Consider the following 111875-nt stretch of genomic DNA (forward strand, 5'->3'; position numbering starts at 1 on the left):
TTTGCAGATCCTGATTTACAATTTATTCTGTCTTTCCTGGCACAAGTGCACAGAGGAGGTGGGTGATGTCTGGACTCATTTGATTCACCAGGTGGAAGCAGCCAGTCAAGGTCTCTGCAGCGCCTGAAGTCCGTATGCTGGCAGACCACCCTGCTGGCTCGGCCATCAGCCCTCCCTGGACCCTTCCAGGTGCACGTGCAGCATGTAGCATCGGTTCTGAAACACACTGCACTCGAGACTGTGGGAAATCCTGGGTCGTTGATGAGGCTGTTAGAGCTCTTTCAGTTCTTTAATGTGCAAGGCCTTATGAGAAGACACTGGCTTAATCTCAGCTCAACTGGAAAAATGCCGATGACTGGAAATGTCATCAGCTGCCTGTGGGCCAGCCTGGCCCTGAGCTGATAAGGAGCAACGCAGAATAAAAATGTCAGCACAGAACTGGAGAAACACAGAGGCTGGTTGCAGCTCTTCTCCATCCTGCAGGAAGCAAGGCGCCTCTACTACCAGTTCTTCCAGCAACTGAATTTTTCCTAAAGCCTCAGTGAGAAACTCTGCTCTTTCTTAAAAAGAAGAAAGGTGGCTACTCTCAGTGCTGCAGAGGAAAAACTAAACTCTTGCCCCATTAACTCAAATGAAGACAGTAAGTAAACCCAACAGTTGTTGCTTTCTTTAAATTTTTAAGGCAAATGTCATGATTTTCTGTGTTGGAACCTTTTTTTTTTGAAGATGGTGGGGGAACGAGACCCAACCAGAAGGATGCCTGATCCACTTCCTTCCCACCTGGAATATGGGCATTAAGAACACCACCTGGGTACTAGGTTTGGGCAGCAGGTCCTCTCACACCATGCCAAGTGCGCACTCAGGGCCCCATAGGAACACCAGATACTGTGGTCTTTGGGCAAAGAATAATGCCAGCAGTAACTATCTAACCTTCCCTCTATGGTGGGAGGGACATGTTAATTCTCCATGGGGAATGGGGTGATTTCAGGAGCAGAGCAGTGTCTAAAAATGTCACCTGGTCCTTGAGTCTGTCTACATCCCTTCTCCAAGTTTACAGAGAAAATAAAATCTAAAGAAGTCTAGGGAACTATACTTGTACAGCCGACAGAATATAAGTAACTTATGAACTCATGAAAGCAACGTGTGAACTTTTCCATCAGTGTTTTAGTGCGGAATCTTTGAGGGAGAGGTAAAAGCCAGAGAGAACAGAGGCAAAGTGCGATTTAGAAAGCTGGTATCAGTGCTGGCTTTATGCTGCTAAAGCACTGGGGCTTGGAAAGGGGGGAATATGTGCACGTTCCTTGCCCCGTTGGATTCCTTGGCCAAACTGACCCTGGGACTTGCTTGCTCTGCCCAAGGCATCTGGGCCTTCTGGGCATCATGCCTTCGGGGTTGGTCTCATACTTTCCCACACTAGCCCATATGCCTGCTCTGCCCTGCCCTGCAAGGCCCTGTGGGCTGCACTGTGCATCGTGTGCATCTGCCCGAAGGTACGTGAGTCTTTGTGGATGGTCCTTTAGAGACCATTCCTTCTGGGGCCGGGTGTGCGGGGACAGCCCTTCGCCAAGTTCCCCCAGCTCCCTTTTTGGCAGCACGGGCTCTCTTGACTGTCACTACGGGCTCATCTTAGAGATTAAACCCCCGAACCCTCTGCCTGGCTCTGGTCTCCTGTGCACAGCCACGGGCCCCGTGGGCAGCCAGGCGGCGGCGAGGTCTGAGCGAGGGCTGTCAGAGCCCTGCAGCAGCGCTGTCCCGCTGCCCGGGGCCCGGCCCGGCCCCGCTAGGTGGAGCTCGGGGCTCAGGCACGGAGCGGGCTCCGCGCTCCGCCCGCTCTGCTCGCTGGGGCCGCCCGCGCCGGGGACAGCCCCGGCCCCACGGCCCGCACGGCCAGGGCGAGCGGCAGGGCACCAGCGAGGATCAAGGCTGCGACCTGCAGTGTCCAGCTGAACCCAGCAGTCCCCCCGCGCTGCGGAGCTGGAAGTGGCAGCGCGGGGCTGGGGCAGTCACGGAGGAGCGGGCAGAGGACGGGTGTTAGGACAGCAGGGGTAATGATGTGGTGGTGAAGGTCAGCGTGGCAAATGTCACCCTCGCTGTCAGCCACCGCCACGTGGCTTTGAAGCGCTGCGGCAGAGATGCGGTGGCGCAGGGAGAGGTGGCCTGGCAGGCACTGAGCTCCTGATGTGCGGATATAGGAGTCAAGAGAAAAGCTTTGCTAGAATGCTTGCTTTTTGAATGGATAATTTAATCAGTGACATTAAGTCCTCCCAATTATTTCTTGCCGTGGGTACTGCCTATTTATTAATTTACTTCATATAAATCCATCAAGCAGTTGTCACACAGCAAGTAAACAAAAGCACCCCATAGTTTTGCTGGGAAGGCATAAAAGTAATCGAAGAGGTTAATTATCACTGCTAATTAATTGCTTTGCAGATTTGGTTGTGCATAGCATCCCCTGCTGCCCTTGGTGCTGGGAAAGCCAAGAGTGATGGCAGCAGCAGGGGCAGCAGACAGGGTGCCATTGGCAGGGAAGTCGTGGAGGGATGATGGTCAGGAATCAGCATGTCCAGTCTGGGACAAGGAAGTTTTGTGAAAGCCTCTGGACACCATGGGTGTGACCAGCAGCGTGTTTCCTTACCTTCCAGAGTGATTTGCTTAATCAGCCTTGGCTTCCTGCTCAATCAAGCCAGCTCCTTTGGTGGGGAAGCTGGCCTGAGGGGCTGACAGGGGCCGCCCTGGGAGAGAAGGAGGTTCAGAGGCTGGAAAACTTTCCCTGGAGGGAGCCATGAAGGAAGTTTAAACTAATTTAGCATAACAAAGGAAAGGTTAAGAGGTGACTTGGATCATCATCTCTAAATACTTATTTAAGAATGAGACTTCTGGGAGCAGAGGGCTGTTTAATTTGGAGGACAAAGGCATAATAATATACAATGCCTGAAAGATGAAGACAGGTAAAATGGGGTAACTCCCTTGTTAAGATTACCTACTAATGTCCTTAGGGATGGTAGTTTCCATGCTTTGATATCTTCAAATCCAGATAGAAGATCTTTCTAAAAGACAAGCCTGGGGTCAGACAGAAATTATGGACTTGTGTTTCTGTGCCCTGTGTCTTGCAGGAGTTCATATTAAATGCTTTTATCTGATCCTTTAGCCTTCAGATCTATACATCTCCCTGCAATAGCTAACAGCTGCCACAAATCTGCTAAATCCATCTGGTAGTTTGCAGATGACCATGACGTGATGCACTTTGTGTCTGCCTCACCCCAAAATGCAGTCCTGATGTACAACTGGGACTTCTGTGCCATTGCAGACTGCAGAGCCCCCTATTAGCCCCCTTTTCCCTCAAATGGATTTCAGTGGTGCAGCATTTTCTTACGCTATTTTTTTTTGTCCATGAAATGGCTGAAAACTTGTTGCTACACATTCTAATGAAAGCATGTTTTGTGGTCCAGGCTCTGCTGTTTGCTGAGGGCTACTATAGTATCCATCATCTGCAGAGGCCATAGGACTTTATTTCTGCTGAGGTCTGACCACTCTGACAGTCACTGAATACCTGCTTTTACAGAAAACTTTACAGTTTGGGAGATGGAGTCCTCTTTTGCCCCCTCCCACTCCCCCCCAAAATGTTTGGGTTTCTCTTGGGCAAGTCCAGATTTGCCTGATGGGGGCATGAACCTAAAGCTCTCAGTGTCCAAATCCACCTGATTTAAGGCTGCTTCATGGTTTGAATTTTTTCTCCTTGGAGTCCTTGAGTTGCTCAGCTGAGCGTTGTGTTAATGCTGGGCTTTGAATTTGCTGTTCCTCCCTTGAATCGCTATGCTCTGTTGCCCAACCGTGAGGTAGTTCCTCAGCTGATGTAAATCAGTTTAGCTCCACTGCCTTCACTCCTCTGTCACGTAGCCAGGCTTACACTGTCTCCCCACAGCCCAGAGCCCTGAGGCAGCCACCTCAGCAACCTCACTTGGCCCCATAGGAAGGTGAGGTTTAGCTGGAGTTCCAATTAAAGCCCAGTCTGCTGGGGCAGAGCTTTGGTGGAGAGGTGCTCTTGTCATCTGAGTCCTGTGGCCAGGACTGGACTCTCATATCTCCCACTCCATAGAACAGGCAGGTGAAGTGTTGCTGGCTCTTAGCCCCTTGGGTGCTCGTGGTGGGGAGGATCCAACCTGGTGAATGTTGCTATAAGCAATACGCGAGAAGGCAGTGTCTCTGTGCTAGGTCCTTGACTTCAGCAGGCTTCCTGGTAGATTCGGACTTCCAGCATGACTCAGGGTATTGCAGTGAATCTTCAAGATAACATCTTTTGCTTGCCAACGTGTAGGCTGGCTGCCAAAGGTGGGGGAGGAGATCTGTTGTGAGTCTTTAGTATGTGCTCATAGTAAATAGATACACGCCAAATTGATTACACTTGCCTTTCTATTTCTCCACTAGGAACTGAAGGAAGGGAAGAAGTAGTCCCCTGTGGTCTGCCCCAAACCACTACCTTCATGCCACTTGGTTTCTCAGGTGCTTGTAGCCGCCTACTGCTGCTGCAGCCAGCACACACCCCAGAAACAGCAGCGCTGGGACCCAGTTTTTGCAGTGTGGATCAAAACCTGCTGACCCACTGACCAGGGTGCTTTCCCACTTTGTGTCTGAACACACTGCTGGGTGAGAGGTGCAGGTGTCCCGGGTGATGGGTGAAGGGAACCAGAATGACACAAGGCAAAGTGACATGGGGTGCTCCTGGCTGGGGTCAGAGCTGCCTGTGGCAGGGACACCCTGCCTGATTCAGCCCTATTCTGCAGAGCATCAGTTTTTGATCTACTGCCTCATTGCCAAACCACTTATTTTTCCAGTTTAAACACTTAATGCAATAGCTGTATTTCAAAGTCTGCCAGCTGAGCTGCCTCTGCTTAGGACTATCATTTCCAACTGTTCTCTGGCAAGACGATTTCTCAAATGATTTAAAAAAAAATCAAAGTTGTAATCACATCTGTGGCTGCCTTTGTCTGTGGGAGCAGGGAAAATTAGCTCAGAGGCCATCAGGTGCTTTCTGAAATGGAAGTCTTCTCCTGCAGATGGCACAGCTCATGGCAGTGGAAAGACCAGCCACTAATGTGGCTCTTGCTGAGATTCTGGCACTGCTGTTCCATGGCTGAGTGAAAAGAGCAGCCTAAAACCCACCTGATTTAGCTTGTTATCCTAAATCAGCTATGGATTCTCTTCATGCACACCATCCAGCTGTCCTGATGCATTGGCAGGCTGACTCGGTAAGGAGATCTATAGTGTTAGTGAGGGGTTTTACTTAAATTCTTCTCTTTTCCTTTTAGTTCTTCCTAGACTGCAATATTGGTCCGCCACCCTTTCCTAGCACGGCTGGCAGAGGAAGCAGCAACACAAATTTTTGCTTCCATGGAAGAGACTGGCTAAGGTACAGAGCAAATTGGGAGCATTTGACATACCAATGAGGCTCCACTGGTTTACTGCAGCTGAGGCTGTGTTCTTGTCATCTCTAGGAAAAGTTGATTAGGTCCAGTGGATTGCTGACTTCTTTTATGAAGAAGCTGTAAAAAGTTCTTTTCTTCTGCTAGTGCTATTCTCCAGGGAGTTGTTGGCAGAGAGAGGCGAGTGTCTCAGCAATAATACATTTCGAAGTTATTATGCCAGCAGAAAAGAAACACAAGGATTTGAACTTGGTAATATAAATTTTTTTATGACAGGACAGAACACTAAAGGGCCTCCCTCCCGCTGTGCAGACCTCCCTGGTTCTGCAGGGCTCCTGGCTGGCTGCCCTGGAGGGCGATGGTGGCTGCAACTGGGACCCTGTTCCAGGCCTAATCCTGGGGGAAGGTTCTGCCACCGAGTTGGCTCCCATGCTGGCTGGGAAAGATGGCAATTTGGATGGAACTTGTCTGGCCCGTGGGCATGTCCCTTCTTCTGGTTGTGGACAGATGGGGGCCCTTCTCCCTCCTCTCATCAGTCACAGTGATGCATTCAGGTGCCACTGAGCCCAAATCTTTGTGCTGCTGTGGTAATGATAGGGCTTCCACATAGGAAATGAGTGAAATATCAGCTGAGACCTCTTCTTTTTGTAATGATTAACCTTCCACTAATGATTTGATATAATATTGGGTGACATTGAGTGCTGAGAAATTGATGTTCAATGTGTTCTGAAGCAAGGGCTCAGGAAGCAATAAAGATTACTCCAGCTAATGTGTGAGGGCCAGACTGTCCCTGGGCTCTGTGCTTGCTGATGGCCTGACATGTTTGCCGTGGTGTGGCAGCATCGCCTAACAGAAGCTGAATTTCTGGCTAATAATTTAATTAAGACTTTGCTGTATTTCCAGTTACTGGAAAAAGCCATGATTCTTTTCTGTTATGTGTTATAAAATCAGCCCTTCATACTCCATGGAGCCAGGGAGGAGCACCTCATACCTGTCTTTTGGCTCCTGATCAGTCTTGCAACAAAGCCTGCCTGCCCCACAGCAACATATTAGGCCACACAGGGGTGCTGCCAAGGGGCTGGGAGGTGGCTCCCAAATGGAGGAGAGTAGCAGAGGCAGAGCACCTCACTGGGGCACTTACCCAGCCCCAAGACCCTCCATACCCTGCACACAGCTGAGGTAGATGGAGCTGGCACAGGCTGACACCACAAATAAGAAGGCGTGGGAGGAAAACTTGGAAGGACAAATTACTGTGAGTATTGATTCCCCTGACTGCTTGCAGAGGGATTTCATTTAGCAACACTGCCAATGACATTATGTGCAGCATCTTGTCCATGGCTGGTTCCATGGCATTAAGAGAATTACTTTGGCCTAATGAATAGGAATAAGAATATTTCAACCTCCTCCCTGGAAAGTAATGGTGGATCATCAAGTGTGCAGCCAAGTTCAGGTCTAGTCACTTGCCAAGTGAATGCAAATGACAGGTTGTTTTATTTAATGGAGGCCATGGTGTGTTGGCCAAAACTGTTGTCTCTTTTCTCTGTGGATTGGTTCCCCCCCCCCCCTTGTAAATCAGACTTTGTCTCTACTCCTGATTGGCTTTTTTTTTCAAGCAGAAGAAATTTTTGCTGACTCTTGCACTGAAATCTGTCTCTAGATTGAACCAGAACTCCTCTATCAGCTGTATTTTATGCTGTGCTATGGGAAGAGGCAGAAGAAGCTGGTGTGCTGGTAGTGGTCACTGCCAGCCTACAGTGGGGCCGCAGCTCCCTGTCTCCTTCCAGCTCGGAGCTGGTGAGATGCTCCATCAATGTCACTGCTGCCCCATCTCACTGAGACCAAGGGGACATTGTGGAGCCCTCATGCTCTGGCACTGGGCCTTTTGCTGGCATGGTGGCATGGGAGTACCTGGGCTGTGCTGCACTGGGGTTTGTACAGACCATTCACTCTTGCAGGGCACGAACACCCCTGCTGTCAGCTGCCTTTCAGTGGGGCACCCGCCAACTGCTCCCTCCAAAGCCTTCCTCCTCTGGCACCGCTTGTGGAAGTGCTGCTTCCCTCAGACAAGAGGTTTGCAGGGGTGAAGTCCCTGTGAAGGACCAGCCCCTCATCTGCTGTGCATGCACCCAGCCCAAATGTCAGGCACTGCGCTGCAGGGTCCGGGTGGTGCTAAAGCCAGGCTGCACCCCCAGCCCAGCACAGGGTTCAGCAAACTGAGGCCAGGGGTGCTACAGACGGGGGGAGTCCCATCCCATTAGGGTTTGGGTTTAGTGCTACAAATACAGTGACGTATTAAACTCTTCAAACACAGGCTGTGCCTCACCATGGCTCACAAATTAGATCAGTATGAAACCAAATCGTGAACTAATATTTTCAGATGGGACGTGATGTTCTGCTCCATACAACAGTGATGATTTGCAATGGCTGAGGGTGGGCCTTTTCCCTGTTCTTTTGTAAAAAAACAGAAAGTGTTTGCAAAGTAAACTCTGACATTTTGTCTACAGACCAGTCACCTTTCAAATGAAATAGCTGTGACTGCTCACAGGCAGTTAATTCTTGCATGGAGGTTTTTGCTTAAAGAGCTGGAGGGAGGTGGGATTTTTGCTTATTTATTCAGAATCAGGGTTCTGTCCTAATTAATTTTTTAGTTGACAGGAAGAACAGGTTTCTGCTTTGTTTTGCCAAGTGTTTTGATGTATGAGCAGAGATGTCGCACGGGATGTGTGTTTGCAAAAGAGGCTGATGGGAAAGATCAAAACTGATTTGTTATGTTTGCAGAGAAAGAGGCTCCATATCCGTGAAACAGAGCAGGGAGTGACTGAAGGCCCAAGACATCAGCATTTTGAAGCCGAAATTGTGGCTGTAAGCTGGTGACCAAAGTCCTGTTGACCTTGTGGAAGCTGTGATTTCATGCCAGCTGTCTGTCACATCCTGGTGCTCCCCCTCCAGTCCCAATCTCCAACCTCCCCTGGGCACTGTAACTCATAGATCTGGGCTCTTCACCTGTGGGATGAGCCCAAAGGCTTCTCCTCCTCCAAGGCTGAGCACATCAGGAGCTGCTGAGTGATTTGGGAATGACCTGGGCTGGGAGAGATGCTAGACAGGTCTCTGACCATTTGCAAACAAGCTGCAAAATTGCACTCACAATAGGGCTGCAGAGCTGCCTTTTGACTGGAACCATGCCTGGAAAATGTATTTCCCAAGTGGGACTTCAGCCATTACAAAACCCTGACTGATGTGGTCGAAGAACATGGCTAACACATGACCCGTTACCACGATCCCCCAAACTGGATCCTCCTAATGTGCTTGTTTAACCCCCTCTGACACCACGTAGAAGCTTCTGGCTATGAATGTTGCCAGTGTCAGCCTTTCCTGGTGCAAACCCTCCATCCCCACAGGCACAGGCAGATGGGAGCATCCTGGAGGAGAGCTGGCCTGGCTGCTGGGAAAGCAGCAGCAGAGAGCATGGGAACAGGCGAGGAGCTGGCTGCGTGGCTCCCACGGAGCCTGGGAGCAAGTGCTTGCTGTAAGGACCGTGTCATCAATGCTGCATGGGGTGGGCCAGGGGATTGTCACCTCTTTCCTGACACCTCACCGCTTCTGAAGGCTGTTGTTCTCCCTGGCTCTCTTTCTGCTGCCTAATTGTTTGCTCGCAGCTTTTGTCCTTCATGGCAAGCCACTGCCAGAGTGGGTGGGCTGTGGTGCGGGATCTATGCTGGGATGGATAGGGGTAGGATAGCAGTCCTATTTGGGCTCCATAGCCAAAACCTATGCTTTATGGGCATGGTATCATGGCTTTGGGGACCCTCAAGGGCATGGGCACCGTGGGGGGAGCTCCGTTTTTACCCTGCTTGTTGCTGAGAATGTTCATCTCCATGGGCAGACAGCAGCAGTGAGCCGCCCTTGTCCTTCACAAGCTGTTCTAACTTGTCTCTAACAGGTCCCCAAGAGCACAGTCCACCTGGACTGATTGTCATCCACAGCAGCACTGTGGCTGGGTCTGAAGCTGGTGCCAGCTGAGGTGCTTGGCAGAGATGCACAGGCTGCTGGGCTTTTTGACTCTCCAAAGAGCTGCAGGGCCATGTGCTGGCGTTGACGTAGGCTGGCACTGTGCTTGGTGAGTTCAGAGGATGTTTTTACACAATTGGGGCTGGGAAGGCTTGAAGAGGGTTTCTTTATCTTCCTCTTTTTAAACAATAGATAACAGCAAAATCCATCCCCTGCCTCTTTTAAAGACAGATCCTTTTCTTGATGGGTAGATAGATATAATGAGATTCTCAAACTCATAAATCTGCTGTGACTTTATTACCTGCATCTGTTGGAGATGATGTGAAGAGAACTTCATACAGAGAGGACTCTTGAAAGGTTACAAAGGGAACTAGCATTCTTCAGAAAATCTTCATCTAGAGAAAACAGCCAAGAAAACCCATATAGAAAAAAGCACTTGAGCTGGATGAATAGGTGTCAGGGCTGAATGCAAGTGACACTGGCAACAGGGTACCTTGTTGTGAAAGCAGATGAAACCAGTGCTCTGTGTGGGGTAGCTCTGGTGCAGGAGCCAGCCTGTGGCTGCCATGCACAGCCCTCAGCCCCAGCACTGGGTGTGCAAGGGGCTGGTCGGCACCCCTAGGCTTGCACACCCAAAACTCCTGTGCTGACAAGGGGAAGGCACAAACTGTAGCTGAGCTGGAATGCACTGTTGCTTTTTTATTTGCTCTCTGGTAGATGTGCCCCCATTTCAGTTCTGCCATGGGGCAGGGACAGTGGTGAGAGGCAGATCCATGGCTTAGACCCTGCCCTAGCCTGCTGGGCCTGCCACAGCAGACAGCCCTGTGGGTGGGGTGATGGCACACCACAGCCTCACCACATCCCTATGGTGCTCCACTGCCCTTCTGCGCTCTCACAAGGTCACCAGTGGAACCAGTGATGTAGCAACTGGAAGCAGTGCAGGAAATGGGCACAGAAAGTAACTATTTGTTAAGCTGGTCAGTAAATCAGTGGGGATCTGCCTGGCTCCCAGGTGAGCTGGTGGCAGCTCTCTGCTTGTTATGGAGCCCTGGTCCAGGGACTGGCAAAACCCTTGAAAGATCCCAGTAGCTCCTGAGCAGGGTGGGTATTTCTCAGGTGGGATAGGTACCTGCTCAATGTGGCTGTGGCCAAGAGAGCTGCAGGAAAATGAGAATGTCCCAGCCTGCAGCTTGCCCCGGGACCAGTGGTCAAGGAGTTGTGATTGCCAGGCAGAACACTGCAGTGGGTTAAAGTAGGCTGGAGATGGTGCTGGAAGGTGCTGCCTGCTCCCAGGGCACAACAAGCTGTAGTGAAAGGTCATGTCTCCAATGTGATGCAATGGTGTCTTCATGATGCCATAATGCAAGCTGGCACCTATTTTAGTGGCAGAGATTTAGGCTTAAACCTTCTACTCCCCATTGCAAGGGGGAGGATGTGCTTGCTGGCTTTCCTGCCCCAGGTAGCTTCTCCCACTGACACCTCACCCTTGCTGAGACAGGGAGGCAATCCAGAGAGTAGAGCTGCAAGCAGGGAGAGAGCAGATGACATCTTTAAGCTGTGATCATTGAAGAATATTAACCACTCTTGGGCTTTGTCACTGCCAAAAAGTGATGCTTGAGCAACGTGGCGCCAGGAATCCTGAAGTCACTTTTGTAGCCTTGGAAAATGCAGCTGCTTTGGGATTTCAGCCCAAGACGGCTGTTATTATCCACTGTGCAGAATGAAGCTTCTGTTGGGAGCTTCTACAAAGGCCATCAGTCTTCCCAAATAGTGGTTGTTTTTATCACCTGGCAGTAATGATACTCTCTGGTCCCTTTAATATCCGAGTGTGTTCCCAAAGTGAGACCGGAAAACTCATTTAGGGCTCACCCCCTCCGAGGGAAACAGCTTACAATTTTCTACCGGGTAGCCATTCCGTTGTGAGCATGGGCATGGCTTACCTAATAAAAACCTTGCTGACAGACACGACCTCCTGGAGGTTTATCTAAGTCGTTTGTTGCAGAGCAGAGCAACATATATCAGGGTTGAAATAGGTGCCAAGCAGCAATCCTAAATGCACACAGTGTCTCTGCTGTAATTGATTCTCAGGCAGGACAAATACCCTGCGGAGAGTGCAAGGGGCCCTGCCTTCCCTCCCAGCTAAAACGTTATAACGTTGTGTGAAATAATATTGCTGAAGCCCGTGGCTAAAATCCAGCTTGTGGGCTGGCTGGCTGTAAAACTGCATCACCAAAATATTCCCAGCCCTGCTTGCACTGGCTGGGGCATTTGGGGGTCCAGTTCAGAAGGAAACATATTAAAAATGGATCAAAAGTAATGATTCTTGCCAATAATGTGTGTGCAGCACTGCATGTTACATTGACTTTCATTTTTTGGCTAATGCTGTTTTATTGTTCCTCCAGGTAAACGTTCAATGAGGAAAGGCCTTATCCAGTTCCTTGTTTTTGGTCAGTAAATGCCATGGATGCTGTGGGTGGGAGGCTGCTGTCTGCCATCTGGGACCCTCTAGAGACAGCGTGAGTGATGGCAGTGATGACACCTAAAACCATAGGGAATTATGAATTTTAGGGATGTCTAAGGTTGATGGGGATGGCTTGGTGGGACAGTGTGGTGTAAAGCAGATGGTGGCTCTGGGAACACCCAAATTCCCTGCACTAGGAAAGGGCCCTGAATTTTGTTGCTTGTATGGCATCGCATCCATACACATGGGGGCAGCTGTGGTACTGCCTCTCCATTGCTCAGGGACTAGGGAACTTGGGGTGAAGAGGTTCCTGGAGAGGTGTGAAACTTCACCTGACACTCCTGAGCAGCCTCCCCAAAAATACAGGCTGGCTGGGGGAGCAGGCAGCAGAGAAAAGCTGCCGTATCCTGCAAGCTTCTTAATTTCATCAGCTGCACAGGGCTGCTTTGCCACACATCCCCCCACCATGGGATCAGGTGGTATTAGAGACTTGATCCTTGGGAAGGGCTGAGGGAATGTCTTACGGTGCGAAACCAGAGGAGCTCAGCCTGTTTAGCTTATTAAAAAGAAGATCAAGAGGTGACTTAATTGTGCTGTGTGAGGTACCTTCATGGGGAGAGAAAGGCAGGTATTAAAAGGCTGTTTAATCTAGAGGAGAAAGGCATTGCATGAGCCCACGCCTGGAAGCTGAAGCCAGACAAATTCAAATTGTGAATCAAACAGACCTTTTAAAAGGCAAGTGTTAATAAAGATTAAACTACCCAGGAGAGCGGCGCATTCCCTTGCCTTTGATATATTTAGACCCAGACAGGATGCATTTCTGCCCCATACACTTGAGCCAGGCAGGAGTTACTGGGCTTGGTACAGGAGTAATTGGATGCCACACTCAGCCCTGCATCAGGGAAGGTCAGGCGAGATGATCTAATGGTCTCTGCCGGCAGTCAGTGCTCCCATGCCTGGCGTCTGTGATTTGTGTGCCTGTGGCCAGCCAGCTGGCAGGGATGTGGCTCTACCAAGAAAAATTGGTGGGGGAACACAAGGAACGTGGTATTGTGTCAGAAGGGACAACAAGAAGACAAGTGAAGACTGAAATGTGTGGCGAGAGTCAAAATATTAGAAAGGAAAGGCTTTTACCCAGAAAATGTCTTTTTATTTTAAAAACAGATTAACCCTGTGAACATTAGCAGACACGTAAATTTTTTGTGCTTATCTACCCCTACTTTTTATCACAATTCATTAAAAATAAAATCACCAGAAAATCAAGGTTTCAGTAGGAAAACCTCATTTTGGGAAAGACAAAGATGAGTCATATCTCAATTTCTGTAAGTAGGATACAGTGAAACGATGCCTGAAAACCTCAGTGAGACCCAGGAGTGGCTCAGGAACCACTGCTCATTTGACAACGTTGAAGTATGTTGTGAACTTATTTTCCTCTTTATCATCTACTCCTGAGGGCTGGCTGGTGAATATGGCTGCAGAGAGGAGCTGCTTTGGGATGTCCCTCATTGTTTTTTAATAATATTGTGATTGGGCAGAGCTCATCTCCTACTCAGTGCCCCGAGTCACTGTCCTGGTCCTGTGGGATAGCATGCCTGGAGCAGGATTCTGAGATGTAGCACAGAAGTGTAGGGGGATGCACTGAGCCTCAGATGCTCCCAGGCTGAGCAATGGGCTCCTTCAGCAAAGGATGGAGCCTGCAGAGGGCTCTTGCTGAGACGTTGTTGTTCAAGGTGCTTTTCATAATATTTAAAAAATGTGTTTGCTTCCTCTTGCAAATGTTCAAACATCTTTAAAGTGTCTGTGGTGCCAAGCTGCTTCTCGCCCTGTTTTAAGAGAAATAAGCTTTCTTTATGGAAAAGGAGCCACAAAAAGCGCAGCAAGCCCAAAGTTAACAGTGAGCAGACCGAAACTAAATTAACACCAGCAAGATTTCAGCTGCCCCTCCAAAATATTGTGTCTCACGGCAAAGGGTCTGGGAAAAGATGGGAGAACAGATTGCTTTAGCGCATCTTCATGGTGTCTCTGCGGCACAGATGAAGCTCAGGCTGGGTCTCCTTCCCCTTGCCAAGGCTGCAATGGGGACTCACAGCCCCCAAAAGTGGACAGTCGGAGGCACAGGCTCAACAGTGCCGTGAAAACCCATGGGTGCAGCACCACAAAGGGATGCAACTCGGGACACTGTAGCCAGATAGTTTAGAGAAGCATCACCTGCAAAACCAGACCATGAGCCCAAAAAAGGAGCAGTGAGCAGGAGGCAAGGGACAGGGAGGGAGAGCCTTGCCTTCTCCACTGCCATAAAGGTGGAGGCGAGACAATGGGAGTGTTAGCCATTGGCCACGGTGTTACAGCTCCATGTGGATTACGTTGGCCAGCTTCAGTCATGAAAATAGGCAGCTAACAGTGAATTCCTCTTTGTAACAGAAAATAGTCAAAACAGCTTGAAAACTATTCATAACGAGAGCTCTGAGAACAGCCAATGCTACACAGACTGAGTGAATACTGTCATTAAGCGCTCTTTGGATGACAGTCCCAGCAGTTCATTATCCCCCATCACTGCATGGGGAGGGTGGTGGAGGAGAGAGAGGGGTGAGGGGTTTTTTAAATAATCCTTTTTCCCTAAATTAATCCCCACTGTAAAGCAGAGCACCAAAGGAGCAGTATAAAGGCAGCATCCTGCCTTGCCAATGCCCTCTGAGGCTGGAGCTTGAGGCTTCTTGCAAGAACTGATGCCACTAAAACACAATTCCAGCCTTGATTCTATTTAATTTGCTAATGGATTGTATTTATCTTCATGCTTTCTCTCTTTTTTTTTTTTTTTTAAGTTATGGTTTCTGGGTGTATTTTCTTCCTCTGGAAGTGCAAACAAAACTTTACTTTTAAGACCCTGGCTAACATTTCTGACTCACATTAGGCAGCAGCAGCTCCAGCAGATGTCAGCTCCAGGCTCACCCCCCTGGTTACCTTGAGGGATGCACCAGGTGCTGGGAGCATTCTTCTCCGTGTGGGGATACTCCCACGCAGACTGCGACTTCTTTGTGTGGATGCAGGTGGGTGTCCCAGGCTGTGCCCCCGAAGTCCCTCCACATGGGGAGTGCAGGGCAGGCGGGTAGCAAGAACGAGCAGGTCTCTCAGCTCTTGTCCTGCAGTGGATCGAATCTGGTAGTTACCTGTGCTTAGTGAAGAGGTGCAGGGTATCAAGCCTGGTATGGGTACAGGGCTGGCAGCGCTGTCCATGTTTGCAGACTGAGCCAAAGTGTATCCTGCCTAGGCTAGATGGGGACATCAACTGACGGTGTTTTATAATTAGCCTCCTTGTTTGAAGAAGTGGTTTGTTTTTGTCAGGGACAAGGTTATGATGCAGGGTGGGTCTCCTGACCAGAGGTTTTTAGGATGTGAGTATCCCCATATGCCCAGAGGAGACCTCTGTGCTCTTGCCTGATCATAGGAGCCCAGCACCCTGCCACTGCTATTCAAATTCACCAGAGCATCTCTTGGGCATCAGGAGGAACACAGAAAACAGGGCTTGTTAAAACTTGTGCAAATATTTTCCTAGCCTGCCAGGTCACCTGGGCAGCTGTGATGAGTCACTGTAGTTAATGCTACAGCTCCCTTCACTCCATCAGCATTATCTCCCCTTCATCTCCAGTATCTGGGGAAAGCATAATCATTTATTCCCGAGTCAGAATGCTGAATCTCTTCAATTCCAGCAACATTGCTGCGTTCACAACCTTGTCATTATCCTGAAGCCGATAACCTCAGGCACAGATGTTAATTTTTTAAGTCATTGAGCAATGTCCTGTTTGCGACACCAGAACTACAAGGTATCCTGGTACAACCAGCTCTTTCCATCCTCCCAAATCACTTGCCAAACCCTCCACCATTTGACCCAGCCTCACTCTCCTCCTCAGCCCTTGAAACAGATCCCGGTTTAGAGCTGCTCAGCTGCAGGTCCTGTTCCAGCCCCCTCCTCACGTGCTGCAGTCTGGCATCACTGCTCGCAGGGACTGCAGATCGCTGTTGGAATGGTTTTATTGTGACACCCAAAGCAGTACACTGCTTGTTCCCAAGTGTGGCACTGCTCTGGTTTAATGAGCTTTGGAGATGGCATTGGCAGCACAGCCCTGGCTATTTGATGGTGGTCAGTGGGGCTAATTAATCCTGCGTGTGCCCAGAGCCCCGTGCCTGCCTGTGTCCATGGCTGGGGCAATGCCAACAGCACAGCTGGGCTGCAGCTGAGATGTGAAACTGCCTTAAAGGGGCCAGCTCTTGCCCACCTCTTCCTCTTGAATTGAGGCTAACATTGTTTCTAATCTCAAAGTCCAACTTCTTCCTTTGGAAAAAAAAAGAATAAAAAGACAATTTTATAAAAAGACAAAGCATCCAAGTGGGACTCTGTGACTTGTTCCTGACGCCACCAGGCTCAGATTAGGATGCTCCTTGCTGGTAGCTGTGTCTGCACCTGGCCTCCACAGAGCTGGCAGTGACAAGGTTAGCATTCCTTGTCCCAGGGACATGAGCCAATGTGCTTTGCACCACATCCCTCCTTGAATCAACAAGGCACACAGACCCATGGGGGTTAACTGTGCTGCCACCTTTGCCTTTGGCTGCTTCAGCATGTTTCCCCCATGTTTCCTCCAGTCCTTTGGAGTGTGTTGCTGCTGAAGCTGGAAGGAGCTGCTTGAATGGCATTGATGTGGTTTTGTATTTGAAATTCAGAAAAGCAAGAGTTACTTAGATAGCTTTCCCTTTCCAGGAGGAAAGCCAGAGCTGGGACTGACCTTTTCTTCCTCCTTCTTTCCCCTAAACCAAAACAAACCCAAGTTTTTAGCTGCTTCAGCAGCCTCTGTGTCAGAAAGAGCCATGGTAAACTCCCTTCACTTCATAAAACCGAGGAGGCACATCTGTCAGCCTCCTTGACGCAATCGGCTTGCCCTGTGTTGACACGGAAGTGGCACTTTCACCTTCAGGGCACCAGGATTTTCTTGCAGTGGCAGCAACCGGTAGCGGTGATGGGTCAGCCCGCAGCAGGAAATGGCTCCCCTGCCTGTCCTCATCCTCATCCCTGTCCAGGCTGTGAGGGATGGGTGGCCTCCACATGGTGCTTTTGGCAGAGGGCAGGAGGTGTTTAGGCAGAGTCACCTCTACCCATGAAAGCCCTCTCAGCAGAGGATCAGTCTCCCATCACCCCCGTGTCGGTGCAGGAGAGGGATGCGGTGAGGAAGGGGATGGGTGCCTGTGAGCCACACCTCCCTGCCTGAAATGGCACATGTCACACATAGGAAGCACCAGGCCTGGTTTTCTAGATGTTTGCAGGATATCTTCTCATCCAGGAAAATAAATAAATGGATAAATAAGAATTGCTGGGCAAGATGCGGTGGCAGGGTGCCAATCCCAGCCCAGCCAATTCATTTGCAGTTCTCATTAATTTGGACTGACCTTTGCTCACATTTCCACCACGAGCACGTTCAAAACAAGGCAGACATTTAACTCTGTTTTGGGCAATGTTACTCTAATGTGGCTTTTTTTTGCATAGCTCTCTCTTTTATGGTAAGCAAATGTACTGCCAACTTTTCTCTTGCTATGTACACCAGCGAAGGGAACCAGATGCTTCGTGTTTTCCTCTGAAATGTATCTGAATGTTGTTTTTTGTTTAGTATTTCGGAGGGAGGGCTGGCTTAGAGACAGCATTTCATAAATCCAGTCCTCACTGCACGCTGTTTCCCAACTTATGGTGGGTCCTGGCTGTGGCTCCTGGCTGGATTTTCGGTCTCTCCTCACACAACGTGGCAGCAGCCCCTGAGGCGCTGAGGGGACGATCCCCAGCTGTCCCACTCCCAGTGGGGCACAGTTGCCACCAGGGGAGACCCCACTGGAGGGGTCCCCGGTGATGTGCAGTGAAAGGTGTGGGGCTGGGCAGGCTCATCCCACTGACTTCTTGCACAACAGAGCATCTACAGCCTGGCCACCTGCAATGGCCACAGCTCACAGGGAAGCTCTGGGATCAGACAGGACACATCTCAGGAGAAAAACCCCCAGTTCAGGGATGTGTTTTGCTGCTTGTGGGGAGTGACAGGTGTGGATTTGCCTGGTGAGTGCTGATCTGTCTCTGGAAGTGGAGGGGTTTCACTCATCATGCTCGAGGACACAGGGGCCGTATGTGGCTGGCTGTGCCCACCCCTCTTTACCGTGTGGCTTAGAGCTGGTGTTCTGCATGGTGGGGGCTGCTCCTCTTTCTGTCCATGCAGGGTCTGAGCTGTTGAAGCCCACCCAATAAATTCTTGATGTGCAAAAAAATCAAGCAGTCCTGGGCAAGATTGTCAAAAATACCCGTGCCAACAGGGCACTTTTGGCCATTTTAAAAGATTCTTTCCCTCTACCTCCATTTGTAGTTCTGCTGCTATTTTTATAATCACTCTTCTGCTTTCAACTGCTTATCTTCCTTAGCTTTTCTTCTTCTTTTCACACTTCATGCCCTAAAATCTTTTCATCACTTTTTTTTTTATTATCTTTTTTGGAGGGGGGCTTGATTGGGCTTCATTTCTTCTCCTCTGTCAGATTTATGTGAGTTGTCAAGTCCAGCAGCCGTTTGTCTCTGCCTGATGACAGACTTGCTTTCCCCCACTTCCCCACGCCCCCCCCAGTCAGATTCATGGTTGTTCTTTAAGGCCCTTTAATATTTTAATGCTCTGACTATAAATTCCATTTTCTCTAAGCTTCAATCCTTCTGTGGGCCTTCCCGTGGAGGGTCGGCAGCTGCCGCCCCCACCCCTGCTCGCCAGCGTGATTTGCAGTGTGTCACAGGCAGCGTTTGGGGTGGCTTTGCTCCGTGCACGGGAGCGGAGGGCAGGGGAGGGGAGCATAGCAGGAATTCTCTTTTCCTTAAGCTCAAACGATCCTTCAAAACTTGACAGGAATTGACTTTTTTTTTTTTTTTTTTGGCTTTCAAGACATGATTTGTTGTGGACTTGTTGTGCTTTTTATTAAAATGCTCTCGTGGAGCGCTTAGAAAGGTTGGCTTTGCACAGCCCCAGCTTCCTCCTTTAATAAATGCAGCCTCGGCTTACAGTTTTTCCCTCTGATGTGTCAGCTGGGGGACTCGCTTTCCATCTCAAATACACCCAGACTGCTTAAATCATCCTTATTTCTCTCACAGGGAGAGAGACTTTTGCTCTCCAAAACTTTTCACGCCCTAAGTTAATAAAACTTCTCCACTGAAAGGGATGGATGTGACACTGTGCTGAGGATTTCATGGCCGAGTGCTGGATTATTGCTGTGGTGTAAAGGGCTCCCCAGCCTTGGTAAGCACATTGAATGTCTTCTTAAAATATGAGGTTGAAATGCATTTGGCAATAGCTATCCCTGAAAGCTGCTGGAAGAGCTCACCCCCTTGCTGGTGAGGAATGCTTCCCAAGGGGCTGCACAGCCCAGGGCTGCTGCTTTGTTGCTCCACACAGCCCATTGGTGAGGTGCCCTGTGCTTCTGTGAAGGCCACTCTGCTTAGGAGTGTGCTTTGAGGGCTGCAAAGAGAGCTGGGCTGGAAGCCAGGGCACAGTTACTCTGTATAAACACGAGAGACCAGGAGGGCAAAAATAGTGCTAGAAATTTGACAGTGTTTGTAAAGAAGTCAACTCTGTTATTAAGCATGAGATTGGCAGCTGATCTGAAGGTGACAAAGCAGCCCTGCACCATGCCAGGAGGGACCTGATAGGAAATTATCAGTAACATCTGGGACCTCTATTTCCTCCGGATTTGTAAACATTTAACCAAGGACATGTTAGCAAAGTCTTTTGCAGCAAACAGTCCTGAGCTACCAGCCTGCGCTGGCTCATCCCGCAGCCCTCCACCCACCGCAGCAGCACAAAGAAGCAGGGCTATATTTCTTCCCTTGATTTTTTTGGCACCAGGGCCAAGGCAGGGGTAGAGCTGCTGAGTGTTTAATTCAGTGCTTTCCATTTCAGATATTAGTGGCACAACTGAATTATGATACAGGAGCCTAGAGAGGAATCATTCGCTCTCAACACATTCAGGATTAGTTATTTTCCTATTAAACTGCTTTAGACATGGTGAGTTTGTTGCCTCAGATGGGTCAGTGCATGTAAAACAGGAGTTGATGGGAAAGCCTAATTCTACCTGATCAGTGTGAGTGACAACAGGGACCTATTGAATTCAATGCAAATTTTGCTATAGATGGGTACAGACCAAAACTCAGGGTCACCCTCTGTACTGACACCACAGGGCTGTGCTGAGCAGCCAAAGTAAGGCTGAAAGCACTCAGCAGGGATCCAGCAGTGGTGGCACTGGCTGCAGCCACCAGGAGTCAGCACTTGGGGGTTCAGCAACAGCTCTCATGGCCTGGTGGGTTTGGCCCATTTGGGGTGTAAAGTGGGAAGGTGTGAACTATCTCAGCTAAGCTACAGTAAACAGAGCAATTCAGCTTCCTTGGGGAGGGGTCGTGAGGAGAGAAGGTGCCTTTACGGGTGCTCGTCGTCATGGTCTGAGCTTGACAGTTATGGAGATGTAAAAGCAACATCCTGCAACATCCACAGGCTCCCCGTGGTTCCTGCAGAGAGGAGGTGGGAGCACCAGCCTCCCTGCCTGCCAAAGTCACTCTCCATGGCTAAGCTGGCACCAGTTTTCGCTGAATCCTGTTGGATGGTTGGTGATAGTGCCAGGCTCCAGGAGACAGAGGAGCTTTTCAGAGAGAGATGGAAGAGAGTGAGGCAACGGGAGGCTCCACTTGCACCTGCCTGCAATTAATTAATTACGAAGCCACTCATTAGCTCAGCCCCATGGCTCCCCTCACTGCCAAGCCCCCAGCTGTCCAGAGAGCAAGTCATTATTTGAAAAGATTTCCTATTAAACCCAAAAGCAAAGAAATATTTCAAAGAAGAAGGGGCAAGGAAAACAGCAAGGGTGCACACACGATTGCAATCAGCTCTTGAGGATGTGCTGGAGCAGTTGGATCCCCATCTTGCAGCAGCCTGAGAATGGTGAAATCGATTTCATTAGCCTGCTCAGCCCCTGATTAGTCTTGTGCCACATAAAACACCCCTGTGGCCCTCACAGTCCAGCCTCTGCTGGCAGTGAGTACCCGCGTGTGCATGGCAAATGCACCCAGACACCCCAGGTCCCACCCCATCCTGCTGGCTGCAAAGCAGTCCCACCCAACTGCAATCCCACCTTTCTGAAAAAAAAAAAACCCAAACAATCCCCTGAAGATTTCAATTTCTCCAAGTGTGTGACTGCCTCCCCTTGGTGCCCAGGAAGCAGCTGCAGCCTAGCTCACAGGTTTTTAACCTCAGCCGGAGCACACATCTGCTTTGCTGCTCGTTTTTCTATTACCTGCTCTCTGCTCCTCGCGGTAGCAGAGGCTCCTCTTAAACCGCAGTGATTTACAGGCGGTGCTACAGCAGGACAGGTCTGACACTGATTGAGTCGCTTATCTGCCGTCTCCGTCCTGCTCTCTGACAGCCTCTCCCCCAGGTATCAATCTGCACATCAGTTCTTTATTCCTGGGTGAGGGGAGAGCTGTCAAGGTTGCAGCTACACTGTCATCTTCATCTAAGCTGCCAGCCACCCTTCATCGCTTAAAGACCCTCTTTAACACACAGGCGCTTTGGGAGGGGGCCACCGTGTTGGAGACAGCAGCAAAATTTCATTTGCTCTCAAGGTGTTCGGGGCTTGATTGATTGGCTCTCATTTGTCAGGGTACCCATACATAAATAAGAGTTTCCAAGCTGTAGGTTCAGCCCCACTGCTTCTCCCTTCTGCAACCCCGTACTGGCTCCTGGCTGCCAGCTGCAGGGTGAGTTGGCAGGGTGTTAGGATCCCTGCGAGACACGAGGTTCCCTCAGGCCTAGGCCACCATCAGGGGGTGGGACAGAGCAGAGGGAGGGTAGAGAAGAAAAGTATGCAGAGCCAGGCTTAGCGCTGGGGTTTGTCAGGAGTCCCCACTGTCTTGTGATGTCCAAGGATGGGACTAAAGCTGAACTGCAGAAAACCCACTATCCCAGTCACTGCCCCCCTTTGCAGGTCTGTGGAAACAGGACAGGGATTTGCCTGGATACCAGCACCTGCACCCTGGTGAGTGGACAGACTGGGACAGGCTGACCCCTACTGTGTGCACTTTAGTTCTAAGTGATGGGGGTTTTTAGCCTAAAACCGCACTCCTCTCTGGGACTGCTGGCAGCACTGGGCAGTGGCACACGGTGAGAATAAGGGACCTCCGTCCACTTTCAGGTTTGCTATCAGGTGCTGCTCTTGGGCCAGAGTAGCTTCCAGCTGTCCCCAGCTCTGAGACGCTGTGTTGAAGCCCTACATCACCTCGATGTGAGAGGCAGCCTGGGGTAATCCAAAGGGATAGGCAGCATATAGCAAAGGAGAGCAATGGGCATGGCCCTTTGTGCCTCTGGCAGTGCCTCGTTTCCTTGGGGTTTCTGCCACCCACAGCCCTCTCAGTTTGGGCTCCTTGTTGCTGCTTTTTCATTAATAAAAAAGCCACTGAAACATAATCTCTACCATAATGTTTATTAAATAGTAATTTTAAAAGGTTTTTATACAAATCATATAAACACAGTTTTTTTTGTTTTGTTTTGTTTTTTACACCGAAGAATCACAGTAAAAGCTCTTTTAAGTCCGTAAGTCCTGGCTCAGCCAGTGAACGATCAAATACCTTGAACTGCAAACCTTGGAGAAGTTCCATTTCTGCATATAATTTCTTAATGGTTTAATTCCCATGCTCACCTCCGGCACCTTCCCACAAAATGAAGTCACCCAGCGCTACAGCCCATTAGCAACATGTCCTCGCCATAGGAAGGGTGTGGAGGCAACAGCCCGTTTAAGCAAAGGCCTTAACACCTTTTTTTTCTTTTTCCGAATTTCACAGAGGGAATTGTGATCAGCAAATCTAATCTATTTGCAGAGGCGGATGCAATGAATTGAATGCACTGATGACTTTCCCCCGCCCTCCCTGTTAAAATTACAATCAAACACAGTTTTCCGTAGAACAGTAAAGCACCCGGCAGAGGTAAGTGAGGTATTGGCTGTGCAGCATTTTCGGCCTTCTCCCACCTGGCAAGCGCACACGTGGGCCCTGCCCCATCTGCAAGGGGCAGGTGGGACACGCAGGGTGGGCGCTTCACTGGGCCCGTGCCACGTTAGTGCCAAGATCAGCAGTACTCTCCTGCCCCAGATCAAGAGATACATTAACACGAGTCAGTCCCACAGAATAAGTCACATACACGATACATACAGAGAATTCACGTGCGTGTGCAAACACACTATTTCTGAATATATGTATATATGAACTCTTCTCTCTGTACGCCTACTAGACACCATAACATCACCTTTTTAATTATATATTTTCACCTATTGTTTGCCTAAGTTGGCTTTTCTAGTGTATGGTCCTTTTCCATTCATCCTTCCCCTCTCCTGTGATGTGAAGGGGATAAAATCATTGAGCAGCAGCAATCCAGCTTTGAAATGGTCTGGTACATTTCCTCTCACTGCCTCTGTTTCTTTTGTACAGTAAAATAACACCCCTGTGGAATTTGTCTGCGAAGAATGCCGAAAGAAATAAGGTGATTCAAAAGGAGAATCAGAGATACATTTACTGCTGTTTCTGTCGGGTGCACAGTGTGAATTAAAAAACCCAAGGCCTTTGTGTGTGCGCGTCTCTGCGTGTGTGTACGAACGACGGATGTTCTGATGACGCAGCTGCTGGTATCTGCTCCCCCAGTACACGCGCGTCTTTCTTACAGCAGAGAAGTCTTTTCTTTTTTTCCTAAAAACTTATTGTCTGAGGGAGCTCTTCGTGAAACACTAGACAAATGTTCCTATTCCCAGAGTACTGAGGAGCAGCTGTGGCACTGCTCATGTGTCCATGCTCATCTCCTCTCCAGATGTTGCTCCTCTCCCCAAACACCTGGCCTCCTGCATAGTGTGTTTGCAGGGGCTGGGCCAACTGAGTTTCACAGCACATCACACCTTTGTCGCTCTGCAGTTAGTGAAGAAAAAAATTCCCTCCCCAACCCCAACTATTTGCCAGGTGAAATGTACAAATCAAGATACATCAAGTATTTGCAAGGAGCCCCTGAAAAAGGAAACCCAGTGTGCTGGAAAGGTTTCTCATTTACGTATGTGCAAGCTAATAGGGGTGATCCACCTGTGCTGAATTGGAAATTAAGACATTGGTTTGGAACCCAGCATTTGAATTCTTTTTCTCCATTCAGTTGTTTTCCTAAGACTCCTCTTCCACAGCACAGTGGTAAGTAGAGAAGCATCAGCTGCCAGACAATGTAGCCAGACCACTTGAAAGCAGAAGGACCAGATTTGTTCTACTGGGCCCTACCCGGCAGAAAGTGGTGAAGAAGAGTGTTTTGCAGGGAAGGATGAAGGCCTCACTTGCTGTTTGATACAGCACTGATCATCAGATGGAGGAAAAATACTTCTTCTAAGGCACTTGTTCAAAGTAAAAAAAAGCACAGCTCATAAATAAAACTTGGGGGTTTTGCTACTGATCAGGAGCAGCGCAGCTTTGCTCCAAAGGGAATGTGGCGGCAGCCATTTGGTCCAGCGGTGCTGGTGGCACCAGTTCACGCCCCCCAGCTCCAGGGAGAAAGGGAGAACTGTGAAAATGAGGGGGGGCCTGTGGGTACCATGGCCAGGCTGTACCATGGGGGCTGTGGGTACGGCTCCAGACTCCTTCCCTGTTCATTTTCTCTCCCTGGCACTTTGGAGAGGCCTTGGCACTGTACCTCAAGTCAAACCCCAAGTGAAGCCCCCTTCCCAAAGCCGTTGCCTAAGCGCCGGACACCTGACAGGCTCTATCTTTTGTTTGCTGCAATTTTCTCATTATAACAAAAAGAAAAATGGCAGGCTCAAGAGGGGTGGGAGATTCAGAGAGAGGCCTTCCTGATGAAGGCATCAGTTGTTGCAATCAAAGATCTGGATTTAATAAATGGCTCTTATTCACAAATCACTTTAAGGCTCTTCAGCTTCTCTCAAAGAGGTGCTTCTACACATAGGGTTTCCTTTCTATTTTATTTCTTAATAATTTCAGAAAGCAGTATTGTTACCATTGACACTAAAGCCAGTATCCCACCTTTCCCCCAGCACCAGGATTAGGAAAGTTGAAGGTAACAACATGCTTCCATTTTCAGGACTGCAAACTGCAGCTTCCTATTCTTAGTGTGAAGTGCACAAATCCCTACAACAATATCTGGATGGAGTCTAAAATGGACAAGGTCTCTGCATGTGTGTGTGTATATGTTATTTCTAAAGAAATCCCTCAGCCTTCTCAGCAACTCACCAGAGAAAGGAGGTGGGAAATAACGATCAACATTTAGTTTCTCACATCCAAAAGGTAAACCAGTCTCCCTCACCACATCCCAGCCACTCGCATCAGCAGAAAATGAAGATGAACCAACAAATGAGGGGCTCATTACCCCCTTTGCCCAGCACAGCCTGGTTTGCAGGAAAACCCACTCAGTCCTGGGAGAGTGCAACCCGCCAGCAGTACCTGGTGGCAGGAGCGACAACTCCCCTCACTCCTCCTGCTCCCCTCATTCCCTGTTATGGCATTCAGTTCCCATAGAAAACAGCAAAAAAATTACCCCCTGCCAGCCCACCTCATGGGGCACAATGCCAAGGGTGATCCCCAGGCACCCATCAGGCTTCCGAGCAGCACTTCTGATGGTTCATCTTGACCTTGTGCTTGATGCCGTCGTACAGTTCGAAGTTGTAGTTCTCCAGCGTGGTGGAGCTCCGTGAGGACAGCCCGGCATACGAGCACGTGCAGTAAAGGAGCAGACCAGCACAGATGGCCCCGAGGAGGACACCGAGGGAGCTCATTGCTATAATGGTCACCAGGATGGGATCCAGGGTGTATAGCCAGCTTTTTTCTTTGTCCAGCTTCGGGGTTCCTGGAGAGTTAGTAGAGAACAGTGTGTCGTTCCTATCCGATCCAAAGTAATCTGCAGTGGAACGGGCACTTATTATCCAGGGATCACTTTTTATTCCCTCTCACCTTTATACATTACTTACTTGGAGCTGTGATGGCTTAAAAAAGATGTAAGTATATATATGGGAGTAGTTCAGCAGGATTCACTAAACCAGGTCTAGAAATACTGTGAAGCACTGAACTACCAAGAAATTTAAGCACTCTGTACACATCAGACAGACCATTTACAGAGCATGCCAGCAATTTACACCCCCTGAAACTCTGGCCCTTCCAGTGCCACTGGGTTCAAAACTATGGGAACAATCTGTCACAGTTCTCAGACTTAATTTTTTTCATTTACAAGTCAAAATGCTATGCAAGCAGCAATTAATGCTTGAAAGATCAGTTTCACTTGTCCTAACACAAATACAATATATTGACTTTGCAAGGTTGCTGGCTGTTGAAAAAGGAAAACAGAAAAAGAAAACGAATATCTTTGTCCAGAATCTAAGCCACCTCATCAGTGTACGTTTTTAAGTGTGTTCAAGCTCTTAACACCTACTAAAGCTGAAATTTGTGAGTAATTGTACCATCTGATACTAAAACACAAGTTGCCACAGCTAAATTGCCCATGTGGCATTTGGGTACCAACCTGGATCATTGTCTTCAAAGTCTTGCTCGGAGCTCGGAAAGTCATCCTCTGTTCTTGGGAAGTTCACTAGAACAACAAAATGGGAAGCACTGTTTGTTAAAAGAGGCCTTTTTGGGGGTGTTATTGCCACTGGTCACTGGATTGTGAAACCAGCCAGAAAAAAAGTTAACAGTTAAAACTACTTCAGTGCTCTTTCTCGTGGAAGGAGGAAGAACTCTTTATTTTCTTCCTTTGGCCCAAGTCAATGAAGACTCTTGCACCTCTGAGAGAATGGGATGTTCCCACTACATCACATTTCATGACCACCAAATGACCAGCTTTTAAGAAGAAAAGAGAGCAAAAAGCAAAGAAACCAGACAACCTGAACAGCACTAAAATATTGCCACTGGTGCCTGCATAATGGCCATAATTCACTGTTAACATACTCCTGGGTATTACCCTTACAACTTTGAATAGGATCTTAGTGCCTTTCATTACTTGCCACTAATGTCGGATCCATTTAGCACACACTCTGTTTCTCATCCTTTCCCATACATTTTACTGGATACAGAGCTTCAATGATCCAGTTCCTCTTTGGGTTTCAGATAAATTCACAGTAATTTGAGGAATTCGTGTGTCATCATTATATGTTTTAATGCAAAAGCTGCTTGAAATTGGGAGAGAGGCAAAGGGGTGTTCATATCTAGGCATTTATGTTAATATTTCTCTGATCCAAGTTCCTTTTAGTGATGACATTTCTTTTTATTGTTCAGCACAGACCAAGGACTAGTAACCAAATGCACATACTATAATCTGAGCAGAAGTAAGCTATTTTCCTGTGCAGTCTTCTATCTCTACGTACAGTTACCATGGCTCTTTTTCACTTTTCCAAAAGAAAATGTCTTTTCATTTCAATCTGCCAAGACTTTTCAAAGCTGACTGTAACTTGGGGTCCTCAGCTGAGAAGGTGTCTTGAAATGATCAGGAATGCAGAAAATCAGGGAGTACTAGAAAGTGATAGAAGTCACACCCTTGAAATAGTTGTGGTTGGAAACCAAGACTACTTTGTGTCTTGTGCAAAAATGGCAAGAAGAGTTTAAAGAGGTTACTTATAAACAACCAAAACCTGAGAGTGTAATTTGTGACTAAAAAAAACATGTGCAAAGAAATGATTCAAAACCTTATGAGAGAATATTTCTGCATATTTGCATGGATATTTAGGACTTGAAAAGGCCTCCTGAATTTTCAAATCCATTTTTTTGCTATCCCAGGCAGCTGTATCAGGCAATCCCTGCCAGCAACATTTCAAGGTTCACTTCCAGAGTGGGGGGCTCTACTGAACACCGTGCTGCCTCAACACCACCTTACACTTGACTGCAGAGATCCTCTGTGCTGGTACTGATGATACCTTCCAAAATACCCATTCCTTGGGCAGAACTGCAACAACACTCAAAGGATTAAGGGATTTCTTTGAATTTTCAAGTGAATCTGGCAACAGGAACACATACAACCCTCCTGATGATGAGTTCTGCTTTTAGTGAGTCACGTAGTTAAACTGACTCAAGGCTGCTGGGAGCTTGTTGAAGAAACATAGGTGCACACTGTCTTCCATAAATCCTCACTTTAGCAGCGAGTTCACATGATTTCTCAACATTTCTCGAACTGACAGGCCCAGATGGCAACATCTTAGGGCTGGGAGAACTGCCTGAGGGCCTCTTGCAAACATTTAGAACCAAACATGTGGAAAAATAACTTGCAAAGCAGTTCACACGTGGAGAGTGCATTGCTAGTCGTCCATTGGAAGACAAGCGGTGAGATTTGCCATCCGTGTCACCCACACAACCCTACAGAAACTGTATGTTGCTCGAAGATGAGCAGAGGTTGAAATCAGGCCACAGTCTGCCCAAGGAGCCCATGTGTGGGGAAAGACTGTTGGAAGTCATTTGCCTTTCCGTATTGTAGCTGCTCTAAATTTTGTATGAAAACAAGCTAGCAATTTGGTCCTTTTGTTGTTTCCCAGGGTAACCTGGAGGGAAAAGCCAGGGAAAAAGAAGTATTGGTTAATTAACACTTTCAAAAGAACACCAGTTTGTCCAGACTAAAAGGAAGGAGCGCTGGGAAAATTTGAAAAGAAAGAACATTTATACAAAAAGCCCAGCCCAGACTCTATTTACTCTTCTAGCAATTTGCTCAATTCCCCATGCTAATATGACTCTTAAGTCCTGCTTAAATGATATCTTCCTCCTTGCCCATTCTCCTTCCTCCTTGGGCCCTCATTCTTCTGTTCCCCACATGCCATTTCATTGCTATTCAACTATATGTTATCACGCAGGGCTCTACACCAGCTTTGGAAAAACATAATTTGACATTTCTTTTTCCATTCTGGGGTTTCTCGAGTCATTAACTGAATCAGCTGGGGCTGTGTGGGTGTCTGTGGGAATTGAAGCTGGTGGTCTCAGTTCAGTTCCTAATGGAGATGATTTAGAATCTAGCCTGTCACAGAATTTAGACTGCTATTTGTCATCAATGAGGCTCCTCTGGAACAAGTCTCAGCAATACTGTCACAAGTGAGGCAGGCCACAGAAAGCAGCCGTCTTGGAAAGGGCTTCCCAGAAAAGCCCTGCAGACTGCTGGGCAGAATGGGAGAAACATGCATCGCTCTCTGTTGTGGAGAGCTGATTCTTTAAAGGGCAGCTTCCAGGTACAATTTACTTTGCATTTTAATGGAGAATATATTGCATCTATTGGAGAAAGGGAGGCAAGAAAGTTAGGGGGAACTGTATTTAAGCATGAAGGAAGAATGCTTTCTCCTGAGTGAAAGGTGCTTTTTAAAGCTGGTGTGCTGAATGATGGCTGTGAGCACCTAGCCAGTCATGCCCAAAAGATGATGTTAGCAATGATGCTGGAAACAGCCTGATGCCAAGAAAGACTGTTATCTGTTGGATCTGAGAGCACTGCCAGCTAAAAATCTAATTTATGGGACCTGAAAAAATGAAAGATTAAATTCTAATCAAAGAAAAGGACTGACTTAAGTACCATGTTTGTATAAACTAACATGGAAGGAGAGCAGGAGAGAATTAGTATTTCCAGAGCTTCAGTGTACATCTGTTTTAAAATAGTAGCAGGGCTGGGAGGGATTGGGCCAGCGCAGATGAGGGAGGCACAAGGGCAGACAAGGTTATCTGGTGTCCCACCATAGACATGTATGTGATTCTTGCAGGAAAGCTCTCCAAACCTGAGCTCAGCATGAGCTCAGCATGTCATAAGGACTGGCATGTATTTCCCATCACTACACATGCAGGATGCCAGCTCTCCTGCACGGGCTTACCAGCAATGCCCACCGCCTCAGGCAGAGACCTCTCCAAAGCAATAGCCCTTGGCTGGTGCAGAGAACACCAAGTCCTGATTGCTGGAACCTGGACACATTCTTCCAAGGTGAATGGCAACCATCAAGAAAAAAAAGTTGCTGTTTCTTTCTAGACTGACATTGTCTGGTTTAAATCCAGGCACTGAGTGCTGCCTCCTCCTGGGTCCCTCCACAGTGGGGCAGAGCTCTATCACACCACATCTCTTTACACACAGGCATTTGTGGGTAGTGGCCACAGCGCCTCTTCGACTCTTTCTGGGTGAACAAAACGAGCACTCAGCAGGAAGTGCCTTTCCCAAACAATATATCGAACTTGCAGAAATTTCCAGCTCTTTTTGTTGCCTGCCCACAGCCACTCTGGCACAGGGTAGCCTGGCCTGGAGAGCACCCAGGATGCACTCCCACCATCCCCATGCTCCTACTCCCCGCTTTCTGCAGGGGTCCATGGGCTCTGGGGCTGAAGGGGATGCACCAGGTGATGGTGGCTTGTGCGCATTGCTACCTACCATCTTTCACTCCACAGTAACATCTGTGGCTGTGACTGTTGAGGTAAAAGAGCAGAACGTGTAGGAGGGAGGAGGAACAACAAATTGGTCTTTCTGGGGAAGTGGTTGATTCCCCACTGTGGAAAGGACCAGAGGGCAGCCAGCTACATGCTCACCCCTCTCTCCTGCTGCTACAACATCCCTCTTGGCCAGTTGCTATCCAGCCCAGAAAGGGGAGCGTAGGAGTGCTTTGCTGCCAAACAGTGCCAACAGTGCCCTGAAACATTAAACACAGCCATATCCAGGAAAACGGGGGCAGAAACTGCCACTTTCCAGCCTTGGCAGGGAGAGACAGAGCTCTGTCTCCACACTCATCCTTGCTTTTCTCTATTTGCTCATTCCCAGTCCTTTTCTCTCTGCAGCAATAGCGTGACTCCAACACACATCATTTTGTTTTGACACAGTCGAGCAGCCATGGTGGCCTCGCCTTGACACCGCTCTGCTTGGCAGCAGTGAAACATTGCTCCTCTGGCTGGGAGCCCCGGGGGCTGGGGGTGACACCTCCCACCCTCAGTGAATGGGGAAACACTTCTCAAAGCAGGAGCATAGGCACCAAGCAGAAACACTCCCTCTGAATCCCTCATTGCTCTATTTCCAGCTGAAAATCCACCTCACTTCTGTCTTCCCCACTCCTCCAGAAACACAGAACTACTTCAGTTTACAGAAGGATTAATCCCTGCCAAATTTCAAATTAAAACAGTGCTTTGGCTACAGCTGAGCATTAAAGAAAGCAAACAAGCAACCACTCCCTGGCCCGGCTGCCTCTGCAGTGCAGGAACCCTTGGACCTGATCCTCAGCCTCGGGGCTGTCCTGGCAGTGGTCAATGGTGCACACCATGGAACCATCTTTTGGGGGGCACCGAGGAGCCTCTTGCACTCCTTGGGCTTCCCATGTGCAGATAACATGTGGAAGTGTGGCTGGGCAGATGAAGACCTCCCACCAAAAGCACTTGGAGACATGAAACCAGGCTTGGTGCAGAGGGGGATGAGAGCAGGCAGCTGTTTCCAGCCCTGGTGCTGCCCTCCAACATGTGGCACCCTGCTCTGCTGCACACATGGGAGATGGCCAAGGTGGCTGCCCAAACAAGGACCCTGCCAAACCCTCTCTGCAGCAGACACGTCCCCTGTTGCAGCCTGATGCCTTCTCCAGTGTGCCCTATTTTTGCACCTCTCCTCTGCACCAACACCAGGCCAGGGAAACAGTGGTGGTGGCATGCTGTATGCATGATGGTGGCATTACACAGCATGGTTTTCCTCTCCCTCTCCCTTAGTGTTGGACTATCTGGCTAAGGGTACACTCAGGTTCGGCTCCCTGTGCTAGAGCTCACCAGTCCCAGACCGAGTAGCTCCTTGGTGCAAGGGCAGCACTTGCCACCCTGCAAGGACTTGGAGCTGGGGAAGAAGCTGGCAGCTCTGTGGCATCCTGATATGTTTATCACCCTCCCCGTGGTTGCTGTTTGTTTTTACAGCGCAGTGGCTAACGACACGATTCCTCAAACTGGCAGTCACGCCTGCAGTCTCTGCTCAGAGCCGCCAAAGCCACTGATGGAGGAGCTGTGGCAGAAAGCCAGGCGGCTGTCCAAGCTTGCCTCGGGGCCTCGCCTGCTGTCTGCGCGCCTCACTCTGCTGCCCTGACACAGAGTAAGCGGGGGCCGGCCCCGATAAATCAGTAGGTTTTCACAGGATTTCCAGAGGGGCAAAAATCCAAACAGCCCGTGCACAGTCCAGTTTCTACCTTGTTCCCTTGCACTCACGAGCAGAGGCATTTCATCCCTGCCAGGAAAAGCCAACCTCGCCCCCACAACCCAGGGGGAAGCAGCTTTGGTGTCCCTGTGCCAAGTGTCATCCTGCAGGTGCATGCCCTGGCAGGAGGTGACCCAACTGTGCAGCCAGTCTCTCGGCTGGTGAACGAGGACTGCACTTTGCAGCCTGAGCGATCAGCCATCTCGGGCACGCTGACATTGCCACGGCACAGCGCAGCCCTCCCTTTCCCTCAGCGCTCTTTGCTTTGCTAGGCCAGTGCTCCATCTCTCACATCCCCATTAGGCACTGGCTTTGCCCCACCTTTTAGAGAGAATGCCCATGGATGCCTTTCTACCAACTGCATGGCATTGCCTTCCCTACAACACAGCAACAACCACAAAGATAAAAAGACTGACACCATCACCCCATGTTCCACCAGCGAGCCATGCCCAGAGCCTCCCCATGACACACGGGAGACATCAGGCTTCCACCTCTAATACCGCTCCCCGAAATAGAGCCCCAACTGCTACCCCAAAAAGTTGAGCCTTTTTTTTTTTTTTAAGTAGACACTTGAATTCATGAAGTTACTGGCAGAAGAGTATGCATCAAAATCACACCAAGTTGTATTTATTTCCTTAAACAAAGCATTCTAATTTAGCCGCTTTCTTCCCTAGGATGTGCTGCAGCCTGAGCAGCACCCAGCTCTCCGGTCAATCTGTCTGTGGCTCACGTACAGAATAATTAGACCCTAAATGATTCCTCCCTTTTCGTCTGTTTACTTAACAGAATTTTTTTCTTCCTTGTTGGGAAGCCATCAGCCAGTTTCTCCCTCCCTGTTTTTCACATGTGCATATTTGTTTTGAATTTTGCCTGAACAGTCGCTGAAGTGTACAAAATGCAAATTACAAGTGTATGGGCTTTGCTGTACAATTAGAGCAAGAAAAAAAAAAAAAACCGCCCTCTCCCAGAAAAGCAGCATGTGTCCTCAGCTTTGCTTATGTTTGAGCAGCCAATGCAAGGGATCACATTTGAATTATTTTTTTGTTGATGGCCTGAATTCCTAGTAAAGTCAGGAAGTTTCATTGCAAAGCTGAGCAGTATGCCAGGGTAAAGAGTATAAAAGAAGGAAAATAAATGAAGGAGGGAAGGAAAAACTTTTCAAACTGGCAGCAAAATGTATTTCACATGAAATGTGATGCTGCTGATTCTGCTGAAGGGGTGAAAGGTGCACCTAGAGAAGACAGGAAGCAGAAGCGCTGCAGCAGAGGTCCCTGTGACAAGTTGGGAGGACTCAGGTGAAGGAAAGGCAAGGGACACACACCTCTCCAAACACTCCGTGCTGTGGCAACCAAGCCACTCCCGAGGAGGTCTCCTGTGCAGTCTGACATGCAGAGGAAAGGACTGCACAGAAGAGGACCGCATTGCTGTTTTCATTATTAATTTTGGTAATGGCTTACCCTTTTTTTGCTGTGCTCAGGGACAGTACATGCAGCTCAGCTGAGCTGGCAGCCAAGCCAGCCCCAGGGGCCCTGGGAATTCAGATGTCCTGTCTCCAGGGGCCCCCTGAAAAAATTCTGCATAATCACATTGAGCAATTTAGCACTTAGGCAACGTTAGTGAAATCCCCAAACAATCCCAAGTGTCAGTCCAGCTGCCCAAAAGTCCCACTAAGGACCGGTACAAGTGTAATGGATCTAAAAGATGCTATTAATGGCCTGATCCTGAGTGCAGCAAGGCAGGGTGCACACAGCAGATGTGCTGCTGGGAGCTGGGTTGCACAGGACAGGAGCTTCACTTTGCTAAAAGAAATAGCCCTGATGCTCCAAAAGAAAACATGGTGTTTTGAAACTCCTCTTTGCTTCAACCAACAGCGTTCTTTTTAGCAAAGAAAGAAGAAGAAAGAAAAACCCCAGATATTTGTATAAAAATATCATCATTTTATTACATTCCACACAATACATCTTCAAAGAATTTCAAAATTCCACAAGATATTTTTCACACACAGGCAACTGGGCAATGCTGGGGATGTCAGGGCTTGAGCAGGGGAGAACTGGGAGTAAAAATCTCTAAGTGACCTTCTGTTTTGTCTTTGGTGATTTTGGTTTGAAGGACAGGGTGCCACATTCTCCTCTCTGACACACCAATGCACACTTGCTAAGTCCATAGGGGTGAACTTGGACAAAAGTGAGGAGATCATCTGAACTAGGGAGACTAAACTGACTTTGGAAATGTGACAGTATTCTCTGCTGACATGGCTTACACTGACCTGATAATGCAGCAAGTGCATGCCAGTATTTCACATCTGTTTTAATTTGCAGCTGGCTGAGGGGGATGGGATTTCACATCCCAAACCATATGCACCCCAACACGAGTGCTGTGTGATGAGGAGGCTCATGGTGAAAGCACCCTGGCCCTAGAAGCCCCTCTCCAGGAACCCTTAAGTGGTACTGTCTTTAAAGTGACAGGAGCTCCCCGGGGTCCCTTCTGGCCCTGCTGAGACAGGCACATCCCTGCTGCTCTTGAAAACCTTGTGGGAGCCAGGCCTGGCTCCCAGGTGCAAGGCTGCCCTGAGCAGCCACCACCCCAATGTGCTCACCATGGCACATCACCCTGGGTCTTTTCTGCACTCCCTGCATGTTTTAGACACTTGCTGCTGCAGCTGAGGGGGTCCCACTGAAATCTGTTGTGGAAACAGCATGGAGAGCTAAAAGTGGCTGCATGAATTAAGGCAAGGAGGTGGGGGAGAGTGACACCCCCGTCAACAGAGATTCCCTGGGGACAGGGCTCTGCTGCCATAGGGGCCAATACTACTTATGCACAGCACCGTTTGTATTTCTACTTTTTTTCCCATTTCAAAAGGAAGCTCAAGACTGCAGGGAAGTTAAGAGAGCTGCTCATCTTGATTCATTTTATGCAATATTTATGGGCAAAGGAGGGATGGGCACTAGCAAGTTTAAGAGGAGGGAGGGATTCTGATCACTGAACACAAATGAACACAAACAAGATGGAGAACCTTGCTCATTGGAGGTACTTTTTTTGCCTGCAAACAGATTAGGGTTAACGATTCAAACCACTTTTGCATGTCATCATTCAGTAATTTATATAAGGCATTTCCACTACAATATGCTGGGCCATTCAACAGTCAGAGGCATGTGGAGGCTCCTCCTTGCCTCCCCGGTTAAGCAGCAGCAATAGCTGGGCCCCCCAGGCGCACTGGCTGGGCTTTGCTTGCTAGATGTTACTGGCGCTCTAAGAAGCAGAACATTAGCAAACGCAAAACTGACATTCTAGAAAGTCAACTGGCAATTTTTATGATTCAGCAGCTATGAATTGGGCAGAGGAAAAAAAAACAAACCCAAAATGGGAACTATACTTGTCCCTTGAACATTTCTAGCAGAAAGACAAGGAGGAGCCCTCTCCCCCTTCCCCCTGTAAAAGCAAAACCATCAGCACCCAGAGCGAGGATACTTATTAAATAAATAAACCTTCAATTCTCAAGAAACTACAGTATTTAGCATCCACTAAGACCTGCTGAAGTCTGTGTGTTACCCTAAGGCTGGCTTTAACATATACAAACAAAACATTCATTATGAGCTTCTCTGATATAAGGCAACTTTAAATAGATTCACTTGTGGGTGGGGGAAGAGGAGGGTTTCCCCTCCCTCTTCCAAACAATGGCTGTGTTATCATGTTGGCTGCAGAACGAATAAGATGGAGAGATCTTACTTTTTGAACATCTATGGACCTCTCTGGATTCTTCTAGCCATCTGAGGTGGACATTCCTACTGTCCAGCCTGGCCTCTTCTCAATTTGCACCCAAGACATTAACACTATCAAACAAGAAACCCAGCCAAAGCTAGATAAGGCAACAAAAAAGCATTGCTCTCTTCCCCAAGTAAACAAATCAGGGCATTCACCATAAACACGTCCCAGACCTTCCAGAGAGGAGGTGGGAAGGATGGGGGGGAATTAACAACAATAAAAAAGCATTCCCTGTGCAAGTAGAAGCAACAATAAGCAAATTAAAAAGGGGATGTTTCTAAATATACATTCAGTCAGTCATATGCACTCCCATACACACTCACACACACAGATTTACCCACATGCACACGAGCCTCACACACAAGCTTCCAGGCTCGCCATCAAGTTCCCTTGCAGCCTGCCTACTGAGAGGAGGAAAAAAAAAACAAACCAAAGAAGCTGACCAACAAAAAAAATATTCCCCAAATAAACACAACAAAACAAAACAAAACAAAAAATCCCCACCCGACACCCCAAGACTCCTTGAAAAGTAATCGAAAGGGAGTGTTCACTTCTGAAGTGAAGGGGCGGTGTGTCTCTTCTTGCAATCCAAGATGCAGCATTAGTTTAGTTTGTAAAAGATTCGGGGAGGGCTGGGGGACGGAGAAGGGACGGAGATGTCTAAGAGTTCACACTTATGCTAGGTAAGGAAAAAAGTGCAAAACTGAGGCAACGTATTTGAAGTCTTAGTTTCTGTCTGTCTGTCTGTTTTGTGTTTTGTTTGCTCTCTTGTTCCTGTTCGGCTCTCAGCAGCGCGAGCTGGGGTCTTGCTCTAGTTTTATGGTTAGGGTGGGCTCCACGGCCACGGGGGCCCCGTTGACATAATGGGAGGTTTTGTAGGTGATGGAGTGATCGCTCTTCTTGGCCGCATAGCGGAACCGGTGGTAGTGGAGCACAAGGGCCAGCGCGACGGAGACCAGCACCACAACAGCACCTCCGGCGGCAATAACGTAATACCAGTAGGCTGGGATGGGCTGCACTGACACCGTGTCCACTGTGGGCTCGGTCCCTGGCAGGAGGGTTGCCCCTGGGGAGGAGACACAGAACAGGGTTGCTAGGTGGGAGGCATGCAGACGCATAAAAAGAAACACACATGCTTTCAAGAGTATAGCACGGAGCAACACGAGGTCCCACAGCCGCCTCCGGATATGGGGCATGCTCCTAGGGGAGGGCAAAGCCTGGCATTTGCTGAGCCCGCATATTCAAGGGCCTTTTTTTCCCTTTTAATTAATCAGGCTGCCTGGATTGCAATACAAATTCCATATGCACGCTATTATTACTGTTATTTCTGGCATCAACAAATGTTTTTTTCCCTTCTTTTCTTTGGCCATCTCCAGATCAGCCACCTGGTTTTGTCTCCACATGGCAGATGTTGTCAAGCAGTGACAAAACACATCATGTTCCTAATTGGAAGTAAAGCATAATCTCAGATGGCCAAGGAAGTTACTACAGGAGACTGGAAAAGAGATTACAAGGAGAAGCGTTAGGCATTCTTACTGAAAAGACACAGAAGAAGATCTCTGTCTGAAAGTGCTCTGCACACAGATCTAGTCTCAGTTGGTGCCCCATTCACAGACCTACAGATTTCCTTATTATTTTTTAAAGTGAGAAGGGATGGTTATAATTATTTTCATGGCACAAGCCGCGAAATTCAACCCAACACTCATATAAGAAACTCATGCTCTCTGCAGCTTAAGCAAGCCAGGATTATGAATTCATGCTGATAAAGCAACAGGAAAAGTACCTGCCTCCCTTGAACCCAAGGGCAGGCAGCACCCTTCCTCAGCTCAGCGATGGTCAACCCTTCCTACTCTTGCAGCTGTAGCATGCTGCAGGGCATGGCTGCAAGGCGCTGCTCTCCCTTCCCAGGTCATCCCGGGACAGCTCGGCACACATCTGTTGATCAGACGTGCTGGGCCTCACCACCTGTCCACAGAGCATGTCCACACACGCGGCTCTGCTGGCACCGAGCACCGGGGTCTGCTCCCGCCCACGGCCCGCGACCGGCTCTGCGCTACTGCTCCTGCACACGCCGCTCTCACCTCCCCAGCAACACTCGTGGGAGAGAGCTGTAAATAACTATGGAGAGATGCATTTTTACACCACATTTATTTACTGGCTATTTCAAGGGGGCTGGGGTCCCCAGGGAAGCTCTCTGAAGGGTTCGCTCTGATGCAGGACACACTGACCCCTGAACTCTGCTCACCCTCTCCTCTTACCCCCGGCCTGCTCGTGGTAGGGGGCAGCCCCCTGGCTAGGTGCTGACAAGAAGAACTTTGGGGGCTCCTGGATTTGGTGTCAGCATATCAGTGAGCTCTGTGCTAACCAAACCCCAGCTGGGTTTCCTGAGCAGACTTGGAGGATGCCAAGGGGAAAATACAAAACAGCTCAGGATGCATCTTGCAGCACAAGCTCTGCCCTCCCCTCCAAACACCGCCCTAACAGCAGAGCCACTGGCTGGAAACTTGGGATGGCAATGGCTTTTCTTCTGCTAGCAGGAGATTAGGCAAAATGATGGTTCCTCTGCCACTCACAAGGCTTCCCTTCCCTCCCTTTTCCCCAAAACCTGGGCACAGGGAATAAAAATAAGAATGAACGCTTCACTTAGATGAATAGCTACAACAAAAAACCCCCTCAAAACCTAGAAAAAACCCCACACAAGCAAGACAAATCCTGTTTTTACAGAGCAGGAGGCTGGGAACCACCCACATATTTGTCACTGAAGGCAAGAAATTTGGATGTCTCAGGAGAAACCTAACTGTCAGATATGCCACCCTCGACCCATCTCACCCCAGCTGCCCCCTGCCATCAGGAATGGGGGTGGTCCTGTCCCTCCGCTCTCCAACAGTGCCTGCAGAATGGGGATACAGGGTGGGCTGTGCGTTGGGGATGGCACAGGTAAGGAGCAGGCAGCCCTCTGATCTCCTTCTCCACCTCCAATAGCCACCCTGGTGCAGGGGAATGAAAGCAGCACATCCCTTGCCTCCCCAAGCAGCTGCTGCCCCTCACCTGTCTGTATGGGGGGTGGCAGTGTGGGACACCCCACGGGGGCTGCTGCTGGCTCCCTGTGAGCTTCACTGATAACCCACCACTGTCTCCCACCACAGACCCAGCTGGGCAAGCTGCTCTAGACCCAAACGTGACCCACCACCATCCCCGAAGGATCAGCAACACCTCGCCTGTGCTTGACAGCACCAGGGTGCAGGGCTGACCCCTGCAAAGATCATGGGGATGCTCGCTGTGTAGAGACCACTTGTGTTTACACTTGATGACATTCTCTGCTTACACAGCGCCTTGCTCCAGCGAGAGATTTATGGGTGAACAGCCTCTCACACCACTGATATGCACCAGGCCCCACCAGTGGAAACTGGGGTGGGGAAAGGGGGCAGGTGCCAGGGATGCCAACAGCTCCTAAGTCTCAAGAGAGCAGGAGGAAGGTTTCCTCCTGGTGGCTGCAAATTGTCCAGTGGACGACTGGGAGCACAAAGGGCGGTCTGGCCATAGAGAAGCATGTGCCCAGCCTGCAGCCCTTGCCCTTTGCCCATGCACCTCTGTCTGCCTGGGGATGGAGGGAAGCAGCATGATGTGCTCCAGATGATCCCGCTTGTGGGAAGGATCCCTGGGGGACCTTAAAGAAGCTGGAAGCCAACCCTTGCTTGGCCCTGACCCACTTCAGATGTCCCTGTGCAACAGCCAGGGCTGCAAGCGTGAGGGGTGGTGCAGAGCCCTTCCTCAGCCCCTGTTTCCGCACTGCATGGCCCTGCTGAAGAGATAGCAGAAGTCTGGAGAGTTCATTTAGCAACTGAAGTCATTAAGGAATCACACTCAGTTGTCTCTAAGCCCTTAAGAAGCCAATTCCCAACATTAATGATTGTTCTTCCTTACATTGCCAGACACTAAATATAGCTGCCCATCCACTCAGCACACAGCACTGATGTTATCTGCTCTGTTTTTACTGGCTCTACTGCTCTCTGGAAGTTTTCTGTTATATCAGTGGAAAAGTTCATTGCTCAGGGAGATGGAAAAAAAAAATTCATCTTCCTAACTTAATAATTTTTCCACTCCCCTTTGCCTTCCACCACACATACACACACTTGCCCTTCCTCATTTATTCACTAGTGCTCTCATCTTAATATAAGAACTGCCTCCTGCTGTTGCTGTCAAGTTTTTGGCTGCTGTGTTTATAGCACAGCTTGGGACACCAGTCAGTGAAAACCAGATTTAATCCCTACAGGGTGGATATTTCATGTGGGTGTGCTGCTGGCATTCATACCTCCCACCTGTCCAGGTACAGCCCCATCCTCTTTCCAATAGGAAAGACTCTACAGTGACCGGTTTTGGAGCTCTGCAGCAAGAATCAAAACCCAAAAGAAGGAAAAGCAGAAATCATCTTGGGAAGAAAAGGAGAAAATCTTTTCCAAAGAGCTTCCTAAAGGGCTGCCTGCCTTGCTCTGCCACTTCCATGTCACAGCTCGTATTCCTTTCTGAAATCACTGACATTACCTGTTGTGGACAAGTAACACAGCTGGACTTTTCATAGATGGTACAGATGAAAGCAAGTATTACACTTATCTAATCTGAATGCCACAAAACCAGTGTCAGCCTCAACCCCATAACTGCCACCTGTTATTTCTCCAGGAAGATGTCTCTATCTTGATTTCAGGATACCTAGTATGAGAGAATCCATCAGTCCCAAAGGCAAATTCTTCCCATGGTTTGTCTCCACATTCTTTGGAATACATCTCTTATTTTTAGCCTGATATTTATCTAATTCCTTGCTTCCAGACACTTGTTATACCCTTTCTTTAAGGGCGAAATGCATCAACTCTCAAATGCAGCACAGTTTAAACACACTTTACTGGTCTTGTAAGATCCCGACCCACTAGTGAAACGTATTCCACCTACACAGTTCTCTTCTTATTATTTGCCTTGTGATCCTGGAGCCTGTAAGGTGCATATTTTCAGCTCTGCTCACAAGCCAGGAGAGGAAGGATTTGCTATTATTTTTAATGGCATCTGACTTTGTCAGCTCATCATGTAATTGCAGGGGTGGGGGCTACAGAACATCTCAGTAATTTCTGCAAAGTCTTTCCTCTCCAGCTCCTTTTTCTCCAGCCAGGGATTTCTTCCCCTCATTTTACCCTCTCCTTCTGCTGGGCATCTGTGTCTTTCCCTCATTTTAATCATTATCATGTAATTGACTCCAGTCTTCACTTCTTCATCTTTTCCCTCTGTATTTTGCTCTTTCCCAGGTCACTCCATCCCTCCGTGCCATCCGTTCCTGCCTGTCATCCAGGGAAACCTTCTCAATCTTTTTCTGCAATTGCTCCCCTGTCAGGACTAATCCTAGGATGTCCTTGAGGAAGCCAGGAATTGACAGGAGCCACTAGAACAAGCTGACAAGTTCCAGTGTGAAGAGGAGGTGTGCCCTGTGATGCTCAGGGACCTCACTGTTGCAACCCAGCCAGTGTGCCCTGGGGAATAGGATGGGGAAATAGAGGCACACAGGCAGCAAGGCATGGGGTGAAAGGAAAAAGAAACAATATGAGTTAGAAGCACTTTAGAACAGACTCAGTGTGAGGACCCATCGAGAGGTTCAAACTGAAGATAACACACATTTAACAAAAGACAAGGATGGTGTTCACAAAATAGATACCAGACCAGGCTTAGGAGAACAAAGAGCAATGGTGTACGTAAGGAAGGGTTGCGAGGCTTTAACTGTCAGCTGAGAATACTGCAGCAGCTTTTCAGTAACATCACAAGCCTGAATATCAGATAAATAAGGAGCCTAATAAATAAGCAAACTTGAATTCCTAGATGTTACAGTACGGGTATGACTGTAAAATACAGTGTTACACGCTGCACTTGTCTCTCACGTTGGGAACACTCCACAGCCTGCATCCCCAGGGACGGGGTTGACTTCAGTCTCTTTGTTTACTTTTCCTTTACTGCCACAGATCCCAATGGACATACCACAAGAGAGACAGTTTTGCCCACATGGAAATGCAGTTGCTTCTAGGGTAGAATCCAGCCATACCTTACAGTTCACCAGCATAGTAGGGGTTCAAGCAAAAGCAAATGGCATGTTGATTGAATTGACAAAACAACTTTAAAGTTAAGAGAAGCCCCAGTTTTGCTCCTCATCACAATACAACCCTCAGACACATTGCTGAAGAGGCAGGCAGGAAAACAGAATCCAAAATCAAAACACAGGGAACCCCCCGCTAGACTAAACTCATCTTCTCTGCAAAAGCAGATAGCTTTTCCCACCCCAGAGCAAGACAAACAGCATCCCCACCAGCTGCTCAAAGGGAAAGGCAGTTTTTCAGAGTTCCTCACCTTTTCTCTTACCCTGTAGGTTTGATCAGAGAAATACTGGTTTCTATGCTCCAGGCTAGTATTAAGCTATTAAATGCACCATTTCACCTTGTTTTCCTTTTATTGACTGTCACCTTCAGAGCTCCTCAAGGCAATTTGCTCTCCCACTTCTACCTCCCAACTCCTTTCCCCTTCCAAGCAGACCAGTCCCACCTTCCTTCACCAGCATGTCAAACACCACCACTGCCAGACCATCTATGAACTAGAGAACCACCTTCCCTCACCATAACATGAGTTACCGCCACCAGATTTCACTTTAATTGGCTACTGGGTTTTTTTTTCATTTAAGTCAGTTGAAAACTACTCCTCAGCCTTCCCATTTTGGGCTTAGCTGCTCTTCAGGAGGCTGAGTGCCTCTTGTGATGGTTTCCTAATGCAATTCAGTCCCAAGACAGGGGGACTTGCCTGCTTGCCTGCCCTGTCACCTAGCAGGAGTCAGAGGGTGCCACCTTCTGCTGCTTTGGTGGGGGAGGTTTAGTACACACTTGCCATTTCAGTGCTCAGATCATTTGCTGTTTGTACAAGCACACACATTGCTTTCCTTCGATGTAAAAGCCCATGCCAGCAGAATAAAACCACCGAGAGAAGTGCAGTTTTACCTGGAAAGTAGGAGTTTTCACCTGGGAAAGCCGTGATGGGTTCTGCAGAGGACAAATAAAAACTGGTATTAGAGAGGGGAGTATTACACACAAGGCCGCTTGTTCATGTCTCTGTTGATTTGCAATGGCCAAGCAGAGCAGGCATGGGGCTGTGTCCCACAGAAGCCACTCACTGGGAACAGCACAGAGAGTCAGCCAACTTCACCAGGATAGGGAGAAACCCGTCTCAGCTGGGGACCAGCCAGATGCAATAAACTTTGACTTAGCCACAGACTTCAGAGAAAAATATGTCTGAGGTTGAGGGTCATTTGGATCAATCCTGGCTGGTCTGAGTCATCCAATGACAAAGCCTCACCTGGCCCAGTGATGAAACCCTGAAACCCCCTAAATTTCCCAAAGTGGTTTGGTTTCTGGCTCAACTCTGGCACCCATTATTCATACGGGAACTATGTTACTTCTGGGCAGTGATGCCATGCTGCCCTCCATCTCACAGTGACGAGAAACAAAGGCAAGTGATTTTTTTCCTTCTTTTTAGATACTTTGAAGATGTAATCTACTACAAATTACTGGATCTGAAAAGCAATAATTGGTACTTACTACTGATTACTTTCTTGCAGGAGTAATAGACTTTTGATTATTTTTAGATTACTTCTGCATTATGCCTGTGAGTCACAGAAGCAGACTGGCTGTACTGAGTGTTAGGAAATCATCACTCGGGTTCAAAATGCGAATGACACATTTGTCAAAGGAAAAAAATTATTGTGACTTATTAGCGTTCTTTCATGCTAAAAAGGAATCAGATTACTTCCAAGGATTATGTCTGAAAAGACAGTAGCTTGTGCTGGAGTCAGCTATTTTCATGGCTCTGACAGAGAGAGAGCAGCACTGCATCTCTACCATTTCATTATTATTTTGGTGAAATCAGAAATGACCCTTTCGTTATATTAAAGTTTGCAGTGGGACCCCTTTGCTGGAAGTGATCTGAAACAAATGTTCCTTATGGGTTATAAGATCCACATTCAACCTCCTAGACTGGGAAAATAATTTTGTGTAGCAGTTTGGTGTTATTTTTAGGGCTGGCAATGCTTGAAACTTTGTAATTTATTAATGCTTTTGTTTTTAAAATATTAAGCTTTAGGTTCATGAGGCCCGAGATGCAGTAACACTGGAGATAGGTGAATTGCTGAGCTCAAAAGAAGTTAGATAGAAAATGCTATTAGTGTTAATCATTGGTCTTGCTTCTCTTTAATGCCATAGAAGGCAAGGGATTAAAACACCACAGTCAAGCCTTAAATACAGGGAATTTGACATCTGAAGTATTAGCTCCTTTGGCAGATGGGAGACCAGCAGAGTTCAAAGCATCAAAGAAACTGGGACTGATAGCACTCAAGAGCATTTCTGGGGCAGTCCTAGTCCTCTGTTCTATTATCAGTGCTGGTTCCTGCACCGTCTTCACCATTGCTTGTCTGCACACGGTGGCAAGCGATGGGACCAGCCTTTCTCAAGCACAATTTGTCTGGTGCTTCCTCCCCTGAGAAACACCTTTTTGAAGAGAGTGTTTGAGTAAGGAGGCACTGGGATCCTTCCTTGGTGGGGGAGAGGAAAGCAGCTTCCTTGAACGGGGCCTTTCAAAGCCCAAAAGGGAGAGAGGCTCTGCTCCACTGACTTTTTCCATTACCTTCAGGATGGGTTGGACACCTTGCAGGTGTTCAGCAGTAAAACATGCCTCCCCCAGGTCGTGTGGAAGAGCAGGACCTAGTTACTTTGGGCAGGTCTCAGCGCAGATCCCTCTAATTTAATACTGCTGGTCCCATGCTCCACTGGGATACCCCTAAATCCACACCCAAGCTAGATGGCAACCAGAGCCATCAGAGTGCCTGCATGGACATGCCAGCTAGAGGAGAAGGGCAGGGCAATGGCTCCACCAGCAAACTGCTGGACACACTTTTTTTGCTACCTTTTTTTTTTTTTCCCCAAGTCCTCTCTGTCTTTTACATTGAATTATTCCACCTGGCTTTTGGCCTGGTTTGAGGAACAGTGAATTCTAGGACAAAAATTTCCTTTGTTATTCTGTTAACATTGCTGTAAAACCCCTCTGCTATTTTCTTTCTTGTTAGAGAAGACTCCTTTTGAACTCATCGGCCCCTCTAAGCATGTAATACTGACTGACAGCTGGTTTCTTTTGTCAAGCGCTTTCCTTTTAAATTCAGTGTATGTCCTTATCACACAGAATAGTCCCCAGTAACCGTCAGCGCTGCTCTTTTGGCTTTGCGTGGCAGAGACATGTGCTTCTGTCCTCTCACACCAACGCAGAGCCCCCGTCCCCCAGAGACTGAGTCCCCCTCATTTCCTTTATGGGCAAGGGATGTCCCAGCTGAGATTCAGAAACTCCTGGTAACTCAAGCACAGGAGAGGTGTCCCACTGACACCTTGTGAGCAAAGGCCTTCCAGCCCCAGCTGCCCCCACCCCCATCCCTGACCCCGTGGCTGGATGCAGCACATACCCATGCAGTTCTCCAGCGGGATGTCAGTGCCGAGCCGGATGTCATCAAGGGCGAGCTCTCCTGAGTGGCCATTGCGTATAAATCCCTCAAACACAATCTGTGAGAAATTGGGACAGAAATGTCAGTGCTGAGCTGGGAAGCAGAGAGTGGTTGCTGTTCCCAAGGGAAAGTAGGGGAAATCTGCTCCTGGCTTTCCCTGCATACCTGTGGATCACTTGAGTCTAGTCCTGCTTCCTTGCCCTGCCTCTGTCACCCCTTCCCCAGGGAAATCTGATGTGCAGGGATGGGTTTGGCAGAAAGATCTTTACCTGGCAGCACTTGGCTTGATTTTGTTCACTTAAGTGCTTCTTATAAGGAATAAAGACTCAGTGAACCCCCCTGGCCCTTACACAAATGGTTCAGGTGGCATAACACTGAGTTGCAGCAGCTTTGGCCCATGGTATCAACCAGACTATGATCAGAAAAAGGAAGGGAAGGACACAAAATGCACAGCTACATTAACTGTAAAGTGATGTTCCCAGCAACATTACATAAGAAGTATTGAAATGTTAAGAGGAGAAGGGTCAATTTATTCCTACTTAATCACAGGCAAAATATATTTACGAAAATAAGTAGAGTCGTTAGCTGTAAGAACTGCTGAGTGGAGACACTTGCAGTATTTACATAATGATGCCGTTATTCAGCTAATGCTGGTATATTCATGTTTAACACATAAAGTAGTCAGCCAGTGCCCATCATTCTTATATAGGCATATTGTGTTTACCAGTATTTTATTAAAAAGCCAAACCCATACAAGCGAACTAGACACGCAGCTCCAATGCAAAGCTTTTGCTTTTTATCTCCTTGCCTGCTCTCAAGGCATTGGAATAGGCTGCCCTGGAAAGTGGTGGAATCACCATCCCTGGAACCACGTGGGTGTGGCACTTGAAGATATGGTTTCGTCCTGAACAAGGTGGTGCCTGAGTTAACGGCTGGACTTGATGATCTTGGTTGTCTTTTCCAACCTTAGTGATGCTATGATTCTAAGGGTCCAAACAATTTCTTAGGGCCATGTATTTCACAAACTTCCTCTCCCCATATTAGGTGCCCCCTTTCATCTGGGGTGCCTGGGATCCACATCAGCCTGCCAGGGACACCTCCCTGAAGGGCTGGGCATCTGACTGTGCAGGGGATGGAGTGTTTGAGCTGTGGGTCCCAACCGCGGGCCATCAAGCCACACAGGAAGCAGCAGTTTGGAGGGGTCAGTGGCCTGACAGCTGCAGCATCCTGGGTCAAGGTCAGGGCTGGGATCTGGCTGGAGCACGGCTCCCCACCGGGGTAGTCATTAAAGTGCCTGCAAGTATGTTTCCTTCTCCGTAGGAGGGTGCTGGATGCTGTGCTGATGCTCATTAGCAAGTGACAACAGTAGCCCTGGCTCTCTGGCAAACAGTACTCTGCCCAGAAGGGCTAACCTTGCCAAAGATGCTCCTGGAAGCAGCAGCCTCTCCACGGGGTGCTGGTACAGCTGCGCCAGAGGGGCTCAGGCGGCTGTGGCGAGCAGCACAGCTCCCTTCCTCCCTTCATCTCATCCCCTCTCTTCCACTGATCTCCTGACTGTGGGACAGGGCCTTGATCCCACAGCACTGCACCCAGCCCTCTCATCTGGTCTATGGTATCCGAGAAGTGGAATTACAAACAAGCTCACGTTCCCTCTTCCTTCTCCCATGTCAGCACTTGCAGCTGAGGCTGGAGAATGGCTGTTTGCTGACACCCTTAAGAGTTGGCTCTGCTCTGTCCCAGCTTCCCAGTTCTCCCGGTGCAGGGTTTGCTCCCTAGAGCTGAACGCCTGCCTCTGGTCAGACTATCTGATGACCATCAGTTGGAGGAAATGCACAAAACAAAGTGAAAAAAAACAACAACGGAGAGTATTTGCGAAGTGGGAGATCTGAGGAATATAAAAGGCAACAGGCTGAACAAAGGCCCAAGTCTGTGCAGAAGACAGGCACTCTTAGAATAACAAACAGTGTCGTTTTGTTACTATGGCAACTTCAGAAACACAATGAAAACAGCCACATTCTCTAATGATGAATGGGCCCTGGCTCTGAAACACTGAAATCAAGATGCTGGAGATGTCTACCTGGTCTAGCACACCTTTCCTGAGCATCTTACCCGGTACTCCATGTCGTAGCTTGGCAAGATGATGCGACCTTCCCTCCACTCCTCCCCTTGGTCCTCTGTGATGACCCACAGTGCCTTGTGCTCCTGGCTGGCTTCCCTCCAGACCCGTAGCATCACCCCATTGCTGCCCCATGCCTGGTACTGGAAAACCATGCAGACAGCGCTCTGGGGCAGGTAGATGGTGGGACTGATGAGTCGGGCTCGCTGTCCTTCCCGTCTTCCGCTGCTTTGCAGCTGCAGGTAGTTCTTGACATCTGTTCAGAGAGGAAAACACCATTATATTATTTTCTGCAGCCACTGGCAACAAGGGTCTCACGTCCTGCCAGGTGGCTTTGGCAGTGCTGGATGGCAGGGCAGCCCCATGCCTGCAGAAGTGGGGTCTCACACCGGCACCCTCTGTATGCCCCTCCACCTGTGCCACCGCTGCACCCTGTGCAGCCCAGGCAAGGCATCGAGCAGTACACTTCCCTCTCCAGCCACCACCCTCTGGTAGGAGACCAACAGCAAAACCAGAAAGCGCTAAGACGAAGACTGACATAGTTAGGAGAAGTTAAAGAGCAGGAGCAAGCTATTGTCAGAACAAGTGATGCCACGATAATTGCATTGGCAGGGGGTATGTGTATTATTCTTCTGGGAGCTTGCTCAGTGAACAAGCCTGAGGTGGGTTTTTCTAAACGCTGGTGCTGAAAACTCTTCTTGTTTTGAGGACACACACAACAAAATGAAACCCTGGCTCTCAATTTTTCCATAATGCAGGAAAAGAGCCTCTAAAGCACAGCACAGAGGAAGGACATGGTCCCAGTGAGTGAAGCATGCACAGGTGACGACTGGGTGGTTGCAAACTTGAAGGTAGCTGATAAACAATACAGCAGAGGGTTCACTTGCTTTAATACTACATTTAAATTGTGCCATGCTTTTTGTCAGTCCTTGGAGAGGAGATTTGATACGTTTGATATCCCAGGGGAAGTTTAAGGCTGAGACTGGAACTGGAGATATTTGATCTGAATACCAATAGCAGCAGAGCTCATGGATACAAATCCCAGGGCATAGCTGACTTCATCTGGAATCAGTGGTTTCCAGCCCTCTCTGATGAGAAGCCTCCTCAAGGAGTTTCCCATTTGCTGCTTGGATGTCTGAAGTCCCTTAGCACAGACTGAAAGCCAAGGCAAGCTGAAGCGATCCTTACCTGTCCCCCCATCATGACCAATGTCAGGACAGAGTCCCTTGTGTTGCTCCGACTGCAGTGCCTGCAGTGCAAGGGGATACAGACAGGCCAACTACAGATATTGCTGGATTTTGCATTTTGCTCAACAGAGGGATGCACAGACAGTACACTGCTCTTGCTAGACAGTGGGCAAGTGCCACTAGTGCTTCCTGCCAGAATGTGCCAGCCCTCCTGCAGCCTAGGAGGGTTATCTCTGCCCCAGGATCACAATGAAGGGTTGCTTCCTTTGCCCATATCTTAACCTGCTGTGCTTGCTGTTTTGCTTGATGGGCAAGGCTCTGAGCAGCAGCTTGCCTCCTGCTTGCCCTGCTCCCTCAGCAGCTTCAGTGCCCATAGCAATGGCAAGAACAGCAGCATTTGCACTCAGAATGTTTGCAAAACACACTCAGAACACCTTCAAAACTTAAACCAGAGAGACTCGAACTTGGAATCCATTGAAAGACAGGTCCTACCCAGAAAATGGCAGCTGACCTCACTGCTGCTCAGCAATCAGGTGATCCCAGCCCAGAGGAGACCTATCAATGGCCCTGGCCCTGCTGCAAGTTTGTCACTGCCAGAGAACTGAAACCAACCACTGTGAGCTGGTTTCTAAAATAAATTTAGGACAAGACAACAGGAATATCTGACATCAGTCAACTCCTGGGATGTATGATCAAAATATTTCAACAGTGTATCCACTCCTATGAACTTTCACTGATTTTACTGTATGAAGGACAAATCTGTCCCTGGCCACATAAAGAAAGAGCTACATTTTTTAGAAATATTTTTCAGTACCTGTGAAATGTACCTGGGCCACTTAGCACTTCACACCAACAAACAGTAGCAGAAAAAAGATGAAAGTGTGTTTGCCCACTCCTGCTTGAGTGAATCACTTGAAAAAGTACCATGCCGTTCTCTAATGGAGGAGTGTTCTTGTGATTTACCTCAGAGTGGTAGTAGTGGAGGAGGAGATGTGGGAGATAAACAAGTGGAAGAAGAAAAAAAAAAGAACAAGCTGTACTCCATGCCTAAGGAGCGATAAGGCATAATAAGTCATCAAGGTCTCCTGAATTAAAATCCTCTTTTTGTAATTCACTACAAGCCTCTTCAAATAAAAAAGCAACAAGAAGAAAAAACAGCAACAACAAACAAGAGAGAAAATCAGAATGTGGTCATACACTTATCTCACAGCTGACATGGTCTCACGGGCAAATCTTTAATAAAAGCACCAGCCAGGCTCAAGAATGATCAAATCCAGATTCTCAAAGTTCAGGACCAACCTTTGGCAGCCTAGGCAGCCTGTCTGAGTGCAGGGATGTGAGCCATCCTTAGATCCACCCAAAGCCTACAGCTGACCACAGGGGACTATGCTAATTGTGCAGCTGGATACCTCCCATGGTCTGCACCCTGGGAGCTGGTGGGACCCAGTGTTGCTGCCTCTGCCACTTCAGCAGCAGAGCCTGTGTGCGTCTGAATCACATCCCTCCTGCCAGGGTTGACACCGCCCTTCTGTTTGTTCCCATTCTTATTAGACTGCCAAATGAAAATAACTCCCCAACTACAGCCAAAACCAATGCTCCTCTCAGCCACACAGGATCTTTTGGAGCCCAGGAACCCTCCATCTCCTGTGCTCCCTGCCCAATTCTTACTGGGGCCCACAGAGCTCTCCAGGCCTTACTGGTAGTCCCAAGGGCTGTGAGAAGGCTCAGTCTTCAGGTGATGAATCCAGCTGCTCCGCTGCAAGTAGCACTGGGTTGGGGCACCACACGCTCTCACTCCTGGTACCAGTTTCTGGAGTGAAAAGCTGAGCACAAGCAGGCGTGACTTTCTATGTCATTTGAAGATGAAGTGGCTGGATCACTCTAATGGCTAGCTGGACCTTTGGAAAAGCCCCACGAATTTGCTGAGACTGAGTGAATAAGGGCACAGTGGAGCTAATTGTTGGAACAGCATGTGGGAGCCTGGTGGTTCCAGTAGTCACTCTGTTTGATAGAGTAGATGGAAGCCTTTGGCACAGAAAGCACCTGAAAGGCTGATTTTCCCTGTTAAAACACTTGAAGGGAGCTTTGCAACGATGAGCTGATCAATTCTTCCAGGATCAGAAATGCATTTTAATCTCTTTCCCAGAACTTTGCTTTGCAGTCTCTATTCCAGCTAACATGACAGCTATATCCCCCACAGAACCGGCACTGGTAGTTCAAAGCACTGGCTCAAAAAAGGCAGGACAAACCTGCTCAGGCATTTTACCACTCTTTTGCAACTGAGCTATGGCATAAATCTCATGGAAGATTTATGGGATCATCTGGATGTAGGGGAGCCAGTAGTGTGAACATGGAACCACCCCAGCCAGATGACGGCAGAGCCCCTCATATGTGTATGGCAGCGAGTCCCAGATAAATCACCAGCTGGGGTCTGCAAACCAACCATCTGGCCCATGCAGTTTCCTCTTGGCGCACCTGTCCCCTCCTGCCAGGAAGCCATCTGAGAGGACATTAAGGGCAGCGGGGGATGAAGCCTCACAGTTTGGGTCAGGCTGCAAGCACAAGATACAGCAGCCACTCCCTCTGCAAGGTCAGCCTGCCTGTGCTTGGGTCCTGCACGTTTCACCCTGTCTCCCAAGGAAAGCACTTTCCCTCATGAATCTCAGCAGCACATCTGGAGGTGTTCCAGCAAAACATGTTGGGCAGCAAGTACACAAGCAACTACTGAGATTTGAGATGCCCTCCGCATTTCCCCCTCACTGGATATTGTTGAATTACAGCTGCCGCTCCCATGGAGGGACCACGCTGAATTGCCTTCACTTACGTCCCTCCAAAGGTCACTGCACTCTTCTTCATTGCAGAGCTTATTTCACGGTGTGCTTTAGTGGCAACACCACACTCCAACAGCCACCTCATCTGTCAAATCCCATAGGTGACAGCGCAGCTCCAGGCAGGGTCTGCTGCCTGCATAGCCCCAAATACCACCCCAACCATGCTGTGTCACGGACAAGGGGACATCCCAGGGGGGCCTGATCCTGCCATTCCTCTGGGCCATGTGAGTTGGAGGCTGCTTCAGCTTTTGCCATTCCCGGGAAGCAGATCCTCTCTGATCCCCTCATGACTGGGTGGTCTGGTAGCAAGGGAATGGCAGCTGCATGAATATGCAGATTGAAATTGGATAGTTATTATATTTTTAATTTTTTTGGCAAATCATGCAAATTCACCTTAAAAGGCTGCTGCTGTAATTTCAGTAACAGGCCTCTCCTCAGTGACAGACTTTCATTTACCAAATGAAGTCAATCCTCCATAAAGCTAATATTTATATTAACTAGATCATTGTGTCTGCTGGAAAATCCCCTCAATTTTGATTATGTGTTAATTAGCCTGCCAAGTCCTTGCCATTTCAGTCTCTAAATCAGTCCTTCAAAAGGCATAAAGTCCCACACTTGCCCAGAACCAATCTTTTCGCCTGCTCTCCGGAGCCTTTCTAATGGACTAGCCATTACATCCTCTCAGTTAAGCCTCACGTCCTCAACAGCACTGTGTAACTGTGAGTCCTACAGGAGCACAGGGAGGGCACAGTGTCCCTGACAAATCAAATGCCAATTAGAGCCTGACATTTATGCTAAGTGAGCTGCCTGTCACTGAGCTTCATACTCCATCCTCTGGCAGCCCAGCTGGCACCCTGCATGCCCCTACATGTAAGGGTGTGTGCAGACCCACCTGTGCCCAGCGTTTGTGCATGCGCAACTGCGGGCATCAACCACTTCCACTGCACAGTCTGCTCATTGCTGCTTGCTCGTGCCTGCACTCGCTTTCCCAAATCAGGGGCTGTGACTCACAGGCTGCTGAGGCACTGCTGCGAAGCGACAGAGTGGTGCCCACACTAAGGTTTGAGAGATGGTGGTGGCTTGTTTACCAGAGAGCATTCCAGCCTGGTTTTTTATGCAGTGTGTGTCACTGGTGTTTGGGTCCAAAAAGTGACTAAAGACTCAGGCAAGCAGTGAACAAATGGGTGAGCCCTAGAGGAATGGTTTCTTCTCTGCCTCCAGCTCCCAAGTGAGTGGGAGCTTTGCTGGAAATGCAGGGACAGACCATGGCCATACCCCATTCTCTCAAGAAAGACAGTACGGACACAAAGACAGCCACAGGCTGGCCCTAGCCTGCAGCCAGGAACTCCCACAGCCCAGCTGACACTCAGCAAATCTCCTGTGAGGTGCTGGGGTGTCCCAGCTCTACCATGCTGCGGGGTGGCCAGGGCACAAAGGACTTCAGCATTTGCTGTCCTCACTGTGCAAACAAGAGTCAGGAGAGACCTGTACCTCAGCTTTGCTGAGAGGCAATCTGCACCACACATGAGGGGACTGAGGAGAGACAGAGCTAGCTATGTGGTCTCCTTCCCACAGTGTGCAGCTGCTCACTCATTGCACAGAAGTGCTTGACTTTCACGCTACCCCACATATAAAACTCCCTCCTACTTCAAAGGAGACAGGATTGACCCTTGAGGTCAAAATGTGTCCCCAAGGCACAAGCCCTGAGATTCTCATGAGAGTAAGTGCAGACCCAGTTCAGTCCAGCCCTGCTTGTTAACACCATGAAAACTTTTCTGCTGGTTTGGACACAGTAGAATCAAGGCCTTCAGGCAGCAGTTCTCATGGACTGCAGGAAAAATATGAAACTTTCCCTTTTAAAGATCTCATGGGAAAAACACAAGAATGGTAAGGGGTCACCATCAGCTTAAAACCAGCTCAACATTTGTTTCTCTTAAAAAATAAGCTCTTACGAAACTTCAGAGCACTACAAACACTCCTCTGCTGAAAACACTTTGAAACAAATAAACCTTTCCCTGCAGTGCCCACAACCCAAACGAGCAGCATTCCTCACCCTCAAAGCCAGCCAGGCTGTGGCCCACAAGAGAAGCTCTCAGTGGGTTTTGCAGCCCAGCCCAAGAGCTGTGTGGTCAGGAGAGCTGCAAGGTTAAAAGTGCTTCCTTTATTGCGTGCATGTACAGCTGCCAACATCCAAACAACACGGGGTTCACAACGCTGCCAGGGCTCTGACCCTGGCGCCGTGCTCGCCCAAATGAGAAGCAGTACATGGTAAAGCTGCGGACCCCGCAGTGCTCTTCTAGGACCACAAGGTATTTACTTAAGCACTGCAAGAAAAGAGAAGGAAAAAAAATAGGCAAACCACACCCATTCCAGCTTTTCACTGCTGGCTTATTAGTGTAGCGTCACTGAGAGCAATGCAATCACACCTACCACCTAAGGAGATGACCCAGGATCTTTACACCCTTTAGGATCAAGACTCCACTGAAATTCAAAGATGGTGAAGAGTTGAGGTGCCCAAGTTATAAACTCAGATTTATTTTCAGGTCTTAAGACCTTTATCTTGACACCAATGGCATCCTGCCATTGCGTGCAGCACTCGGGGGAATGAAATCTCATTGAAACCTGAACTTGTTGCTCCTTGAAGCTTGCTAGGTGCAGCTAAGGGGAATCTTTCTAGGGATGGGAAGCATCTTAAAGTCCACAGAGGGAAAAATCCAGGCAATCTCTTGTGGGGGCATGGAAAAGGGAGCCAGTGATATTTTCTAGACTTGCAAAGGGCAGGTAGCAGTTGGAACCATGCTGGGCTTCTGCTGAGCTGGGCACTTTGAGTTCACTTTCACCAATGAGGTCCCCAGACGTGTAATGGGAGACTGCAGGAAAGGATGCTGGAGTTAATCCATGGTGCGAAGAGCCCAAGGAACACAGGGCTAAAAAAAGAAATGCAGAGCTGCCTGAAAGAGTATCTTGGAAATAAAAATAGTGGAATGAGAGCAGTGGGTGTCTTGTCAGTCTTGAGAAGTTCTCTGTGCCAAAGACAAGGAGGAATTGCATACAATGCATAAAATGAAATTGGGAGATATCTGAGGAACTCAGGCCTGTCTCTCAGCAGACTTTTCTAATCAAGTGTCTCACAGAGGATATTTCACCATGGTCATTTCCTTCCCCCTCTCTCTTATGTAGACTGAGCCAGGGCTCCTCCTTTCATTATTATTTTTTCCCTTTTAATTTTAATTTTTGTTTTGCCATTTTCAAAAGAAGCAGAAACACATTCCACATGGCTCTTAAAGGCACAGCATACTTCCTTGCTACTGCGGAGCAGCCAGGCCTCTAGCCAGGGCCAGCACCTTTAAATCAGAGCAAATTGGCCTCCAGCAGCTTTGAGTTCCCGTTAGCTTTTGCCCTGTCTCTAACCAAGCACAGCTGCTCTCCTTCACCCAACTGCTTACCCCAGGGTGGGGAATTCACAAGTAAAGACCACCCCGAACAACGGCTTTTCATTCCTTGCTCCCTGGAGTCTAAGCATGAATTTTCTGAGTAGAAAAAAGTGCTGGAGGGAGCACGAGGGAAAGGCAGGGGAAGAATGGGGGAGTGTGAACCAAACAATGCTTTGATTCTGTCCCCACCAAGGAGCTGGCATTGCCTCTTTTTCATGTTTCTAGAGTTGCTTTTAAAAGCTGCGCAGGGAGGAAAAAAGCAAATAGTTGCTTCCTTTTGTGTCATATCTTCTTAATTTCTAAGAGCAGGACCAAAGAGAGGCATAGCAGTGATGCCTTTGCATTCTGACCCCTCTGCAGCCCTGTGCTGCGTGGGCAAGGCAGTGGCACAGATGCCAGGAGAGCACACTGGTGTCTGCTGCTGACTTCCTCCGCTTGCTATGGGCAAGTCACTTCAGCCCCCTGGAGCCACTACCTCGTCCTTTTCCTTTGCCCGTACAGCCCGTGACTTGCCAGCAGTGCCTGAGTGCCTGCCTGCACCCCAACGCTGCTTCGGTGCCTGACTCTGCACAGCACTGTCAGGGAGAGCTCTCCCCACTCACACAAAAACAGATTACTGAACTCAGCAGCACAATAATCCCCAGCCCCAGCGATGAGACTTTGCAATTCATAACTGAGAAAAAGGAGAAGTAGAAGAAGTGTAAAAGACAGAACTGCACGCTGAGCTGTCTGAGGCAGCGCCAGCCTCTCCTGGGCTACAACAGAGTCTTCTAAGAAACTATGGCCAACTAATTGTAGGGAGACTCGAGGGAGAGGAAATGAAATGAAAAATTGAGTCTGAGTTATAAAAATAAGTAATTTTTATCCTACTTGCAGGAGACTTATATTAATTAAACATTATTACAGAGAATGAGATGGGGAGGGTTATTAAGTCTGGGGCTGGCTGTAAGTGTTCTCTCCTATTGCCTGAGGCTCCACTGAGTTCCAGATATTAATCTTCTAAAGCACTCAAAGGCTGAAGAGATAAACACTTGAAATATGAAAATATTTTTCTCCATAGCAGACACTGTGTCCCTATGCCACGCCAAAGAATTCGTCAGATGTCCATATGGGCTGCACTTACAGCATTACCGTGTCTCTTAGAAAAAAACTGAGCACCTCAGGAGCTGAAGAGAGAAATGATGTGTGCATTTGTGTGGGGGTGATTTGTGTGTGGAGATGTAGCAGATTCTCCTCTTCCCATATGTTTCTGGAATACATATTTTCCTCTTTAGCACTGCCTACCAGGTGTTGGCTGCATGGCTTTCCAACTGGCTGGCAGCACTGCCAATCTGGCCAGCGACTCTGCCAGGTGGCTAACAGGTTCGCCTGAATGTTTGCATCTCGAGACTCAACCTTACCAAGGGGAGGGCGAGGAGGAGCCCACGGCATGCACAGCTCCCTGGGAGCATGACATGCAGACACTGGAATCACCAGGCATCAGGGCAGAGCTGAGTACAGGTAAGATCAGCCAGCTCCCCTGGGGGGAGTCTTTAAGTTTCACGGGCAGTGACTGATAGTGAAGTGATGCTGCAGTGACGCAGTCTACTGTTATGAGGAAACTGGCAAATGTTCTTCAAGACAACCATGCCACAAAGTCAATGAGGGATACGGAAAGTGCACTAGTCCCAGAGTGAGTTCCAACATGTGAAGCTGAAAAACTTGATTTATCAACCATATTGCAAGGGGCAGACTCCCTTCCAACCCATGCCAGCACATCTCAGTAAGGTCCTCCATAAATTAGGCTCTGCCACACTCATGCAAATCTTCTGCTTCCAAAGCATGGAAGAGAAAAAAAGTCAAACAGCAAGAAGATGACATTTTCAGCATTCTTAGGGCTTAGCTAATCCTTCACTTGGAGGAGACTGAAATCTAGTTTATGCAAGCTCAGAGTACAGAACAGCTGAAGACTATAGGCAATCTGAGAAACATACGGGAGGAAGAAATGTATTCTGGGGAAAAAGCATTGAATCCTACAGAGGACATTTGGGTGAGGATGTGGAAGAAAGCCTGGGCTAAACGTTCACAGTCACAGGGGGTTCAAAACCCACTGCTGCATTCAAGGCTATCTCAAGAGAACAGTTAGTATAATTCAGTGCCAGTGGTCACAGTCCTATAAATAAATCATGAACCATACAGCAAAGCATCTGAGAGCTTCCATAAAAGAAAATGTTCAGCTCTTCACAGCCTTCAAAACTCACGATAGCTGTGCAATAATTATTTATACTGTTCACGTGGAGAAAGCCCCATCAACTCCCTCTTCCCTGCTTTGGTATTAACCATCTTACCAGGCACAGTCTCAGGGCTTGGTTCAGAGTTGCCAATCCAGGTGCTTGCAGGCTGAAAAGACCACGTGTAACCGGTTGCCAAGTCGTGTGACCAACCACAGAGGTCTTCAGGAAGATCAAAATTGCAGTTAAAGTTCGCAGGGAGCTGGAAATCTTATAAAAAGAAAGAGAAGCAAAATAAAGTTGGATTAAAAAATGACCTACCCATGAAGGGTTGCTATTAAAAACCGACTGAAAACTAAAATAGCTGGCAAGCCATCAATATTGAAGAAAGCATGAAATCTCACTCATACTGATGCTTTTAACCTATCTCACATTTCCTCAGCTCCAAGGATCAGCCTTAAGTTCTGTATCATCAAAATGTTCACACCATGTCCTGTGGCTAATCCACCAAACTAAGCAAATATAAAAGCAAGTACCAAATACCTCCAGACTCTAATCTAAGAACCTTCTCTTCATCCCCTAAAGTGGTCAATATTAAATACCTTTTTAAATGTCAGGGAAGAGTGCTTCCTGAGTGCCCCATGCTCAGCAGTTCCTGCTCTGACTCCAAAAGGAAAATCTCAAGTGCTCCAGAAACCCAGCTCCTGAGTGACAGATCTAGCCACTTGCACCAGACGGGAGCTGTCTGTCAAAGTGGAGAGCTGTCACTCACCGCTTCCTACCTTCTCATGGAAATGCTACCAGGGAAAATGTGGGGCCACCACGAGCTCAAGCTTTTGGATCCTGAGTGAAAGGAGACAGCCTCTATTTCCAGCTCTGCTATGGACTCATGGTCTTTGGGAGAGTCATTGAACTTCTCATCTGTGAAACAGGAGCAGAGCTAATTCCCCTGTGACAACAGCTTTGAAAGCTCTGGAGAGCTTTCCTGCAGAGACAGGGCTATGGGCAGGCGGGCACATGCCAGGGGCTGCATGTAACAGTGAGCCAGCTGCTGGCTCCCTTGGTTGAGGGAAGCAGTCATGAAGGCTCCAGAAATGGTCTGAATCCATCCCAAGCACTCAGCGGACACGCACGTCTGAGCCTAATTATAGGCCAGGTTATTCCCGAGCAAAGAGGAAGTTTTAAATCACAGTGCCCACAAAGTGGGCGATAGCCAGAAGGAGGTGAGTGACTCAAGTGATAGCCATCAAGGGAACTTTGCTGCAAGGGGCAGAGGGCTTTTTTTTTACATGCTCCCACTCCAAAATAAAACAATGCAGATCATGGATCCTTTTATTCCAATCTAATCTCATACCCTGGAGAGTAGCATTGTTTCTGTTTGGCTGTCATAAATCTGACTGTCCAGAGAAACACACTCATTGTTTTATGGAGTATGAGAATGAAAATTGTTGCTAAATATGAGGGAAGCTGACAGGGAGGCTGGTTCCACGCTCCACAGCATACTCCGCTTGCTCTCTTGCCCTGGACTGCACCCAGGAATCGTGTTGTTGCAGAGACTATTACTGGCCTAAATTTCCTCTCAGCAGTTTCCCAAGTGTCTCAACAGTTGCCTTATCACAGAGGCAAAGCAATGAGAATCAGGCCCTTTGAGCTACTTCTGCAACTTGCATTTCCAGAACTGAACTACAGCAGAATCCCTATGGGAAGTGTGAAAAAGCCAATTAATGTTCTTTTTAAAATTTATTTATTTAAAACCCATTAATTTTTCCTCTGGGACTGAAAGCTGAAGTGACAGAAGTCCTAGGAGCTATCTCAAAGGATAGTTAGTGTTGAAGTTCTTGTGTAAATGCTCCGGTCATGAGGTCCAGGCTCTACTGTTGTGCCCAGGGGAGTTGCATCTCCTGCACACTGCACTGTACAACTAACCTTGCTCAGTTCTGCCAAGCCCTATTCTCTTCATCTGGACATTTCACAAGCTTTAGATGCTCACATCACCCTTGCAAGGAGCAGAAGAATATGATGTCTGCTTGTACAGGTAGGGATCTGAGGCAGAGATTAGCCTCTCCAAGCACTCGCTCTTAACAAGCACAGCATGTAGTCCAAACTAACATTTGGCCTCTTCCATAGTCAGAAGAGCCAGGCAAGTGCCACAGACACCAAACCATTTCCTGTACATCTGACAGCCATCTAAGACTATGTGGATGAAATCCTGCCTAGAGTGTTAGTGTTCCTCTCTCTGCTGCCTGCACAAGGAGCCCAGGCTGTCCTCCTAACTTTTAAGCTGCTGATACAGATAAGCGTTCAGGACATCAGTCTTTGATAAACGTGATTTACTCCCACAGTTGGGACTTCTGCAAAGGAGCCCTGCATACCAGGCAGTCTGAATCTGTCCTCCGAATCACCTTCTGAATTTATGACATCCAGCCAAGGGGATCTGAAATGCAGGTGACTCTAAACAGGGCACTAAGTGAGTTTCTTCAGGTCAAGTAAGGAGGCTGAGTGAGCAGCTCTTTGTGACTTGGACCGTAGGGACAGAATTAGTTGCTATCTCTTGCTCTTCCATCCTGCCTTGATGTAACTTATCAGATTTTGGCAGGTTTTGTTTATGGGTTGGTTTGGTTTTTTTTTTCTTATCCTGGCCTATCAATAATAATATTACTCTAAGCTTTCCAGGAATCAGCCCTATGTATAGGAGCTAATACAGAGATAAGAGTATTTGCTTAGCTCTTAACCCATCACTTATTGAGATAAAGATGTGCTGCTCTGATACATACCCTCCTCGTCTCCACAGCTATCACCACACTCAGTTGCTTCTTCATCAGTTGGGTATGGGGTGGTGGTCTCTTCGCTCTTCAAGGTGGGCACCAGTGTCTCTGCAGTGGGCTTTACATCTGAAAGAAAAGGAGTAGAGATGCTGTTTGCAACAGACTGTACAAGAAGCCAAGGTAGTATGAAACAAAAGAAAAAGTCTTTTTCTCATGTTCTTAAAATGGCAGGAAGAGATAAAACAAGAATACCATGAAATTTCCACGTGCTACAAATGTCAGCATGGTTTGAACTTCAAGTGAACTGTGTGTTTCCATATGGGAGTTCTATGGATTTGGAGTTCCCCTCGGACACACTACTTTTTCCTCTTAATTTTTTAATCTACAGTCTGCACTGGTGTTGGCAATCCACTTAGCTGTCATTACTGGATAAGTGAGATCACAGGCAGAACATCCTTTTCTTTCATGAGGGCATATGACACGTTAAAAAAACACACACAACATTCCCAACAATTGTGCCAATTTATAAAACAAGTCACTCAAACCCACAAATGATGTAACCGCAAACGGACCCAGAGGATCCCCTAGTGTGCTCTGGCTCACTGCAGAAAGCATCTGGTTTCACACTTCAGGCTCCTGACTATGCCTTCAAAGGGTCTCTGTCCAATTTCCCTTTCTCCAATGTGGCCCATGTGAAACAACCTCCAAGCAGGTGTCAGGGGAAATTTAAGCAAGAAAGAGAAGGATATTAAGATCAACAGCAAATGACATTAGGTTCCAGCAAACTCTCCTTTTATGGGTGCATTAAGTGGAGTACAGCAGGCTTGATTCTTTCCACTTTTAAAAAGACCAGCTTTGCTCAGTTATGTGTGATTGTGTTTCTTTGTCGGCACCCTTCAGGATATCATTTAATAAAGCCTTAAGCAGGAGGAAATGGCTAAATACATTGAATATTTTCCATAGGTTCCTTTCAGCCCTTTCATTTTCCTGTTATTAAACATGTTGTACATAAACTCTCCGTGGTTTTTTTTACCTTTTTTTTTTTTTTTTTTCCCAGTGGCTGTCTTTTGTTCAGGATAAAATACCAAATAACCTCAAAGTCTTTTAATTTGTAAGTTCAAATTTGTTACAACCCCATAAAACTCCAAATGCAACCAAGAAGCAAATTGCAAGCAGCCAGGCACAGAAAAATGTCATAAAAAAAGAAAAGAAAAGAAAAAGCAGCAGGTGAAGGCAACATATCAAAAGCTGCGAATTATTTAGAGCTGGTACATTTTTTTAGGTTGTTGTTCCTGTATATTGAGATTTATGGCTGAAATGTGACAATGTGGAAGGACCTTGAAAGCCAAGTCCCATATGGGACACAGATGCTGAGCGGATGTAAATCAACAGTGTTGCATTGCCCTGGACAAGCCGCAGAAATATATCTTGAAAAATCAGTTACCATGGCAGAGCCGCAACACGATGGTTACAAGAGATAATGAAAATAGCAGGCAGGACAGCGTCATGTGTGAAATGGAAAGTGAAGAAGAGAGGTCTCGCTTGCTCGCTTTCTCTCCCTCCCTGCCCTGCAAGTGTCTCTGTGACTGGTGGTAACTGCTAATCAAAATGCAAAGTCACTGAGCAATTGAAACCAGATGTTTCGAACTTCAAAGGAGAGAAACCCAGCTGCAAGTGAACATTCATCATTCTCTACTCTTCTGAGGAAAAATTTTGGCAGGTCCTTGAAAGAAGCCAATTGCTGACTGCCTGCTTCCCAATTATTGAGTTACTAGCCAACTAGTTTTGAGCCCAGTTGTGGCTGTTACCTGTTTAACTCAGTAATTAAGATGTTTATTGCTGATAAGAAATAGAAGCAGCTGGGCGGGGCACGCATGGGCTTAGACCCTAACTTGAAAATATTTTTAATCAGATTGTTTTAAACCATCTCCTAATCTTGTTCCCAAGCAAGTGCGATTGCCTGGGTTTTTGCAGTCAGATCTGTAACATGCCTGGGTCCTCCCAGCAAAGGAGGGCTGTATCTTGCTGTCGTCAAGGACTGCTGCATGTAGCCAGCCTGGATTAAGCATGCAGATAATGCCATGGGCTATCTCTGCTCCCCAGGTTGCATCAGGGATATAAATGCCTTTTATGACATGGTGAATCCACAAGATTACAAGCCCTGCTCTGATTACAAGGCTGAATGTCTGTAGATTAATAAAGCTATGGATATTTGTAATTTGGCAGTTGAGTTTTAAACATTACAAAGTGCAAATTACTACCCAGACTGGGAAATGACCATAAAGCACCCTGCCTGGAAAAAAACATGGGCTGTTGCTACTGATATTGAAACTGAGCATGGACGTAGATGTAATAGAAAATTTGGACCAAAAACAGCACAAGAAGTTGAGGACAACAAACCCTTCTTACTCTCTAATTTGGAGGAGTGCAGTGGAAGGGCTGACAAGCGCCTGGTTGGAGGTCTTGTGTGACTGCCTCCCTTTATGGCAGTGATGCAGTGCTGTGATGCACCAGCCAGCAATAGTCTGCACAGATCTGGCAGCTGGAGACTCCTGGAAGCTGCAGAAAGCAGCAATGTGGGAGCTGCCCAATCACTTCATCACAGAGCCTCAGCTGCCGTTGCTTGCATGAAAACCATGGCACCTACTTCTCCCACAACTTATTAAGATGTTGTAAGATTTAAATTAAGATCTAATCTTGATTTAAAGTTTGGATAATTTACCATGGATTCCCAGTCGAGGAGGATATTTACCACTGACTTCAAAAGTGACAAATTATCATTATTCATTGTGTGTACGTGTGTTGTTGTGATTTGCTGTTAAGAGACTGTAATGCATCTTGGGGCATATCACAGGAGGAAATGGCAGTAAAGACTCCACAAAAGCTCTGTGCCTTTTAAGCTTTCTAGAATGGGAATTCCTACAAGAAAATGCCTTCTACAGATGTATTTATAAAATGGAAATCATACTTCTTTATCATTGACATCTGGAGACCAGATTCAGATTTAAGCAGATTATTAAAAAATAAAATAGATTAAAAAATGGGGCAACTAGCCTCTGGCACTGAAAAGTTAGCATCAGACCAAATGACCTGTTGGGTGCATTTTTTGCTTTTGGGGATGAAACTATGGAGCAATCATCACCACTGAGCCTCAGAGGGTTAGAGGCATAACCTCTACTGATCCCAGTGAGTGTGTTAGACAGTTTTCATCTCTGTATTAAAAACAGTGGTGGCTGCAAGGCATACCATGTCTGAAAAACAGGTGGTCAAAAGTGAAAAAACTTCCCTGGTCTTAGAGATGTCACAGAGTTAAATCCCCAGCCTTGTCTGCAAAAGGGTTTTCACAGTGGGTTCAGTAATAAAGGGACCATTGTTTTTACAGCAAAGCCTTATTGAGGCAGCTCAAGATACCTGTACTGGTCACTGCACCCCTCTTCTGCACCTCTGCTTCTCTTCCTACTTTTTGTCTTACTTATTGGGACCAGATAGCCCAAATGTTCTCTAACACACATGACTGGGAAAGGCTGCTCAACATCCAGATAAAATATCTGAAAGGTGTGTGAAAGGAGTTGGGGACAAATTCTGCACGGGGCTCTGTGTGAAAGCTTGGAACGGAGTCCATGCATTGCTGCTACATCCTGCATCACAGCCAGTTCTTTTCAAGGTGAAAATAAAAAGATGGGACCAAGCCACCCTGCAAGTTCTGACTTCATGGCTGCAGTCTCCCTGCCACGGCACGGCCCCGAGCTAGGGCAGCGGGAGGAGAAATAACCTTAAGTTTGCACCTTGCTGGTTTAGTGCCTGATGTGGCCCCAGTGCAGCCAGTGGGCAGAGATGTAGGGGTTCCTACCTGTCCAGTCACAGCCCAGCACCTCCAGACGCATTCCTATTCCCGCTGGGGACCACCTCTCTGGGTGCACTCGGATGTACTGTGCAGGAACAGGGTCAAACCTTCGGACTTCAGGGATATCATAGTGGATGTTGCCTTCAAAAAGCTACAGAGAGAGAAAAGGCAAGAGATATGTGCATCTCACATGCTCTCAGTCAAACCTCGTTATTTTGTGTCTGGCAGGACGTAGTCACGGTTTGAAATAGTTTGGCTCTCCAACTCCTGGCCATCGAGCCCAGCTGAACAGAAATTGGGCTGTTCCTTCCCAGTCTCAAGAGGACAAGACAGGCTATTTCTAAGAAACTTGCACAATCTCCCCTGGCTTCTGCTCAGAATCCAGAGGTCAGATTCTTGATCTAATCCATGCAGGGGAAGTCTGGGGAATATCCACTAACTTCACATATAAATGAGATCAGATTCATCCTTTGGTAAATAAAGAAGCTACTGCATGTTCTAAGATAGCATAAATGCTGGGTTTTCTTCACAGTCCAAGTACTGATGCTTTTCAGCTCACACGCACGAACTAAAGTCTGTGGGGAATAAACAGAGGGCTATAGATAGCATCAGCCCTCATTTGTAGGATCAGGAAAAAATAAAACTTACCTAAATTTTAAGCAGATGAGTTTGCATAAAAACAGAGCATGCAGTAGCAGAGAATTCATTTATTCCTCAGGCCCCCTACCACTTCATACCACTAAGCAGAAAGATTATGGGGAATTCCAACGATATAGGAAAAATATGGGGAATTTCAGGGTCACCTCAGTGTGGCAAAGAGACTTCAGATATCGTAAATTTCCCAGAGAGAAGTTGTAATTCATCTTCCTCTTTCAGAGGTGCACAGCATGACAGCCACATCTTTCCTCTTAAAATACTTAATTAGTTTGCGTCAAACGTAATTGAACACACCATCTTGTGGGCTCTGACCTGCAGGAGCTGGGAGAACCAGAAGGTGATGTCCACATCCCCATACCTGGTCCACAGAAGGAAATGAAAATTGCCATCCCTGGGGCAAGGTGGAACCCACAGCCTCTAGGACAGATGGGGAGCAGCACCAGGGGACACAACCTGGGATTTCATGGCGACAACCCAAACTCCCAAGGTCTCTGTGGGAGTGGACAGCCTATTTCCCAATATCCCATTGGGCAGACTGAAGCTAGCAGAAACATACCCTGTTTTGCAGCTGTACCAGACAGTGCCTACCTTGGCTTGCATTGTTTTGGGGTCCTGGATGAAGTCCCAGTCCTTTCCATTCATGCTGTAGGCCACCTTAAACTTCTTCACAAAGGATCGGGACTCAGTGGTGGTCACACTGTCCCCTCCACGAGCCCCCTGAATAATGACGCCTTTGATATTCTTCGGGACACCAAGGTCCACCTGCAGCCACTCCTCCCCAGGCTGGGCTTGGGGGATGCGGGGAAACCAGCCCGAGCGGCTGCTCACCAGGCGGGCCATGCTGGGAGACCAGTCGTAGCCTCGGATGGAAGAGGCAGAGATCTGCGAGTCAGGAATGAGGCCAGAAAGCATTCCCAGCAAGTTGGAGCAGGGTGAATCTGCAGGGAAGGAAAGAACATGAATAGTCAGAGCTGATGAAGGGAGGTGCTGGTGGTTCTCTCCACAGCTTTAAGCTCTGGACACTAAACCAACACCAACACTGGGCATTTCCCCCTTTGCAGCCAGGACCTGGGTGCCTGTCCCTCCAAGTGCATCCCACACCATAGGTGCCTCCATGCTGCTCAAAGTGTCACAATTCCCACCCCAAGCAGCCATGACAGTAGCAAGGGATGGAATCCCAGGACAGGCTGTTGTAGGGACAGAAAGGAGGGTCTGAGGCCAAGGGGAGGAGGGGACGCTCACCAGTGATGCGGCAGCCATACAGCTCCAGCCTCAGGGCGATGCCATTGTGCCAGGTCTGGGGACGGATGCGCACGAAGCGTGTGAGCAGCGGGCTGTGGATCTTGTTGAGAACCACCTCTGTGGCATCCTCGTTGGCCTGAAATGTCTGCAAGGGAGAGGAGGCACAAATACTGTTACATCCTCACCAGATCAGCAGTTAAAATAATCTCAGCAGGGAAAACCAAGGAGAGGCTTTCTGGTCGGGGACAGATTCCAACCAGGGCAAGCACTCAGGGGGTGGCAGGGAGATCTGAGCCACTGGCAGGACAGTATGATGGATGGACTCACCTATCAGGCAAGACACCGGAGAGCTTGCTGCCCCACTGCAGCGCCCCAAGGCACCTTGGACTATCAGTCCTCAGCTGCTTTGAGCTTGCCCCCAAACCTAGAGCTGCTCCAACACAAATGACCCGGTGTCCCCAAACGCAGTGAGAGATCTCGCCTCCCCTCCACGGGTAAACAGGCTGACATCCTGACACATCCTTGCACTGAGCTCCACCACAAAATATCATGTGCAAGCAGTGATGTGAGCAAGGAGGATACCACCTCTGCCTGGGGTGACAAGCTGCTGCCTCAGCCAGCCCCTTGCCTCTGCCTCTCCTGCACACATGCACCCTGCCACACAGAGACAGCCCACCACACAGAGACAGCTTTTTGGGAGAGTTTATGATCCCACGGAGTATGAAAAGGCTGCTGCCTTACCAGATGGCCATAATCAATAACTACCAGATGGATGTTAGATCCACCCCTTCTGCCCATTTTTTTAATAGACCGGACAAGGACTGCATACTTGTGTTTCTGTTTCAGGCTGCAAAGCCATAGCAGGGAAGAAAAGGAAATACTGAACCCAAGGATAATTTTCAGCCCGTTCTCTGCCCCAGCATAAAGCTCTATAGCTCACAGACTGAGGCTGCAGGCATTGCTGGCTCTCCCTCCAAGCACGAAGGCTCTTCAGGACAGGGCTAGAGCATCCTCGGTCTCAGCCAGGAGCCACATCCACACTGAGTTATTGGCTGGGTTCTTCTGCAGGCTCCTACCACGCATATGCGTGCTAAGCACAGGAGCTCCCACTAAGTTTATCTCAGAGGAAAGCAGGATAGTGTAATCTCTGGCACCAATCTCCTGTTGGAGGCAAGAGCCAAACGATTCAACTGCAGATCCCTGTGATCCAGGACAGAAAAAGGGGTGAGGCAGTACCCTGGCCTCTTGCCTTAAATAGCACTTAAGAAGCATTTTATAAGCCTCCTGTGGCTCTAGGCTTGCAGACAGCACATGTTACCGCTCTTCTCTCAGGATCCAGCCCACCAGGGTGTTTACAGGGAGGGACGATGGCTGTTTGCAGGACCCCGGTTAGCTCTGGGCTGATCCTGCACATCACTGCCCAGCCTGGGACAATGGCACTCCTTCAAGGCAGGGAGCAGCCACCCCACAGAGAGACTTGTTTGCAAATCTGGCTGGTAATTGGGATTTGGGCTTGATGTGAACTTGAGCAGAAATGCTAATCTAGAGAATATATATCATGCTGCTACCGTTTAGCAACACAGCATGGTTTATATGTTTTTAATATCCTATTTTATCCTGTCTGACCCCACTTCCCATCATTTTCCTTGCTCAGCAGACACCAAATAACCTTTTTTTCCAGCAGGAGGGCTATAAGAAGAGTGGTTACTGTGAAACACTCTCCAGGAATGCGTGTGTGTGTGTCTCTGTTTGTGTGTGTATGTCTTGTAAACCTGGGGCAACATACACACACAGAGTCTGAAAGTATATATTTACACACCACAGCAAAGCCTCCAGCGTTATGCCAACACAGAAGCTGACACACAACACCTTACCTCTGAACCTAACACCGGAGGACAGGAAATGTTTATCTGAGCTGGTGCAACTATTTTAGCACAAGGAGCAGTATGTCAGGTCAGGCCAAAGGTCCCTCTGTCCCAGAGGGTGGCTCTTGATGGTTGGCCCCAGCAGATGCCCAAGGGCAGCAAGTCCAGTGGAGTCTCCTCCTGGCAACCTTTATTCACTTCCTACAATCAGCAGTGTGAAGACTCCATGAGCCAAAGGTTGCATATGGACCAGCATGTTTAACAGTCACTGACGAGGTTTGCTGCTCTCTTTGATTTAACATATTTCAAGTTTTGTTCTTTTTTAGCTCACTTCGCACATACGAGCATCAGGGGCCAGAATCCAAATTTACACCAGCATAATTTGTTGCTGACTTCTGTACAGTCAAGCTTGACAGAAAGCAGAAGCAGGACTAAGCCCAAAAATTTTATCACTACCACATGCATTGCTGAAAGCATCTCTTAGATGACCCTGGTCACAACAACTTGCTTCCAAGGAGAGCAACCTCAATTCTGCTTTAGATTTAGAAAATGATAATTTACTCAGGCTAGATCACATTCAACAAGCTATGAACTCTGAATCTGGGCCATGACACTCCAGATTGCCAGTCTGAAAGGGCAGAATCAGCACCTGACTTCCAACTCTGGTTTCAGTTGCACTGGCAGGATCCATTGTACCTTCCTTCTGAAAAGCCCCAAATGATCACAGCAAGTCATCGCTCTGCACCCCATTCAGCACAACAGAAAGTGGCCATTTTCAGAGGGCATCTGCTTAGTGCTGTTAGAGACCTGGGGTCCTCCCGAGTGCCTAGTCCTTCCCAAGTGGAAATGCACTGTAAGCCCACAGGTCCTGATGCTGCTGACCAGGGTCTGACCCTGTGTGTGTGGTTTCTCTGCACTGAAAATGCCACCCTCATAGCCCCAGCACACCATGGAGAGAGTCCCATTGACTTGAACAGGCTCTACATCCTGCCTCAAATTAGCACTCACAGCATAGGAAGAACTAGCAGGAAAATGTGTGAAATTGGGAGTGCCAAGAAAGCAAAGATTTCTTCCCTCTTACCAAAATAGAACATTGCTATTCCTCCCATCCTCTCTGCTTCCCATCCCACTCAGCACATATTTTGAGCCAAGTCTTCGAATGGTGTAAATCAACATATCGCCATCGAAGTATAAGAAGTCACAGTAATTTACACCAGCAGGAAAAAAAATACCTGGCTGTGATCTAGGAAGATAGATAGATAAATAGATATACACTCAGCAGAGAGCACACATGCGTATGCACATGAACACACACTGAAAGGTGACTGTGCCAGAAGACGGATGGGAAAACCATTAACAAATTAAAAGCACCTTCCATGAAACAGCCAAGGGAACTCGTTTCCTCTGCTGCATCAAAAAGCTGCCCATCTCCTCCCCATATACTACATGTTTACTTCCGTTTTAGTGCAGACAGCAGGCCTACATGTAAAATTAAATTGAGAATCAATGAGACCTGACCTGCTTAATTAATTTGCTGCAGAAAGCAAGTGGTGGGAGATGTTGTCTAGGCTAGAGGAGGACTGGGAAAGTTTTCCATGTGCATACACATGCAAGATCCACACCAACAGAAGTTATATTTTTGATATGTTGGAACCATCGCAGGGTGATGGGGGAAATTCTGAAGCTACGTTAGTTCCAGTGGATATGGGAATTGTGCCATTGGTAGTTTGGAGTGAAGGGAGTGAAGGACAGGGAGACAAAAAGTACCATGAAGTTGAAGAGGCAGTGAATCACAGAGGGGAGAGGGGGTAACCTCTCCCCTGTTCTATTTATTATGCTGCTTGGCCACTGTGCAATTTCTTGGGGAGCTAAAGAAAGGAGCTGAGGGAGGCAGAGGAGAAGGCCAAGGTTGGCAGCAGCCCTGCCTTCATCTGTATGTATGTGTCTCTTTGGACCCACTAGATTTACTGCAGGATTATGTTATTCCTGTGGAGACAGAGCCCTGGAACAGAGCATGCTAACAGGATTAGGGCTTCAGGATTTAGACAGAGAAGCATGAAGGAGAAAAGTAGGGGAGATTATTTTCCTTGTCAGATAGGAAAGGCATAAAATGGAGTATGTTTGATGGTAGGAGAATTCTGGCTCAAGTGGAGGGTGGATAGTTCTGGATTTATTAAATCCAGGAACAAGGAGTTAAAAGAAAAATGATACTTGGCAACATTTAACAAAGCACAGCGTCTGGGCAAGGCACAGTGTGCTGGGTTGGGCTTGCCAGCTCCATGTCTTTGAGAGGCTCCACTCAGATTTGGGAGTCATCAGGGACGGGAGGAGTGGCACTGTGTTAGCCTGCAAAGGAGATATCAGGCCCAGAAATACAAAGCTTCAGCCTTGCTAGGAAAGCCAGGGCTGTAATTCTCCCCTGGTACTGCACCAAGCGTGAATGCGCAAGGCTGCCTTTCCCAAAGCCTGATGTCTTTGTCCTGCCTGCAAGAGCAGCAGAGGAAGGCTGGGACCTGGATGCTTCTGGGCAAATCCTCTGCACCGTGATGTCTCTGCGCAGAAACACTTGTGGCATTGTGGCTGATCATGCAAGCTTTTCCTGAGTTTTCCAAATAGAAACCCCACAGAACTGAAAGTTTTTCTCTCTCCCCAGGTGAATGAATACAGAAGACCCACTTAAGAACTGAAAGACAGAGGAACACTCCTAGGAGAAGGCACAAGGGTCTCCAAAGAGTCATCCTCAATACTGCCTGCCAGCACCAAACACCTCTGATGTCCCCAGCTCCATGTAGAGCTGAGATATTTGGCTCTTTGCAGCAATTCAACCTTTGTGCACCCACCACCTCAACTACCACCCAGAAACGTTAGCGGATAACAAGCACAAAGCCATCAAAATGGGTAGGAAATGAAAACTGTACAGTTGGATCTTGCTGTCATTTCGCATCCATTGACTTCTACAGGTTCTGGAAGCAAATGTTTCAGTTGCACATCCTCTCATTTTACACACAGACCAATGGAGGCAGGAAGAGCACTCATCGAGGTCCCAACCCCCCTCAAATCCTGAAATCCATTCCATCCCCCAGTCCCTCGCCCAGTAGATTATCTCAGTGAGCTGATCTCTGCAGTTATTAAGACAGAGTGGCTCAGACCACACAGGAGCTGGAACCTGAGACCTACAAAGAAGCAGGCAGATCAGAATGGATGAGCACTTTGTTTTTTGATAAAATCCTCATAGTTGAATCTGTCCGAAGAAAATGGACAATAATAAAAGGTCAAATCCTGCCAGGTGAAGAAAATGGCCAAAAACAAAAGGTCAAATCCTGCCAGGTGCTCTTTTCCTTCCTTGAGTTCAAGAAGAGTTGTTGTTTTCTAAAGACATTTTCAAACCACTAGATAAGATCTTGGCAAGCACACCAGAGCTGCTGCCTGGAAGATAACGGAGGTGGATGCAACAGGGAGGGCAAAAGCCGGACTAGCCTTTCTGCAGCAGGGTTTGTTTGGCCCTGTCCCATGGGGACATGCTAGTGAGTAATAAGGGGCGAGTATGGGGCAACACGTGGTGGTGGCCACTCTCCTCCCTGTCTCCTCTCTCATGTGACATAGGAAGACAACTCATCATCTTTGTCCGGGTCACCCACTTGGCCTCTCCCCCTGGTCTCACCCCTGAGGAAAGGACAGGGGGACATCTGGGATGTGCTGGGCTGGGTTTTGTGGGGAGCAGGCTGCCACACAGGTGGAAAGCCTGGCAGGGATGGGGTGGGTGGGAAGGGGTGGGTATGGGAGTAGGGCTCCATTCCTGCCGGCTGCGTTCCCACTGCTTCCCCATCCCAGAAACACAGCAGCGCTTGGCACGGAAACAGCCCAGCCAGCCGTGTCTGCTGTGAGCACATATTAATCACATTTTCCTCTGCTCCATCCTGCCTTTCCCGTTTCCCTTGCTGTGGAGTGCCAGCAGCTGGGGACTCAAAGGTGAGCCATCACATTTTGCAGGGAAACACCCTGGCTCAACTCTCATCTGAAATACCAGGGCAGTGGGGGGCATAAGAGAGGAGGTCAGAGCTCCCCATCCTCTGCAGAGAGCATCATCCACTCCCCACCCCTCCCACACTCACTGGTTTTCTCTTGCTTTAGCTCCCTGATGAAGATGTTAATGTTAGCTGACCCACCCATACATGGCAGAGCTTTGCTTTTGGCCCACAGAGCCGGCAGAAATTCAGGGCAGCGTTTGATACACCCCATATGCCTATGTGTGCGTGTGCATATACATGGGTGTATGTGCAGATATATGTATGTGTGTGTATATATGTATGTGTCTATATATATATGTATATATCTGCATGTATATACAGCAGTAGAGAGTCCCTGTCTGTCCACACTTTCCCCTCCCTCCCTGCTCCTTATGGCACCAAATCAAGCTGCGGCAGACTTGACAAATCTATTTGGCACGGTTCACTCCACCGTTGCAGCCTGAACCGTGCGGAGCACCGCACTGACGCAGGGAGGAATCTGCGCCTTGAATACAGACATCTGGGAGCTTGCCTAACGCAGGAACAGTGGGGATTAATGCGGGCAGGGAATATGGGGCCAGAGCCCACCGGCACCAGGCCTGCAAGCATTGCCCTGGCCTCACCACGGCTCAGCAGCTGGCAGACAGTTGTTTGGTCGGGAGGGAAAGCAGTCACTCGGATGCAAGGAGCAAGCGAGCCACCAAAAAGCAATTACTTATCCTCCAGCCTTGGGAGGTGTCTGCCAAATTGAGGCCAGAACGTGGGAACGAACTGAGACCGGAATAAAGGAGTAAAAAAGAAGAGGTTTGGGTTTTCCTCTTTTTTTATGAAAAGAGAAAACGGAGCAGAAAAAAACTGACAGGACTCAAGGCCAAATCCTGAAAGGGTGGCAATTCACGTGGCTATGGGATTGGTTTGGATTGACACCAACCAGGGTTTAGGGTCTTGCTGGAGCGATGTAAATTTGCTCAGCAGCATTGAAACCAGCCTGCTCTACCCTGGCTGAGGATTGTGTCCAATGCCCAGGACCTCAAGGATGGGATATTTATGCCTCTCTGCAACTAAAACCACCCTCCAGGCCAGATTCCCGCTACTGTTAGACTCCAAAAGGTGAATTTATTGCTAGCGGTTATTTGAAACACTGAGCTGTGTATTTAGCCCATCTCTCTGCCTAGCATAATGCCAGCCTCCTGCCTGTTTCAGCTTACAGAAATGGACCCAATGAGACCACAAACTCACCTATTAGCACAAGGTGCCTGCCTGAGGATAGATGGCTCTGGTTCACAGAAAGCTCTACTGTGACCAGTGGGTCCTGGGAGAGTCCCCACACCATGGCCACTGTGTTAGAGGTATGCATGAGCTCTGCCACGAGCTACTGCCCTGGAGCCAGTCCATCCGAGACTTGGGGCAGCCCAGCTGCTGACCCTCCTATGCTGTGTTGGGCTACCCTATGCCTCCATTTCTCTACCTCTAAAATAGGACTAACACCACCTCACTGGCATGCCAGGAGCTTAAATACTCCAAATATTGGAGGTATGAGACCCTGATAGGGACCTCTGCACAGAGACGACTCATTCTGGGAAGCAGAGGGAATCTGAGACACACATGTGGGGAAGGGGAAATCACAGAGCCCGGAAGGAAGGAAATGTCTGGATGAATCCTGGACAGGGCAGGCTACTGCATTTCATGTGAGAAGTGCCTGTGCCAGCAAACGGAGAGGACAGCTAATTTAACAGAAGTGCTGAGCAATCAGAAATTACTGGGACGTGCGTGTGGGGGGAGGTGTGTGGGACCCCAGGCACAGAGTTCACACAGACGGACTATGGCACATCAGCGGGGAGGACCCAAATGTGGCAGCAGAGCTGGTGGGCACCACAGAAGAGCAGGGAAGCACTTTCTCAAAGCACCCTTAACCAGCGGACAACCACACGACCAAGGCAATTGACAGAGCAGGACCAACCAGCCCAGCACCGTGGCTGCCTTGACCCTCCTGCCCATACAGCAAAGCTTCCACGCAGACCACACCAAGTTTATCTTTCCTGGCCACATACCAGCACCCCCAAGGCTTCAAACAGCTCACCACCTGTATTTACCCTCCCTCCCACCTCTGTGTGTGCCCCAGAAACACAGCAAGAGCATGCACAGCTCCCAGTGCTCAAAGCACCCTTGCTGACCATGCCTGCTAGCACAGATCCCACAGCTCTGGCAGCCTGAATTGCTTCTCATTATTTATTGTTCATTTTGTTCTCTGGGACAGTGTGATCGCCTCTTAGGATTTGTGCCCTTTCATTTCCAGGCCCCAGTAACTCCTGAACTACAGTTTCATGTGGTTTTGTGATTGTTAACCCAGCATGCAGACGGGTGTGCGACCATAAAAGCTCAATGAATCTTGTGTGGCAAAACACAGGCTGTGAAAGCATTTTCTCCTTCATTTGCAGTCAAAGAACATACTCTCACCACCACGAAAGATGCAGTAGCAGCCAGGTTTTCCAAGGAATATGTTTCGTCATTGCTGTGCAGAGGAGAAAGGCCTATTTCTGCTCAAAACATCATCAGTCTTTCAGCCATCATCAGAAAAAGGGTCCCTCACAGATTAAACCCTCTGGAACTGTAAAATTTCTCTGTTCTCTTCCCTCCTGTTGGCTGCAAGACTCACCAAGGTGCAAGCAAAAGAGACAAAAAGGTCATTACCTTGTGGTTTTTCCCATGTCGGTACATCATCCAGTCCTCCCCATTGGTGCTGACCTCCAGCTTGTAGGTACGGACATAGTAGCCCTTCTGGGTTTCTCTCGAGATGGCACCCTGTGTGGCAATGGCTGTGAGGACAGTCAGGAAGTGGAGGTCCACCTTTCAAGGGGAAAAAGGGACAAGAGAGAGAGTGATGTGAGAGCCCTGGGTGGCTAGTTAGTTTCTCCCTCTGTCTTTGAAAAACAAAAAGGTGCAAATTCAGCCTGTCTCACTCTCTCTGTAGGTGCTCAGTTCAACAGGCACAACCTCCCCAGGGTGACTTCAGTAGGATAAGAACCAGGATAATAACTAATGATCTTGATGTCCACTCATATGGGACCACCATAAAGCTTTCTTCCTGCCTCAGACCAAGCAACAGGATCTGCACAGATGCTCGTGTCCATTAAAGCAGGACAGAGACTGACTTTTTCCATGTAAAATAATCCAATTAGCAAGTGCTGCAGTTCGTGGTTTTCCCTTGTTGGTTTTCTCTCTCTCTTTTTTCTTTTTTTTTACAACGTGGGTTGAGAAAGGTCAGCAGAGCTGGCTTAGTAGCCCTGCCATGAATGAAGAATGAGACGTCTGCTGGAGGCAATGACATTCACCACCTCCTGCTCCCAGTGCCCTTTAGCAAGCAGTGTCTCCCGGCAATGTGACACAGCCAGAAGCCCTGTGTGGACAGACTGTGGCTCTAACCAGCTCGCAGGGAAAGCCTTTGCTCTGTCAGCCCCCACCTGACATTAGCCTGCTCATTCTCCCTGCATCACTGATGAGATAAATATTATTCTAGTTGTTTTTCCACACACCCCCTGGAGACTTTGGTCCTCAGGCCTGTGATGGAGTCAGTGGCCCTTATAAGTGGTGGAGGTCTCTCAGCCTCTGTCAGTCTGCTGGAAAGTCCATCAAGGTTTTGGGCAGGAAGGAGGGGGTGGGAGAGGGATAGAGGATTGAATCAGTCCTTGGGCGGGCAAGCTAATGGAAGAGCCAGCCCCTTGCACTTCATGGAGGCACTGCAGCTCCCCTGCTGTTTGCTCCCCATGAGCCACAGAGGCAATAAAAAATTCAACAAGCCTTATGGTCAAGGGTCAGTTTAACAGCATGACACTCCATTTGGTGGGGGAAGAGGCGAGGAGGCTGGAAAGGGTGCATACCTGGAGATACTCTTTGTTGCTGTCGACATTGGGGGTCCAGCCATTGTCATCACTGTTGAGGCGGCTCTGCTGAGGGGTCCATCGCCCATCTGAGTAGGTGGAGGAGGCACTGATCTGCATGTTGGAGATCCTGCCAGACTCCATCCCCAGAGGCACATTGCACTGGAAGTCTAGAGCAGACACACATATACACAGAGATAGGTTTACAGCCTCAGTACTTCACCCTCAAATGAAAAGCAGCCCTGAACTAATCTCCCCAGCTAACCCTGAAGCAAAGCTGCCTGTCTGGAAAGATGAGCAGATCTGCACCATCTTGAAGGCTCTGCGTGCTCACAGATGGCACTGAAAAGCTTTATGTTTGCATGGCCCTCTGAACATTAATACAGTCCAGATCTTTCTTTCTCTCCTTCACCTTTGCTCAGTTTTGACATAATTCTGTCTCTTCCCTCCCTCCACCTCCACCAAGCTCTCCCAAGTCCCCTTGTCACAAAGTTCCCATCTTCTTGAAGGCTGCAGGTGAAACCTAAGCACTGATAAGGTAAGGGGTACAGACAGACACATCAGGAGGGTGCTTACTGATGTGCTGCCTGCAGGAACATCAAGGACTGGAATGGGCAGGTCTAAAGGTTTTGTGTGTGTGTGAGAGTATGGATGTGTGTCTGTATTGTCTATGTGCATGTGCTATAGGCGGTATCAGGCCCACAGGAATTAACCAGACAAGGCTATGAAAGACTCTGGTATGCTTTCATTTGGATCTCCTCACTTCTAAAGCTTTAAAAGTCAAAACTGGCTCAATTTTATGGCACATCTCACATATTTTACGGCAGCGGTCCGGTGACTGAAAATATTGCACGAGGCCAAGAGGGCTGCTGCTGTAAACCAGTGGGGCTCCACTGAACTGCCTGTGTTTTTAATGTGGCTAAGTCAACCTTGGGTGGAAGTGATGGACCAAGTTAAGATGTCAGTGGTATTATTAAAGTTTCCATTTACACCACCATAAATAAAAACAGGCATAGCCCTTTAGCACCTCCTATGCTTGATTTTTCAAGCTTTAACATCTTATTCCCACATACTTTTAAAGAACAGAATAGAGGAGGGATTAAAGAACAGATCAACTGAGTAGGGCAGTAGGTAATAATGAAGAGCTCATGCTTGTCCGTAACTCTCACAGCCTCAGCAGTACTTCCCTTACTCAGTCACAAAGCAAGAGCTTGTAACCCTACTGCCCTAGTGCTGCACAACCCCTACTCTACCCTCTGTCTATCATAGGCTTTCAGCAGCGGGTCAGGGACTCCTTCTCCTTCTCTGGGACTGAGGGGTGTACTGAAGGCTTCTTCTGCTGTATCACAATTCACTGAGAACAGAGGTCAAGGACAGTAGCTCTGATGCAAAAATACCAAGGGAAAACAAATGAAACCTTTCCTGGCCTGGCAGTGTTATCACAAAGAATCAAAATGCTCTTCATTCTCAAAATACACAACTTACTTCCTCACTCCACATCAATTTACCTCCCTTATTTAGGGTTATAAAACAAAATTTGGCTTGAAATTCTCAGAGCTTTAAGCATTTTTTAATTAGAAAGCCAAGAAATTCCAATTTGTGGTTTGGGGCTGTGAATCTTTGGAAAACTAGAGAGAGAGAGAGAGAAGAGAGAGAGAGAGAGAGAGAGAGAGAGTGTATTTTCCCCCATGCTTTAATGAATCTGCTTCACACAGAAGTCTTCCTGGGCTGAGCATATCCATGAAGGATTCTAGCCCAATAGGTATTGAGAAGACTTCAAAAGCAAGTGAAAAGTCAAAAAAAAGTCAGAAAGTGCGATTCTCACTGAAGTCTCATTTCTATCAGAAAAACTGTACACACCTAAACTGCACTGATGGTGGGGAACCAGCCCCTGGACACACTGCTGCCTGCACGTGCCAGATGAAAACCAGGAAAAACAGGTGACACAACTAAGTCATACACCCACATTTCCAACTTACTTTCTGGGACTTCCTGATGTATCAAGTAGTACTGAGCAGAGAAACCATCCTTAGCCACAGCCAGGTCCGTGTGGAAGGTGAGAGAGAGGACGCCGGTGGTTGAGCGGATGTCCGATGGCATCTTAGTGCCACAATACCTGCCTATCAAGGGGCCGACTGCAAAAGAAAGAGCAGCAAAGGTAATGCCTACTTTTCCACTAGCCTCCTGGATCATCAGCAGATGGGCATCACTCAGCAGGGATGCCTTAGTAGGACCGATTGGGATAAAAGAAAGGCTGTAGGGATGGGCTATTTTTTATATCCACTGGCCTGGTGCCATGCAGTATGCCATGCAGAAATATCCACTGCAGCAGGCACTGCTCTGCAAATGCTGGGAAATGCTCCAAAATGCTCTGTTTCTCTGTGGTACAGGGTAGCGAGGTTCTCCCATTATTGCATGAACCCACTGCCCTTCCCTGAGGGAAGACCAGTGGTATGTTGGAGTGTCCCATGGGGCTTTTCACATCAGTGATTACAACAGAGCAGTAGTTTGGGGTTTAATGAATGCAGCCTTCTGTAAGCACACTGTCCCCAAGCTGGCCATGGAGTGCCCCAAAAGCAGGCTGCATGCTGCAGGCACCTTTGAGGTTAAACACCTTCGGTGTTCAGGCACAGACTGCACAGTTTTGGAGCTTTGTGAAACACTAAGAAAGGTTGAGGATAGCAGCACAGCACTCCATGGCTTACCCTGAGGAATGCCATCCCAGATGTCCAGCCAGTCGTACTTGCAGTCTCCTTCCCCTGCCTGCAGTGGGTCGTGCTCGAGGTCAAAAAGCACGAAGTGGAGGAGGATTTCTGTCTTTGGCTTGGCTATGATGGTGAAGACACAGTCTAGGTTGTGTGGATACTTGTCAGGGAAACCTGGAGACTCAATAGTGCCGTTGGAGGCAGTGAAGTTTCTGGAGCAGTCCTCAGAGCCTGTAGCAGCAGGAAAAAACCCAGAGACTCAGCAACGATGCAGCTTAATGCCAACAACTTGACACTGTGGAAACCCCATTTTGAGCTTAGCAGGGCTGTGTATTCACTTCTGGAAATGTCCTGTAAAGAACTATGTGAATTCCTTCAAGAAGTGAGAGGGTGATTTTCAAAGCTTTCCACAGGTGGAGAGCATGGTTCTAAATCCCTCAGACAGCTTTGCAAGCGTAACCTGTGCACCACTGCTGATCCTCCCTGACAATTACCTCAAAACCAAAGGACTGAAAGAGTGAGCCAATCCAAAGCCATGGCTGCAGTTTGGCAGGTCAGCATCCTGCCACATCCCCCACACTGGTGGTGGTGGAAAGGAAGGCCACACTGAGCTGGCCTGGCTTCCCCAGCTGGCCCTCTCCACTGTAACCTGGTCCCCAAACACTGACCTGCCAGCAGACCTGTGTGTGCTGCTCCAGAGCCTGTGGAGATGCCAGCCAGCACACAGGGAGCTGACACGTGTAGTCCTCACTGACACAGCTGCCATCTGCAGCCATGCAAGTAAAGCGTCACAGCAGTTCCAGGTCTGATGGAGGAGCCTCTGTTCAGGGAGTGGGATGTCTGGGATGGGGCAGAAAGGAGTAACAAGATGTATTCTTTCTGGAAAAGCTACCCCCAGGGGCCAGTCTCCTGCAAACATCACTCTTCAGGCACCCACATTTGTGCCTCAGTTTCCTCTTGAGGAAAATCAAAGACAAATATTTACCCAGTGAAAGGGCCTGGGGAAGGGTGCCAATGTCTCCACTGTTAGCTGTAAACCCTCAGGAAGTGCACAGTTAGCCTGCAGCCCCCTGAGACCCACGCAAGGGACATGGGCCAGCTCCAGCATACATCCCCAAAACGTGGCTACAGCAACAGAGGGGTAACAGGGCCATGGCAGAGGGGTCTCTACTGAGAACAGTAACAGAGACTTCTTTTTCACAGAACGAGCCATCCGCACCAGAAATGCAAGTTATTTCTATCCTTAAGGAAGACCTTTGCGTGGTGAGGAGGGCAGACAATGTTGCCTCTTATTTGTTGCTGACCTCAACACTGGCCTCAACTGCAGCCAGGCCTGCTCCGTGCCCCCTCTCACAGAGCCAAGGTGCCTCGGGGTGGCTGGGGAAAGGGGAATTTGTGTGGTATTCATACCACGGTGACTTTGAAACCCTTTAGCTGTGGACAATAGACAACAGAAATCTGCAGCCTGGAGCTATCAGAGGAGAAGGGGGATGTAAGAGAGGCTGCTGGCCACTGCTGCAACCCGGCACTAGCATTCACAAAGGTTTCTGCTTCACTTTTACTGGGACACTCTCCTTCTCTTCTACAAACCCTTCTGCTCCAGCTCTTCCAGGCAGCACAAGCCTTCCTAGGACTAATGGGAGACTTGTTATTCAATTCAGCATTAACCTACAGGAGTCAGGCCAGCAGCCCGCAGTAATAGCAGGATCTCACACTGCATTATGCAGTGCCTGGCTGGAGAGCTACTCAGGAGAGGCTCTTAATTGACTATCTAATGAAGCAGCCAGCTTTTCTGGTGTGAACCTGTGGGGTAAAATGCAGAGTCAAAAAATAAGGCCAAACACAAATCACAGCATAATGCCATGAACAGGGATAAGGGTGCACTTCGTTCCAAACAACTTAAAAGACAAACAGATAAATAGGGAAAATAACACAAGCTCCGAGCTAGGGAGAAAATCAAAGACTAAATCCAGAGTCAGGAACTGTCCTCTAGAGACAGGAAAAAGACGTAACTATGTCACCGCATTAGACAACAGTTTCCTCATGTGGGGCTCTTATCGCATTTGGCATCTTTGTCTACATTTTGGCCGATAGCAGCAAACACAAAGATCAGCTTTTTATAAGGAAGCTGCAGATAATCAACGGGATTCATGCTGGCTTCGGCAGCAGGGCCAGCCTGAGAGACTTTGATGCCCAGAGCTGGAGAGCTCAGGCCAGCCCTGCCAAACTGACTCACAAAGGGAGCAGCAGGGAGGCTGGACCAGCCAGGGCAGGCAGAGTTCTTTTGTCAGCCCACAGACCGCTGACTGATACCCATCAGGGGACTGAAGACTGGTATGTGGTTGTTTGTATGCAGATTGCTCCTCTCTCACACTGTGATAAAGGAAATGTAGCACAAGGTGTGGAAATAGATGCTCGATTGAAAAGACTTGGCTTTTTAGGTCACCTTTAAGAAAGAAGGAATCTGCAGGCACTGCTGCCTTTACTGATGTGGACAATGACAATCTGATGACCTTTAAAGCCGGTGACACCCTTGCTGGTTTCCCTGACAGCTCAGACAGAAACTTGGCCCGTGCCTGCCTGCCTGCCAACAAAAGGCAAGGTTTGTTTGTAGTGTGGTAGCCTCACAGCCATCACTGCCCTCTCTGGGAGCCCTGGCAGGGACAGGGGCTGTGCAGATGTGAGATGGGATCAATCACAGGCTCATCCACACTCCTCTGCCCAAATCTTCCTTGTCAGGCTGGATTTCATGGGGTGCAGCTGGAAGAAAGCATGGCTGTTTCTGGAGAGGATGACTGTCTGCAGGGGGACCAGGGAGAGGAGGCAGCAAAAGGAGTCCAAATACCACTTCAGACCTGAGGGCAGTGCTGCAGGAACCTACATCAATGGACACAGACTGAGCTCCAGCCTGCATCCAACACTTGCTCTCTTTCAGATCAGCCCTTGCTTCCACTCCTTCCTACCAGCAACAACATCTCCTTTCCCCAAGAATTTGGTGCCTTGCTGGCTCCCACCTAGACAGACAGAGTTCCTGTCTGCCATTCCTTCCCAGAGCATGGCCTGTCCACCTCAGCCAGCTGCACCACCCCACTCAGGTCAGTGGGTGCCCCGTGCCCCAGCTCAGGTCAGGCACAACGCAGCACAGTGTGCTGGGCTCATCACGGGTGTGTACACAGAATGAGAAGCAAGGGGGGCTGAGATGGGTCAGGAGTCTTCCCACCTGTACACAGGCATTCTTTGCCATCCTCTGTGCTGGCAACTGGCTTTAGCAAACCCCAATAGCCAGCTGAACCACTAAATGCTTTCAGGACTAACCTGCATCCTAACCATCAACTAACAGCAGTGGTGAACTGGCTGAACAACAGCTCAGTGGCCAGTTATGCGGTCCGGGCAATCACCAGCAATAGCACTTTCCTCATCCACCTGAACCTTCATACACCTCCTGTCCTCATCATTTCACACTGAATTTAGGGAGTCTCATTCTCTTGCAGCAAAGTCTCCACATTCACATCTACCTGTGGCCAGGCTGTGGGCTGTCTGAACACCTCTGCCTGCTGCACAGATGGGACAGGGCGCCCCAGGCCCCTGGTGCCTGTGCTCCCCATCTTTTCTTTAAAGAGGCTGGATAAGTAACCCTGTTGTGCTCCTTTCTGGTTCTTCACAGGGTGTAGACATTTTTTTTCATGCTGGCTGCAATGACATGAAAGCCGCATGTGTGATTTCTTCCAACACACCACCAAAGGAATGTGGGCACAGGGCAGGCGCCCACGTATCCATGCAAAACACACTCCTGTTCCCTTGGCACGCAGGCACACGGCTCTCGTGTGCACATAGAGAGGGTTTTATTTTCTCAAGCCTCCTTCTTCCCAGACACAAAAATTCTGGCAAATATTTAGACAGAAACACTATTAAAATGCCTTTGAGCAGCTTTTCCTTTCCTCAATAATAGTTTGGTATTAAACAGAATTATGAATAGTTCCTCTTATATCAGCCTGTAAAGGCACTGCCTCAGAGCTTGACAGCATTGCTGACAGCAATCATTTAAAAACCAGAGCTCCCCAGTTACAAACCCCACTTCCAGGGAGAGAAAACACAGTCATTGATCAACCCTGAATTGCAACTCCACAGGAGGGGGAGCTCCATGCCCTTCTAAAGAGGGACAATCCCCCTAGCACTAACAAGCTCCACACCTCAGGGAGAAAAGATACATGTTTCTAGTCCTCAAATACAAAAGAGCATTTTAGGAAGAACTCTGCTTTTACTGCCACACTGTGATCCAAAAATGCACTGTAATGTGCCACTAATATCTTTACCTTCTTGGAAATGTGATGCACAGGTTTGCTTAAATTAAAAAAAAAAAAAAAGTCCTTTATATCTGGATAACATGCTAGAAATCACATTGAAAACATGGTCAAAGACATCGTCTTGTGAACAGAATTATGACGAACAGCCCAGAAGACAGGCACTGACTAAGACACTTACCTGTCTTGTAGATCTCATAGCGCAGAGAGAAGCCGGCACCTTGCCGTGCGTAGTCTGAGGTGAACTTGATATAAAGAGAGGGGCCAGAAGAGATGATAGTAGGAGGTGCTATGTTCCCACAGTGCTTGCCCAGCAGTTCTGCTGCTTCACTGTCCCCATCTCGGATCTCTATGTAGTCATACCTGCGGAGGCAGGTGAAATGGCAGTGAAACCATCTGTCAAGGAGCCGCTTCAGGATGCCAGCAACAAACAAAAACCACTTCTTGGTATCTGCATGTTTCACGGAACATCTTCCGGACAGGTACCTGGGACTCTCTTATTCACACCACACCACAGCCCCCCAGTACATTTTATCTCTTTTATCTGGCTATGGTTAGGTCCCTTCCTCTGTTGCAATTCACATAATTTATTGCGCACACATCCACTCCAACTTTAGAGCCAGTATGCAAAATTTAGGACATAATTTACCTCCATTTCCACAAAACTCCTTTAGCATGGGAGAAGCTCAGATACAACTCTCCTGGGGCTACTCTCCTCCTCCTCTGACCTCTCTCCTGAACTGCCATTGTGCTATTTGGCACAGCTTACTTTATTCCAGTATCCATGTGAGATTTGGCCAAGCACACTCCAAGCATTAAACTGTCAATGTTCAATCCATGTGAGCAGGTAGGACACCACATTGGTCCTTTAACAAGCACGGTCAGTACACTCAGTTAGCACTTGGACAGTAATTTCTGTTAAGTGTTAACAAAGATTTTCTGTGGATGAGAAGTGCTGCGTAAGAGCTGGGTAACCGCGCTCACTCCCGCTGATTCCTGTACACCCTGTAACTGCAACCTGCCTTTGCTAAACCCTACTTGGAGATGTTCCACCTTCCCACTGGCATGGTTCCTGGATATCTGACTGGTCTAGTGGAGGGTTAGAAGAATTGCCTCCTGGTGCAGAGACAAAAGATTGTTGCAAGGTCTGGATGGAAGGTGAAACAGATTCCTTCATATTTTCTAGGCCATGACTAGGCAAGGTAGTAGTATCAGGCACCGTGTGTTGTGAAGAAACAAACAGCTTTTACGTGTACATCTTGTTCTTCAGCTGCTTTCTAACACCCACGTTCTCCTGCTCCTCTCTTCCTCTCTGGCCAGCATGCTGCTATTTACAGAAACTGCCCATCTCTCTTTGACTGTTTATTCGCTTTGTATCAACCTGTTTGAACAACATGCTACAGCTCTTCTCACAGGGCCAGGGTGGGAAAAACCATTTCCAGGCTGCCAGGAATCTGCCTTTCTTCTTTGTCACAAGATCTTCTGTTTGGGAATGGAGAGTTGAAAGGAGAAGTAGCTCGCTGGATACAGAATGATCCTCATGTGACTCATTCCTGTTCTGCAAAGCGCATATCGGCAAGCAACAACCTCAAAACACACTTACAGGGACTTAGTGTGCTCCTCCACAAAGAAAGATGGCCTGGACAGCTTTGGTTTCACTCCTTTCTGGGACTAAATCAGGCTGAGAGCCAGAAGCAAAATTCCTGCAGATAAAATCCCGCCTATGCTGGAACTGAGCACTCAACTAGCTGCAATTGCCCAACCTTTAACTTCATTACAGACTCAGTTGGCTTGGTCAAGGTGAAATTCAAGCAGTCTTGAGAAGTGGCACTCAAACAGGAAGAGCATTTGGCTTAGCTGGTGCGTGGACACACAGCGATGCAAAGGAAGACCTGCTCCCTCTGCTCTCTCCTCAGCTCTGCCTAACTCCCCATCACCTTGTGACCCCTTATTGCCCTGACACCATTCAGCAGCACCCTGCACGACCCCCCTAATGTCCATCATGTGCAGCTTGATACTACCATCTCCCCTGGGAGGAGGAACAGAGAGGCCAGTGTTAGTGCTTCTTCTAAGAAGATTTTTTTTCTCCTTGTTTGTCTATTTGTTTAAAGTAGTACTGAGCAAACAGCAGGGACATTTTGTTCTCTAAACAACCACTTGCTTTCAGCGTGCTTGCAACCCTTTCACATCCGAAGTGCACATCTGTGCCGCAGGACTACTGGCTACTCGTGAAATTGTGAATATGTGGCAAAAAATTAATTTGGCAAAAACATGAATGTTGGCAAAACACAGTTAATGGAGTTGGATTGTAAAAGCTGCCATTTGCATGGCACAGGCAGAGGTTAGCTGCATCCCAGGGAATCACATCTGCTTGTGTCCTCGTGGGGTTGTTAACTCGCCAACACAGTACATGGCTTCAACTACTTGACAGAAATGATCACAGCTTCTGCTGTAGCCAGCACACCAAACATCCTAGTGCTGTCCACATGGCTCCTCAAGACACCCAGTGCTGTAGGAGCATTGCAATTTCAGAAGCAAGTTCTGGACCAAGAAGTATTTGTTTATTGAATGGGTGAATGACTTCCAATAATACATACAATTTGGGAATATTGCAATCTGCTCATGGGCAATCTGCAAATGGAAAATTGAAAGAACGAATCTAGTAAATAAATCATCAGGAAATATTTGCCTCTCTGAGCTAAACCCTCTTTGGCTTCATTCACGCATCTAACTGAGCTTTCTCATACTGTAGCTAATCCTTAATAAATCAAATGTTAAAAACAACTAAAAACAAGCCCTCAAGAGAAGGTCAGGGAATCATTTTTGCCAAATGTAAAATGAACATAAATGCATAAGTTTTCTTTCCTAGTTAAAAAATCTTGGCCCAAGTCCTCTGCTCTTTATGAGGCAAAACTCTTTTTTCAGGCCATATAAACAGAATGTGAATTGAGGAAGTATTACCCTTGGGAGATAGCTCCTACCCAGATGAGCAGGAGCATCTACTTCCTTTCCACCACAGCAAATAAGCTTTAGGCTTTTAAAATGAACCACTGAAGACATCCAGTCCAAACTGATAAACTTCCAAACTTCAGCAAGAATGCCAGCTAATCCCCACCACAGATTCTTTTGGAATCATGTGCTTCAGACATGTAGCCCTCAATCAAACAAACTGATAAACCTTGTTCTCCTCACGCCAGTTTGCTGGACATGTTACAATCTAATTTGGCTAAACCTTTGCTCCTGTTAAGCTTAAGCATGGTTTCCAGACTTTCTGCTTCTCATGTGAAAAAGAAGAAGAAAAAAAAACTGGAAAGAAGAAAACCCAGCCCTGGGGGTGCTTTGTACTCTAACCATTTCATTTTCAGATAATTACAGACTCGGGCACAGCTGGGTGGGACACATTCATGCTGCAATGGCATCCAAACTGTCTCGTACAGTGCCCAGCAATTTGCATTGTTTCAGTCATCATGCACCAACATCCTCGTGGCCTGACCTCTCTCCGGCATTACCTCCACTGGGCAAGCTGCCACCTCCAAGCACATTTCATGGCCACTTCTCCCCACCTAGGCACTGCTCCAATGAGTCAAGCATAAACATGTGAGGGCAGGATGCAGCCTCCATAGCCCACAGGGGTAACCAGTGGATTTTTGCAGGGAAGGTGACCACAGCTGGCTGCTCCTCCAGTGGCAGGATATTCTCAGCTGCCACTTGACTGGGAAGGTCAGTGAGTTGGTTTGAAACTGCCTCAAAGAGCTTTCCACCAAGGAGCTTTGAGACAGGGAGGCAAAGCTGAAGTGCTTTTAACTGCCCAGACAATGGGGATTGAGAAAGAAAGGAAATACATTGCTTAGATGCTCTTCTTGGAGCTGTTTAACAGAATTAAACATTAAATGTACAATGCTTACAAATCGCGCTGTGTTTTTTTGCAGATTTTTAGTAGAAAGGGCTTTGCTGATGTTAAGAGAGCTTTTATTAACTAATTATAAAGCACTTCTAATGCCTGTATTACTCATGCTTGTTTGCTTGCTTTTTCCTCCAGTCAACCTCTCTGCTTCCATGTTTTTCCTTTCTATTTTCCCTAAGTCACTTTGCTGCTGACTCTGCAAATGAGGTGCAACAAAGGCAAACAAGCCCCAGTTGCAGGGATTATGAGAAGACCTTCACCTTTTCAGTCCTTTTTTTGTTGTGAAATAGCTAATCTGCTCTCTGGCCATTGAGCTGTGCTCCATGATCCCCTGGGGCCAGCACAGACCTCCCAGGCACTGCTGAGTTCCAGAAACACTACAACCCACCTGGGGAACAGCTCTGGGTGCTTCTCTTCTGAGGGACAGGACCCAGCACAAAGCGATTCTGTGATTCATACTGCTCTACACATAACCAACAAATCTGTTGCTCCTCAGCCCCAGGTCATAAGAGATGCTGAGTTCTTCCCCACTGAAAATACTTCAAAGGCTTTACAGGGACATTAGCTTAGACTGGGGAGAAATACAATCAACAAATTATTTATGTGTTCACAGTCCTGTTGTGAGCCCTCCCAATACGCAAACTTGTGCAAGCCTTGCTTCAAATTCGGCTTGAGGAAGGCTGGCTTCCCAGGCCAAGCTCTGACCTACCTGGCAGCTTTCTCAGTCTCTTCCTAGAGTGACAATTTGAAGTAGATGAGGACTTGCACTCAGCAAAGCCTGTTTTCCAAAGCTTGCCAGGGCTGGAGAGAGTTGCAAGGCTCTAACCTGAACTTCCCCAATGTTTAATTTGGAGCTATTATTTATAGGCGTTTCCATGGGGCTCATGACTGCAGTTGGCAAACAGTAGTGATGGGATTCTCACGAGACCCTGGGAGGTAGGAAGGCTGAGAGGAGCAGTGTCTGGCCCAAGGTCACACAAGAAGTTTGCAGAACAGCCAAGAATAGAAGCCAGCCTCCATTGGACAGATTATATTATATTGGAGAAGTCTGGCCTAGATAGACAGAGAGACAAATAGGTACTGACTGCATGCCAACAATCCCAAATTTGGGAATGCCCAGTGCTGACTTGAGCCTTCAAGACCCCTGACCTGCTTGAACCACAGTCACTGTATCTTGAATGCATCTGCTGAGGACAGGAAGAGAAACTGCAAATTCTAGTGAAATTCGGCAGTCGTTAATACTCTGCAGGTGGCTGGGGAAGATCTGTGCTTAGCCACAATGGCAGCTGCTAAATGCAATTGTTTCCCCTTTGAAAAAGTGGTTTGTTTCTCAGAAATTGCTGTAAAAAGCCATAAGGGGGTTTCTTAAAAATTAAATAGCAGTTGCAGTATAGAGAGAGTTAAGAAACAGTGAACCTGCATCTCTGTGCTTGCTTTGTAATCAAGGGGTGGCTAGAATTAATGTCTATTATATGCTATGCTAGCTGGCTTAGTCGATTTTTCTGTGTCACCACCCATCTTCATGCTCTTTTGTACACCACCTTCAAACCAAATCCTTATTCCATGGGTGGTTACATTGCGAAAGACAAGAAAACTTTTCTGTGGTGTTTACACCATCTCAAGAACTGCAAGACTTACCCTTCAAAGCTTAGACTGTTCCAGGAGCTATTGAGGACTTTTAAATTATATTTTTTTTCATAGCCATGATAGCAGAGGCAAGCACCACTGCTGTCTGACAAAACAAGGGCAATGAAGTTTGATCTTAGCTGCCAGTCCTTAATCAGGGTAATTAATTATAAATACAGCAGATGAATTGGATTCTCCTTTGACTTGAACTGGTTTTACACATGTGTAACTCATCATTTTAAGGGTAATCACTCCTAATTTATCCTGTGAGAAGAGAATCAGTCCTCATAGACACAGATCCTGATATATTTGTGCACAGACCTAAAAAGCCTGTATCACATTTAGCTTAAGCCAACTAAATGTCCTCTGCTCTCAGTGGAAGCAGACTTCTCACACACAGCTTGAGATGATGTTAATCATTCTTCTGCACTGACTACATAGGTACTTTAAATCACTCTCGGTGACTGGACATGGACTTTGGGTGGCTGAACATCGGAGAGATGAACTGGGTCTCAGTCTGCAGCTTTTAGGGTGGTTTTTTCCCATGCTGAGACAAAAGATGCTCACAGAGCTTGCCCTTGTTTTGCCCTGATGGAAATAACTGTCCCTGGCAACAACAGAAAGAAATCAGCTATAATTCTCTGAATCTTAAAGGATTTCTCTGGATTTCAGTGACTAAAATGACAAAAATCCAATGGCAGCAGGGGGAGAACCAGGCTGGGAGGGAGCATGGGGTGATGGCACAGGCTTAATTGCTTAGGATTTCTCAGAAGTTTGTTTTGAATTTGTTGCATCCAATTATGCCTTGTGTAACCACAGTGTTGTGGGGGGTTATAATCATTATACTGTGCTTTGGATTATTTTCTTATCTCTTAAAAAAATCTGACCAGAATTTCTGAGAAATGAAAAAAATCCAGTTATCCAGTCAAAGAGAAAAGAAAAAAAAAGAAAAAAGGAAAAATGAGAAGAAAACTAGAGAGAGGGAGAGAAAATAAGTTTATCAGATTGGAGAACTTCTTCAAAAATGCCTTGAAGACAGAAAATGAAAACTCAAATAGTCTCTATTTATACTCTTTGGGTTGTTGCTTTCATCCCCTAACAAGCACCGCTGATGGCAAGTCCTTCAGCACTTACTGCTAACTTAAGCAGAGGGGGAAAAAGGTAGCCAAAATACATCTTGCAAAGGGAGGAATAAAACATAGCTGTAAACTGCTCCTGTGGCAAGTTCTGACTCAGGAGGGAATTTCAGCTCCTAGCATGCTGCTGCCCTCCCCTGAGACAGGAGAGCAAAGGCTCCCCCACACTTTGCCGTTCATGCCCGGGCTGCCTTCTTCAAACTGTGTTGCCAGATCGTTGTGGAAAGGCGCGCTGGAGTAGAGAAGTGCTCTCATCTGGGGCATGTCTGGAAAACCTTTCGTTATATAAGAAGAAGAGATGTGCTAATGTGCACTTTGGGGTTTTCTGCAGGCTGTTGTTCAGGAGTTACACATGGCTGTTTAATTTTATTTCTGCCTCCAAAACCATCTCTATAAATTCCTCACACATCTATCTTTAGCTACAGGGGCCTTTTGTTGCAATATGTCTTTTGGTATTCTTTGGGGGGGGGGGGAATCATGGTGAAATCAGGAATAAAATATATAAAGGATGATAAGAATAAGTCCCCTTTCCATGGCATTCTGCCTTATGTTGCTGCTCTAAGGGAACTGAAGCAACTCACAACCCTTTCATACCCCAAAATGCAGGACACTTGAGAAAATGCATTTGCACTTTTCTCCTTCTGCTACAATCCATCTGTGGAAAAAATTCGACTTTGGTTTCTATGTCATTTTACTGTCACCACTCACAGGCACTTGATCACTAAGAGAAATTAAAAAACATATATAACAAACAATAACAACCACAAAAGGAGAATTTACTGCCAAGAAGCATCAGAGCAGGCAGAGAGCAGGGGCAAATGCTCACTTTGCTCTCTCTGCAGTAGGGAGAACAGGTTCCCCTCTCCTGATGGGAGCCAGTACCCAACAGCCCAGGTAATGGACGGAGATGAGCTTGGGCCATGCTAGCCCTGGTGGCTGAAGGTCTGGGGTGCTGATGAGTTTTAGGGAACTCTCACATGGTCTGCTGTGCAGCCCTGTCCCCAGAGGAGCAAGTGATATCCCATCACACCTCGATGGTGTAGTGTCAGTCAAGGCCTTAGACACAACATGCATTGAAGAACAAAAGAGATGGTAAAAACTGGGATCAGATGGGAGCTTTGTAGTTGAGCTTTCCACTGTCATTCATTTGCACTGGCTTTTTTTTCAGCACAAAACTGAAATAAACACCTCGTTAAGCACCAGTTGTATAAAGGAGGCTGTAAGAACAGAGACCTGACCAGCCCTTCCTCACTCTCCTGGCTGTCTACATCCCTCGTTAATGAGTGATGGTCACCCTGGGACTGGCCCACCACGGGGTGGCTTTCTGACCCCACATTTTCTCAGACACAGCCTGTCACAGCCCAGCTTCTGCCTTAGCTGACGCACAAGTAAGTAAAGCTCTGCCGCCAGGATTGGCCTTCAGTCTCCACCATTTGAGCATTTCCACAACCATGCCAGCTTGCAGTAAGAGCAGTTTTTGAGGCAAACAGCACACCAAATCTGCTGATCTCTCTTTGAATACTATATAGCTAGCACAGCACCTCCTAACCCTTTCTCCCCTCAAAATATGGGCACTTGCAGCTCAGTGGCCATCTAAACCGAGCAGCACCAAGGCTCTGAACACGATCAATGCCTGGATGAGGGCGAGCGCTGTGCCATGCACATGCCACACCCTGCTGTGCTTCTGCAGCACCAGCGACCTCCCACACGGTTCTCAGAGGCAGCAATACCCATTTGGGGGTGTGGGAGGAATTAGCAGCTGGCAGGGGCTGGTTGGTACCCCTGAGGTGAGCTCAACCCGCCTGGGACAGCAGGTCAGAGAGGCAGCCACACCAAGACGGAAGAGGGAGACAGAGACAAGAGAGTGGGATGCTGCATGAAGCTGGTTGGTACCTTTTATCTTTAACATCCTCTGAGAACAGGGGGATGGGACCATCCCATCCCTGTTTCTCCCACAAACAAGGGCCCTGCCACTGCTTTGTTCAGAAAGATTTTCTTTCAAGCAACCCTTTGTGTCACCCTCCCGTTCAGCCGTGGCAGTGCGTCTGCTTTGTCCTGCCAGCTCAGCCATGGAGTGTTTACAAGCCTCCCTCACCCTTCCAGGCTGTGGTTCAGCTCCATTGACACCAAAGGCAACAGACTCCTCTCTCGGCGTGTGATGAATCAATTACTTCCTCTGACACTCTATTACTATAGCCCTTACATCTCCAGATTGCAGATGAAAAGACAGGCTGAGAAGGGGGACAGGGAAGGGGAGAGGTCTCCTGAGGTCTCCTTCAATTGAGTTGTTGGACATCTGAAGAAATCCCATCTGCCATATTTAAAGACACAGAGATGTTTTGCTCCTGAACAGCAGAAAAATCAGAGGGTTTTCACAAAAGAAAACCTAAGAAATCAAATGGGTCAAAAAAACTTCAACAAGATGCACTGAACATAGATCAATGGTGAGTCAGTCCTCTCTGCTGATGGAGATCCCAGACCTTGTTCCTGCACATGATTATCAGCCAAATATCAGTATTACCAAAGAGACAGTCATTACACCTTCCCTTTTCACTGCAAGATAACAATGTAAACGAAACCTCACACCAACACTCTCAAAAGAGGAAGGAAGCTGAGCACATGCCTCAGACTCTCATGCTGCTGGTGGAGGGGGGAGGGCCGTACTCCTTGTTGGACATCCATCAACAACCCCAGCTCTGAGGGTTCCCTGGAGGTTTCTAATGCGTTGAGCACTTCCCATGCAAACACCCTGCATGCGGCACAGCCTCGGCATGCATGAGGCTGAGCACAGGGGCTCTCCCACCACCAGTGGACGAGTACTGCCTGTCTCAGGAAAGGGGAATTCCACCTCAAAAAATGAGCGGTGCACCCTTCCTCACACCGACCACAGTGTGTTCTGTAGTGCTGCAAGAAGTGACATTTGGGGCAGTCGCAGAACAAACGTGGAACAGCCACCCTGCCAGTTTTCATGTCATTTGTAACAGGATGGAGACTTCAGCATAGGATTTCTGCTCCAAGACCCCACTACTTCAGGCTCTGCTTCTAGGAATTCATTAAGAATAACATCTCCGTGCCTGACACAGTGTTACTTTAAAACAACACTATACAACTGTGTTGCGATTGCTCGGCAACACTGTACGTAGATCCCAAGAATTCCTTGGGATTCACAGGCAGGGGGAACTAAAACCAACAAAACCCCCTGTAGGTTTTTCACTCTTTCTAATGATCTACTAATCTACTCACTAAGTCAGCATAAGGAAAGCTTTCTATGGTATGTTTGAACTGATATATCAAAGACAGTTGCCTAAAACATCCTAGCTGTGATTAGTGGACCATGACTACTATTAACTTATAAGGAATTCCAGGATCACCAGACTGTGGTTTGCAACATATTATTACACTGCCATTCAATGGTAGTGTGCAGCTGCTTGAAAACGGAGAACTAGCCTCAGACTGAAAACTAACCTCACCCAATTCCTTCAGATATGCTCTATGCTGAGCTCTGGCCAAAAGCAAACAAATTTCTTCTGTTTTTCAGTCTGCTCTTTGCAGTCTGTTCTTTTTATTTTGCATTCATATGTAATTGCAGAACTCACACCCAGCCAGAAAAGGCTGGGAACGAACAGTCGTTGTCTGTGACACTCTAACCTGCCCTGTGTGATGCTGCAGCAGCCTTTGGAAGTGAGTGTGCATTGCACTATTGCTACCCAGACTGGGGTTTATGCCTGCAGATGCCCAGGTCTTCTTTATAAAGCAGGGAATTTAAAATGATTCTCCAGTGCAGGAACAATAAATCAATAGCAGAGAAGGGGAAGAACCCAAATCTCACAACTCCCAGACCTGGAGTTTGCCACTCCCCTGTTACAGCCTGACAATAGGGATGATATCCATTTAGCTAAGGCAAACAGTTTTTACATAAATCACTATAAAACTTCCCATTGTTTTTACTAAGCTTTGCATGTGGTCCTTAACAAAAAAGGGATTTTTTTTTTTTTAATTAAATATCATTCTGGCACTCTCCTTGCATTCACTAAATCTTCTAACTCCTGCATCCAGACAGCAAATCCATGATATGGAAGAGCACTGCTAATCCCACTGTGCAACACAAAAAAAAGTGACTAAGGCTCATATCCCCACAGACATTTACTTAGGCACCTGAGACCTACCAGTTGAGGATGAGCTTCTGTGAATGGTATCACTTGGCGTCACACAGTGGGCTGGAGCACTGTTGCAAAGACAGTCAAGGGCCTCAGGGTCTACTGAAAGCATGAGCACCTCAACACTGTGGTTAACAGGCCATTTCAGTGGGAGTGCTCTACTGCCATCCTATTGCATCTGTGCTTCGTGGGGTCAGCAAAGATGCAACGGGCTTAGAGCTGGAGTGTGGCTCACTCAAAAAAGGTACACATTTCTGAGACTTTCAGCTGGATTCTAAACCCACTTAGTGAGGAGTCACCACAACATGCCTCATACTTGCTCCCTCTCCAGGTGCTGTAGGGTCCTGTTCCCTCCCTAGCTGTACAGAGAGGCTAAGAAGCGAGGACACCACCACCATCACCTCCTCCCCCAATAGCAGGAAGCAGGGGGAGAGTTCTCTATCTCTAGTGCTATTGTTCCCAGTGTCACCAGCTGGCCCTCAATTTGTCATCATGCCAACAGGAAACAAGGTGCAAAGCAAGATCTGACTCCCACGCACCGGATGTTGGTGAACTAGCGAGACACAGGAGACCCCATGAGAGTGCATTTGGGGCCATCACCTTCTGCAGAGCCTGGAATTGGTCTGTCCCTCCACGGAGAGGGTCTGGGGCACAGAGAAATACAGCCATGGAGCAGAGATGGGCAGCAGAGAAAAGTGAACAGCTTTGAGCTGTTAACTCATGTGGCTGGTCTAATGCTGTCACAGCTAACCCATTCATTGATGTTCCATTTTGGAAAATGACCTGGGCTTGACAGGAATTGTGAACCATACAGCGGATGCTGAATGGAGTTAAAAACCAGTAGAAGCTCATTTGAAGACAAGTTGAGCTGCAGTGTCATGTTACCCAGACTGAATTATTTCCTGTACGTTAGAAATGTTGCTTCTGGCTACCCATACCACAAATGTATGAGCAAGCAAATGCCTTCCTTAGCATCTCATCTGTGACTTCCCCTCTCTGCAAAGTTAAAACTTGACTCCCTCAGTGCTACAGGAGATGCAGTCACTTCCCCTTGCATCCTAGTGAAGAATACCCCCAAGCCCAGGCACTCTGTAGTGCTCCAAACATATTTCTCTTTTTCAAGCATTTTCCCAATCTCAAGATGAACTGCATTGTTTCTAAAATGTTTACTAATAAGCTAATTATGCATACTTTTCAAAGTATTTACTAATTAGCTGTCCATAATTGCTGCCTTGTCTACTCTTAACCTTCACTGATGCAAGGAGGGCTTCTTGCCATATTACGTTCTTGTTCAAAGGAGATGGCAAGAGAGGCAGGCTGAATGCTGCGGCCACCAACTGCCTGCCTGTCTGTGGCCACCGGGTCTGGAAGCAGCTCTCCCCACCACTTGAGCAAGGAATTTGAGCCAGTATCTCTGCTGCTTTCTAGGAAGGATGCACAGCTGTTTCGTTTCAGTGCCCAGCTTCCTGGAAGCTCGGGAGGTGACCATGCTGCTGTAAGAGGCCTTCACTGGCTAGCAGAGCCACATCTCACCCTTTGTGCCGTGGCATGTGAACACCAGCATGTTGCTGCCAGTGTCCCCTGGCAGGCAGCGCTCTGCGAGATGGGCGCTGTAAGTGTGCTGTCTCCCCTTGCCAAATCTTGGTTCCCTCTGCCCTTCAGGCTGGGAGCAGGGGTATCTCCTGGCATGCCTGCCCTGTATCCAGCACACACCACCAGCATGCTGAAGTTAGTTCAACTCTCTTGGCACCACTGTGGCACTTATGAGATCACAGTGACAACTGCATAAATTTCCTCACTACAGTGGCCCAGGTCCTGTTTCTGGAAACCCTCAGGGCTTGACAGCGGGAGCCAAAGTCAGGAGGAAGAGCCTGACTGCAGCTCTAGACTGTTTCCAATTTGCCATCTCCTGCCTGTTTTGGGAGTCACTGGTCCCGTCTCCAGAAACCTTTGCCAGCATTTTGCATGTGCCACCAGAGGGGGCTGCGAGCCACAGCAGCGGTCCCCCAAATCCTTCCCAGGCAGGGATCCCACCAACTGCAACCCAGTTCAAGCATGTGTTGGAAATGGCTACAGAAAAACCCGCCGGCATGGTCTGATTATCAGTTAGGCTTTTTTTAAACAACAGCGTGCCTCTGGAGCAGATGTTATGACTCAGCTGAAAGGTCTTCTGCTTGCAGAGGAAGCACAAGTGTGTCCACTGCAGCTTGGAGGAAGCGTGGCTCTGCTGTGTGTGTACAGCAACATCCCAGTACTCAACAGAAACACGGCCCAGCCTAATCCTCTGGCAGAGTCAACTGAGTGTGGCTGGGGGTGGCACAGTCAGTAGCCAGTCTCAGGAGAGAGGTTTTAGTAGTCCAAATAGGAGATCAGCAGCGGGAGGGTGACACAAATGGAAAAGGTGGTTGGTCATAAATGATTCACTCATAGCTGAGGTTACTGACTTGGATTTTCCAAGCAAGCAGCGCAGACAGAAGAGCAAAATGGCAATTAAGAAAGAGTGCACAGTTCAGCCACGTGACTGCACAACCTGGGGGAGAGCCGCTCCTGTTGTACACCCATTGCAAATGGTTCAGGTCACTCCTGGGATCACAAATAAACCCTGGCATGCACAAGGCTGCCCAGCTACCACCATGCCACACAGGAAGTGGAAACATTTCACCACAGCAGCAGTGTGCTCTTTTCCACTGCATGACACTTCCCTGTTCAGGGAACACATACTGATGACACAGGGCTGCACTACCCAAGCAACAGCTGCGCTTCCAGCACAGTGAGGAAGAAACAGCGAGCAGACAGGCTAGTACAATTATTTCCGAATAGTTCGGCAGATCTTTTATCAGAGCATCAAACTTCCCTTTTGGCTCTGTCATTACTGCTGTAGCCCCACAGCTGCAGGACAGCACAAACAATGGCCTGGATCCCATATTCCCTGTTAGCACATGCCCACTCTCCCTGCAGTAGGGATCCCTGCTGGCACACAACAGCCACCACAGCAGGAGGAGGCCAATTTTCTTAACCTAGTGAGCTCCCAAAGCAAAATGCTTCCTTGGAGCACACAGATAAAGTGCAGAGAAGAGAGAGATGTTCTGGGGCTTCAGTTACACCAAATTACTTCTTTCATGATGGTGGTGGTGGAGTGCAGTTACTTCTTAACACAGCTGGACATGGCTGAAAAATAAAAGCCCAGATGTGCCTCCAGAGAACAACAGCAACAAGCACGACAGAGCAGCTGCCCCTGGCTGCCACCTCGGGCATCCATCCCTGGCTGATGTTTCCACCCTCCAGGCTGCTGAAGCTGCTCTCTGCAGCCAGCTCCTGCTCTGGCATCCGGGCAGCACCAGGTACGCAGCCCCTTCCGGCCAGCTGCTGGCTGAAGGGAAATCACTGACCTTTCCACAAATGTCCCCAGGGTGCCTGGCACTGCACAAAACACAGGAGGAAATGCCTCCCATCCCAGAGGGAAATCTAAAGCAGATACAGGGAAAGCCAGAAGGGACACAGTAAAACTAAAAAGACTTTTGCAGATATTTTTGTAGGCTTTTGAATGGATTTTAGGAATGTAAATGTTATGCTTCATGAGGGAGAAACTTTAGCCTAATAAGGTAAAATGAAAAGTTGAAAGAAGAAGCAACAGAGGAAAGGGTTATGGTGTTTACCTCTGGCAGCTGGAAGCACAGACTGGCCCCACTGTTGCTCCAACAGCTGCAGGTAGCAACAACAGAGCAGGGGGACCTTGTCTACCCACAGTCTAAGTGCCACAATGGAGTTCATCAGCCTGTCACCTTTGTGTGAATGTGCTCTATATTAATGATGAGATGGCAAAAGGAGAGCCCTGCCCTGAACTATATCTTTGATGCCGAACTCCTATTCCTGTTAAGGTTCCCACCTGCAGTTGCAATGAGGTCTTAGCTTCTTTATAAAAAACCCTCTGACACTTAGATGAGATTTATTACTAGATGGTCACCTATTAGTACTGCTTAATGCTCAAGCATTCCATTGTGTTAATATTTGTCTCCTTCTGGTAGGTCACTTGAAAAAAAAATCTCCCTCCTATCCATTTCTTTCAGGCAGTGTTTATAACACACTGTTTTCATTGTTTTGTTATGCTTCCTATCAAGCACTGTCCATGAAGCTCTTTCAAACCCACTCCTATGCAGTGCTGGCTTGAGGGAGCAGGCACCCTAAGACAGCTTGACTCTCAGCTCACAGCTGTGGCCAGCAGGAGCCCAAGTGCACAGTGGATGAATCCTGTTTCATTAACGGCTTCCTCGTGTACATACACACAGAAAGTGAAAGGATGAGACCACATAGCAGCCACTCGGGAGATTGCCACAGTAAAGTAGAAAGCAGCAAAGGGACAACATCTCCAGTGCTCGGGCAGTCCTCCAGCATACACCATCTGCAGCTTGGGACCAGACACTGATCTCTCATAGGCAGCAAAACATGGCAAAAGTTGTCCACAATGCCCAGAGCGAAAACTGTCAGCTTCCTACAGGTAGAGGAAAAAACAGGTGGCCGTAGGGGTTTCCATCTCTCTGACCAACCTGGCTTTGCTTGCCTGAGACCCTGGAGAGGCAGAAGCTGGAGTCCCTCCTGCCCAGCTCAACTCCTGCCCTGCACACAACATTGTCCTGGCCAATACATACAGCGTATTCTGCAGACTGCAAATATAGGCCTATAAAGCTTTTATTACTGTGAATTTGGGGCAACTGCATTAGCTATGAGAAAGCTATGCCATTCAGCCTGTGCAAGCAATAATAAAATCTGATAGCAATCATCATTCTCACATAACTTGCAAGGCCTTGTTGTGTTCATCTATGCCCACATTAAGTCCTTCTCTACCTTATCTCTTTTTTATATACAGTCCTGATCCTGCGAAGTGCTAAACACCTTGCACACACAGTGACTTCAGGGAGAGTTCATGGTGTTCAAAGCCTTATTAGCCCAAGCTCAATCTGTAGGGGGTGACAAGATCCCCAATGACATCAATCAGCACACCTTAATTAGAGTTTGAGGAGCTATGCTGATTTTTTGGTAGCTGAGAATCCAGCTCTGCACTTCATAACCTTCAGTACATCAATCATCAAACCCATGCTGAATTCTTTGTTCTCCACAGGACTGATTCTGCAGCCCCATAAATGCTTCCTCTGTCCCTCTGTCCTTTTTTGCAAACAGTTTCCCTCTCCATATATAACCCCCTTTTAATCAACAGGAGCAACATGTCTAGCAAGACTGCTGTGTCAGGCCTGTTTTAGGAGATCCCAAGCTCCCTCATGCTCAGGCATCCCTGCAGCTGTCTGTGGCTTCCAGATTAAACACTCAGGTTTATGTGTCTGCCGAGACCATGTTATTAACTCCACCTTTTACAGTGCCCTTTGATGCCATTAATTATTCTTTACTAGTTGTTAATTGTTTTTCCTGGACATTTAGTTTCTGAAACACTTCTTAGGAAAAAAAAAAAAAGAAAATAAGCAAACAAAACCAACCCCCCAGTTTGCCAAACATAACAGAAAAAGCACTATGGGAAGTCAGATCCAGCCCAGACCCCCAAGCCTCCAGGCTCACATTGTCCAAACCTCAGTCTCCAGCTGCAGGGCTCTCTCTGCCATACCTCTGCCTATTTACAAACCAGGAAATTGCTCTGCTCTCCCAGCATGGTTTAAAAGGACAGTGAGGCCACCTTGACACAGAAAAACAAGCAGCCTTTTAACCAAAGTCGAGGTCAGGTTGAAAGCCAGTTGGCTCTTGCTTTCAAGCTGTATCAGGTAAATTAAGAACCATGCAGCATATCATCCTATGCGTCTGAAGCAGCATCTCACAACCTCAGTCAGCAGAGGCAGCTCTTGCTCCTCAAAGGCAAGGAAATGCAGTGCTATGCAGGCTCAGGATGATGCCTGATTTCAAGTGCAAGGAAGCATGAGACCCATACCACTAGGTAAAAGCAGGAAGAGGAGGTGACTGTGTACTAGAGAGGAGGAGGAAGGTTCTTACTTGCAGTCATGTTTTTCAATTTCAAAGTGAGGGTTGAAGTTGAGAATTATCTTCTGGTTGGATTCAGGAGCATAGATGACCCACTCACAGTTCTGGTGGGAGGGGTAGTCATTGGGGTACCCTGGGGAAGTGATGTACCCAGCATCCTTGGAGTTCAGGCGACCCCCGCATGGCTGAGCTGCAGAGACACAGAAGAGAATAAGGCATTGAAACAGGTTCAGGGCATCAGCTGCACACAGCAGGTCCCACCAGACCACTGATAGGGGTGTTCTGATAAAGACCATTCTCCAGGCCATTGACATCCCTTTGGTACTCTAATATTTGATATTAATCTCTGGGCAAGAACAATTATTCTACAGAACAAACATATGCCTTTCCCCTCCACCTCCTGCCACACTTACATACCACATTTCACACAGACCAGAAAAGAGAAATGAATGCTCTTGCCAAGGCAATTACTGAGCCATAAAGTAAGAGACAGATTGATATCAGATCATCTGGAGCTGCCTCATTTTATCCCTTCTTTTGCCTCCTTTGCAAACTGCTCTGTGGCAGTCTCCCACAGCTGCTTCGGGAGACACCAGAATTTGGACACTACAAATACGATCCAGCTGCAGGAGGGTAGAAGGCTTTGCTGCTTCCAGGAAAGTAAACTGAGGCAAATCAGGGGTGATGGTGAGCCCAGGCCCACCTACATTGTGTGGCAGAGCTAGGGACAGCATCTCTTCCTCCTGGGGCCTGCAGCCCCATGACAGCCCTTCTCCGCTTGCTGTGCTCTCCCTCCCCAACAAACCCATCTCAGCAGACCGGCCTCCTGAAACCTTGCAAGCAAATCCAGCCACTGGAACTGCAGACACAGATAATCAGCAGTGGTGGTTTTGTGGGACTAGCCCACAAATGGCTGGCAATGACTGCATGGTGAGCAGAGAAAGCTCTCTCAGCTTTGGGCTAGAACAGGCTCTAGAGAGTGATTTCATAATCAAAAAAAACCATTTAGTCTCATGAACACTGCAAATCAAATTTATTATTGTATTACTTGCTGAGTGGAAAATCTGCATCATGGGGTCATTTGATAACGCACTACAAATCCCAACAAAACCCCTTTTTCCATGGGGCTCCCATTGCATGTGTCCTGCTGGCCGCCCTTCCCTGCCACCACCCTGTCCCAGCACCACAGCCCTGCAGGCTGCAAGGGCTGCCCACAGAAGACAGCACTGTCTCATCACACCCAGCAAAACAGGCAAAAACCACCGAAATGGGCAAAACCTCCAAAAAAACCTAAGTCCCTCCACAGGGCAGGCTGGCAGGCATACAGGCTGACCCTGGTCCTGCACTGTAGGAAGTCTTTCCCCTTCCTGACAATAAGCAATGCGGTACAACATGGGATGCAAACCCTCGCGGGTTGTCTCCACTGTGAGGCTGCCCCCATAGTCCCAGAGGACTCAGGATGCACAGGAGGGTGTGAGTGGGTGTTCCCGAGGCCCACATGTGCACACCCTGAGATGGAGCCCAAGGCACTTCCCAAACCCCCAGGGGAGTCAAGACACAGAGAAGCATCACTCTTGGCACAGGAGAATAACCACACAATCCACACCCCATCAGCTCTGTGAGCCAAGGGTCCCCATAGCACTCCCCACTGCCTGGGTCCTCTGGGATGTTCCTGTCCCTTCACATCAACACTCACTGCAGAGCCCCAGGACCCTGGAAAAGCAAAGCAGTGCAGACTCATATGGGCTCAACCCCATACTGCAGGTCTGGCTCTGCTCCTCTGCCATGGGGTGTGACAGGCCCCAGGCGTGTCCCCTGGCAGGCTGTCACAAGTCCACCCACTCTCAGTAGGGACATACCAGCCTGCCTTCAGACTGCCTCTTGCCAGAGCCAAGGCAAGCAGCAGGGGTGAGTGAGGCAGGACCCCTCAGTGGTAACGCTTCCTTGAGAAAAAAGCACTTTGAATAAACAACCTGCTGCCTGCACGATGCCTGCAGAAAATGCACGTGTCCTGTGTGAAAAAAAAAAGGGCAACAGGAGGGCCCTTCATGGGGTAGCAAGGCTTCCTTTGACATGAAAAAGCACTATCTCAGTTTTCCCCATGTTTTTCATGCCCTCTAACACATTCATTCTTCAAAATAACTTTCTTCTCACACACCCAAAGGCAGCTCTGCAGCCTTCCCTTTTTTCTTAAAATAATCCTGCAAGTATCCTGAAAAATATGAGAGGAAAAATCACAACACTGCCACGATGAGCTGAGAATACCAAAAAACATCTGGTTTTGTTCCACAGGAGAGCTTGCTCAACACATAAACATTTACAAACCTACGTTCTTGCACAAATCTCTTCTCTCAGCAAGACGTATTTGCCCACACGTGTCTATGTGGGTTTGGAGGGAGAGAGAACGAGACATTCACATGGAAAGAAGAAAATCACAGACTTGTTGACATCAATGTACAAATAGACGTGTAATTCACACTTCACTCATGTGCGCACTTTCACACCTTCTCATAAAAATTCACACCTCGTTTGCACACATGTCCACCCCCTCCAGCAAAGAAAAATATTCAAGCTGCAGATTATTTTTCTTGGAAAGGGTAAAGTCTCGAAACAATGAAAATACAGTCAATCCTTCCACACCTCATCACCCCTCCCTGTCTCTCCAGCTTTCACACACATGCTACCCGCTAGGCTGATACCACCAACATCACCCCCCACTCAGAAGCTGCTAGCCCCTTACTCGCACTGGATACCGTGAATACCCTGTGAGCCCTTGCAACTCAACCAGTTGGAGGGGAACTGCCACGTTAACAGAGGTACCAGGCTCCAGCTTGCTCTAGCTCTTCCCTAACAAACAAACTCAGGAGCAGAAACAGAGTTTTATACTGACCTTGGAACTTCTCCCTTACCCTGCAAGGCCATCACAGTGCAGCGAGACCAAGCTAAGGAAAACCCTAGGCTTGATCCTAATTTCAGGTTAGCTTGGCACCCAAATCAAAGCATTGGTGCCAGTGAGAACAGCCTGAGCGAGAGAGGCTAGAGCCCAGCTCTCTGGAACTGAGATCTCTTCAGCAAAATGGGACAAGAAGGTGAAACCATTGAGTGAATAGGAGCACCAGGCACATCCCTCAGCTGTTCAGATACCACTAGAAACATGTCACCATCTTTCTGCATCAGGGAAAGTCTCCCACCAGCAGGAAACCTTATCTGTGTCTCTGAGAGGAACAGATTTTGTCCTTTCATTCATCCCTCTACAGGAAGATCCAGAGAAATGAAGGGGGCTACTTCAGTATGGCGCTGCCTTGTCCATATGGGCAACAGCACACCAGGGAAGCCAGCACTTCTTAGAATTATCTGAAGAGGCAAAATGACTTTAATATCTCTTTAATTGTTCTGTCAGGCCTTTCCTCTTTTGACTCACTGGTATGCAGCAGATGAACACTTGCAGCAACAACAAAAACAACAATAAAAAAACTATCACCATGCCCACTAATGGGCAAAGGATTTGCCTCAACAGTAATGCCAACCGCTGTCTTTCTGTATAAAATATAGCCTGTTTAGTGCACAGTACAGAGTGAGTGGCATGCCTTACTGCTCCAACTGTATGCTCTGGAAGCAAGATGTGCTCCATAGCTAATGGACTGTGGCAGCTTTTGCCAGCCCTGAATTCACTTAATAAAATTAAAATTAAATTCTGAAGTACAAGCCAAGCCTGCCAGGTGTGTGGGACATCCCATTGCTCAGTAAGCAAAATGTAGGCACTGAAAGCAAACTGTTGGGGACCCTGCCAGTCCGCAAGGTGGAGGGGCCAGCAAAGTTCTATGCCAATGGCAAGGCCACAGGAGAGCAGTAGGGCTCCTCAATGGAGGTTATGGAGGTCGACATTCCCAGGCAGTGGTGGAGCAGGCTATGTTCAGGATGGAAGATCTGCAGATCCCCTCTTTTGTTACGGATCACCACATAACTCACATTATCCCTGCAACCCTCTCCTTGCAGTACCACTCCAATAGGTAACTACACCAGATGATGACAACCAAGCCATAGGGATGGGAAAGGAACACCTGGAGAAGATCACAAGAAGTGGACTCCTGCAAATGCTGCAGTGTACAGTGGGCAACTCCAAAGTTTCCCAAGGAGAAGGGTATCAACAAAGTTCCTCACCCTTTGTAAGGGGTAGACAACTCTTTCTCTGCCCTAAAGTGCTGAAGACACCCAGGCTGATGAAGTCTCCTCCTGCCTCCCCCAGGCAGTAACAAGCAATCATCACTCAGGGGACACACAGAGAAAAAAAAAAAATCACAGCCAGGCCCCAGGAACCTTCAGCCACACTTGGGTTTTTTCAGCTCTGCAGCTCATCAGGCACAGGCTGAAACCTTAGGCCAGAAGCAGGGTATTCTCCTACTTGAATTTCCTGCCGATTAAACCCCTCTGGATTTCCTTCACCCCAGGAGAGCAGGGCTCACTGTTATTGTTGGACCTTCCACACAGAAACTAAAGCCAACTCTGCCTGTAACAAAAATAATCATCACCAGAGAGGTCTGTTTCACAACAAACACACATACTACAGCCTCTCAGAGCTTGTAGAGTCCAGCACAAAACAATTACATGTTTTAATCTGCTGAGTTCAGTTTGCTTTGGGATGTCATTCAGGGCTGTGCACAAAACTTAAGGTGTTCTGGATGCCTTGGAGGCAAGCAGCAGCATCACTGTGCTGCTTGAAAAGAGCAGCCTTTGAGGATAGCAAAGGAGCAAGGGAGAGAGACCCTGGGAGTTCACCAGCAGGTGGATGCACCACGTAGCCTTTCCACTTCTCTTCTTCACATGAGGACCTCCAGTCCAGCTCCACACTCTCATTCAACCACTGCAGAAGATTTCTGTGTCCCAGGATTCAGCACTGGGCAGAAGAGATTTGCCCTGCCAACCAACCCTCTAACAGCAAAGCAAAATATGGGTCCTGGCATGCATGACCCACTGCTCTCAGAGATGCTGAACTTGGCTTGAGCCCTTGTGCAGGAAACCCTGTGTTTCAGTCCAGTTAGAGTAAAACAGCTCTTCAAGAGGCAGAGTTTTTCAAGGTCTGTGTGTGTCCAAGCACTTTGCCAAATCCCAGTATGGAGGAGACAAACAGACCTCTTCTGCCAAGGATTCATTACTGTTAATGTTTATCCTGCCTCATTCCCTGAGCTCTGACCCTGGCTGGGCACAGCTAAAGTGGCAGAGGCTCTCACCCCAAACCACACGGCACAACTTTTGCACGAGGCATACAACTTTTGTATGAGCCCTTGGATATAAATGATACCGATTAGCAACTGACCAAGGAGAGAGACAGAGTGCAGAGGAAGCTAATGAGATTAGTTATTTTATCCCCAGTAGCATATATCATTTTAGCAGAAGCGTGTTTGCTTTGGATTGTGAGATAAAGCTTCAAAGGCTTCCTGAACAAATTAATGGACAAACACACCCAAACAACACAAAGCACTTACACGCACATTTCATTCCAGAGCACTACCCACATGCACATCTTGGGATTTCACACAACTAGAGAAAGTCCCCTGAACATTTCATTGAGTACTTTTACCAGTTTAACTAAAATTTCACTTACTTAGCAGTAGAGGCACAGGAAAGCAGAACTTAAAGACTCCTTTTGTGATTTGAACTAGGATTTTGTTCAGTTCAAAGTGTCTCAAGCCTGTCACGAGACAAGCTCATAAAAACAGTGACTGGGCTTAAGCAAGAAAGGACCGCGCCAATCCATCAGTTGAGGAATGCAGCCATTTGACCGCTTCCTAAGGCAACTGGGAAGGGATGCAATATATTCATTTTATAGTGCTGGACAGCAGTGAGAGAGGAATGCCGAAAAGCTCAGCAAATGGAACATTTTAGCTGTGAACCTTCGCAAAAGGGATCATTTTAAATTATTTTTAAATAAGAAGGGAGTGTTGAAGCAAGGAAGAGAGAGGAGGAGATTTGGAGACTTCTGATACCTACACTTTTTTTGCCATGTTAATCCACAAAAGAATTAAATGGAAAGCTGAAATAGAGACCTACTCAAGCTTCACTGTGGAAAATGAGAGGGCCAAATCCTGCATACAAATCCAGGTAATTCACTTTGAAATCACTGGAGTTCAGCTGATTTCCTCCTCTACAGTTCTGGATAGCCTTCCAGGGGTGACATCGCTTTGTACCACTTGAGCCAGTGACAACCTTGACCTTTAAATGTCCATCCTGTCCACCCCTTCTCTTGTATCTTTGATGAGATTTTATATCCTGTTTTTACATGGTGCCACCTTCACTAACTTTATTATTTGTCATCTTATATCACAGACAAATGCAATTCCAATAGGGCAACCAGCTTAATAGCGTTAGTCTTTATATAGATACATGTGCACACAATTCTCCCGGCTTGCCTGCGAATGTAATTGGTGGGTCTGGAATTACAACTCCTGGCTGCTCCAGTAATCATTCCAGAGAGCATGCAAGTGTGTGCGTGCACATGCAAGGGAGGAGGATAACTGCATTTTCAACTTGGAGGAATCCTTCCCGCCTCTCCTGCCTCTGCGTTAGGATCCCAAGGGTTTGAACTCTCATGGAAACACCCTGCCATCTCCCAGGAACAGGTGGCAGCTTTAGGACACCTTCAAGCTGCAGGTCAGGCAGTTTCTGAAAAAAACTTGCCAGTACTGCAGGCAGGGAAGCAGACTCAGGGAAGCTTGAAGGCTTCCTGCATGGCAGCCTGCCACCCTACCTTATAGGATACATTACGAAAAAAATATGAAGATGAAACAGTTTGCTGAGCCACCCCTGTGAATGCTGCCAATAACAGACTGGTTTGAGGGTCATGGAGGCAAGGGACATTTCTAATAGCACACATGGAAAAAAGACTCACCTAGGATTCCTCTCTAAAGAGCTTCAGGTTTGATGAAAGGTGTTCAATGCCTCTGAACTACTAATTAGCATTATTATTACAAAAATCCAAGAAGAATAAAAAAGCTTATCTCTCCCAACACACCCTCACACCTTCCTCACTTTGAGTCATCTGTCAGGGTCCTTACACTCATCCACTCTGGAACTGAATCCTGCTCTTCCCCACCAGGCAGTGGCAGTTTACTCCTGCCTCTTCCAAAGGCACCTGGCAGAGCCCCTCTGAATCCCACAACACCCCTGGTTTGGCTCTCCCTCTCAGGGGTCCTGTTGGAGTCTCAGAGCAAAACACAGTGCCTTGGCTGCAGTCAGCTCCATGGATGGGACAGGAGGGGAAGCAGCACCTCCGGAGCCACGCGGGGAGAGCCCCATCGCAGCTCCCTCCATGCACGCTGCCAAGCAGCAGCGGTTTCAGCCTTTTGACAGCTTGCTCAAATCCAGCTACTGCTGAGCCTCACTACGAGCACCAAACTTACTGCACATTCTGGCAAGTGCACATTCTGGCGAGAGTCTTAAACACATTGTTACCTGCTGAGCACATATTCAGCAGTAAAAGCAGTAAAACAGAACGAGAGAAAAGCAGGAACAAGCTTGGGGGTGCGCATGAGGGAGAAAGTTGCTGAGGGGCTCTGGGTGTGTCAGGGAGAGTGCAGGGAAGCGAAGGATGCAGAAGCATGTGTGTAGCAGGCAACAAGGCAGTCCCCCCCCAACTGGAGGGCCTCTGTGTGAAAGAGGAAAGATCTGTAAGCCTGTGAAGAAAGAGAAAAAATAGGGAGACTGCGTGTGTGTATGTGTCTACATGCTCAAGGGACTAGGGTTTTCCTCTCTCCTCTTCTCACGTGCGTCCTTAAAAAAACAGGGCCCAAAGGAGCCTTCAACAAAACGTAGCTAGAGTGAAAGGACAGTGTCCTTTTGGCTTCACCATCTGCCTAGGAGAGACACAGAGAAAGGCAGCTGTTCAAGCCCTACACAGACAGTACTTCACAGCTAGGGGTGACCCATCAGAACAGCTGGGCAGATGTTCTGCCTTTGTCTCAAATGCACGGGGAGAAATGATGGCAGGTTTCAAAGACCTGGAGCCCAGCACTTCATCTCTGGAGCCCATTTTCTCTGACTCATCAAGTATGAAGAGAGAGGAAGAAGCATTCAGACAAGAAGTCCCTACAGCCATCCAGCCCTGCAAGTAATACTTCAGGCTATTCTGCTTGCCAACTTGCCGTTTGTGCCCCATTTCCTGATCTGTTTGGGAAGATGGTGCCTCGTTAAGGCTGTGGTTGGAGCCCCTGCCCCCCAGCTGTCCTCCCCAATGCATTTCATGGGCACCATTTGCACATGGAAAGGGTTACAGATCCAAGCTGTGATTTCAAGTGTTTGGCCCCGTGCCTGCCGACCTCGTGCTGACAAACCTCTCCGTGTCTACGCTTGTGTCTTTTCACTGCACAAGCATCAAGCCTGGCTCAGGATCTGGCCTTCTGAGATTGCGATTTGGCTCAGACAGGGAGCAGGCTGACCCTTTGATTCTGAGTGTGATTAAAACCACGCTACTGTAGCGCTAAGCTGTGTGCAACACTGTTAGCAACAGCCCTGATTTATGTTGTTGCTAGTATTGCGGTTTCCACCAGGGTGTAGACAGGGATTTCGAAAATAGCCCAGCTACCTCTTTGTCTGTGTGTGTATTATAATTAGAAATGTGTCAAAGGGCTGTTACAGAGTGAGGATAGAGCTGGAAACGTTCACACCGCACTTCTGCCCCCACCTCCGTGCTGACACCATCAGTCCCAGCTTGGGTGTGTGCAGGAACATCAGCTCTGCACACTTCCCGGATTAGACAACTGTATTCCCGAGACCCCATGGGACACAGTGGTGGTGACTTCACCACACAATGGAGAGCAAGTTTAGCAGCTTCCAGTTTGCTCTCAGGCTGCTGCAATCTGCCCCAACCATCGTGGCTAAATGACAACTTTTTTTCTATTTCGATTTCAGATAGGATCACGGGTCTCAGATGTAGACGATTTATTTTCCTAGCACAGCTGGTCTGTCAGAGGTCATATAATTTGGCAGCAGTCCCAGTGCTTAAAAATTAATTTTTCCTTATTAATACAACTGGGGGTCCCACAGGATAGGATCCCAGCCTTATCTGAACCTGACAGCTTCCTAAACCCCATGAAGGATGCTTTCTCCTCTCAGGCTATCTGCAGTACAAGGCCACCATGTCCCGGAGCCTGGCGGCACTGGAGGTTTCTGCTAGGAAACCAACCCACCCCCTGCCTGGAGCAGCATGCTGCTGGGACGGGAAGCGCTGCCTTCTCCGACCCAGCAAAGCGGGTTGCTTTCTCATTTTAACCTTCTAAGCCTCTCGGGTACCTCATGCAAGAGTAGGTACTGGGAAGGAGGCTGGGGGCAGAAGGAGCAAGGCAGGGAGATGGGAAGCACCTCTGTAGAGCCCCCTGGGACCAGTGTGCATGCCTGTCACTCCAGACACCACACACCATGATTTTCTGCAGCAGTAAAATTAGGAAAACAAAATGCAGCATGCTAACCTGGGTCAGAGCCCCCCACCGAGCTTGTATCAGTCGTTTTCAGTGATGTTCCTGACAACTATCTGATTCCTAGTCTAAAAAAGCTTTTGTTTCCAGTAAGAGCTGAGTTAACAGCACACGGGCATAAGGCACTACACTCAGTGCTTGCGTGGGTGTGTGTGTGCTTGTTTGTATGTGTGGCCGTGAGCCTGCTTGGCAGCAATTTGTTTTGGTCCCCCTCCCCACCTTGCTACATCTCCTAAGTAATTACTAAAAATACTAGCTTTTAAGTAAACTATTTGGAAGGCTTCAGAGTGAGCTTTGCTCGGAGCTGCATAAACATCATCTGAACGGCTCAGTACTCGGGTCACTCAAATCTGTTACTTTCTTACTTCATTTCTTTTTACGGGAAAATGAAAAACACATAGCCATCCAGCCTTCAGATTTATCTTCCCGGGTCCCCCACCCACTCTCCTCCATGGTTATCTCAGGGTTTGCTTGGCTACATACAAATTGGCAGCTGCCCTGTTTATCTCTTACTGTAGAAATATTGCATGAGGGTTTTTTCCATGTGGATTATCATATTATTGTCTATTAAAAACGTCTCCCCTCTCTACTAATCTCCCTTAGGGAACCTAAAGAGGGACTTTCGTAATGGGGGAAGGCTTTCAGATACACCAGACTGAAACATAAATCCATCTACCTCTGGCATGTTTTCCTTACTATGCTGGCTAATTTACTGGAGCTGAGTGTAGCCTGATCGAGGTTTGCGTCCCATTACCCCGTATTTTTGCTCGCTGCGCTGGCAACAAAGTCATTTGACTGGTTTTGCAGCCACACAACATCTCGGCAAACAACCGCTGGTGTCAGCCGCAGGGAGACAACTTCCTTGCTGGCTCCAACACCATGTGATGTTCTGCTTAGCCGGGAAAACCCCGCGTTCAAATAAACACTTACAGCGACTGAATGGCCTCAGAGACATGGCTGGCTCATAAAACCCTTCCTAGTTAGAAGTCCTGATGCCGGACTCACTCCAGGATATAAGGAGGTGCACGCATGGACACAAACACACACTCGAGCTCAGCAGTCAAAGGGATCGCGGTCAGGCTGTCCAGTGCACCCTCAGGAGCCAGCCGCAGGTTACAGCCCGATCTGCCACAGCACAAAACCCACTCCAATAGACCAGCCAACTGCAACAGGGGCCCTCTGAAAATACTACTGCACTCAGCATGGGCCTCCCAGGACACTGTCCTTTCTCTTCATCCCATCGAGTGCTTATTCGTTTTCCTACTTGAACAAAAGATGGGATTCTTTCTTTCCTTTATAACCATAAGGAACGAGGTGATGCCAACGGGCAAGCGAATGTATGTTGGGAACGTCTGTGCTTCGCTGCTGCAGAAGAGAGGGGTTTTCTCAGGCAGCAGAGACTCTCCCACTTCCCTTTTCAAGGGGGAGCTGCCGGCCACGCAGCTCCGGGGCAGAAGGCAGAGAGACAGGAGAAGGCACACCGCACTGCCATCATCTAACACTGCCCGGGTCAGACCGCGGCTCAGGGCCCTGAGCCATGTCCCGAGGCCCCGACTAACGGGAAGGCAAAGCTACAGCTCAGCAGCTGCTGGCTTGGCACCACCGTCCTGCCAAGAAGCTCCTGGGCTGCTGAGCGCAGAACTAGCCCCCAGAGAGCAGTGGACGGCATATCCTTTTCCTCTAGGGACTGCTCCAGGTCGGGATCCTGCTGCTCCCATTAGCCAGACACAAAGCCAGTGTCCGGAGAGCACAGGGCCCAGCCTCAGCCTGCTCCTCTCCTGTCCCCATGCCGAATCAACGCAAAGACCGGGGCTTCATCCCAGCGCCATCTGACAGCCCAGCCTAGCTCTTCAGCGAAGACCAGAAAAAAACACACTCGCGCCCCAAAACCTGACACGAAACCGCCTGGTCCCGGGACAGTCCGGTGTTTGCAAAGTAAGTGCAGGTCCTGCACGTACCGCGGGCAGCCGTTCCCGGGGGACTGCCCGAAGGGTGCCACCACCGCTAAGCCTCGCCCGCTCCCAGCGCAGCCCTGCACGGCTCCGGCTGCCTGCTCCCTACCAGATGATTTTGATTTCTCTTTAACCTGAAGTTTCCCGAGGTTACAACCGGGCACGGGGACGCGAGCATCCGGGTGCGGGTGTCCGGGATGCGGCTGGTCCCTACCGCTTTCCCACCCTTCTCCGCAGTTTCCCAAAAAACCAGTACGCAACTTTGCAATGCGGCTCCGTCCCCTCGCCCCTCACGCCGGGCGATGGGAGCCGCGCGGCTACAACCGCTGCGTGCTTCACCGGGGTGCTGCGGCATCCCCGCCCCGCCACACGCACGATCCCCTCCAAAACCCAAGCTGCGAAAGCTGCGTGGTGCGGCCGATTCTTCACGAATTCCCTTAATTTATTCCCACGCAAAGCCTCTATGCGTGCGCCCGGGACCGCGCCCGGGCAGCCAAAAGTTGGGCGGACAGGGAGGGTTCCCTCGTCCACCAGCGGCTGGGGACATCCCTCGTCTCGGAGGGCGCCTTACCTGTCTCTGCCGTGCCTCCGGCGGCGGGCAAGCACAGCCCTAGAAATCCCCACGCGAGAAGAAACGTATCCATCCTTCGGAACAAATTATATTAAAAAAAAAAAAACAAAAACACAAAACCCGCAACACAAGACCCGAGGCTGCGGGGCCGGGCTTCGCCTCCCTACCCCGGGCGCGCCGCGCCGCGCCCCGCGTGGGCGCCCCACTGGCGAGCGGCTCTGGCGGGCTCAGCGAGGGGCGGCGGCGCTGCCCGGGCCGGGGCTGCGGGGCGGGCGGTGCCGGCGGAGCGCCTCTCCCCTAGGGCGACCCGCGGGGCCGGCGCCTCGGCATCCCCCGGGGCGCGGCGGCGGCGGTGCGGGCTGGGGCGCCGTCTGCGCCTCCTCTCCCTCCCCGCCGGCGCCTCGCAGCCTTTTCAGGCAGGGCGGCATGTGGCTGTCAGCGCCGAGCGCCGGCACCGCCCCCGCGCCCCCGCCCGCCCGCGCACCGCCCCGCGCCCGCGCAGCGCGCCCGCCCGCTCCGCCCCGCCCGCGGACACCGCGGGGCCGCAGCGCCGACGCGGGGGCTGCGCGGGGCGCGGAGGGGCCCGGGGAGCGGGGAGCATCCCGG

The 111875-nt window shown here is 48.4% G+C and overlaps 1 protein-coding gene across 3 annotated transcripts; it reads right to left on the bottom strand.

The window, feature by feature from the left end:
* Positions 1 to 22400: 22400 nt before the first annotated feature.
* On the bottom strand, positions 22401 to 111554 carry NRP2 (neuropilin 2). 3 transcript variants are annotated; one of them, XM_050339872.1, is made up of 18 exons: positions 111437 to 111523; positions 111270 to 111343; positions 99292 to 99469; positions 82659 to 82840; positions 78177 to 78407; positions 77451 to 77606; positions 75472 to 75641; positions 74285 to 74440; positions 65722 to 65866; positions 65068 to 65417; positions 63829 to 63973; positions 59988 to 60104; positions 57331 to 57483; positions 47545 to 47807; positions 45397 to 45493; positions 42893 to 42934; positions 26481 to 26546; positions 22401 to 25862 (listed from the first exon to the last, which is right to left on the bottom strand). In XM_050339872.1, exons 2-18 carry the CDS (start codon positions 111340 to 111342, stop codon positions 25558 to 25560), a joined length of 2829 nt encoding a protein of 942 aa, XP_050195829.1. In that variant the 5' UTR covers position 111343; positions 111437 to 111523; the 3' UTR covers positions 22401 to 25557. The 3 variants fall into 3 exon arrangements, with proteins under 3 accessions (XP_050195829.1, XP_050195830.1, XP_050195831.1); XM_050339873.1 differs by having other exon boundaries at positions 22401 to 25811; positions 111270 to 111554; XM_050339874.1 differs by lacking the exons at positions 22401 to 25862; positions 26481 to 26546 and adding an exon at positions 34037 to 36942 and having other exon boundaries at positions 111270 to 111553.
* Positions 111555 to 111875: the final 321 nt, after the last annotated feature.

This window comes from Myiozetetes cayanensis, unplaced genomic scaffold, assembly GCF_022539395.1.
Source record: "Myiozetetes cayanensis isolate MyiCay16 unplaced genomic scaffold, myiCay2020 scf9, whole genome shotgun sequence".
In the NCBI taxonomy this organism is placed as follows: Eukaryota; Metazoa; Chordata; class Aves; order Passeriformes; family Tyrannidae; genus Myiozetetes; species Myiozetetes cayanensis.

Coding starts and splice junctions, on each gene's coding strand:
- NRP2 (XM_050339872.1), bottom strand. CDS start 111,342: ATGGATACGTTTCTTCTCGCGTGGGGATTTCTAGGGCTGTGCTTGCCC. Junction 45,494..47,544: donor GCTACGACATGGAGTACCGG/GTAAGATGCTCA, acceptor AATTTCTCACAG/ATTGTGTTTGAGGGATTTAT. Junction 26,547..42,892: donor TGAAAACTCCTACTTTCCAG/GTAAAACTGCAC, acceptor TTGTTGTTCTAG/TGAACTTCCCAAGAACAGAG.